This window comes from Haliotis asinina, chromosome 7, assembly GCF_037392515.1.
Source record: "Haliotis asinina isolate JCU_RB_2024 chromosome 7, JCU_Hal_asi_v2, whole genome shotgun sequence".
In the NCBI taxonomy this organism is placed as follows: Eukaryota; Metazoa; Mollusca; class Gastropoda; order Lepetellida; family Haliotidae; genus Haliotis; species Haliotis asinina.
The window spans coordinates 51676524-51800852 of record NC_090286.1 but is presented as its reverse complement, the minus strand read 5'-3'; the positions used below and the strand labels follow the sequence as shown (position 1 = coordinate 51800852).

At 40.2% G+C, this 124329-nt stretch overlaps 8 protein-coding genes across 13 annotated transcripts in view; 7 read left to right on the top strand and 1 right to left on the bottom strand.

Moving 5' to 3' along the window:
* The first annotated feature begins 2664 nt into the window (after nt 1-2664).
* LOC137291243 (ELKS/Rab6-interacting/CAST family member 1-like) lies at nt 2665-6531 on the top strand. 2 transcript variants are annotated; one of them, XM_067822540.1, is made up of 3 exons: nt 2665-3120; nt 4507-4572; nt 5293-6527. In XM_067822540.1, exons 2-3 carry the CDS (start codon nt 4555-4557, stop codon nt 6364-6366), a joined length of 1092 nt encoding a protein of 363 aa, XP_067678641.1. In that variant the 5' UTR covers nt 2665-3120; nt 4507-4554; the 3' UTR covers nt 6367-6527. The 2 variants fall into 2 exon arrangements, with proteins under 2 accessions (XP_067678641.1, XP_067678640.1); XM_067822539.1 differs by having other exon boundaries at nt 3069-3201; nt 5293-6531.
* A 3078-nt stretch (nt 6532-9609) lies between these two features.
* Nucleotides 9610-10017, top strand: LOC137292058 (sperm-specific protein Phi-1-like). Its single transcript, XM_067823604.1, has one exon. It carries the CDS (start codon nt 9610-9612, stop codon nt 10015-10017), a length of 408 nt encoding a protein of 135 aa, XP_067679705.1.
* Nucleotides 10018-11289: 1272 nt separating this feature from the next.
* Nucleotides 11290-23970, top strand: LOC137291879 (ELKS/Rab6-interacting/CAST family member 1-like). 2 transcript variants are annotated; one of them, XM_067823427.1, is made up of 3 exons: nt 11290-11480; nt 19067-19128; nt 20296-23970. In XM_067823427.1, the coding sequence occupies exons 2-3, from the start codon at nt 19075-19077 to the stop codon at nt 21568-21570; spliced, it is 1329 nt and encodes a 442-aa protein (XP_067679528.1). In that variant the 5' UTR covers nt 11290-11480; nt 19067-19074; the 3' UTR covers nt 21571-23970. The 2 variants fall into 2 exon arrangements, with proteins under 2 accessions (XP_067679528.1, XP_067679527.1); XM_067823426.1 differs by lacking the exon at nt 11290-11480 and adding an exon at nt 13215-13264.
* Nucleotides 23971-24574: 604 nt separating this feature from the next.
* LOC137291611 (uncharacterized) lies at nt 24575-35845 on the bottom strand. The gene is made up of 4 exons (XM_067823003.1): nt 35760-35845; nt 33802-33999; nt 33463-33600; nt 24575-28642 (listed from the first exon to the last, which is right to left on the bottom strand). The coding sequence occupies exons 1-4, from the start codon at nt 35820-35822 to the stop codon at nt 28508-28510; spliced, it is 534 nt and encodes a 177-aa protein (XP_067679104.1). The 5' UTR covers nt 35823-35845; the 3' UTR covers nt 24575-28507.
* A 362-nt stretch (nt 35846-36207) lies between these two features.
* Nucleotides 36208-85517, top strand: LOC137290471 (intraflagellar transport protein 172 homolog). Of its 2 annotated transcripts, XM_067821422.1 has the most exons (50): nt 36208-36341; nt 37314-37457; nt 38486-38598; nt 39455-39560; nt 42695-42774; nt 43071-43158; nt 43466-43680; nt 44548-44671; nt 45185-45280; nt 45662-45823; nt 46129-46182; nt 48165-48268; nt 48442-48527; nt 55685-55749; nt 56012-56059; nt 56300-56365; nt 57271-57372; nt 57967-58103; nt 58503-58610; nt 59302-59386; nt 63864-63956; nt 64329-64406; nt 64706-64786; nt 65171-65266; nt 65677-65748; nt 66124-66202; nt 66387-66507; nt 67451-67595; nt 67849-67938; nt 68390-68487; nt 68706-68841; nt 69834-69950; nt 70868-71010; nt 71267-71425; nt 72648-72828; nt 73129-73238; nt 73733-73750; nt 78031-78166; nt 78884-78982; nt 79214-79323; nt 79825-79888; nt 80551-80637; nt 80981-81097; nt 81339-81449; nt 81858-82073; nt 82385-82444; nt 82898-82996; nt 83990-84143; nt 84636-84727; nt 84862-85517. In XM_067821422.1, the coding sequence occupies exons 1-50, from the start codon at nt 36303-36305 to the stop codon at nt 84949-84951; spliced, it is 5274 nt and encodes a 1757-aa protein (XP_067677523.1). In that variant the 5' UTR covers nt 36208-36302; the 3' UTR covers nt 84952-85517. The 2 variants fall into 2 exon arrangements, with proteins under 2 accessions (XP_067677523.1, XP_067677524.1); XM_067821423.1 differs by lacking the exon at nt 73733-73750.
* A 6972-nt stretch (nt 85518-92489) lies between these two features.
* On the top strand, nt 92490-96867 carry LOC137290879 (uncharacterized). The gene is made up of 3 exons (XM_067822048.1): nt 92490-92600; nt 93974-94064; nt 94704-96867. Exons 1-3 carry the CDS (start codon nt 92552-92554, stop codon nt 95839-95841), a joined length of 1278 nt encoding a protein of 425 aa, XP_067678149.1. The 5' UTR covers nt 92490-92551; the 3' UTR covers nt 95842-96867.
* Nucleotides 96868-102468: 5601 nt separating this feature from the next.
* Nucleotides 102469-114414, top strand: LOC137291489 (multiple epidermal growth factor-like domains protein 6). The gene is made up of 9 exons (XM_067822848.1): nt 102469-102740; nt 104435-104566; nt 105756-106022; nt 106350-106487; nt 107163-107297; nt 108846-108983; nt 109413-109611; nt 110905-111012; nt 111833-114414. The coding sequence occupies exons 1-9, from the start codon at nt 102662-102664 to the stop codon at nt 111918-111920; spliced, it is 1284 nt and encodes a 427-aa protein (XP_067678949.1). The 5' UTR covers nt 102469-102661; the 3' UTR covers nt 111921-114414.
* A 1819-nt stretch (nt 114415-116233) lies between these two features.
* The window catches only part of LOC137291593 (cell death abnormality protein 1-like), an 8293-nt gene continuing 197 nt past the window's right edge, over nt 116234-124329 (top strand). The window contains exons 1-10 of one of the 3 annotated variants that reach the window (XM_067822974.1): nt 116234-116398; nt 118120-118251; nt 118841-119107; nt 119598-119735; nt 119937-120071; nt 120811-120951; nt 121162-121245; nt 122145-122226; nt 122598-122696; nt 123484-124329. The exon at nt 123484-124329 is cut by the window's right edge and continues 197 nt beyond it. In XM_067822974.1, coding sequence (XP_067679075.1) covers nt 116335-116398; nt 118120-118251; nt 118841-119107; nt 119598-119735; nt 119937-120071; nt 120811-120951; nt 121162-121245; nt 122145-122226; nt 122598-122696; nt 123484-123835 — 1494 coding nt within the window. In that variant the 5' untranslated portion in view covers nt 116234-116334 and the 3' untranslated portion in view covers nt 123836-124329. Of the gene's footprint in view, nt 116399-118119; nt 118252-118622; nt 119108-119597; nt 119736-119936; nt 120072-120810; nt 120952-121161; nt 121246-122144; nt 122227-122597; nt 122697-123483 lie in introns of those variants that run through there. The other 2 variants (XM_067822975.1, XM_067822976.1) reach the window with 2 other exon arrangements.

The window sequence follows — 124329 nt, the reverse complement described above, 5'->3', positions numbered from 1 at the left end:
AAGCTGACAATCCAGTGATCATCATGAGCATCTGTTATTCGTCTCTTACAACAACCATGGGTTACTGAAGAGCAATTCTTGCCTGGAACTTCACAGGTAGTATTGTCTGTGTACGTACATAAAATTACTGAGTCTCATCAGACTGAACAAGTGTGAAACACCACACCAGGTAAACAGCCATAGATTTCACCAAACTGTTGTCATACAATTCACTTAGTAGTTCTCAAGCTTTTCATTGTCTTAATACATGTCTGAACACTCGCCACAAGTTGCATGGCACGGCTTGTGAGAGAATATCTCATCACTCAAAAGGTATCATCACAACAAATAGGGATTCATTCCACTTTTCCATTAAGACCAAATAAACTTTTCTAGACTTAACATGGGGATTGTCTTGGATGGTATTATCCAAAAGAACCGACTGTTCAAACACCTGCATGTCATTCCAAAAGGGTCATTATAATTGTCCTGACATGCTCAGGCCAAACTGTTGCTGATGACGGCTTTATCTGACATGGGTACAGCCATTGTAGACGGGTTCAGCACTGTATGTGACATAGCGTTTGGCCGGTTCAAGCCTCTAGCAGACATTGCATGAATGTAACCAATTCAGCAATCATGCATAGAATGCACAGTTAGATCATTTTGACACTGCCATATATGGAATGCATCCTTACACCAGTTTAACGCTTTAATGCATTAAGTGCGTTGTTAAACCAGTTTAACACTACCATGCAAGGAGTGCATCATTAGACCAGTTCAACATCCTGTGAAAGCATGAGACCATTGCAACACTCTATCAGACAATGCATGAATGTGTTAGACGTCTAAGTTCAACGCTCTATCCTATATGGGGAGCTATGGGTAGACCAGTTTATAGATCCCTGTTAGAATTAATGTTCACTAACCCATGCTACTTGTAAGAGGTGACTAACAGGATCGGTTTGTCAGGCTTCTGACTTCATTGGCACATGTCACCGTATCCAATGCAATTTGGGTGTGGGTTGGGAGGGGGTGCAGGCACTCCTGCACCATCTGGATCCGCATGAATGTGTCGCACCTCTATGTCAAGTTGCTCTCGTATGGCGTCATGTGTTATGGCGTCATTACATTGCCCGTCACGTTTCTTCTGTTCTACATCCCTGTGCTGTAATGTTCGTCTGGCTCAACTACAAATATGAGTGAAGGTCTCGTGCTCCTTGTCCTGTGCCCGCTTACTATGGGAGAAATGCCTGAAGTCTCATATCACTCAGGGTGAATCTCAAGCACATGGGTGCTGGCAAAGCTAAAGCAACCGGGATTTGAAGCGACCGCATGTATGTGTATTGTATTGTTTTTTTTGTTTCTCTCTCTCTCTCTCTCTCTCTCTCTCTCTCTCTCTCTCTCTCTCTCTCTCTCTCTCTCTCTCTCTCTCTCTCTCTCTCTCTCTCTCTCTCTCTCTCTCTCTCTCTCTCTCTCTCTCTCTCTCTCAGCTGGTCTACCTATGGCCCTGACAGACGCAACTCTGCATATCTCGTAAGCATTACATAATAATATCCCGAATTTCCACCTTGCAGCATGATGCCTGAACGACTTAAAAGAACCTAGCTGCACATCGATACACAAGTGAATGTTGAAGTTCCTATGTAATACCGTTGGAACATCAAAGCTCGACATCGATTTCACTCGCCGCTAGTATTATTGGTGCGCAACCACTCGCAATCCCAAATAAGAAACACAATAAATCAAACAAGGGGGAAAAGTACAGAGACTCGGCGCAGACCTTCCCCACCCACAAAAAGTGTACGATAAGACCCGTGAAGATCCGGGGTAGAATAGGCCTTCAGCAACCCAGGCTTGATACAAAGGTGACAGTTTCTCGGAAGTGGCGAACATAATGGGATCGGGTGGTCAGGCTTGCTGACTTTATTAACACATGGCATCGGTTCTCAATGGCACAGATCGATGCTCATGCTGTTGATCACTGGATTGCCTTGTCCAGACTCTATTACTTACAGACAGCCGCTGTATAACTGGAATGTTGCTGAATGTGGTATAAAACTAAACTCGCTCACTCACTCCCCAAAGTATAAGAAAAAATAAACAAATCAACACCTGAACCACACACTCACACACACACACAAACACACACACACACACACACCACTAATTTCAGGGGAACCAACTGCAGAACTTGTGAACTGCACGAGGATCACGCATCAAATTGCTGAGAGGCATGTGCAAATATCGTGCATGTGTTTTGTTACGAATTCGTCAATTTCCTTTGATTGTTATCATATATTGAACGCACGACAATAATCCTTTCAACATTACGAAGTTGTTTTTCAACGCACGAGTTCATGTGTGTAACTAGTACCTTTGAACAGTGAGAAATATTTTGCAAAATCTTGTTTAGAATAATTGACGGAGGTAAAAGGCTGTATTTACGCTTGTGAACTTTTGATTGGCAGTGTATATTTCTTGATGACTGGTAGTCAATTATGTTCGCAAAATGGTATTACGACCAATAATATCATTATTATACACATATGTCTTCTATATCAATAGACGGTTAGGTATAACGATATACCAGTATGACAGTAGAGGAAGTGTTTAATCTGATAAATACTGCACATATCCTTTGACGTTGCGAGGATAGACAGGCTTGATCAGACGTGTCCAGGGACTCTCTCATTTTAGTTTCTGAACATTATGAGGCCAATATGAGAAAATTGCTATTTGATTTGTCATCGAAAGTATAATTTCAGTTCTACCGATCTTTGTGTACCTAGGTGTGATTGAACTGAAATACCGTGTAGTATACACCGAAGCACCTGTATCGTGAACGTTCCCTTTTTCGCTTTTGAATCGCTCCTTTTCATAGATGAGCTCAGAAGCACATTACCTCTTTGTAACGAGCTGAGTAGACAGGTTGTAGTAAGCTAAAGTACCGAGATTGAAATATGTACACCGATTTGATAATGTGAAAAAAGTGTAAACCTCATATTCAGAATTGTTGCTTATATTCAGTTATCATACATACAGCACGGGAGAAGACGGGTATAACGAGGGAGCGAGGTATACATGTCACGTGATCAAACTCATAACTCTTCCAAACAACAAATCGATTTAGGGTGCAAGGTGAGTTGCTTAGCTGTCACGATTGTTGCAAATGTGTGTCGCAAAGGCAACGAAACACGGCGTAATTATGGTCGTTTGAAGGTAAGAAGAATAGTAAGTCGTATTTATTAGTCTGTGAATAGATATTTGCTGTATTTCAGTAATGAGCATCCTCGAGTGTGATCAAGATAATTCTTACCTGATTTTATAGGGTTATCACTGTGTGCACTGTCTTATGTCATGTCAACGGGACCTTCTATGTTTGTTTGAGTGTTGTTTAATGCCGCAAGAAGCAATAATCTACCCATACGACGGTGGTCTGTAAGCAATCATTTCTGAACCAGGCAATCCAGTGATTGATAAAATGAATATTTATCATCGAACCTTGGATACGATGTAACGTTTCTGGTGTCACGAACGTTATTCTCGTTAAGATGTGTGAGTTCGGGGTTAGTATGTATATTTCAGCTATCTAATCTCGTAGACTGGCGGTTGATATTGTGAGCACCGTGAAGGTACGATGGCACTCTATCGAGTGTATGAGCCTGACTATCTTGTCGCCTCTTATATACGACTGGTATTAGAACACAGGGCTATAGAGAAAAAAAACCAATGTCACGTCCACATGATAAAACATGTTAAAACCCTCAATACCTCATTATCGGTGTTGTAAGTGGCGGTCAGTGTGCTGTGACATACACTGAAAAGGTAAATGTACGTTTTTTTCAAAGGCATAGTATCAATTCATGAAACACTTGCTTAAGCTAGTCGAAAGAAATCCCACTCACTAACTCACTAAGACACTCACTCACACACCGAGTTGTTTATGCCAACTAAATTCTAAAATGCTGTTTTGAAACTGTAATCGTCATGGAGGAGTTACATTAAAGATATCAAGTTCACGTTTATTTGCACGAAACTATATGATTTAATCAATAATCATAAAATACAATGAAAGAACATTGTATTTTCTGTTTTTTACAAATATGTGCTCAAATGTTTTCTTCTAATCAACCATTACATGCGTTCCTTAGTATTAGGCACTTGTTATTTTCACAAGAGCAAGAGTGGTTATGAAGGGGTTCGCTGTCCTCAGTTCAATGGGAAACACGGGAACTACACAATGTTGCTTTGGGTAAATTAAAAGAAGCTACATGAATACATGAGAATACATGAATCCAAATCAACCTCCCAGTAGTTAATACAAGACACTACATGTGCAGCTTCCTTATAATTTACTCACAGGTACCTTCATCGGGTGAATCATAATTATTCGCCGAAGTGGACAATAATTCAGCTCATGGTCTTCTTTTTTGATGAACTACACCACAACGTTAGGTTCATGTGGTTGAATGTACACCATATTAACTATCCTTTTCCATCCTTTTGTCCAATATCTTGTTCCAGGTAACTCGTCGACAGCCCTGACCAGAAGGACGCCGTCATTCTTCAAACATGGCGTCCTATTCAGAGGTATGGTAATTTGCGCCGCGTTATGTCTACACCACGTTACAGATAAGCAACACCATCAACTCATGATATTGTTGCACCAGGTTTACTGTTGCTATTTTAGCAGCTTGGGAGGAGCGCCTTACATTGAAAGTTTATATTTTCAACAGCGCTACCAATTGTTGAGGTTTGATTGTTCAGGCTTTAGGGTCCAGTTGGTCATTCTCTATTGATATACCCAGTAGGCCCAGTGCCCTAAATTTGTTTCTACCACTATCGCATATACGTAGATGAGAGTTGATTTGCAATCAGTGAGCAGCCACTGTCCTTTGCCAGGTCTTTTTGCATTGTTGTAGTGTTACCGTGAGTCTAAGTCATGTATGGTTCCTAACGGCCATGAATCACAGATGCCCATTTTTGTTTTGTGACCCCTCATCCGCCTTCGAGTTCTAATTTCCATAAATTCATCGATCTTTTTAAAAAGAAAACGATTCCGGGTTAGAACAGATGCCCTTCAGCCTTTGGTTGAAGAAAGAGGTCACACAGGGATCAGATGATCACTTGCTTGATATCATATCATCTTATCCCGACGGTCACTGGATTGTCTGGTCCAGACACGATTATATTATTGATTGCCGATCTGTAAAAGAAAAGCAGCAAACGAACGAAAAACGTAAAATATTCACATATATTTTATATGTACTATATACGCTATCGTTTAACTAAGACCATGTCCATCTTCAGGTTGACAAATCGCCTTTCAAGGTTAAAGGCATGTCCATGCCGACGAGAAGCAAGTCAATGTACGTGGAAGGTAACGACAACCACGGGAACGGCAGACCTTCTTCAGCTGCGACAATTTCTCATACCTCCTCATCTCTAGACCCTTCATCGGATGGAAGCTCTGAAACCCATAACGAGACTAGCGGAAATGACGCGATGAGTCAGGTGGTCGCTCTTAACAAGGCTCTCGTCCAACAGATAGACGCTCTTCGTCTGCGTCTGGAGGTGGACTACAAACACAACAACGAACAGAGGATTGCTATCGTCAAGGAAACAGATGCACAGCTGGAACAGAAAAACGCAGAGCTGTCGAATCTGAAGGCAAAGATGCAGAAGAAGACTGCAGTCTTGTCTCGTTTGACAGACAATAACGACAGACAGAATAAAGAGATTGAGGAGATACAGCGTCAGATTGAAGATCTACGTAGGAATGTAGAGGATACTAGAGTATACACAGATGAACTTGAGTTCGAGGTGTCGACACTTCAGAGAGATAAAGGAAAGCTCCAAACTGGCTCTGCTTATCAAGAGAAGGAGGACGAAATTAAGGGACTACATAGGGAGATCGGATATCTCAGGAAGAATCTTTCGCGATTCGAAAAAGAACTGGTAAAGGCTAAGGAGGTGATATCTCAACATGGCGGAAAGGTCAGGTTGTTGGAGAATGAAAGTAAAAACGCACAGGTTCAGTTCAGGGAGGAACTGAATAAAATCTCGCAGAACATGAGACTTGAAATCGGTAAAATGCGAGACGTGATGAGAAGCCAGTGGCGAGAGATGAAGGAATTGCGAGAACAGAACGAGACTATGCGAAGTGACATAAAACAGATCAGAGACATGTTGGTGGAACAGCGTACTACGAAAACGCCAGAAACAGTCAATGAGCTACAGAAGACCCCCCAAAAAGAACCTCCCAGACAACAGGAGCAACCGACTCCTAAAGAACATGGACATATGTCTTTCAAACCAACACTTCCGGTTTTGAGCAAGGATTCAAAACGTACCAATATTCACAACAAGAAAAGCATGGTCTAGGAAATTCTGTTTGGATAAAAGTGAATACTTCCACTGCTTTACGAATCAGCATCTACTGTACTGAAGGAGGCAGGCATGTGTATTTTACAAGCATTTGTATTTTCTTCTTTGTGTGCAATGCATCGTGTGTTCTTTATACATAAAGTGTTGTTGTTTGCGCCTGTGGGTTTTTTGTTTGTTTGTTTTGCTAGTAAATGTATATAGTGTACACGTGGAAGGCATCTGGGCAGAGTCTGGACTCTTGTTATGTAAACCTGCTACGATTTGCAAAAGGAATGGAATATGTTTAAAATGTATGTTTCACATCCCCGCTGACTTGGTTGAAACATGGTATTCTCGTCTAGTCAGGCTCTTCAAACGAACCTTATGCCTAAATGCATATCTTGCCGAAATACATAAGTTAAAGTCACCTCTTGGTCTTTTGACTAAACTTCTTCTAATAATGTTACTCCAATTCACATTTACATAACAGTGAGGAGCTAGACAAACATAACTGGTACCTCAAAAGCACCTTTATATACCTCGTGCTGAAACGTACAGCTAGTTTGTTTTTTCGGTGGGGTTTCCCCTGCTGCTTTAGTTAGTGACGGACATACCAATCTAACACTTCCGCCATTTGCAGCCGCCTCTTACGACCAGGTTGTTGATGCTCCTCCAGGCCTTACAGGGCATCCCCACTGAGATGGTCACAGTGTGTGTAGACATAAGTAATGAAACCTCGTCGTCTTAGCGGCGGAGGGGTAGCCCCCAGGTCTTACAGGGCATCCCCACATTCTTTTCAATGTCCTTTCTGGTGTCCCCGGATATTGCTGTAATCTTGCTAAAAGTGGCTTAAAACAATACTCAATCAGTCAGTCAGTCCTTTTAAATGCTGTAACAACTCATATCCTTGATTCCCAAATGCTATCATAAATGGTATGTATCAAACTATTACTATTAACCACCAGCACATCTCATTTTGAAAACCGCCTGCCATTCATGGGTGATTCAGAACCAGCAGCATTTAGAGGCCTTTGTGTATTGCACAGATAAAACAGTTCCCGAAAAGAGATAACAAATCTATATAAGCTCGGAAAAAGATTTCATTTTAATGATCCATGTTAGAATTGGTTTTCAGTATCCCGTGCTTGTCATAAGAGGTCACTAACTGGATCGGGTATTCACTGGTCAGTGAAGCTAACCTTTTGACATATGTCCTGGTGTCCCAATTACGTAGATCGATGCTCATGTTGTTTACCACTGGATTGCCATGTCCAGACTCGATTATCAAGAGACCGTCGTAATATTTACAAAAAAGACAGTAGTGACCGTTTCTTTTTATCAAACCTTTATTCAAAGTGCGGTGACCTACAACTTTCAATGTTGGTATGGGGGTCTATCTGCTCGCATCAAAAACTGTCAAAATTGTCAATACAGCCAGCAAAATTACTGGTGTGTATTTTCGAGTATATTCTTTTTATCTGTGAGCGCCAGGTTGTCAAAAAGGCAACTAAGGTTAGTAATCATTGTTCCCCATTTTTTAACTTTCTCCTTCTGGACGCCGCTTTCGATTGCCCTCCCTTTAAATCAATCAGAGATCGACAGTCCTTCAAGTATTGATTCGTGTTATTAATGCAACAGATGTTTTTGAATAGTCATAATGCATGCGATAATTACTAAGTCAGCCACTTTACCTCAGTGGTTTAATTGTATGGAATCATCAACGTTAATCTTGAGCATGAAATTATTGTGTATATTTTTGTGAATTTTTTATATATCATTTTGAGGCCGTTTTAGATGCAAAAAGAATTTCTCCCGTGATAACAAAGTTATATCTTATTTATCCTGTCTTATGGCGGGAATACTGCTGAGTTAACAATAAACAATAAAACAATAATTTACATTTTTTCTTTCAATAAACATTTTATTCACAACAAAAATATTTGGAGACAAAACACGATCCAGTTATATGTTCTAATTGACAAAACGTATACATGGTACATCCAAAATTCGTTTTGATCACTAAATCGAACAATACCAAAGTTACAAAACTTGGAAAACACATGAAGTCTATGAGATCTAATTTGATTATAACATTTAAGGAAATAATATTTATTTATTTATTTATTTATTTATTTATTTATTTATTTATTTATTTATTTAAGGGAATAATAAATATATTTAGTATGCAACATCCAAACAACCACAGTTCCAGCCTGTGAAGGAATCTTGATCAGACAATCCAGAGACCTATATAATTATGTATGCCTCAGACAGTTAAGGAGAGATGAAACGCTTCCATCCATGTCACTTTAATGATCCATGGGTATCTGGTCGTCCCTTACAACAAGCATCGCTTTCTGAGATGTCTGAATCTCGGGTTCCCACAGTGCGCACACGCCTTTGTGGACATGTTAAACTAGCTAACTATTTGCAGGGGTGGATACAGCCATTTTTGAGGAAGGAAAGGGTGCATACAATTTAGAAAAGTGTGTGTGTGTGTATGTGTGTGTGTGTGTGTGTGTGTGTGTGTGTGTGTGTGTGTGTGTGTGTGTGTGTGTGTGTGTGTGTGTGTCCAATTTCACCCAATGGTTATTTAACATAATCTAGAGACAAAAAGAGGGTGCGCACCTCCTGCGTTTCCGCATTTAAATTTTGGTTAGCTGGGGTACATATCTAAGGTAGGTCTATCCGTCCCAACGACCGCTTCGGTACTACTGACATTCAAAATGGCTGGCTGTTTCCGTTGTGCGCCAGTGCACAATTGCAGACACATGTAGAGATCATTGTTTATTTATGGACAAACGGTTCATTGTGTTTACTGGTGCCCACTTATAATATGTTCATAAAATGTAAGTAGAACAGATTTGTGGTGGATATTGTTGTAAAATTTAGGCATTTTCTTACAGCGAAGAGCTCATGCGAGTGCTTACGCATACAATAAGAGACACAATCTTCAGAATTTGGCTGCTACTGATTGAATAAATGAAATGTCCTGATTCTGAAAGATATCTCTGTGACATGTTACTATTTATATGTACTTTACATGCTTTACTAATATGATTACATAGATTCAAATATGTTAACAAACACAATAAGGCCATACTTGTAACGCCATTCATGTCTTCGCGTCACATGAGTTGATTGTCTTCTATCACGTCCGCGCGATGCCTATAAATATGACGTAACCGCCATCACGTTACTCCTGTCACGTTCTGCAGACTGTAGAGTGTGTAAATCTTCGAAATGAACAGCCCGACCAGAATGTCGCGTTCTCGTTCCCGATCCAGATCCAGATCCCGATCGAAGTCTCCAGCCAAACTCGGTTTGCCTGCGCCCAAAAGGCCTCGATCCATCAGTAAGCGCCCCGGCAAAGCTCAGAAAAGAAAACGCTCTGCTTCACCGAAGAAGAGTTCTTCTCGCGGCCGATCCTCAAGCAAGCCGAAACCAGCAAAACGGGCAAGGTCCGCCCCCAAGAAATCCAAGAAACCCGCCAAGAAGGCGAAGAAACCAGCAAAGAAAGCAGCAAAGAAACCAGCCAAAAAGTCAGCAAAGAAGGCTGTGAAGAGACCAGCAAAGAAGTCTCCCCAAAAGGCAGCAAAAAAATCTGCAAAGAAACCCATGAGGAAAGCTGGCAAAGGAAAGGCGAAGTCTGCAAAGAAAGTCAAGTAAAGTAACTTACTGTGCCCTTCCCTGGCGTTTTCAACGGCCCTTTTTAGGGCCACCAACATCACTCAAATGAAAACTTTCATATACTGCCAAAACGCAAAATCATATTGAGTAATTGGGATGCTTTATATCCCCCCTCACCTCCCCCATCCCCCGAAATTTAGTGTTTTCTGACGTTCATTCGGCTATATTTACTATATTTATGTAAACGAAACTTAAATAAGTTTCTTGGTATTTCAGTTTCGGGTTTCTTTTAAATTTTGAGCTTTAATCTGCGATTATTACTTTTTTTTAAACCAAACTAATCGAGCTTAAGGAAAATGTAAACCAAGGAATGCGAAGTAAAATTTTGAATACATAAACAAAGTTTTATTAAACAAAATATGGCCATGTTTAAAGTTGAATATGATAATTGGCAATATTGTTAAATGTTTACCGCGTTTTAGTATGCTTGTAAATTGATTTGTTTGCATTTCTGTTGCAGCATACTTTAATGCTCTTCCTTTCTTTCGCCGAAATTGAAGAGGGGCTCTTTGGCTACAGTATACATTTCAGCATGTAACCCAATATCATGCTAAACGATTGTAATATGAATATCCCAATTTCCATTCCAAACCACAATAGAGTAAACTGGAAAAGGTTAACCTGTCAGGAAACGTAGCAGTAGTATATTAATACTGGACTTTCAAAGTCACAATGAATTAGTTTTATTATGGTTTTACGTTCCATTTTGTTTCAATTAAATACTTACATTTACATATTTACAATTGTCATTCTTTATTGCAATGGGACTTGACTTCTGTGCTGTAGTGTAGCGTAGTGTAGTGTAGTGTAGTGTAGTGTAGTGTAGTGTAGTGTAGTGTAGTGTAGTGTGGTGTGGTGTAGTGTAGTGTAGTGTAGTGTAGTGTAGTGTAGTGTAAATTGGTGTTGCGTAGTGGAGCGAAGCCTCGAGTGACCTGAAAATTGAACTTTAGTCCTGTGATCACTTTCATGTGTGTGTGACCTAACAATCGGAATTTTGTCAAGGAATAGTGTTCTTGGGAGACACACCATTTAACAATTTAAAGCGTTGGACAACTTGTACCAGTATAGGTTGTAATATGTAAAAATTGATACTTTTAGTTTTATACTCAGTGCATTATTATTCATTAGTCTTCTTAGTTATTTGATATTTGATATTATCGCTCCAACAAAAGAAGTCGCACCTAGTTAATTACCCAACAGTCTTATCGTGGTTCGATCCTCGAACCCAACGGCACACGACGAGATTTCAGCAGTGCATGTATGGAGTAGGCGGTAATGGTGGCCACCGCGTCCATGGATACCCCCGACGAGACTTGTAGGTCAAGCAGCCTGACTGAAGTAAGTGTAATCAGTATAGGCCTACATGCCGTTATTCGGATGGTACACTCCAGGAAAATGTACATACGGATAATGTAATACCACGGGATTTCTCTAGTAATAAGGTATGTGAGCCCTGCTTGAAGTTGTTTTTGTTTACATACATGGATAGGCGTCATTGTGAGCGACATCTCGACAAGAATGAGACTGGGTATTCTGCGAACAGAGCTGATCAAATTTGTAGATTTTACCCTCTATTCTATGAAATGACACCAGTGAGCCTGAAACAGTTCTAGTTAGTGCCATATGTGCCTACCTCAATACAGTTTGTATTCTCAATAAGTCTTACCCTGTTTAAAATCCCTGTTTAAAATCCCTGTTTGAAATCAATATCAGAAATAATTTTTGGAAACAGTATCTTCGCATTACTTTTTGTATGTCTGTTTGATAATTAAAGATTTAAGTAAGATCTTATTTGAATACGGTGTAACCAAGTTTACAATATATAAGTTATTTATAGGTAAGGTTATAGTGCATGTTGCAGTGTCGTTTGTAATAATTAGATTCATTTAAGCATTTAAATCAGTGTTTGTGTTATGGAATCATTTCTCAACACCTACTATATAGCTCTTCGGGTTAACTACTGTATATCCCAGTAGTCATATCTAGTACTTGTTATATGTTAATGACACATTTGGTTAAATTATCTTCTTAGATATTGATTATATTATACATACTATGATCTAGCCCTTTTTTGTGACTTGACACGAGGGGGTACTGCAAGGCCTATATGATTGACTTCCTCACAACGCATTGCCTTATTCGCAGTAGTTGCACACAGGGAACAGGTACTCACTATACACGAGACGTGTATTAGCGTGTGCGCTCTATCAGGTTTTGTCACCCAAAGTAATTTGATCGATATGTTTTTAAACTCGTTCAATAAGCTAGGGTGTACGGATCTATCGATAAGACGGATCGATAATATAAGTTCTGCTGAACTGTGCAGACCCCATTAGAGAGTGGATATCTGATAAGTTTAAAATTGCTTTGGCAATATTTGAATCAGCTGGTTTACTTGAAAAGAACTCGCATGTACTGCTGTAAGTTAATGCAAGGAAACACCAGTATTATTGCTATGACTGTCATGACTTGTCTGTGTCAAGCTCAATAATGACAATCTTATCACAGTTTCATGTCCGACATGTATATATGTGCATTTCATCAAAAACTGGGATGGCGGGGTAATCAGTGGTTAGAATGTATGCTCGTTACTCCAATTACTGTAAGGCCCGATGCCCGTCGTGTTTACAGTATGTGAAGCCCATTTCTGGTGCTCCTTGTCGTGGCATTGTTAAACCATACTCAGTCACCCAATTCTAATGATTGAGTAGGATCGAAAGACAGTGTTGATATGTCTGTCCTAACTCACTGTTCTTGGTTGAAAATATAATCACTCGAAAGTTGCCGAATATACATAAAGTGAAAATTCTTTGTAAAAGCATAATTTAGGATTCTTCTAATATTCAGTGTATGTACACCGTGACTATTGGCATGTTCCGCTTACTCTAAACTGTGTAACCCCATATATTGTTTAAAATAGACGCATTCTAAGACTTTAGAGTAATTTGTGTTCCTTGTCTGGAATTATATACGAAGGCATTAATTGTGTATTTTCGACTGATGCTTTCTGATGATTATACTGCTCCCAAATAAAGTATACTTGGTTTCCTCTTGTATTAGGAACTGTTCGTTTTGTTGGGCAGCCACGGTAAGTAAACATATTTGTGTACAGAAGTATCCTAGGCATAATCTACCTTCATGCGTCTTCTAGGCATACCTGATCGTTAGGTCACGGGTTTACCTGGGTCGCGGGCAGCACGCCACGCTCTGCTGGGAATGTACTCAGGTATGTCGAAACAACACGTCCTTGTATACATGCAGATTGTTAGTCAGCTATTTGTATACGGTGACTCCATAACTAATCATCATAGACTGTATGCTAGAGGACCATGCTGTAACTTTATAGACCCATGTCAACAAAGCTTTTTAACTGATTACGTTGCAATAAAGGGCAAACGTCTTGAACAGCTGCCAATATCTCTTCACAAAATGTGACTACACAGTCGTGAAGAACGTATTGGCACACCTGACGAGATTTCTATAGACTTTGATGTTAATTTAGCCTAGCATAAATACCTTTCTTGAAATTAATTTTCGTAAGATCCAAGTCAAATTTTGTACAATTGTGAGGGGTGATCTTACCTATAACCACATAATTTCTGTTTCATTTTCCGTTGGTTATTTATCGAAGGGCAACAATTTAATCAACATGTGTACACTGCCGTGAACTCCTGCAACATAGCCCCTATGAGATTGTGCGTTGTGGAGCCATACATAAGTTGATAAATATCTATATGTCATAATTTAATTACAAATATTATTTATGCTACTCTGAAATAACTTGCAAGCCAGATGAAATGACGGCAAGTGTCCGAATACTTTTTGCACGACTCAGTATATCAATCTGAATCTGTCAGAATATACATTGTCAATCCAAGCTATAGAATTTGTTAATAGATTTCATTCAGTCACTTTGTCTGCAGGTGAAATCACTGCAATGTTAATTTCTGCACGTCATGGCGTATGACAAATCCATGAACTACTGACTTGTATATCTGAGACCACCTCCATTGTTTATCTTGTATGGAAGTACTTATGTTCTGTGTCACCGGGGTACCCCATGTAACCACAGGTAGTGTCTAGTGTCAGCCTGGCGGGCCACGCCACCCGTGAGGTGATAAGGTCGGGTGTGTTAGTTACCTGTTGCTGGTATTCAGTCGTTCACTAGGCACCCCGTCTGTGTTGTTACCCAGTTGGAAGACTAGTCACAATACACTGAGAGTGGTGATTACATCGCTTAACAAACTGTTTCTTGAAGGTCGGGTACTACTTAGGCGGTTTCTTGGATAACAAGCGTTGTTAGGTTGATGTATCCATATTATCTTTCCCCGTTATTTCATCATCATCATCATCATCATCATCATCATCATCATCACCATCATCATCTTTTCAGTTTATTTATTGTCAGTGAAACACTTCACACAACATAATGATTATTCAGTATATTTTTCAGCCCTAGAGGTCTTCTTCAGTAACACGTGAAGGTTCGGGGTAGAATATGCCTTCACCAACCCATGCCTGCCATGAAAAGGAGACTATGCATGTCGTGAGAGGCGACTAACGGGATCGGGTGGTCAGGCTCGGTGACTTGGTTGACACATGTCACCGGTTCCCAGTTGCGCAGATCGATGCTCATGCTGTTGATCATGTTGAAATAGACTGACTGGTCAAGCTCGGTGACTTGGTTGACGCATGTCATCGGTTCCCAGTTGCGCAGATCGATGCTCATGTTGTTGATCATGTTGAAATAGACTGACTGGTCAGGCTCGGTGACTTGGTTGACACATGTCATCGGTTCCCAGTTGCGCAGATCGATGCTCATGCTGTTGATCATGTTGAAATAGACTGACTGATCAGGCTCGGTGACTTGGTTGACACATGTCATCGGTTCCCAGTTGCGTAGATCGATGCTCATGCTGTTGATCATGTTGAAATAGACTGACTGGTCAGGCTCGGTGACTTGGTTGACACATGTCATCGGTTCCCAGTTGCGCAGATCGATGCTCATGTTGTTGATCATGTTGAAATAGACTGACTGGTCAAAGCTCGGTGACTTGGTTGACACATGTCATCGGTTCCCAGTTGCGTAGATCGATGCTCATGTTGTTGATCATGTTGAAATAGACTGACTGGTCAAGCTCGGTGACTTGGTTGACACATGTCATCGGTTCCCAGTTGCGTAGATCGATGCTCATGCTGTTGATCATGTTGAAATAGACTGACTGGTCAGGCTCGGTGACATGGTTGACACATGTCATCGGTTCCCAGTTGCGCAGATCGATGCTCATGTTGTTGATCATGTTGAAATAGACTGACTGGTCAAGCTCGGTGACTTGGTTGACACATGTCATAGGTTCCCAGTTGCGTAGATCGATGCTCATGTTGTTGATCATGTTGAAATAGACTGACTGGTCAAGCTCGGTGACTTGGTTGACACATGTCATCGGTTCCCAGTTGCGTAGATCGATGCTCATGCTGTTGATCATGTTGAAATAGACTGACTGGTCAAGCTCGGTGACTTGGTTGACACATGTCACCGGTTCCCAGTTGCGTAGATCGATGCTCATGCTGTTGATCATGTTGAAATAGACTGCCTGATCAGGCTCGGTGACTTGGTTGACACATGTCATCGGTTCCCAGTTGCGTAGATCGATGCTCATGCTGTTGATCATGTTGAAATAGACTGACTGATCAGGCTCGGTGACTTGGTTGACACATGTCATCGGTTCCCAGTTGCGCAGATCGATGCTCATGTTGTTGATCATGTTGAAATAGACTGACTGGTCAAAGCTCGGTGACTTGGTTGACACATGTCATCGGTTCCCAGTTGCGTAGATCGATGCTCATGTTGTTGATCATGTTGAAATAGACTGACTGGTCAAAGCTCGGTGACTTGGTTGACACATGTCATCGGTTCCCAGTTGCGTAGATCGATGCTCATGCTGTTGATCATGTTGAAATAGACTGACTGGTCAAGCTCGGTGACTTGGTTGACACATGTCATCGGTTCCCAGTTGCGTAGATCGATGCTCATGTTGTTGATCATGTTGAAATAGACTGACTGATCAGGCTCGGTGACTTGGTTGACACATGTCATCGGTTCCCAGTTGCGCAGATCGATGCTCATGTTGTTGATCATGTTGAAATAGACTGACTGGTCAAGCTCGGTGACTTGGTTGACACATGTCATCGGTTCCCAGTTGCGTAGATCGATGCTCATGCTGTTGATCATGTTGAAATAGACTGACTGGTCAGGCTCGGTGACTTGGTTGAGGCATGTCATTGTATCCCAGCTGCTTAATCGATGTTCATGGTCTCACTTGATTGTCTCATTATGTACCGACCATCGTCATGTGGCTGTGAAATCGTTGCATTCGGCGTTAAACATGAAACTATACTGTAAATTAATGATGAAATATGCGACAATGTGAACGTACCCTGAAAGAAGACGGTCAAAACAGGGAATTGCATTGGACGTAATGCTTGTCTCGAACGCTTCAAATTTGGACATGCTTTCAACGTGTCTGCGAAAAACCGCATGAGTTTACTGATTACCGAGGTCATGAACGTTGTTGCCTGGCAAATTAATAAGCTCTTAAGAGAGTGCAGTAAGACCCGTCTCGAAATCTTCATATAGCTTGGTCGATTGTATCAAAAGTTTTCAAATGTAGATACCAAAGCTACCAAAGGCTGAAGGAGTTTCTATGTTATTGTACATCAAGGAATTACTGACTAGTAGAAGCCTTCACCTTGTCATACAGTCTTGCGGAGAGGTTTTCTTTCGAGGTTTGGGGAGGTGGGGGTGGAGGGGTAGGGGGTCATGTTAAATTTTCAAGTAAATAATTATCACGTTGGTGAAACGGTGGAAGGGAACCGGAGGGTTGAATCCCACCACAGTCCCAGTCCCAGCACTCTGACATCCTGAGTCATAGCCATTTCAGGAAGCCCTGTCGAATGTGAACAAGTGTATCAGCGATTGTCATGCTGCCTTCCACATGCTAATGACTACGCTGTGACTATACAACCATTACTTACCGACGGGCTGAGTATAACGTCAAATCCTGTCACTTTCCACACCACTGTACTTACTGCAGGGGTGGCGTCACGCTTACATTCATACACAAGCCGGGATCAGTTCAGAGAGATTCATAAAACATATTCTACTAAGGTGCAAACGTTCTTTTAAAGTGGATGATACTGTTGAAAATGGTTGAATAAGGCCAGCAAAGGCAATTAAGCAGGTGAGTTTAGAGTTTGGCAGAATTTCAGCATCGTGTTTCAATCACCAATACGCAATCAACAATACGAGTCTTGGTAAAACCATGACCATTGACATGTGACAAACCAAGGGTTATAATTGGACGAATGTGTGGATGAACAGTGATCAGCATATCCTGGTGTACTGACTTACAACATGTATTTTGTGGGTGTTTTCCTTGTTTCACAAAAGCCTGGAGAATTTGTAAATACATATTTATTTGATTACCCGCTTTATGATATTCTAGACAAAGGAAAACACCCTCCCCTCAACATGTAAACCATATTATGTCAGTAACATAAAACCTGAACATGGTGGCCAGTGGCCCTGTGCGTAGTGTTCAGGTTACCATCAGGTGAAGTAAACCACCGTTGAGCTCGGACAGTCCTTGGATGGGTGACCGTGTTTGGCAGTTAAGACTCCTGAGAGTTACTATGACATCGGGCCTGCTCCACAACGAGATACATGGTAGACATGTTGTCTCACCTTAGACAAAAGGGTTCTTTTTTTCAAAACTGCCTCTGTCCACCCTGCAGAAAATGGGTACCCTGTGACATAAAGTCCTGTGGCTATAACCTTCTAGCGCCCAAGAGGCAGCTTGGGTAATCGGGGTATCAGATTCTGATTACAGCGTCCAGTGAGCAACTAGTCACATGGATACTAGGCGCTATACATGTGAATTATTATCATTATCATTATCACCATCCATCTCCCCAACTTTTTCGATCGGAAAATATATAAGGATTTAGTAGTAAGGAGGGTTCACGTCATTCCCGACAGGTGACAGAGTTCATACAAAGCACCGGAAGTAGCCAGGAAGCTCAGGAAGTCATAAGCTCACTGCGTGGTGGGTTCACCCGTGGATATTTAAGTACAGGTTTGGTATAGAGACACTTCTGTTGTAGACCGTAGTGGGCATTGTCCAAACAATGCGGTAACCTACTCAGTCATAAGCCATGGCACAGGTGTTTAAGAACGGTGATTTTGATCTTCACAGTAAACGAATTTTACATTTTGATTGGATGTAAGACTGTGTCACGCAAGCAAAACAAATAATGGTCTTTGATCGTGAACACATGTCTGAATACAATAGTATGGATGGTGAAGGTGCAGGAAGCATATGTGTCTCTCAGCCAGAGGTAATAATGACACATGTTTAATCTTTCGACGGTAATTGCACGTTATACACGAGACGCCGATATAGCCGTTAATCTTTCAGGGGATATTACTAAAGATCATAATAACTGTGATTATATAATCTCCTGTGTCGCCAGTAAAGGATTAACTTACACTGGCAGATGTTCAACAAGACTAGGAAGTGTTACACCCCACGTAGGGGATACAGTGCCCAATATGTTGTTAGTGAGTTTAGATTTGACCTCAGTACACCTGGCGAACGTAAAGTCCATTCGCTGTAGAGGCTTGTGGAGCAGGATGGCTTCTAATTTACCACAACCAAGAGTTACGTCCCATAGATTCGCAAGTGACCGATTACACCAGAAATGGGCTTCACATATTGCACCCATGTTGGGAATCGAACCCGGGTCTTAGGCGTGACGAGTAATGCTTTAACCACTGAGCTAACACACCGTCCCCTAATGTAATGTGAGAGGTGATATGCATTTGCTTCTCCGCTCCCATAGTCATTGATTTAAGGTTACGTTCAATGCCGGATTAATTTAGCTCTTCTAGAAGCTTCCAGATGACCCTTGACTCCCTGTAACTGCGTTACAATGAATAGTACTGCCACATAAAATTATTTCGTTTCAGATTTCAAGATGGCGTCTGGCGGTTTGATAACACAGAGAATGGATAACACGCTTTCTGTCCAGGTAACCGATTCACTTGAGTTCAGTCCACCATGAAACGCTATTTCAGCTGTACCGTGAGGTTCCAGTCGATTGTGGGAGGAGACACCCATGCGACGCCATGTATCACATATATACACGTTGGTGCAAATAGACCCAAGTGTGAGTGAGTTTAGTTTTACGCCGCACTTAGCAGTATTCCGATTATATGGAGGCGACCTGTAAATAATTAAGTGTGGACCAGACATCCTGTGATCAATAGCATAAGCATCGATCTAAACAATTGGGAACCGATGACGTGTCAACCAAACCAGTCAGCCTGACAACAGATCCCGTTAGTCGTCTCGTACGATATGCATGGCTTATTGATCTTCACGTGGACAGACCCTAGACAAACATAGGAATCGAACGTTCCTGATTCCTGAAAACGTAATCGGAATAAGGGCGGTGATTGGTAAATGGCCATCCGAGACTACAAATACATGTCACAAGGTTAAAGGAATCGTAGATTATACCTTGCCTTGTGTTTTAAGAGGGCTCAGGTTGTAGTCAGATTGGAAAATCGGGCACTGGAAGACTGAGTGACTCATCAGGGTATCTAATAGTCGTGTCACTGACTGCCATTTGCATTATTCACTTCAGCTGAAATAAACTGACTGAAAAAAATAAAGGATCACATGAAAGCGCAAGCGTTCCATTAGTTTTTTTCAGTTTACCTCACAAGCTATGAGATACAAGGGTTGTGAAGAAACCTGGAAAAAAATAAAGAAACAGTTTTGCTTTAATGCGATCCCTTATTTTTTTCCCTCCGTATAAAAATAGCCCTTTCTTGTTATGTTTATACAAATGAAATCCACTTTTGTCATGACAGTTCCAAATTTAGACAAACATCTTATTATTAGTGGATCTTTTGTCAAATTTGAAAACACGCCTTTGTTGGTCCTAATATTACTATATTCACCATAGCACGTCCCAGTGTTGATTCTGGGTTACATATGTACCAAAGCTCCCACTGCCTGTCGGGGCGAACAAGTTTATACATTGGATGGTCACCATTGTTAATGGTTGCCTCCCTATAGCTGGAATATTGCTGTGTGTTGCCTTAAACAAAAAAGACAATTAATCAAATGCGCATACCGGTGTTTGCATCAGCATTCCAGAGATGAGTTCTGTTTTCCTTTCCGCTTCCAGGACCACCTCAAGGTTCATGGTACCGGGATCACCCCTCGACCAGAGTCAAGAGCAGGGGATAATGGGAGTGCCAGTAGTGTTGACGTCACTTCCGCTTCCTCGTCAAGGCCTTCGTCTGCTTCTCTGGAAATGGCTCCAGGTGAGGCGTTCAGCGTGTTGCAGAGTGTAATTACTATGAATAAGGCACTGGAAGGACAAATTGATGCCTTAAGGCTACGGCTGGATGTTGAAGCCAAGCACCATGCCTCCGAAAACGAAAGAATCGTTCACGAAAAGACACGAGAAGTTGAACAGAAGGAGGAAGAGATAAGTGAATTAAAGGACTCATTGGTCAACAGAGATGAAAGGATAAACGTGTTGGTCAAATGCACTGGTGAGAAAGATAGGATAATCAAAGAAAAATCGCTTGAATTGAATGACCTCAAGAAACTTGTGAAACAAACCGAGGAGTATGCAGGGAAGCTGTTCAAACAGGTCAGTAGGCTGCGTGACGACAAACGACACCTAGAATCAGACACTTTGTATAAAGAACAAAACAATGAGATACAGACGTTACGCGAGGAGCTGAAAGAACTTAAGGACAAATGTGCCGTAATGGAGAAAGAACTCGAACGTGCCAAAACCATCATCAGTCAGCAGAATATGAAACTCGCACAGTTTGAAACAGAAAAGAACGAGATGGCGAGGAACTTCAAGGAAGAGCTGGACAAAGCGTCCAGGGCCATGAGACAGGAGGTAGAGAGGATGAGGGAGGTCATGAACCAAAACTATGAGGAGATGAGGAACTTACGGGAGCAGAACAGAGAAATGCACAGTGATGTGAAGGATATCAAAGATCTCATCATGAAGGGGAAGACGCCTAGGGAAGACATGGAGGAGGAGGAGGCTGTTCCATCTAAGCCAACTAGCAACATCAACATGAGTACGTATATCTTAGCTCCTAAAGCTAAGAGTCCTAATCCTCCAAGAAGAACTCTGGATCACCTTAATCAAAACATTTCCCGACCACAAGTAGGTCCTAGTCCGTTAATTCGGTCCAACAGTAGAGCCGCTGTGTCCTCCAGAACATCCCCCATCCGGGCATCACAGACTGGAGTGGGCAGGTCTTCCGGGTCGGTAACCAGCAGCAGTGCTAGTCAAGCTGAACTTCCGCCCATACGTTACGGTCTAAAGGAGACCACGAGATGGCAATCTGCGGCCATTCCGGAGAAAAAGACTAACCAAAGGTTTGGGGCGAAATCAGCCAAGAGGGGTTCTGTTGTGACAAAGAAATGATCTCCGTAGAAAGACGTTTAGATTAAAGTTGTGTTGTTGGCTATATGTTGTTGGAAAAGTTTTGTGGTACGCTTTTCAGACTGAACGCCAACAGTTATGGTGCAGAATGTTGGATCCCATATATCTAACCACAATCATACCCGTGTCGGTAATATGCGTCAGGAATCATGAATGTGTGTTTCATTCCATCGGATAATGTGTCGCAAGACCGTCTGTGTAACGTCAACATTCTTGACTGAAACGTTTGCGTGCGGTACATCAGCCACATCGTGTTATCTGAGGATTCTGAATGTTAACGGTTAAGCAACATTTTGGAAGGCGCATTAATATTGATGAAAGATGTTGCTCTCGGGAGTTCTTGAACGGCATTAGGACATCACCGAGCGCAGTGCATTCGCCAACAAGGTGTCGTTCGGGGCATTACCTTCATAGGTAAACTTAAGAAAGTGAAATTTAGATCTGCAGATGGATAACACGTGCCTTAGTGACCTGTTTTATTCAGCTGACAATGTCGAGTTGGTCACTTGCTGATACGTTGAAAGTCTTACCATTACCCTGCCAGATGTGTGGGATACTAATGGCAGCACGTCTGCACTTGCCGTGGGAGCGTAGAGTGAGCCTTCTGTGATAACATGTAGCATACCACGAGTCTACAAAGAAATAACCCCTTGCCTTTCTGATTTTGTGTATTTTCGGCGTGTCAAGAGCTGTTGTGGTGGTAACCATGGTGGGTCTGTCTGGTAGCCGGGTGCTTAACTGCTTGGGTTACGCTGGCATTGAAAACACACTCTGTTAATCCTAAAACCCCATTTCGTGGAACAGTTATAGTAGGGAAACACCCATCTACACATCAGGATTATCAATTCCATACACGTGTACATCGTTAGATCTGTTAATAATGGTTGAACTGACAGCTGCAAAAGACAAAACACGTTTTCATGCAGTTTTCGACAGCATGTGATAGCTATTTGACAAGTTCGTCGTTGGCCAGACTGCAAGTCTGCAACGACCACAAATAATCGGAGATGTTATAATGTTCACTTGTAAACACATTCATCTGCTGTATCCATTGTATATTGTAGGGTTTAACGTGTTTTGTTATTGAATCTTGAAAGGAAACCCGTGGACACGATGAACGGATTTACGCCATGACTCTCAAAATATGTGAGAGAGCGTGTTGGAGAACGGCGCCAACAGTAACTGTGGATCTCACCACTATTCTGCCTAATTCTGCGTATCCTCTTAGACAGCTAGTAATCTATATATGGAGGCATTATGCTGGTCTGTGATATGTATTCATGTGATATGAATAACTACCTTCTATGCGCAACTATTTAAACAATCTTTACTGTTTTGTCTAGACGTTACATAATTAGATTTCATTTTTCAGTCTCGATTTATTGCGCTGGTATTTTAGTACAGCCTGATGCCTCTCCTACTCTGCTTATGTTTTATTCAAAATTGAGCATGAAAGCCGAGTGCATACTGATCCAATACGGATTTGGAGCATTTGAATTATTAACATAAGTACTATTAACTTTGAAAGTAAACAATTTAACATTAAGATGTACATACCCTCAGCTGATCCTTCACGCAGAGGAGGGGCACCGTTTATTACTAATATTCGCTTACTGTGCTAACCTATGGAAGTTTGAGGACACGAATACCCTGTATCTTTCACTTGAGTGTAACTTCTCTGTATGGCCATTATGATGGGTTTTCTGTCTTAACTACTTTTGAGTTGCATGTTCTTGTATCATTTTGTCTAGAGTAGTATCTGGACATTGATTAAAATGAGATCTATGCGACATGTCTGGATATACATCCAGACATTAGATAGGAGCTGAGTTCATGGATGGACTGAATGACAGACTGTTTGTCACACACAAAGACGTATTCCACATTTTCCTGAAACATGTCGTGTAAACAATGCTTGCCTTTCAATAAATTGACTCGGAGTATCTGATCTCGCTATCCGTATATAAAGTTTAACAGTATATTTGTCGCAAGGTGAACGTTTGATATATACCCGTAATTATAGTGCTTAACTATCATCTAACATGTTCATCCCATGGAGGTTTCCTACATCATATCTTCTAACGTGGGAACACTGGACTTGAGTAACCTCTGTGGGATAAGAATGAACGTCTAGGTGCAGATCTCCTTTGTTGACATGTTTGTGTTAATGCTGTTTCGACTCGTCTCGCGCTGTGGTGAGGAACAAGTGTTGTTGAAACAATATTGACCTGTTCCGAATCGTGACCAAAAAACGATACGTAGATTTTAAGTCTGTGGCCTGTCGGACTATACCGGTGCTCGTTGCAGTCACGTGTTTGCTATGATGATGAAAGACGTTTCCATGTATATTTACACACATAAAACCATAAGGAACGACACAAAGATGTTTTGTTTTGAATTCTGGTATATCATCAGGAACTGCTTTTCGATTCTCTTTCCTCATAAGATATGACAGGAGCAATTTCTGTGGGAAGAGAATGCAACTTTTCTGGAAGCTTGCATTAACTTAATTATTCTTCGTCTTCTTCACGATGCATACAAGTTAATCATGTGAAGAAGGACAGGTATTCATCATGTTTCTCGTCTTATGCAAGTTGACCCTCTGTTTTGGTTGCCTCTACCAGCTATGATCGAGAGGCATGTCAAAGTATCAGACTACTTCAAGGTCTGCAGAGGCGACTAACGGGTTTGGCTCGCTGACTTACCTGTTACATGTAATCGTATGCTCATGATGTTAATGACTGCATTGTTTGGTCCGACCACAATCATTCTGACGCAAAACAATGGTGTTAACAACCAAAATCTGCCCAACCAATCAAGTCACATAGTAAGACATGAACGGTTTCTGGAGGCCCTGTTCTAAATTCAAGTAAAAGACGAGGCATTATCTGGGTAGGGGAATTGACAAAAGGCAGGGAAAACATGTGAAAAGACGTGTCATTAACTGAGACAATATTTTACCTGATATCACAACCAAAGGCGTAGGCATTTTACTACAAATTTATTCTTGTATACCTACATAAATACATACATAGAAACTGTAATAAAATGACTGAAATGAACACATGCTGATAGACCAGATCTGAATAGAAGAGGAAACACATCTTAAACAAAGGATGTCTCATACTTAATGTCTGGAGGAATACTGGAACCTCAGCTTTGGTGGAACCATGACCCTATCTTACACCCTGGGCTCATGATCATAAAACCTCTCCTTTTGTGGCAAACATGGCCCCTAACTCAGGAAATTCCTCCACGATGACAGCTTTTACCACATTGATGACATGAATTGCTGACTGAGAAAGCATCAAAATTTGATTGGGATTCAACCCCAAAAACAGCAGGAGCTGGTTAAACTCAGAGACCATACACCCACCCTACATGATTACAGAGAAGTGAGTGAGTTTATGTCACATTTATATTTTATCACAAGCAATATCTCTGCAATTCACATTCAATATGGTCTCCACACAATTTACCCATGAGGTGAATCAAACCCTACCATCTCCTGTAATTCTGATCAAATATGCCATTAAGTATAGTTAAGTTGATCCTCTGCTCAAACATACATGTATATTTATCTATGGATGAAATATGATAAAGGACAACTGAAATTTCAGTCGACAGACTACACTGCATAACATTTCCTGCTGATGGCAAACACGGACACAATGGCATCTCTATCTCCCTGCTGGTTAAGCGATCCCATTAGGCATAAGCCACAAATACACAGAAACATCATCATCTTCATCACAGTTTTTCAGGGATATTTCCCGTAGTACCTCTATTACCTTGTACCCCTGATTGCCGTTCAACTAACAGCACAGCCATGTTACCATGGTTACTATGTCATACACAATATATACTGGACAAAATAAGTTATGGATATTGGTATTTCTATGACTGATATCCTATTGGTATGTCAATGAATGAATACATCATTATACATAATTATAGAATTTACAAATATCCCTAACTATTTTTGTCCAGTATATGATTACTGAAACCTTCCCACTGAACAACTACTGTCTGGATAATCTCCAAATACATATGGAGACAGCACTTTATGAATCACTTTATGAATACACAATGATTTAAAAAAATTGGTCAGATGTATCAAACGTTATACTTGGGATTACACTTTCTAAGTAATTCTATTCCTGGACAGGAATCAAACCAAGAGAGCTAGAATTTGTACTTACTGAGCAAAGATAATACAAAACATAACATTCATACATTACTCCTAGGCCAAATGTAGAGATATCATGAAAATCAGGTAACATGATACATCCAGCCTTATCACCCTTACTGCATATCTTGACCATGTTGAACACCAGTGCTTGTCACCACACCAGACAATGTGATCAATTCTCAAGCAGTTTGTTTATGAACATGTGGACACTGTTGCAACAGTGGACTGAACCCAGTTAGTTTTTAGTAACCTGATACCTCCTGTAGCTAGTTCCACATCAACAAGAATTTTTGGCGGGTGGGAGGTGTCATACTAATTACTGAATAACACGTTTACTGCTGCTGCGAGATCCTAAAAGATAGGGACTTTTCTAACATTTGGCCTAGGACTAACATGACCTTGAACCAAATGTTTATTAGGGGTAGACACAATTAGTTAAACTGGTTAACAGTTATGTAAACCAACAACAAAAAAAAACCCGACCTCATTTCAATTTTCAGAGAGGGTAGTTCTAGGTTCCGACTACCAAGGGGGCATGTTTCAGAGTGTTTATGGGGGTGCTGCTGAAAACAGATTGCCTGGACCACGAACCCCAAGGCTGAAACTAGGACCTGGAACCCTGGAATTGTCATTTTCTCACTGGAACATTAATTGCTTGTTCATCAGGGTTGAGTTTCCATTATTTAAGATAAACTGACAAAAGGTTTTGTTATGTCTTGCACATCCACTTCAGCAGGACTCTCAATATCTTACATAACATGAAGACATATACCCACCTAGCTCAATACATACATCAGCATGATCAGTATAGACAGCCCTTGAAGAATAACAATATCTAAAATTAAAGAAAGTAAAAAGATAACAGGTATATAACTGTCAGCTTGAATCATCATGAGATCAAAGGTCTTCAAGGTAACTACTGAGAGTTTTCTTCTAAACAGACATGCGTTATAAAGGTGTTTGCAAAAACTTGAAAAGAATCTAATCAAAACCTAAACATGTAGTTTTTTCAAACAATATGCTTATGACAAAATAGTTGAGCATGAATACCTCAAGGTACAAGTTATTAGTTACGATGACTAACAGGGAAGTGATGGGTGACAAATGCACCGAAGCAACACCCCTTAACACCCAATGGTATCAATATGCCTAACCATGTATCAGTTATAAACAGTAATATTTACAAAGTTTTATAATAGCATGCCCTGACTACTCAAATAATGTTAGTGAAACACAATGCTAAGTCTGAACTGAGACCAGGCTAAATTACTGGTAGAGATTAGCAATAGGGAATAAGGCAGCCAGAACATTTTATGTTAAAAAAAAGCACAAAGTATACATGTCAAAATAAATTAGAGATTTTATTATAGTTCCATGTGCCCCTAGTTAACTAATCTGTTAAAAGCAGAGCATTCCAAGGTCTTGTGTAGCTCATACTGAACATGTACTGCATCATGATTACAGAATCATATGACATCTATTGACAGCCAGATAGGGCACCTCTGGAAACTAACATAAAGGTATGAGGTGAACACATGACCTATGCTGATGAAAAACAAGCACTTTTGTCGCTTTTGATTATATCTCTGTTGCCTGTATATCATGTAATCACACAACAAACAAACAGCATTTACAGGTCAATAACCTCTGGTCATCGCCAACAAGGTGTCAAAGTGATTACAAAACACTGAGGCTGCCCCTGTTGCAACACAGGACTTTACTGCTGCTTATATTTTATTATTTATATATTCATATGTACAGTTAATACACAAATCCTGGTGACATGATGAATGATAACAACACAAAAACAATTTCAGGACATATTCCAGACTAGAACATGATCCACATCTCAGTAAATGCTACAAACTAATTTCATAATACCACAATTACTGCAACCAGCACCCCCACTTTCCTTAAATAAAAAAGATGCCCCTCAATGAATACCTAATGCTTGGTCCCTAAGCAAGCCACTGTATGGATGATAACAAAGTAATACTTCTGTTCTGATTTGGAATGACTGAAAAAATGGAAAGAACATATCCCCTAACTGGTCACATAAGCAGGCCACCATCATTCCCCTTTGATCTACATGAAGCCTGAAGCCCAAATGTGTGTGGAAACATACTACACACACATATTTTCAAGAGAGATTACCTCCAGTTTACCCAATCAGATCAACCAATATTATCAGTGTAACATATTCGCTCATATATCTAGGATTCCATGCTAAGTATCCATAGTTTGTTATTACTTAGGACTTAAAACATTTTACATTTTCTAAGCATAAATTAAGCATTAAGACCTCTTCTTTACTGGTCCTGTTGATTGTGAAGTTCAGTCAACTCTATAAAGTCATAATACTAATTTTAACAACACAATTTCGGAATCTTTTATTGAAATTTGTTGCAAACCTTGTGCTGATGTTTATCTCATTAATAGGGTAAGATGAATCCTTGATATTGGTAAATGTTTGTCAAATGTCTTAAGCCTCCACTAAGTACATACAGAGTATATTTACTTTGTTCCCTTGGCACTGTATGTCAGATAAATGACAGCATGATAATATGACAAAGTCCATCCCCTGTGTAGAAGGCAGAGGAACCAAAACAAAAATCACAGAAAATTGTCAGTCACACAGAGTTGCCATCACTCAGGACATTTGTATAAATTACACAAGTCAACAAAATAGAATCTCTTCACAACCACGCCATTTAGTACTTCATGTTTTCATGTAGGAATGTCACCAGGTAAATCTGCATTGGTGTGGGACTGGTTCAAGGGGAGGTCACTCCGCCTGCGATGAGTCTGGAGTGCAAACCAACCACTTCCACCAAGAGCTAGTGCACACATAAAGCCGAGAGCCTGAGAACAGAAGTGAAATATTTGCATTCATGTGCAAATTACTCAAAAAATATTCATTGACTTAGAAAGAGAATCCAAACAAAATATTTCAGGTATCACGCAAACATTATTTAACATTGCTTTGCAGGCAGCTTGTATAGGATTAACAGAAACAGGATGCCTATTCTCAAAAGTGTCCCAGCTAAGACAGATCCTAACTAGTTAGGACAGGAGTTATGACATCCTACTGTTAAGATAAGACCCATTCTCAAAACGATCTTATCCTTGTCTAAGTTGAGTAACAGATCCTAGATAGCGAGCTCTACAGCAGGTGAGATAGAAAAAAACCTTCATTAAGTTCACCTAAATATTATCTATAATTCATTGAAAACATATACGTAAGGGCAGCTATGATCTCATTTTCAAGACAAATGGTGAGACTAGAAATCAAAGTAAAAGGTTTGAAAGTGGCAAAATTCAGCTTTTGGTGGACTTACTTGATCTAGAAGAAATTGTAATCAATTATATTTATAATCAAAATTCATACACTGTTTCCAGAAAAATAGAGTGAACTTGTACTTGAATAGATCTTAACTATTTTATCAGATCTAAGTATTGTTACATGTTAACATATTCAATATTTTCATCACATCTAATTCATTTATTAAACTAGGAATCAAATTTGTTGTCAGATTTTGAAAGTCTGCCAATAAGAGAATTAAGACATGCAAGAAATATTTTCATTTGATTTTCTTAATGATTATCACGACTTGAACATTCATCATGCATTATCTCATGAAATGAAAATTCAGTAATAAACAGAAGTTACTTCTCTTATTGAGTTGGCCTTGACATTGACATTTCAGAGAAATGTGACAGAAAAGAGTGATGTTGTAAATAAAAAGGGATAGAATAGGTAAGAATAAAAATACATATCGTTTGTAGATATAAAGAATATTTGGATAGCATCAAGTAAGTCTTATTCACTACTGACAAACTGATGATATAAACTCAAAAAATCTTCTTAACTCATAAAAACTGTGTGCTGTTGTAAATTCAGCTGTAATTAAGTTTTCACAACGTCAAAACTGGTAAACAAACAAGTACCACACCATGCTGATTTCCACTGAGATGGACTTACGACAAGTCAGAACCTATCCTAGTATTTGTCCTAAGTTAGGATATCCTAGCGCTAGGATACTTCTTGAGAATAAGATAGGACACCTATTCTAGACCCTAGGATCAAAATTAGGATATCCTAGGGCTAGGATCTTTTCGAGAATATGGGCCCAGATATTTAAGGAAAGTTTTGTTTTGCTTGCTGTTTAATGCTTCACTCAGCAATATTCCAGTTGCGGAGGTCTGTAAATAATACAGCGTGAACCAGACAATCCACTGATTGACATATGAGCACTGATCTTTGCTGCTGGAACACGAATGCAAAAATCTACCAAGTTAGTGAGCCTGACAACCTGATTGTGTTAGTCACCTCTTACAACAAGCATAGCTTGCCGAAGACCAGTTAAATCCTAGATCTTCATGCATATCATTGGCCCAAACTGACACTGACAGGAGGCTTAGTTTTTCCTTAAGTCAGAAATGTGTGAACCATCACAATACATACTGCCAAATTTATGTATGCATTCCTTATCCATTTTCCTAGGACCCATTAACCCGCACTGCGATAAATATAGTAAATATGAATATTTTTACTGCTTCAAACTGCTATATACATCACCTTACTGCTGGCTACAGCTACCATGTTTAGTCATGGATCAAAGGATAATCGGAGTTCATATACATCTTGTTCTGATGAATCTCCAATATCCTGATAAAAAAGTCTGTATGAAGGTGGTGTCACATAACATATTACTACTTGACGACTTGACATAAGTCTCTGATCACTGCAGAAACTGTTTGCAGTGAAAACGTACCAATGAATTTCACTTTTACACACACACACAAAAAAAAGAGGAAATCAAAAAAAGAGAATCCACAAAACTTTACCTAGCCAATTGAATACTTAAATTGCAAAAGGACAAGGTATGATAGAGGCCCTTATTGGCCCACAACATGTCATGATTATCAAAATTTTACAACACGATAATTTTAGCATAAAAGGAGCTAAATTAATTGTTGAAGTTACCTCCAATTGCATTTTTATGTTTCTAGTGTTGTTAGTTTTCCTCTTTGAAGACCTCAAAGTTAACATATTTTACAATATCTTCTAGAAACCTACATTTTCTGATTTTCAGAGTGATAGAAAAGTGTGAGCAAAAGCGTGACCCATCCCAATTTTTTCACCACATATGAAGCAAGTAAATTGGAGTGTACACCTAAAAAATTGTAGTGGGTCACGCTTTTGCTCATATCAAAATCTTTAAAAAAGTACATTTTTTCGGTTTATGAAATTGCCCCATACAACATCTAAAAAAATAAACATTGACATAAACTAACATCTATAAAAACAATCCATCACATTTACACATCTGTGCCATGATACATTATATTTTGAATGGTTTTGTGCTCTAAAATACACATGTCAAACATCATTATTAAAATTTTCAATATCATAAGGCACCCACAAGGCAGATTTATGAGATGTAAACATTGGTGTTTGGTTGTTGGTCTCTGCTAGAAAAGTAAGAAGATGTCTGAAGATTTTCAAAATATGATCAAGTAGTACTGTAAAGGTGAAAATCTTTGTTATTATGTAAGAATTTGATCATAGTTTTTCTATCATCTGTGTATCAAACACCTTTGAGTCACCTGTCACTGTCAAAATAACACTGTCATTCAACAGGATTGCCATGTATAAACATATGCATTTTCCAAGAACTTATGTACCTTGATGTTTCCAATGACATATTAGATTTCATTTAACCAAAATGACTACACTTAACTGTATGAAAAGGATGTTTTAGCTAGAATAAGAACATTGTATCGAGGTCTAGCAGGTGATGAACACAAGCAGACATCAAGTCATACATAGTTGTAAAGTGTAATATATAAGCCTAAATTCACAGTGGGAGGCAAAGGAATATGTAGCCTAATGGTTGCAATAGTGGACTGGAGGTTTCTTTTGTTATCAGACATGCAGGTTCAAATCCATGTAACTCTTCTTTCTTTTTTTCAAAGTTTGTTTATCAAGTCTACAATGTTTAACTAAACTGTTTCACATCAAATCCAAATATTGTAATTTTTTCTTAAGTTTGGTATTCTATGTTACAACACTTGTGAAACAAGCTTTAATTAACATCATGTGAATCTTTTGTTAAGACACTGACCATTTGCCTTTTCAAGTCAGTCTTGTTGCCTTTGTTCCCAATATTTTAAATTCATATTTTATACATTTTGATCTACTTTAGGTTTATACACTTTTGAATACTGCAGTTCTTGAGAGTGAATCAGATACTGAGATTGATAACTGTGTGAATGAAGAGTAATAGTGGATGTTTTATATCTTTAAAGTGGGTAAGTAGTGAATAATTACTCTGTGAAGTCTTTTGAATACTGACTTTAACATGTGCGTGGTGTTAATATGAACCTGCACTGACATTGAAATTTCACCCAAAATGGGCCCCTTTGAGGTCAAGACCTGTGATTTTTAGTGCAACATGGTTGGCTATTGTAATAACATATGATGATTGAGATGTTAACTGTATATTTGCTAAAACTGGTTGTAAATGCTGACTTGTAACACTTACTAGTTAGAATGAAGCTGTGCCCAAAATGAAGCTTCACCCAAAACAGACCCCTGTGATTCTTAGTGCAACATGATTGTTATCATGCTTACATGTTGTACAATGGACCCATGGATTACATTTGCAAAGAATGCTGTGGATAATGACTGAGTTTGGGGGACACAATTGGCAAGTAATTGAATTAACAATGTTTTGCAACCCTAATTGGGCCCCTTGAAGTTAAAACATTATGACTGACTTTGACATGTTTTTCAGCATGACTACCTGTCATAAAACTGCTGTAATTTGTATGTAAATAAAATAACAGTTGTAAATAAGCCATTATGGCACACTGATATTTCAGACTTCATGTTATTTTTCATGGGAACTGATAAAACCCATTTTGGGCCCCTCTGCAGAAAAATTACACCTCAGAACATATAAAATATAGCATTTTTATGCAAAGCTAACTTGTCTCTAAACAAATAACATGTTTTCAGCCAATTCTGTTAGTGGGCCAAAAACCACCCTTATCATACCTTGTCCTTTTATCCATCTTTAGATAAAAGTTCTTTAAGAAATGATGCAAAGATCCTATATTCAAATCACTGTTATTGGTTTGTATTACAGAGGGGTAAGTGCAGTAGTTGGAATATAGAAACAAATGCATGTGCAGTATGTAATGAGGATTTGCAATCTTAATGGTACATAATTGGAATTACTTTTTTTTTTGAAGTGGAATTCATTGGTATGTTTTCAATGCAGTCTATTCATGAACTAGTGCGGAAAATCTGACAAACTGTTGTAGAGAATTAGATTAGATATGTGCCAATATTTAGACATATTTCTGGTGCTTTCAAATACTTCTTTGACACCCGACTCTTCACTGTCAAAAATACTTTGGCCATTGATATTTAATTGTATATGAGAAGATATGATTTTTGCCTATGTCTTCTCCTAACTGGAGTGGGAAACTAAGTAATAACAACTCCCACTTGTTGTGTGAAAACAGCATTTCAGGAAAGTGATCAACACCCCAAAGTTGCCTGAGACAACCAGACCCTCATCAATTCACCTAGCCCAGTATAAAATTCACTACACAAGAGCTACTGGCTACACTGGAGTACTAGTACTAAGAGTATTGGATGATCCACTGACCACAGCTCCCTCAAGGCTGGAGAAGGTGAGGTCAGCCTCCTTAACAGCAGTTGACTCCCCCAATCGGGTGATGGACACACACAATACTATTGCTGCGATGAAGAGGAGGACGCTCAGCACAGCATTCAGAATCATGTCCTGGAAACACCGAACTTTATGTTTCAGAATCAACACATCTACACCAAAAATGATAATTGATACAGGATACTTAAAATACATGATTAATACGAACCCTCATGGAAAATTATTTGAGATGTAAAATTGTAATGTAAAACCACTATGCTCACTGCCATATGTACATGACTTTCTAAAAATATGTATTATTAATGTGTTACTCACAACAAGGGGTGACAAGTAAACTGGTTTGATGAGAATGATTAGGCAGAGGGCAGCGACAGCTAGAAATGTCAGTGTTGACATGCCAACAAAGTACTGTAGGTTGTGGAGAACATTGAAGTCACTTCGGTTGAGATCATTGTAGGAGAATCCCTCGCTCCGCCACCCAGTCACCAAACACACGGCTATGACACTCAAAAGCTGGAAGGCAGAGTGTCAAAACAATACTTTATATAAACATATGCTGTCATCTACGCATAGTTTCTACAGCCTAGGTGACGCCGTTTTGTTGCAACAGTTTTTTTAATAAATATCAGACTCATAAATGGGCATGTACTGTTATCGACCCCAAATTCAATCGTTTTCCTTTTACACTAATAAAGTGTCTTCGTAATCAAGAAAACTTTTTTGAAAAAAAACTGTTACAAAAATATAATTCCCTACTTCGTTTCATTGATCACGTTTTTTCACATACGAGGGGAAGTCAATAAGTTCATAGAAGTGGGTGCTGATATATCCTTGGTGATGTTGTCATTGGTGTCATTATTGAGTTGATTCATCTGTGACTCTGTATACTGATACCCAACCTTCCTCGAGCATTTACTTGAGAGTTAGAGCCTTTAAAAGACGATTACCCTGCACAAATCATGGAAACCTCCAAAACTGAGTTTCGTGCAGTTATCAAGTTTCTCACTAAAGAAGGTGTGAATGCAACCGAAATCCACAAACGCATGATCAATGTGTATGGCGAGGAAGCCCCTCAATATTCCACTGTGGCAAAATGGTCAGCTGAGTTTAAGCGAGGTCGCAGCTCCTTGGAAGATGACCCACGGTCAGGAAGACCTTCTGAAGCCATTACAGAAGATACAATTGCCCGGATCCAACGCTTAATTATGTCCGATCGGAGAATAAAGGTGGACGAGATAGCTTCAGAGTGTGGCATTTCACATGGAAGTGTTTGCACAGTGATCCATGAACACCTGCACATGTCCAAGGTATCCGCAAGATGGGTCCCTCGTAACCTAAATGCACATGATCGTCACCAGAGAGTTGAATCCAGTCGTGAGCTGTTGGACATCTACAACGCTGATCCTGATAACTTTCATGCTCGTCTGGTTACTGGGGATGAAACCTGGATTCATCACTGGGATCCCGAAACCAAACAAGAATCCATGCAGTGGAAGCACAAGCATTCTCCTGCACCCAAGAAGTTCAAAACACAACCTTCTGCTGGCAAGATCATGGCAACCGTTTTCTGGGATTCAAAGGGTGTGATTCTCATAGACTATAAACCACCTAAAACTACGATCACAGGGGCTTACTATGCTGACTTGTTGAAAAGATTGAGAGCAGCCATCAAAGAGAAGAGGCGTGGGAAGTTGACAGCTGGAGTCATGCTTCTCCACGACAATGCACCAGTCCACAAGAGCCGTGTTGCACAAGCTTCTCTTCAACAATGTGGCTTCGAACAACTAAACCATCCCCCATACAGTCCAGATCTGGCCCCCAGCGACTACTATCTGTTTCGCAATTTGAAATCTCACTTGCGTGGAACAAGATTTGCCAATGATGATGACCTCAAGGCAACAACAGAGGCGTGGCTGAGGGACCAATCTGAAGACTTCTATTTCAAGGGCATAGACAGTCTCAAAGACAAATGGGCAAAATGCATCGAGGTTCAGGGAGACTATTTTGAAAAATAAAACCAATATCACAACCATTGTGTTCTGTTTTATATCGAGTTCTATGAACATATTGACTTCCCCTCGTATCCTACTTCACTAACCGGCAGTTGCTCTTCTGAGTTAAAAAATAAAAGCAAGAAGATAGTGTCAATGTTACGTTGGAGTGACGTTGACACAAGGTTAATCAGACATGTTTCGGCATTTCATATGCACACAACGGATGTGTTTAGAGTATGCAAATGTGTGAAATCATCACGTAGCGTAATGTCTACTCACAACTTCGATGAGACGAAGTAAATTTGGTGGCTGCACAAAATTACGAATTCGGAAACCTGCCATTATTCTGAGACATCAAGACGGGTGTTTGTTTCGTATATTCATAAACATGTTGATGATCAATACTATTTTTATAAAGATGATTTAAGAATAATGTCTCGAGAATGGTTGATAAATAATTCGCTTCCAGTGGAATGAAATATGTAAATATACTAAATACGCAAATATAGTTATACAATGTGCCTTAAGCGAAAATGGAAATTCGTGAAAACGAAATATTCAGTGTAAACTAAACTCAGTTCCAGTCATTATCAGGATAGAAATGCTCTGTCTAAAGTTTAATATTTTTTTAGAATAAACCGAACTACAAAATGGTTTATATTCTCTTGTAACAAAATTAAAGCAATAAAATTCCGTATTCGTATTCCGTGCGCACTTTTGATAAAACAGCGCAGGTTGTTGCTAGCATTCCATAAACATTGTCGAAATGTTCAATGCTTGTCACTGATCTTTCTGAACTTGTAGAAAGACGTCGACGTAAAGATGCAACTGAAACACATGAAAACATTACTGGCTCCCCAGGTAATACTCTGACACTTTATTGATAGTTGTTACGTTTTTAGGATATAGATATAATTCATCTATAGACCCTGATCGATGATACTGTCTACAACTTATTAGAACTTCTGGAAGGTCGACGATAAGAACATTCGGACATTCTCATGATGTGGTTTAAAATAGAGGCTATTCGTTAACTTGTGGTTTTGATAAGGCACTTTAAGTGAAAACAGTATTAAGTGTAATTATGAGTTATTTCTTGAGAAAATTGTAGTCCATGTCTGATTTGTCTTGTAATCATAACGTGTGATTTAGAAAGTTTTCGTTACATTTTATCTACTACTATTTCATTATACTGGCGTTTCCTATTCTCGCGGTACTTACGGATATCAGCTGAAAAAATAATAATAATAAACAGTTCTAATCGTATGAATGCTTGTTGTATATAAATGAACAGACTCTCCGTCAAACATCAGCATCTATCAATGTTTGATGCATCAGGTGTATTACCTCTCTAGAACTCGATGAAAAACAAGGTCGTCCGCCTCTGACTTTCCAAGGCGTCTCCCATTCTTGTGGCATAATGAAGAAGTAACGCTATGAAGTAACGTTACAAAGTGTAAGAAAGAGGAATCCTGTTGGAAATGGCAGGAAAAGTTATGTTTTGTCCAAGTTGGTAATAGCTCACCAATATTCGTTACACTGCAAAATGTTTTATTATTTCAAGACTTGGACCACTTCCTATTTACCAATCAGTGATGTAAACGCACCGGTAAATCTCGGCGGAAACTGTGTTTGCCATGAAAATAGGAGACTGCCCTATACATTCCCACGTTTTCCCTTTAGTGATAGTGATTGCATTTGAGTATTTACTGGACATTATGAAGAAATATAAAGAAATGCTATTGTATTACTTCCCCATGTTTACATGCCACTTTATCATTTTTAGGCACAAAATATGCCTCATACTCATTTATGATATTACATTTTTAAAAGGATGGGGCAGCAAAGATCTGTGCAATTGCTTGGTCACTGAACAATAACAAGATGGCAGTATGCACATCCGATCGAGTCATCTTGCTGTATGATGAACAGGGGGAAAAGAGGGACAAATTCTCCCTCAAACCTGCAGATGCCAAGGTAGAAGCCTTGATATTTAAGTTATTAAGACATAGTTTGTGTTATCATGAATAGAAATAGTACATGTTTGACTGATCATCAGAGAAAGTTAATTTCTCAGAGCACCTTTTGAATTCAGCACCATAAGTTCTTGTAGAAACAGTCTCTGCCATAGATTACATGTCAAGCTACCATTTTTGTGGGAATCCATCAGATGTTAACCCACAAGCTTTGATTTGTTAGTGACCCGTGAAGGTCCCGGGGTAGAATAGGCCTTCAGCAACCCATGCTTGCCATAAAAGGTGACTATGCTTGTCGTAAGAGGCGACTAACGGGATCGGGTGGTCAGACTAGCTGACTTGGTTGACACATGTCATCGGTTCCCCATTGCGCAGATCGATGCTCATGTTGTTGATCACTGGATTGTCTGGTCCAGACTCGATTATTTACAGACCGTCGCCATATAGCTGGAATATTGCTAAGTGCGACGTAAAACTAAACTCACTCACTCACTCACTTGATTTGTTAGTCACAGCAGACAGTATTTACCAAACACATTTTTAGTATTCCCTGTGTTGCTGGGCTTAGGCAATAACAATGCATGTATATAGATGACAAGTCACTGAGAGAGTCTAATGTCACTGAGTGTTGTTTCACTCATGTCTTTTCCAACAAAGTTTCACAGATTATGTCATATGGTCTTGGGACATGTTTGTAAAGTTTGTGGTGCTGAATTCTAAGATAGACCTACTTTTCATGTGCCATGTATACATACAAGTGTTTTAAAGAAATGAGAATAATTGATATTTTCGCCTGAGTATATTGTGATGCATTTATTTCAAGAGTAATGGGTTAAATACACAATTCAATGTGTTAAATTATTTTATCACCCAAGCTCCTTTCCATCGAGACTTAAATTATAAACAGTTTCATGCATCTAGTCTTAGTGATAATAAGTATTGCAAGCAATAGTTTGTGTCACTTAAAACTCTGATCTGTTGAAAGTTTTGGTACATTTTAACAGAAGGTACTTTGTGTATTTATTTTAGTATGGGAAGAAAAGCTACACTGTGAAAGGTCTAGCATTTTCCCCAGATTCAACAAAGATTGCAGTTGGACAGACTGACAACATCATCTATGTCTACAAGATTGGTGACACTTGGTGAGTTGTGTGATATATCAGTTCATGAGCTGTGTATAGTTAATATGTCCCACTTCATTGTAATGTTCATTTTATTGATGAGAAAACATCTGTCAAAACTGTCACTTGTCTATGGTTTTCATTATGAAATGCATTTACCATTCTTGTTTATCTTTGTAAACACGTTCATTGACAAAATCCAAAATGTTGCTTTCTTACTAAATGCACAGTTATTCCTCGCAATGTTATGCCTGTACCATGCCTGTATATAGTGACTGAAATGCTGTGATAAATAATATCACTCGAATCAAAGAAGTGATAACTAACATTTTGAACCGGAGTTACATTTGTTTCCTCCCACATAATCTAACTGGAATAGTTTTCAAAATATCAATAAACCAGATTCACTCATATGGTAGGGCCCAGGCAAAAATTCATAGTCCAGAGTTGTGTCCCTTGATTTGATTCATGTTTGTTCACCAGATTAGCCCTAAGCATATTTCTGATGAATCAGCACCATACTTCACGTAAGGCTTTTACCTAATACACCATTGTTACACGTTGTTAACCAACGCACTCACTTTTCAAACCGTGTCTAATATTATGATGTAGCTATGCACCCTAATCTCAGATTGATATGAGGTATGGCAAATAATAACTGGTAAATACCAAATTTTTGTTATTTCAGAAGAGATAAACATAATATTATCCTTTCTGGATGAAAACTGAAATGATATATGATTTGTGATTGATTTGTGAACATGGCACAGTAAAAAAAAATGTATCTGCAGTGATGTGCAGATTAGTAGGTAGGTAAACACTTAGTGGAAGAAAAACAAGCAGAATATTCAGACACTGTTTATATGACTTGTTTCAGGGGAGACAAGAAGGTCATATGTAACAAGTTTGTTCAGCAGAGTGCTGTCACCTGTATGACATGGCCAGCTGAACAACCAATCATCTTTGGCTTGGCAGACGGGAAGGTAAACAAGCCCACTGAGGCTTTGTATATAGAGGTTGTTTCTGCTGATATGCAAACCTGTGTTTTTGTGTTTGAAGTTTTATGTTTTTAGTTGTTCATAAATATCCAGATTTTACAGTATTCTTATGCAATGGTGAAATGAACTTTATCTCTGAACTAAATACAAAGTGTGTAACCATAGTGTGCCAGCATGAATAATTTGAAATATGAAATGCGGAAATTGAAAAAATCTTATTCCATAGGAAAGGTAAAACAACAAGAAAAGTGGTCTTTTTTAGGTTGCCATTTTGGGATGTAAATATCACATTTTCATGTGTGTATGTATGAATGTAAATGTTTCATATTTACACGAACTAGAAGATGAATTCATATTACATTATTATGTTCTTTTATCAATGAGTATTGTGCTAGATATTTATCTGCATTCTGTCATAAGAAACCTAATGTTCAAATGTTTATTTAATTGATGAGAACTAGTGATAAGAATAGACTCTTAAAGATCACATATACTCTAGGGGGTGAAAATGCATAAATGACTCATTGACATCGTTATAAATGAAACCCTGTCATTAAGACTGCTCATTTTGATCTTTAATTGCCTTAAATCGACCTTTTTGACAACAGTGCACAATTCTCAACCACAAACGAAATTTCAACCAATCAGAGTGGCGCGTCTCCGAGACGTAATTGTAGGTATAGATATGAGGGTCTATGCAGAATTCATCTACATTTCAGGGGGTAAACTATTTCATTTACAGGTTTGTACAAACCTTAAATCGCAACAGCTTTTGTGAAAAATGAAAGTTATATCTTCTCACAGTCTACTATCATTTAGTTTTGTCTCCTGCTTTGCCTAGCTTTCGAGTTACAACCCTTGTTTTCATGGATGATTCTGTCAAAGTCAGTTGGTGTCGCTAGGTTGTAATCCGTGTTAGGTGGTATAAACCTACACGTTATTTGTCATCATTCACTTGATGCTTAGTTAATGAATTTATAACAGGTATAATTAGTGGTAACGCCACTTAGATTATCCGACAAGGGTTCCCATTTGGCATTTCTTGTGTCTGGATCTATCAACAGATTTACCAATAACAAGCTGATTGATTAATTACTTTTATGTGGATTTAAATGGGGGATTTGTCAAAAGGTAGTGTTTATGTATGTACATTTACTAATCTATACTGAATACACTCTGTTGTGTCTGTGTCAATGTAAAAACAACACCCTTCTTTCAATGGATTAACGGCCAATACATTGATTGATTGCTCATTATTTGCTAACTAAATAACATTTTTAAAAGAATGACGCACATTATGCAATTAGTTGCCAGGTGTGCTATCTTGGGTGACCAATGAGACTATACAGCAATGTGAAAAACCTGAAACGATACATCACGTTTTCGTGTATTAGACTGTTAAAAGACACATCACTTGGGAAATCTTCAGATGAATTATATATCACTCGATTTTGTGGATATTGATGGATACATTCCTTGAACAAGGTAATAGCCTGACATTGCTCTTACAACTTTAATTTTAACAAATTTGAATTTTGTTTTTATTAAATTGTCTTAGCTTTCAACAGAATCATTGTTTTCGTTGTGAAGTGTAATGATGCAGATGACATACACAAGGGTGTGCGTGCGAATTATGATTCCTATAGGCAAACTATAAAATGTCTACATATGACATTCCTGTTATACATTTGCAGATCACTTCCTTATGATAAGTTTCGAAATGCATACAAGTAAGATTATAAAGTAATTAGGATTATGAGACCAAGTATAAAGACGTATATTGACAAGTGTCTACATACTGGTGAGTGAACGTGACAAACCAAGTAAATTTAGCAAGTGAAGAAATTTATCAATCAGTATTTTCACTTCGACACTGACCTCGCTCAGGTTATGTTACAGGTTGTGTCATGCAAACTCCTTTTGGTTATGATTCAAACATATTTAACTACTAGTAGAAAGTAGTTTTGATTTTCTAACTTGATGAAAACAAACCATAATCTCATTAATTTGAATGGATTTGACTTCATGATTTTCAAAAATGGCGGCGCCCTGTCTTAGGATGAATGCTATTTAAGTTTGTTTTCAATGACTTACAAAAGCAAACTTGCTTTCTACTGGTAGTAAAACATGTATTTTATTGATGGACATTAGGATTTTGCATGACATTGCTTATAACATAACAATTTCACTCTTCGAAGCGATCCGGGGTCAGTATAAAAAATAAATATTACTTACGATAATAATGTTACTTCGATCACAACCTTGTTTCCGAGGAAGAAAGCGTTATATTCATGGAAAATCCTTTTGGTCAGCAATGTGTAGTAAGCAGTCTTGATTTTATAAACTTGATGAAACTTGAACTCCATTTTCTATCCAGGAAGTGTGGTGGGGGGTGAACCATCCGATTTAGCATATACCACAGGCTTCCACAATGCTTGGTTCGCACACATTAACAACTGAGTTAAGCACAAACTACGGAGTCTGGTGGAAATCTGTGCATAGTGACACCATCACCCGACCCCAAGGAGCAATTGACGACAACACAACAATTCGGCATGTCTTTGGTGACGCCGAGAAATCAGCAAAATGACAAGCTTCCTACACATTTTCTATACAACTAACTGAAAATCGTTCCTTCTATGACGTCACTGCAGGGCTCTGGCGACAGAGTTACATAACCAGTCTAGGGTTTCGTTTGCAGGCGAGAGAGAAGCAGACATCTTTTTAGCAACTTTTGAGTGCTTGGTATTAATTAACCACAAGTTTTTTTTATAAAAAAAATGGTGTTCCATTTTTGACTAACCAGAAGTCTTTCATATGCAGTGGTAAAAAAGTTTAACAAACTGAGTTTAGTTGTTCTTTAAAATTATGTATGTTTCTTAGAAAAGTGTTTCTACCTCTATGAAAAATCTCTTTGAATGTATAATCATATTAATTGTAACAAGACCTGCATTCTTAGTGTGGCACATATGCATGTCTTTACCTTAATGTTTTATACATGTTGTGCTGTTGGCCTCATAGCATCTATAGGTAATAAAAGATGAATTTAAGCAAAGCATCATGAGTGTAAAATGATATTTTTGGTTTGTGTTCACTGAAGTTGGCAATTTGTCTTTCAGGTTCGAGCAGCCAACATAAGAACAAACAAATCTTCAACAGTATACTCCACAGAGTCTTATGTTGTGTCACTAGCCCCAAAGTAAGAACAGTTGTCTTGAACACTTCTTGTTGCTGCTCTGCTTGTAAGGGAAGCACTTCACCATGATGTATTTGTTGTTAGACTATTGTTTTGTGAGGATAGCAATGATAACTTCAACAGCAACCTGTTGGTACATCAGTACGCACATGAAGTACATTTCTATTCAATACTTTAACTTTTTTTGTGGATGTTTGATTGTTTGTGAAACGTCTAAACATATCTTTCCTGACTGAAACCTGAAGTTTTTATGAAAAAGTCAGACTTACTCTAATCTTTAATCCTGTTTCCCTGTGCAGCCCAAGTGGCAAGGGATTCCTCTCAGGACATGCTGATGGGTCCATTGTCAGGTTCTTCTTTGATGATGAAGGCTCTGGTGATAGTCAGGTAATAATATTGCAGTAGGTCAAGTGAACTGGTTTTATTGTTTTGGGGTAGCCTTGTTGTTAAAGCATCCGCTTGTGATGTCAAAGACAAGTTCACTCACTTATTATTTGGACAGAAAGGGGGGAAAGTGCTCTCAGTCCTCAACTTAGATACATACAAGCACATGTTGGAGTAGGTCTTGTCGTCCCAAATGAAAAATAGACCTATATACAGCAAAGGCTGACAAAAGCTTGAGGGAAAGGGGAGATAACTCTTGTGCTTTTTGTTCAATATGTACCTTTAATGCTAGTTCACTGACTTTACATAGGGCAAGATCTGCACCCACTCTTGTCCTCCATATGCCTTGGCCTACTCCCAGAATGCAGTGGTAGCCGCTGGCTGTGACAAGCGCATTGTGGCCTATGGTCGAGATGGCCGCAGTTTCCAACACTTTGACTACACTCGGGATGATGATGAACATGAATTTACCACAGCCATCTGCTCCCCAAGTGGACAGTCTGTTGTTGTCGGCAGTTTTGACAGGTACGTGACATTAGTTTGAGGACCCATGATAAATGTCGCTAGTTATTATTGTGGAAGGTGAAGTCCAAACAACACTTTTAGGACTTACTGATATACAGGAAACATTTTCAAATTATGTTTTGTACCTACATATCATCTATGTTTTTGCATGGATTTTGTTGATAATTAGAAGGAAAAGTATTAAAAAATGATGTAGTGATAATACTGAACCATGTCCAAGAAATGATTCCAAGAGTATCTCTGTATTCATTATGCTGACTAAATCATTGGATCACTGTGATTTTAAATTGGTGTCTGGTGACATTTATTGAGTAGACTAACATGCAAATCGAGTGAGAGCGTTTAACACCATTCCAGCAGTCTAACAGCTGTTTGTGATGAAAATGTTTGTCTAACTCTTCACTCTTAAAGAATAAACTATTAGTTTGTAAAGGACATGGCAGTGATGGTGTGTTGGGACTTGGATGGGTCGAAATTTCACACCCAATCCCCTGTCATTTCCCACCTAATCAATTGCTATATTACTAATTGTGAGTTATTCCCCTTCAATAAAATCAGCCATGGGTGATTTGAAGAGCAGTGTATGGAAAAGTTTTCATCCATCATATCAGACACAGTGCTCAGTGCTGCTAAGTCACACAATCGGGGATACATCATACATGTAGAAACAAACATCCTGCTGTAACAAACAAGGAACTACAAACAACTGCCGTTCCAAAACAACCTACAGGCAAAATACAATTGAAGGTATAAAGTGGGTCCAGGTAATGTGATGGGTATCCCAGTCAAGCTTTTTACCCATCTATGCCTGGTGTCAATGTTATTAACCCCAGCCCTATGGTTTATGTATGTTTTCCTCCTCAACAGACTGCGGGTGTTCAACTGGAGCCCCAGGAAACAGATGTGGGATGAGCCCAAGCTGAAGGAGATCCCCAACCTGTACACCATCACATCCCTCTGCTGGAAGAAAGATGGCTCCAAAGTCACTGCAGTATGTGCCAAGTGATTAAATATTGTAGCCACAGATAAATTCATTCTTGTTTCAAACATCATCATGTTAAGTGGATGTTTTCATGTGATTTCATTTACTGCATGATGCTGAAACTAATGCAGGGTTTGTGTTAGGAAATATCTGGAAAATAAAATAAATGCTAAGTATTCATTAGCATGAAAGTAGTTTATCGCATTTGCGAAAGTGTGAAAGTTCAGACCCATGAAGATCTCTCTTAGAATTTGTCTTCCACAATCCCAGAATGTCATAAGAGGCGACTAACTGGATTGGTTGGTCAGACTTACCCAATTGCGTAGACTGATCCTTACAATGTCAATCACTGGAGTATGTGGTATAGACCACTGTCTTATACCTTGTTAATTGCTGAGTCCAAACAATGAACAAACAAAATGTGAAATGTCTGAAGGCATAATGTTGCTCGTCCAGGTGATGTTTCCCAATGTTTCTCGAGATCACATGACTTGTAGTAATTTTGAGATTTCTGATTAATAGGGAACCTTGTGTGGTGGAGTTGAGTTGTTTGACTGCTGTCTCAAGAGAACTATCTACAAGAACAAGTTCGAAATTACGCATGTTGGCCTGAGTCAGGTAGAGGTCTTTGCTATTTCGTTCCATTTTACAAGTTGAACTGAGATCATTTATAATTTATGAAAGTACAAACTTGAGGAAAATCTGATCAAGCATATTCAAGATAACGGAAGGTTTGATAAACTTTCAACATGATGGAGTCGTCAGTATCATGGAATCACTGTATTCAGCTCATAATAGAGTTTTTCCAGATGAATGCTGTAAGTGTCCAATTTGTCAAAGGACATAGGGGAGATAACTCCATCTGTATAAGCGTAAAAAAACATTGCAACATGTAACTTCCTCTTGGTTTTTTTTTAACAATACATTATTGATCATGTCCCGAATTTGAATAAATTGTCTATGTAGACTGATGGGTTCTGTTAATAATGTCTGAATCAGGTGATTGTGAAGAACATGTCGAGTGGCCAGCGTGTGGTGCTGAAGTCTTTCTACGGCTATGAGGTAGATGATGTGCGCATCATGGGTAAAGACCGCTACCTTGTAGCTCACACCTCGGACACAATCCTACTGGGCGATCTGACGTCAGGCAAACTCAGTGAGGTGAGTAGTGGGATAATTACACTGTGCCTTTCTTTTGTATATACTGGTACATTCAGTGAAGCCAGACTCCATTACATGGTATCATGTTTTCTTGAAGTTACTGATTACGTTTTATTTTATTGATTATGTTCTGTTTAATTTTCATTTCAATCTTGACAATAAATATATTATTTTAATTTATCATATGTTCTGTAGTACAAGCAGCATCATATTTGATATCTCCTTCTTGAAGACAAAGAGCAGGTTTGAAAATGATTTGCTTTTGAACCTTGTAACAATCAAGTAACCCACATGTCCAATTACAGATTCCATGGCAATCATCTGGTGGCAATGAGAAATACTACTTTGATAATGAAAGTGTAAGTTGTTTTAATTATTAAGTATATGGTTTGTAGACATTTGGTACATATTTGGTGATATGTAACTGATGAAAAGTCCTCAAATATCTGTCATGTAGCTACCCAAGACACTTGAATAATATTACTTTGTGTTTTAGTATTCTTAAATGAGTCTGACAGTAATAGACCTGGCCGTGCAAAAAACTGCTCCACTCTATTCTTTACTCCCACATGAAGCTACATGTCTCACCTGTTAAAGCTGAGACCAGGTGCAATACATGAAGCTGCTTGTCTCACCTGTTCGAACTGAGACCAGGTGCAATACATGAAGCTGCTTGTCTCACCTGTTAGAACTGAGACCAGGTGCTGTGCTATACCTGAAGCTACATGTCTCACCTGTTAGAACTAAGACCAGGTGCTATACATGAAGCTACTTGTCTCACCTGTTAGAACTGAGACCATGTGCAATACATTAAGCTACATGTCTCACCTGTTAGAACTGATACCAGGTGCAATACATGAAGCTGCATGTCTCACTTTTAGAACTGGCACCAGGTGCAATACATTACAATAAGCTACATGTCTCACCTGTTATGTCAGTCAGCCAAGTGAATACCTGTATTGCTATACTCATGGAAAAATTTAAGGGAACGCATGAAATAGCCGTGACTTTTAATCTTTGAAACAGTAAGAGAAAAGTTCATACAGATGAAAAGGCTTATATCAAGTGATGAAAATCAATATCGGGTGTGTCCCCCATGTCTCTGGAGAACTGTTTGGCATCGTCGTGGCATGCTGCGAATGTGTGTACGGATGGTACCAATCGGAATTCTACGCCATTCTTCCTGGAGAGCCACGAAAAGTTCATCCAAATTGTTGGGTCGAACAGGTCTGTCCCGAACATTGCGGCCAAGAACATCCCAAAGATGTTCGATGGGCTTAAGGTCAGGACTACTAGCCGGCCAATGCAACACCCGGACACCCGCAGCCCTCAGTCTGTCCCGACAAACATGAGCGATGTGAGGGCGGGCATTGTCATGCTGGAACTCGAACATTCGACCTGCTGTACGCGCAAAAGGGATCACAGTCGGGTTCAAGATCTCATCACGATATCGTACACCTGTTATCCTGCCATCAACACGCACAAGATCTGTTTTGTGGTTAAAGGGAAACCCGCCCCACACCATAACAGAGCCCCTCCAAAATGATCATGCTGTTTAATGGTGCAGGCACTGTGACATTCCCCAACGCGTCTCCAAACTCGAATTCGACCGTCATTATGGTCAAGGGTGTACCTGCTCTCATCACTAAACATGGTGTTTCTCCATTGACGTACGGTTCTTCCTCCACGGTTGCGTGCCCACTGCAGTCTCAAGCGCTTGTGTTGCTCAGTCATGTTGATTCTAGCCAATGGACTCCTACTTTTTAGACCAGCCGATTTAAGACGATTACGCATTGTACGTGAACAAATTCTGACGTTTGTTCTTCGCCTGAATTCCGTATTGATTTTGGAGGAGGATTTGAACCTGTCTCGCAGAGCAATAAGGAGTAGGGTCCGGTCATCCCGTGGGGTGTTTTTCTTTTCCTGTCCCCGATCACGCCTCATTTTGACGTCACCAGTCGCTCTATAGAGATTCCAAAGTCTGGATATCACACTTGTGAAAAGTTGTTGCAACCTGTCCTAATGAGCTTCCACCATTAACCATGCCAGTTGCCTCCCATTTCTGTGCCAAAGTTAAGTACTGTCTCGCCATGTTAACAATGTTTTTAACCGTTGTGTTTGACAGTGCACATACACGTCACGTGTAAATCTAAGTACATGTAACTTTAGGAGCATGTAGTGCACATGCATGGAAAGCATTATGGTGAGTTTGAGTGAACTGCTCTTCACGAAAACGACAATACACGACGCTGAAGTTAGTAAACAGAAATATTGAATTGCCCAAAGAAACATGCATTCCCTTAAGTTTTTCCATGAGTATATTTAATCCTTGTTTCTTCAGGTATGCATGATCTTCAATGCAGGCGAACTGTCTCTCATCGAGTATGGAGCCAATGAAGTCTTGGGATGTGTGAGGACAGAGTTCATGAACCCTCATCTCATCAGGTAAAGGACACAATATAGTTGTCACCACTTGAGATTCCAACCATTTTCAGTCATTGTTTTGGTCAGTTCATCAGAAGCAAATCTGATATGGCATCAATACATGCATCATCCTATTAGCTGTTCTTATGTAAACTTTTCATACTGACATTTGTTTCTGTTGAAATTATTTCCAGTGTTAGATTGAATGAGAGAAAACAGCGTGGTGTCACAGACAACAAGAAAATGGCCTATCTGGTGGATCTCAAGACCATTGCTATCAGTAAGTTCATTTAATGCTACACATGGAATATTTCAGTGGGCTTAAAAGGATTATGTTGCTTGTTAGACTTAATGGATTTAGAAATAGCTAGTTATATACTTATCAGAAAGGATTTTGCAGTAGTTTGTTAATTCATATTATGTGGTACTTAAAAAGTATTAAGTAGTCCTTTGTTTTGAATTTTTAACTTACCTTACCATAGGTCTTATGCATATTACCTCTAGCTTCGCTAAACGAGATCAGACAGTCGTTGATTCGCCATCCCCTCGATGGCTACCTCATGTAATCTATGAATGTAGTCACGGAAGTGACGTGATCTCTCCACTCGCGCGAGAGCGCAGAATCCAAAATTCACTTTTACCTTTAGCGTTCGTGCGAACGGACGTGTTGGTTTGCAGTTTTTTTTCCTACTGTGTGTAGTTTCAATAAAGTTGCTACTCCTTGGTAGGTATGGTTTGTATCCCCTCATTATGTATCAAAGTCAAGTCATACAAGCATTTAATGTGCTTACCTTGCTACCTCGTGTTGTTCTTTTCTCACTCAGGCTTGGCTTGGCCATGTCGGAGGTGAGAACGACATGGCGTCCATGAGGGTAGTTCATCTTGTTGGTGGTTTGCCCGTCATGTTTCTGCCCATGCTTGGTCATTTTCACTTGTGTTTTCGGTATTTAGCATACTTTTTTCTGCCATGAATTTCAGCGTAGCGAAGGCAGCCATTGTGGTTGTTATTTTTCGCTGCCCCGCACTTACGGGTGTGCCTATTTTTTACGTAGGGGTGCAACTACTTTCTACATTTTTATGTAGGGGGTTTTCCTCCTAGTATTGTATTAACATGTCGTCAAGTCGTGGTTTCTTGTCTGTTACAGTTCTGTGTATGACTCGACACTATTGTACTGTCTGCAAGGGGCAGAAATCAGCCAAGGACCCACATCCCTGGTGTCCGGATTGTGCGTCCGCTGTTTGTTCCATCGATAGTCGGTGCCTACACTGTCAAGCGTTATCTCTCACCGATTTCAAGACCTTTTTGGCGGTTCGGAGGAAACGTTTTACGCAACGTAAGAGAAGAATGTCGTCGCCAGCGTCTTCCTTGGGATCCTTACCTGACGACCAAGATCTACCACCGCCTTCAATACCACTATCAACGCCGAGTGTGGAGCGCTCATCTATTACGCCGGCGCGCTCCTCTCCAGAGCCTACGCGTTCGGACGCCTTTGTAGATTTATCTCACCCGGATGCCTTATCCCATCCTGAAGTTCAGAGGCTTCTGCGATCTCTCTTGACGCCGGGCGCTGCTGTACTCCCTACCTTGGTATCTACACCTTTACCAACGACAGCGCCTAGACTTACGCCAGCGCCGTTGCCTGTACCAGCGCCTCTGCCTGTCCCGGCGCCTTTGTTTACATCAGCACCGGTGTTTTCGTCAGCGCTTATTCCGACGCCAGCGCCTATTCCGACGCCAGCGCCTGTACCAACGCCAGCGCCAATATTGTTGCCGGACCCTGCTCCTATAACTACGTCTTATCGGATCCCCAGAGTGTCTCATACGCTGACTAAAGAAGAAATGTTACAGCGCCAGCTGGATGAAGAGCGCGCTCGTCGTTTAGAGGCTGAGCGCTCCCGGCGCAGATCTCGTTCTAGGTCCCCGAAGGGTCGGCGCTCTCGTTCTCCACACCGTAGCAGGCGCCGGCGCTCCCGGTCGGTTTCCCGCTCTCCAAGGCGCTCCTTAGAGGAAGACTCACGTACCAGAAGTAGACGTAGAGTGCGATCTCGGTCAAGATCACCACGACGTCTCTCTAGATCCCAGCGTTCGCGATCGCCGGAACCACTGCGGACTTCCGGCAAAGAATTTAACACTAAGAACTCTGCTTCCAACTCGAGTCAGCGACGAGAATCAACCTCTATTTCCTGGGAGGAACACGAGGAACAGTTCTTTTGCCCAGACTATGAGGAGGAACCTGGCAATGTTGGTGATAGTGATGGCACCTATCTTCCCTTAACTGCTGTCTTTGAGTGGATTGCCGACAGATTACCGGACTGTCCTTCCCCTTCTTCGGATTCAAACAACCCGGCGTCGATTCACTTGACTCCTGAGTTACTTATTCCACCACACCCTATGGTGGCGGATGCGATTACTTTGTTAGACTCGGACTTTGCGAAGTTATCCTTAAATCCGACCATCAAAGCGTCGAAGTCTAAGAAATCAGATTATAAAGTGCACAGTCTGGATTTTGCCGACAACGGGGCGGCGCTAGACGATTCAATTAAGAGGTTGTCAAGTTCAACTCCGTCATCTTACAGAGTTCAGGATTCAAAGTTAGCAGCTGTTGATACTGAACTGAAACGTATGCTTAAACCTATCTCGGCGCTTGCGTCAGCCACCTCCGCTGCAGCCTTGGATTTGTCAGAGGATAATGCCTCGAGGGTGGATCATTTAACTACCATTTTTGCTTGGCAAGGCAGAGTACTCCATGACCTACTTGGACACTTACGTGCGGCGCTAGCCATGACTACTACTATGCGCTGATCTGGATTTTTAGATGCTTGTTCTTGGCAAGAGGAATTTAAACGTCAACTTCTTCGTGCACCATTTACGTCTAAGTTCCTCTTTGATGAAAAGATACCGTCGGTGTATAAACAACATGCCGAACTTACTAACACGGAAGTGGCGCTGTCAACTTTCGAGGCCTTGGGCTCTGCATTTCGTGGCCGAGCCAGGGGTAATGCCAAGAAAAGATATGTACCCAGGAGAGAGTCGATCCGTTCCTCGTTTGGGAGGGGACGAGGTCGTACCAAAGACTCAGATGTCCAGCGCAAGCCTCAAGAACGTGGCAGGGATGCCCCAGCTACGTCCGGTCGAGGTAGGGGCAAGCGTCCCTACTCCGGCCGCTGAAGCCATGGACTACTACGACTGGGACCTCCCACCCCCAGTTGTACCAGTTCATCCGACCCCTGTAGGTGGGAGACTAGGGATCTTCTGGGCCAACTGGACATTCCTGGAAGACCCGTTTGTTTGCAAGATCCTGAGAGCCGGCTACAAGCTACCACTAGCCAGAGCTCCGCCGTTGACTACCACTCCCCTGTCACGAGGGTACTCAATAGATCAACAGGTACTTATCCTAGAAAACATCAACATTTTATTAACAAAACATGCTATAGAGATAGTGTCAGAACCCCATCTCTCCCCGGGGTTCTATTCACCCATCTTCCTGATACCCAAGAAAGGTTCCACCAAAATGCGGATGATTCACAACATGGCGACTTTCAACAACCTGTATTTAGCCGAGCCCCCGCATTTCCGAATGACATCACTGGATCAGATCCGAGCCAAATTGTCACCCGGAGCTTGGATGGCCAGCCTAGATTTACAGGATGCTTACCTGCACGTTCCTGTATTCCCACGCCACAGGAAGTTCCTGCGTTTCATATTCAACGGAGTACACTACCAGTGGCGAGTGCTGCCGTTTGGAATTTCTACGGCCCCGTGGCTTTTCACTCGGGTCACACTGCCTGTCACCCGGTTTCTGCACCTCCGGGGAATAGACTTCGATCCTTACATCGACGATTGTTTCCTAAATCACTGCAATCCTCAGTTGCTACGCAAACAACTGGACTTCTCCACACGCCTACTTCAACAGTTGGGATGGATTATCAATTTCGAGAAGTCGCAACTGAAACCAACGCAGGAGTTAACGTTCATTGGGGGGTTGTTCCTGACTCGGCTCAATCTAGTCAGGGTCCCTCCCGATCGATGGCAGAAGATTCTCGCCTTTACGGATCGAGCTCTGTCCCTACCTCTCACCCTCAGAGAATGGCAGTCTCTGTTGGGCTTGTTTACGTCGGCGCAGGACCTCACCCTCAGAGGACGGCTTATGCTGCGCCCACTACAGAGGTTCCTATTACCATTCATTCGAGAGAACGACCTCCAGTCGTCATTTCTTCTACCCCCGCACCTGCATCAGTACCTCAGGTGGTGGACGGTAGAGTGGAACGTCTGCGCCGGTGTTTGTTTGACAAACTTCAACCACGACCACGAATTGTTTGTAGACGCATCCCTCTTGGAATGGGGTGCTCATTTGAACGGCCAGACAACCTCAGGGCTGTGGTCAGACGCCGAAAAGGAGTGGCATATCAACAGCCTGGAGATGCAAGCAGTCATCCTAGCGGTTCGCCACTGGCTACCGGTCCTAACAGACTCCAGACTCCTGGTAGCGTCCGACAATTCCACGGTCGTGTGGGTGATTCACAATCAGGGTACAACCAGGTCCAAACAACTTCTGGACCAGATGTTCCTGTTAGCGGATCTGGTAGACAGCAACGGCATCGTGATCGCGGCTCGTCACATTCCCGGCTGCAAAAACATTCTGGCAGACGCCCTGTCGCGCCCCGGCAAACCATCCCCGACGGAGTGGATGCTTCATCCGGACGCATTTCGCCAGATTTGCTGGCAACTCGGGAGACCACTGGTAGATCTTTTTGCCACCAGTTTCAATCACCAGTTACCAACGTACGTATCTCCCGTGCCGGATCCACAGGCGTGGGCAGTCGACGCGATGTCTCTATCATGGGAAGGACTGGACGCATATGCGTTCCCTCCTCCAATTCTTCTCTCGGATGTAATCGCCAAGATCAGACTGACGCAGAACCTCCGACTGCTTTTGGTCGCACCTTGGTGGCCAGCCAGATCGTGGTTTCCCGATCTTCGACGGCTCGCCAGCGGAGACCCTTACAAACTTCCAGAGTGGTTGCATCTGCTTCGACATCCACACAGTCGACAGCTGCATCCGGATCCACGGCGATTCCATCTTCACGCATGGGTCATCTGCAGAGAGCATTAAAGGCTAAGGGCTACTCTGCGCACGTGGCGAACGTTATAGCTCGCGCGCATAGAGTTTCTACCCGTTCTTTATATGACGACAAATGGCGCTCTTTTGAGAATTTTTGCGCACGAAGATCTCAAGATCCCATGGCAGCATCTCCTCAGTTTGTGGCACAGTTCCTTCTCTACCTACGGAACTCTAGACATCTCAAAGGCAGTACCTTAGGCACCTATTTGTCAGCTTTGAATTCTGTCCTTGCTATCAAGTCAGATTCACAGATCTCCAAGATACCGGAACTTATTGCGCTTCTCAAAGCTTTCAAGCTGGAAGACCAGAAGACCAAGTTTCGTCCTCCAGCTTGGGATCTTAATGTTGTCCTTCAACATCTCAGAGGGCCGCCGTACGAGCCATTAGAAGAAGCCTCCTTTGAACATCTTTCCAAGAAGACGGTTTTCTTACTATCATTGGCAACAGCGGCTAGAGTCAGCGAGATCCATGCTCTTGACGTTACTCAGATCCGATTTGAACAGTCAAGACACGGACGTGCTCATTTGGGTTTGCTTTGGGATTTTGTGGCTAAGAACCAGCTTCCCGGGCAGCCTAACAGGTTATTCTCCATCCCTCCTTTGTCTACGATCTTGGGTCATCATGACTTGGAGGAGGAGCTGCTATGTCCAGTCAGGGCTCTCAGATGCTATATTAAAAGGTCAGCCTCTAGGAGACGATCCCGCAAAAGGTTATTCATTCCCTTTGCCGTGTCCTGCAAAGGTGAAGTAAACAGAAATACTATTGCCCTCTGGCTCAGATCGACTATCCTGGCGGCCTATGACGACAAGCACCTGCCTCATCCGGTAGCAAGTAACCCGCACGAGATCAGGGCCTTGGCGTCTACGATGGCCCTCCATCGGAACTGCACAGTACCGCAGATCATGGAGGGCTGTTTCTGGAGGTCATCAACTGTCTTCGCATCCCACTACTTGAGGGACTTGGCAGTTGAAGACGTGGAGGGATTACAGTCATTTGGTCCATTGGTGGTTGCTCAGCAACTTACCCGACCATCCGCCCATTAGGTAACTACACTTCTACTTACCTTTGGTCTTAAGATTAACCTCACCCCCAGGGTGCGTCGGTTTTTCTTTGGAGTTCTATTGGGTTGCTCTTTGTCCTGTTCCAGGTATTATCCTGAGACCGTTGACATTGGCTTTCCCGAGTTCTCCTGATGCATGTGCACTGTTTGCTGAGGGATGGTCCTCTGGAGTCCACACCACCATCCATCTGTCGAAGCCATATGCATAAGACCTATGGTAAGGTAAGTTAAAAATTTATTAAAATCTAAATATTTTAGATATTTAAATACTTACCTTACCATAGGGCGGTGACTCCCTCCCAACGCTGGATGCTCCTCCCCACTTTGGACTCTTCGGACCTTCCGGTTGACGGTAAAAGTGAATTTTGGATTCTGCGCTCTCGCGCGAGTGGAGAGATCACGTCACTTCCGTGACTACATTCGTAGATTACATGAGGTAGCCATCGAGGGGATGGCGAATCAACGACTGTCTGATCTCGTTTAGCGAAGCTAGAGGTAATATGCATAAGACCTATGGTAAGGTAAGTATTTAAATATCTAAAATATTTAGATTTTAATAATTTGTTTATTATACCTCACAACAACAAAGTTGTGGGGATGTTGAAACGACTTATGTGCGTCTGTCATACTTTGTCCGAATCATATCTTCAAAACTATTCGTGACAGCTTAACCAAACTTGGTACACATGTCAAGCATAATCCCTAGGTGTGCCTTTTGGGGTTGGACCCAGATATGAATTTTGTTTTTTGCGGCTTGTATGGAAACATGATTTACATTGCAACTATGATTGATGATGAGGATGTCATCTTGTCCAGAGCAGATCTTCCAGACTGTACATGCTAGCTTCATCAAGCTTGGTGTACATACTAAGCATGATCCCTAGATGTGCTTTTTGGGGTTTAGACCCAGATATTTCTTTTATTTTTTTGCGGTTTCCACCAAAACATGTCTCAGGCTATGGCTTTAATGTTTGAGGATGTTATCTTGTCTGGAGCAGACAAACCATACATGTAGACATGTTCATGAGTATTTTGCCATAGGGGGAATATTGATGACTTTTTCTTCTTGTTTATCTCCATACAGGTCCAGGTTCTAATCACCACATTGTAATTATGTATCACACACTCATTCGATATCTTTACTGTAATGTTTGCACATCATTCATAAGATGATATAAAATATGTTTGGAACCATTCTGAAGGGAAATAAGTCAAAGAGAGATAACTCTTGATAAACTTACATTTGTGTGACAGTGGACCTGCTGTCTGGACTTGGACTGGGACAGATCAGCCATGACTCCAAGATCGATTGGCTGGAGGTATGTACCAGGATATTCACAGTATATGTTGTATTGGTTGCACGGATGGAGATTGTGTCTAAGCATACATGTAAATCACAATTACACTGAATTCCTTAAATAGGAATATGACAGGCGCAAATTGTGCCTTAAAACATCTCCCATTGTACTGTACTGTACTGTACTGTACTGTACTGTGCTGTACTGTAATGTAATATAATGTAATGTAATGTAATGTAATGTAATGTAATGTATTTGCAAGTGAAATGTAACATTGTTCCAGATGAATGAGACCTGCAGGAAACTCCTGTTCCGAGACAAGAAACTAAAGGTATGCCAAACACTGTGTTACTCATAGAAACAACACTGACCAACTTATAAATGAATATTGGTGTATTGTAATGGTTTCTGTATAATATTAATCTTTTTAAAAAGCTGCTGTCTGTTTACTTCATTAATATGTATTTTGCATTACATATATATGTATTGACTGATTGCAAGTATGTTTTATGCTAGTGAGAAATATGTCTTTATCAGACCATGAAGCTGAAAGGTAATCTTGATTCTCCAGCTTCACCTGTATGACATGGAGACACAGATGAAGTCTAGCATTCTCAACTACTGTTCCTATGTCCAGGTACGTCCCTCAAGGCTGAAATCTTTGGCCTCACTGACATTTGGTATGGGTTATATCCACCTATACTCCTTGTATCAAAGTTGGGGGTGGTGGGGTAGCCTAGTGGTTAAGGTGTTCGCTCAACATGCTGAAGACCTGGATTCGATTCTTACGATATGCGAAGCCCATTTTGGGTGTCCCTACTGTGATATTGCTGAAACATTGCTGAAATATTGTTTAAAGGGGTGTTAAACCTAACTCACCCACTCATCGTTACTGTTCTTCAACAAAATGGGCTGCTGCTCATAACATCGATCACTGGCCATCAGATACCATTTAACCTTTACCACGAATGGATGCTTTGAAACCATACACTGAGAACTAATATTCTACAGTATTGAGACCTTTTCCCTTGTTTTCAGACCGTACATTTTCACCTTCCGTTTAGACAAGCATTTACAGTACAGGCATCATCGTGAATACATAATGAAGCATTGTTAAATGAAGAAGTTTGGAAACATTAATCAAGAATAGATATTTTACAGAGTTATGGCCCTTGATTTTAATTTCAAATAATATATGACTGTTGCATTCAAACTTGACTAGGGATATGAATGATTTTGTTTTCTTGTTTTTACTTGTTTCATTTGTTTTGCATATCACTCAGAGTGATCAGACATAGTTTATCATTCAGGTTAACTACTGTGTGTATGAGCATGATGTATTGGTAATGCATCATGTGGAACTTCATTGTCAGTGGATGTTGCTTTCAGGTGCAACACTCTGGTAACGATCTCTTTTATGTCAACATTTGCTTAATTTTTGTCAAAAGTATAGTTTGTCATTTAGCTGTTAGAGTGACTGTAGTTATGTGGTAATAGTTACGTCGTTGTACATTTACCTTTGTACAAACACTTATGTTTCAGTGGGTACCCGGTAGTGATGTGGTGGTTGCTCAGAACCGTGGCAACCTGTGTGTGTGGTACAACATCGACGCCCCAGAGAGAGTCACCATGTTCCCACTGAAGGTCAGTTGTCTGGTTATCTTTTCTTTAATTTATCACTATTGTAAATGGGTTACCACCCATCTCCCTTGATTTATCTTACTTCTGGTTGTCAAGATGTGAAAGGTTTGTCTTCACAAACTGCGTCCTTGTTAATCATTTTGGTTTGAACAGTGCTGCAGCTATTACTTGGTGCTTTGTTGGTGCAAATATATTATTTATAGTATGTCCTTATGTATTGGGTGTGTAATTAATTTCAAAATACAGCTATTTTCAATGAAAGCAATACCCAACATTCAGAAATCAAAATCAATTTAATGAAACTTCCACAGTTGAAAATGAAGTTGTCTAAGCTCTGCACATTGCTAGAACATTTATTTCCAGACTGTAATATGAATCTTGATAAGGAGCGCGTTTTGCTGTAAGCTCGACTTGAAGTCCAGATTTTATCATCAAATCTTTTTGGCTGTCAAAATGTCAAAGAGAAGGATTGCAGATTCTTTCACATTTGGTTTGTGAGCCAAGTGGCCACTTCCTAGGAAATCGTGCCTGCAGCCCTGGATTAAACCTTGGGTAACTCAAGACAAAATAGTTGGTTTTAATTCTTATCTCTCTCAGGGTGATATTGTTGACCTTGAGCGGGTTGATGGCAAGACAGATGTGATTGTCAGTGAAGGTGTTACCACCGTCTCATACACACTGGACGAGGGACTCATTGAGTTCGGTACTGCCATTGACGATGGAGACCTGGCAAGGTGAGGACATTTGAAAACAGAAATCATGTAGGTTACTTCTCAGAGTGACTTTGGGGGGTAAATTAAACTACTGAAATAGTTAAGAAAGCATACTGCGATACTCTTGCAGTAGTGGTTTAACAAGTGGAATATTAGTGTGATATTTTCCTTTTATACTGTCGGTTTCTTTTCATTTTTCAGTATCAGTCGGTAGAACATGTAAAGATTATTGTCCTATTGAAACACATGCACACTCTTTGAATAGGCTGTCACACATTCTTTAGGCGTAAAATATTGTCAAACATTTGTGTAGTTTCAGTCAAATTAGCAGCACCTTTTGTGTGAGAAACTGACAATAACATGAAATGCCCATGAAATGTAATGTCAACTGTCCCAGTATACATGTCCCTTTGTTTTCAGAGCTGCAGCATTCTTGGAGACCCTGGAGATGTCATCAGAAACAGAGGCCATGTGGCACTCGCTCTCCAAGATGGCTGTTGAGGACAGGCAACTCTACATTGCAGAAAGGTGACTCAATGTTCTTACAGTTCTGTCTGTAACAATTGTCTGGGTAACTCATTTACAAGCTGCCATATCAATGTTGTTGAGGGCAGCATTTAAAGGGAAACTAACTTACTGGAAAGACAGCAGTGATTCTGTTTAGCTGATTCTTACCGTCAAAATGATATGTAATGTTGCTTATCCTGGGTTAGACTGTCTGTGATGTTTATGAATATTTCTCATGGTCTGTAGTAACATGCGTGATATTATTTGGTGGAAAATTACTGATTCATGTGTGGATTTCATTAGTGTTTTGTGAAAACGTTTGGTTTACACATCATGATGTTTATAGTGGACCAGCTTGGCTAGAAATTTTTGCCTAATTGATACTTGGTGGCAGGAAGGCTCATATTTTGCACACAGGTGGCCTATAGTATTCTAAACATAAAATGATCAGGAGGCAGGCCATATTTGCTATATTTTAATTTTATTGACTAATGATGAAATTGCTAAACTTCAAACAATTGTGACTGAAGCATCACAAAATCACCATTTCCTCACACTTACCTCTCTTACATGAAAGTTGCCTCCCTTTACACACAAATAACCTCCCTTCATGAACTTGAACATGAGAGTGCCCTCCCTTTTGTATCTTCTGCATGGAATTTGAAGACAGGTTTCTGACAACCCAGCCGACATATTGGTGTTGACATTGCAGATGCTACTGTGCACTTGGTGACATTGCCAAGGCCCGCTTCCTGAAGGAGACACTGAGGATTGCAGAGGAGGCTGCCAAACACATGGTGAGTACAAAGATGTGATGTTCTGTTGATTGATGTGCTGATACACATTGAGCTTTCAGGGTTTACATCAGCATGTTATTATGGTTATTAACCATCAAAAATGTATTAACTAAATTCTTTCCTTTCTAGTTGAACATTGTTTGAAGCAACATTAAATCCAGTTCACTCACTCATTCTCAGCAATGTTGAGACAAGTTTGTCTTTCACACATTCTTTGAAGCATCTTGTGATATTTTAGTATTCCAAACTGAGTCCCTGCCAGCCTTGCTAGTTCTGTGGCATGAGGATTTCTGAATTGCCTCTGTGACTGGATATGCAGTAGCATTTAACCCCCTGGATGCCACAGGGACATATATGTCCTTCCTCTACATACCTCACTTGGAAGTCCAATAAAATTCTAAATATACCATGGATATATAAATACTTCACAGTTTTGAATTCTGCGGAAAATTCCCAGTTTCTTGATACCATCCACTATTATCTCAGACCAAGCTAAAGTGCTTAAAATCGCCTTTCAAAATAGGCTTCATCGTAAATGTCACCATTTTTCAAACTGTCCAATATCGAGATTCACAGCGTTATTTGCAGTATGTTTTGAAATGTGAAAATCGGATAATTACTGGGAGTAATGAATTTCAAAAATAGCATATAATGATCACTGATATCAAGTTTTCATGTGACCAGTAATGATAATTCTGAAACGTCACCGATGTACCCAGAATCGGTTGGGATGTTTTTGAAAATACACTTACACGAACGCCGAAGTGTGCTTTCCGCCATATTGGATAGTGTTTACAAAATCACGTTTCGAGAAGGCCGGTATTGATACGCCTATTACATCATGTATACTTATAGTTAGCTGCGACAAATGCATCATTGAATTCCCCAAGCATCTTAGAATCAAATTACAAATGGTCTTTGTCACCAATACCAACTATCTAGACAAAACAAAACGAAATATACTTTGTATGAAAACGAACGCTGTGCTCGAAAGACAGCACTTGACTAAAATGTAAACAAAGAAAAAATCCAATTTTACACTGCGTAGCATTTTCGGAAATTTTCCAACATCCAGCTGTCTAATCATTGCTTACAATGGCTCAATACGCTTAGTATATTCAGGGGAAGAGTATCGTAGCAAGAAAAACACAAATTGAAAATAGATACAATGAAAGCATTTGGTAATTCATAAGAAACTGTCAAACTTTTAGTGCAGCGTGACGCCATGACTGACGCAAAATCACACAGAACGACAACGGTACTTATCAGCATTTCTGGCTTCTTCCGTCATTTACAATGTAAACGATAAGAACATATAACAATACACACATAGTCAGAATAATTCTGATTACTTACATCTCACATTTATATACAAAAGATCCCTGATTCAATCAAAAAGTCCTCGCAAAATCCTGTGTACCCTTCTGAGTGAAATCGCCATTTTGAAAGAAATCGGTCATCGGTAGTGATGTCACACGTCAACATTGTTGCACATATTAGGCAGTTTTTTTGCGGTGAAGGTCGGTTGAACAAGAGTAAACACAATGACCATACCATTGCGATTGCACTTGTAGTATTGTGATGTATATCGTTCAGATATTTTTTCATGAAATTGATTTCAGTATCTACATATATCCATGTTCAACACCATATCATGTGTGGATATAAGGTATGCGTTTTTATTCTTTGAAAGCTTTTGATTGTTTGAATAATATTTACATGGGAAATTGACTCAGTAAGTGTACTATACCACATTTTAAGCCTCTACACAAATGTTGGAAGATCACACGTAGCCATTACTGCAACATTACTGCAATATTTAGGTCCTGTGATGTGCAATATTCAATACGTTGGGACAAATATTGCAGTTTCATATGAACAGGTTGATAAACAGCGATTTAATTCCAACTTATAAGTAAAACGGATAATATTAATCAAAATGATTTGTACATTTTATGAAATGTAGGGGCACACATACTACTATTTAAAGGAATTGTCTTGTACATTGTATTGGTTTGTGTCGTTTTTATAGACAAAACAATTATGAATGTTAATTGACCAGGTGCGAGTTTGTCAAAAACGTTTTATGATTCATTATCTTTTTTTTTGATAATAAAGTCAATTCAAATTCGATTAAAATCTATCTGATGGCAGAATGTCTAACTCAAACAATATTTATAAGAAAATTCTTAAAAATATATTAATCAGGTCATGTCTTAATTTGGACAAGCCTTACGTACATTTTCTAATACTTCTGTACTGAAAAAGCGATCTCTTTGTACCTTTCATTGCATACTTATGAAGGGAATTGATTTCATAATCATGAGAAGAAAGGTCTATTTCCTAAATGAATACTCAATGAATATTCAGGTGTTGTGAAATTTCCATTTACACTAAACTGATGCTAGACAGGTGCACGTGTTGCTCACAATAAGATATGGAGTAAAACCATGTAATTGTTGATATATTCAGGACACTATTTCAGTGATAAAGCCATTCATTTTATATTTTGGGTAAAAAGTGTTGAATTCCGACACAGAAGCCGAGATCTTTTACACATTGAGTGGAAATTAGGTTAGATATATACTAATCAGCAACCAGAGTCGTCTTTTTCTGACGTCACAAAATGCACAAAACATGCCGTGATGTCAACTAAAATGTCGCATTATTTTCAGTTATTTCATTACGTTTGAAAATGTGGCTGTTACTCTGTTAATAATGATGGAAAATTAATCAAAATACATCTACAGAAACAGGAGAATATGGGAATCCAAGAACTAAAGTATGTACAGTCAGGCCGCGTTAATCCGAACACTTCTGTTTTTCATCAAAAACGTTCGGATAGTGAAACGTACGGACTACTGAAACGAACTTTTATGAACACAACTACAGTAGGGTTACTTCCCTTTGACATAGCAATACAAAAACATACGAACGTGTACAAGTTGGCTGAATGTGCGATGGGGTGTTTGGGGGCAAGAAATCAACTTTCACGTTGGTCAGTTTGACATTGGCATACTTGTGACTGACAGCATTGTTACGAAGTAAGATCACGTGTCAACCACTTGATTGCATCTGTCTGTCAAATGATCATAGCCAATCACAAAACATATCCGATGTCCGAAATTGTGCTCTTGCCGATAGAATGTCCGAATTCTTGACCAAAATGTTTACACATAAGATCAATATTGGCTTTTCTCTTCTTTTTTTGTGCTGCAGTAATTTCACATCTTTTACGCCTAGGGGCGGGACTTGCTATTATGACTGACAAGCGTCAGGTGATCTCATTTTGACATGATCAGTGTTTTATACAGGAAGTAAGCATGACAGGTATTACTCCAACTAACCAAAAGTGAGACCTACTAATTGATCAAAATCACAAACTAACGACATCTTCAACTCGCAAGTGTCACTTAACAATTACCACTGAATGGGTCTCATGGTGTGAAGGGATTATCCCAACCTTTTTGATGTACCGCCGGATTAATGAAGCATAACTATGTGTAATTAGCTAATCTGTTACCGCTGATTAACGTTTGGATACGGAGAGTGAAGCACCGGATTACTGAATCAACAGGTAATGAGTTTACATAGTAAACAAGATTGGTTACAGCTAGCTATTGTTCGGATATCGCGGGAATCGGATTGTCGGGGTCCGGACTAACGCGGCCTGACTGTATTGGATAGGGACATCCAAATCGCTATTACCTGCTTTTTGATGTAGTGCACTTGCACCTTTTCTTACAAATTGTGAAACTACCAAAAGGTATCCTCTCGCATTGGGGAAATGTGTATTGGAATAGTTTGGTTCACTGTGAACAAAACATAACAAAAATATGCTGCCGGTATCCACAGCAAATTCTCTCCATGTGATCAGAGTTACATTGACCTAATGTAAACCATAGCTGAGTTATGCCCCCTTGTCTTTATACGAGCATGACCTCTCTATCGAAGTTTGACGTCATAGTAGAAAATCGATTTTTGACATTTATTGAAGGTCATTTTTGATTTTGTGAGTATAACGTTATGCATTAGCATACATCCATTTCATATACACTTATGTCGTTCAGATATCAAGCTGTATTTTCTTTGCTCACACTTTCTACAAAGATGCCAAATTAAAAAAATCGTAGCAGAGTGCTTTTATTGGTGCACGATAAAAAACTGAGAAATTTACTGTTTTTGAACACACACAAAAGGTTTGGACAACTTTTAGCAGTATCTATTTCTCAAACCCCTGGGGTAGTCGCAATTATATTTATACCAACGGATAGGAAATTAAATATTCTACATTTCTGAGCAATTTTATAGCCGTACGCAGATCCAGTACCACGCGAGCGCAAATCTCACACAACGTTCACTTTTCAAACCTTACGAAAATGTGCGCCTGAAAAAAAACTTGGCATCCAGGGGATTAATGCAATGGTCTGTTTGAAGATAAATGCTCTTGTACACTCGGCATGTGTCTCTGTGTCAGGGTGGAGATGGACTGAACCACTACAAGGTTCGAGCTAGGATGGCCATCATGGAGAAGAGGTTCAAGGAGGCCGAGTCTATCTACCTGGAACAGGTCAGGCATCAGCCTTTTGTTTGTTGACACTGAACACAATGTAGACATGGACCTCAGTAAATAGATGAGGTAACAGGAAGAACAGCTTTTGCTGCTTTCTCTGGGAAAGAGGAAGGTAGAGGAAGTTCTGGAAATTGTTTTTTAACACATAGAATGAAATACTGGTACATTTGGTCGTCCTGTTTCGAACTCACCTCACTCAATGGGGCAGTATGATTTTGACGCATATGACAGTGTCATTACATATTTCAAAATGGAGTAATAATAGGCCTGAATGTACTTTATATTGATATGATACAAGTCAACTATTGACAATATTAATCTGACCCATCTGACAATATCAGATATAACAATATGTTAGCACTGTTACAGAACCATGTAGATGAGGCAATGGAGATGTACCAGGAGATGCACATGTGGGATGAGGCTATTGAGGTAGCAGAAGCAAAGGTAGGCGTTTCTGACATCTTGTGTGTCAATCCAACACGCAGAAATGTACAATCTTGTATTGACCATGTATCATCATATCTGTAGGATCTATTACATATGTTTTTCTGCAAGCTTTCTTTGATGAGTTCTTAATTTTTTTACACTGAGCACAAGCGTGACAACAATCAAAATAAGCAAGATATGGAAGTGTCCTACCCATCAGTCATTCCCATGGCTATTTTCAACTCTTTTATGTGTGAACTGTTTATGAATTGTTTATGAATTGTGTGTATAATGTGTGTGTGTGTTATGTGTGATAGAGTCACCCAGAGTTAGAGACATTAAGGCGAAACTACTACCAGTGGCTCATGGAGACAAACCAGGAGGAAACAGCAGGGGAGGTAACTCATGTTATGTCATATTCTTGATCAATTGTCCTAAAATTAAAAATAATGTATGGAAGCAAGTTATTGGCCATTATTTCAGTTGCTGATGTAGAGTGGAGTAAGCTTATCGCTGACTTGAAATATCAAGATGTTTGGCAGCTGTTAAAAAGATTCCTTTGATTCTTTTACGCAGCGTCTCTCTGCACACTCGTATTCCGTCAAAGATTTTTTGCTATGACCTCTCAAGCAGAGATTATACAATGTAACTATGTTGTAGTTAGATGTAGATGTAGTTATGCCTGTGCTTCAGGCATGTGACACTAATTTATTCTTGATCCTATTACAAGCAGACACTGAAGTATGAATGTCACTTTTTCAACAAGCTGTCCATGTTTGCAGGTGAAGGAGCGAGAAGGCGACTTCATGGCAGCCATTAACCTATATATGAAGGCTGGTCTCCCAGCCAAGGCAGCTCGACTCGCCACCAGCAGGGATGTGAGTACAAAAATTAAGATCAAATTAATGACACGCAGCTGCTGACGACATAGTGAGTGAGTGAGTGAGTGAGTGAGTGAGTGAGTGAGTGAGTGAGTGAGTGAGTGAGTGAGTGAGTGAGTGAGTGAGTGAGTGAGTGAGTGAGTGACCGACCGACCGACCGACCGACCGACCGACCGACCGACCGACCGACCGACCGACCGACCGACCGACCGACCGACCACAGCATCAGCAATCAGCAATTCCATAGCTATTTGGGAAGATTTGCCGGCAGATGTTTTTCAATAAATGAGAATGTTTTTCATTTGTCACTTTGGTTTTTGTGAACTCTGTGACATGACAATCCTCAAGTAGATGGGGACCTATGTAAAACATAGTATCACAAAGTTACTCAGTTTTGTTCCTTTCAGGAATTGATGTCAAACCCTGACCTTATCAGCAGGATTGCCTCAGCTCTCATCAAAGCAGACCTGTATGAGAGGGTGAGTAACCAGGTTTCTTAACATTTTACATCTTCAGTTCACTTAAGTGCCCCTGACCAGTCTGTAAGTAACCTCCACAGGAGACCACATGTAAACTGAAAATGCTCATGGCGGTCTGTATTGTCCTGCTCATCTGTTTACTGAAGCACAGCTGTGCGGAAGGGCATATGAAGTCTGGTTGCCAAAGAAAAATTAGTTTTATCGACATTTGAACTTAATTTTTCAATACTCCATGATCTCTTACGAGAAATTTCACACGGGTCAAGTCATAATAAGTGTCCCCCTTTGTGAATTTTGTAAGTGCTGATGCTTAATCCAGTAAATATGGTACTTTTGACTCTGATTCTCAGTATGTTTGATGTATTTATGTTACAGGCTGGTGACCTGTACGAGAAGATCAAGGATGCCAGCAGAGCCATGGACTGCTTCAAGAAGGGCAAAGCCTATAGACGAGGTAGGCATCTGTCTCATGTCAGTTTTGTGGTTAACAAGCCTCTCAACTTTGATGGAGGTATATGAATATATATTTCTGTTATATGTAATAAAGATTCTCAAGACTGACATTCAGTTAATGTGTTTGTATACACACGAGTTGGTATGTGTGATGTTCTTTAATGGTGAGTAATGTTTGTGCACAGCTGTGGAGCTGGCACGGTATGCCTTCCCTGCTGATGTTGTGAAGCTGGAGGAGGAGTGGGGAGACTACTTGGTGACTCAGAAGCAGCTGGACCCAGCCATTAACCACTTCATTGAGGCAGGGTAAGGAGGATGTCCGTCACACATCGGCCTTGTTATTCAGATTAATGGGGTTTTGTACAGTCGTACCTTTGAAAATATGCCTATCTGTCCCCTAGACAGCCTTTGAGAGCAAACATCATGATGAGAAGTGGATCAAATCCTCTGAACTCTGATTCAACAGTTATTGATCAATTAAAAGGAATATGTAATTCCTCAAAAGCTCAAGAACTAGCTTTTGCAGAGTGACTTTAGTGCCATGACGATTGGGAACCTTTCTTGAAGAATGGGAGCTATCATCCTCTTACCACTGAGAAGGCTTTCTGGGAATATGGCCCAGCAAAATACATCCTACTCAAACACTCCGTTTTTGGGTGTATGTAACTGAATGCCGCAATATTCTGGTTTCTGAATCTGACCAGTGTTACCTCCCTTGCCTCTTTCCTGTCACATCACAGTGTCTTACACTAAATGATGTGATTCAATGTCCACATACACTTCCTATTAGCATATGACTTGTTGATTATATTTGATAATTACATAACAATAAGGTTGATGGAAGTTAGACATCTACTTCTCTATTCAACATATTTTCTGTTTATATTTTCAATATAAAAGCAATAGCTTATAAATATATAAATATATTTATAAATATATAAAGCAAAAGCTGTTTATCCTAGTGGTTGAAGGCATTGCACTGTAATTCCTAGACCCAGGTTTCTTCCTCATTATTAGCTTTAGATATTCAGTTTAAAAGAGAGGTTCCAGAGACAGTTATCAACAAAAAGTAACATAAGTTATCACCCCTCTTCCATTGCCTGTATTTAAGTTGAAACAGTGAACTCACACAGCTGGTAGGAAGTGGCAGTAAGTTTTGAACTTTCATAAACATGCAGAGCGTGAATGACTTAGTTATCCTGTCCTACTATTCAATTCTTCACTATACATGTGACCTGTTTTGGTGTAGAGCAACTCTCAAGGCTGTCGATTCTGCAATTGCATCGAGGCAGTGGGCCAAGGCAGTACAGATTCTGGAGATGCAGGATTCGTCAATGGCTTCACGATATTACAAGAAGATTGCAGACCACTATGCCTCTGTTGGGGAATATGAGGTACTTGTGTGGGTGTTAATTGATGCCATCAACCATATATTTACAATGACAGGCTGAACTATGAGACTCAGATGTCATGACCTTATTCACATTTTAGTAATAATACATTGCAGTCTGAACAAAAGATGAGGAAGTTTCAGTGTTAAAAGCATGTAAACTATATCTTTGATGCATAATTAGCCAGTGGAAGAAAATTGTCAGATATTTTGATGTCTTGTGAATATGCATTGACTTGATAATGGTGATGGTTCAGACGGCCGAGCGGTTCTATGTGGAGGCGAGCTGTACCCGAGAGGCGGTGGACATGTACAACCAAGCTGGCATGTGGGAACAGGCTCATAAGGTATACATGAAATTCCTCATTGGATACCATTACCTGTGCACAAAATGAATCTGAAAAGCAGGTTGGTGCCAACACATTCTAGGTGCTACCAAAGTATAACCTCTTGCAACAGTTGAATTTCCTTTGTTTTTCTTTTTTTTTAATCCAAAGTTTAGCATTAGACTTTGTTATTTCTTCAAAATATAATTTGTGGTACGGATAAAAACCTTTTAAAGTTGCTCATCATCTACTTTATGCAGCATCCTTGTTTATCATCCTTGTGCTGCCTTGATTCACAGCTTCAAGGTACAATATTATGTTACAATGACAGAAACAAAGATATTGTTCACTCCATGATGCACCCCATTTCTGGTGTCCCTCACCATGATAATGGTGGAATATTTCTAAAAGCAGTGTAAAACCAGACTCACTCACTGACTCAATCACTCACTCTATGATGTGCTGGTTTCAGTTGGCCTCGACATACATGAAGTCTGATGATGTTGCAAATCTTTACGTGTCTCAGGCACGTCAGCTGGAAGAACAGGGCAAGTTTAAAGATGCAGAGAGGTATTGTCTTCAAACATAGCTGTAGATATTCAGTGAATTTGTGCTTGGCTCAGAAGTAAATGTGTTTTTCTTTTGCATTAATGTTGCAACTGTGTCACAAAATATGTTGGCCAAAGCACTATTTTGAAATGATTTCAATAAGTGATGTCTGTGACATGTAAGTGACTGAGGATCTGCTCGTGAAGTGTTGTGCAGATTGAGATTGTTTTTTTGTGTAGGCTATATGTGGCTGTGGAGGAACCGGACCTGGCTATCACCATGTACAAGAAGCAACGTCTATACGGGGACATGATCCGTCTGGTGAAGCAGTATCACAAAGACCTCCTTCCAGACACACACCTCCATCTGGCCAGGGTGAGACAACCTATTGTACACTTACTTTAGACTAAATGTTCTGTGCCAGGTTGAGACAACCCTTTGTACACTTCCTTTAGACCAATGTCCTGTACCAGGGTAAGACAACACTTTGTACACTTCTTGTAGAATTGACGTTGTGTGCCAATGTTAGATTACCTGCTGAAGAATTATCATAAAGTGCCAGGGTGAGACAGCCCTTTGTGAACTTTATGTATAATAAATGTACATTGCTAGTAAAAACTGTTTTGTTGTACCAGACAAAAAACAAGCAAGCAACTACTTGCTATGTATTCCGCCAATAATTAATTTGAATGACAATGTTTTGTGACTCTGAAAGGGTGGTAGGGTAGCCTAATGGTTAAACTGTCAGCTCATGATGCTGAAGACCTGGGTTTTGTTCCCCATATGTATACAATGTGTGAGCCCATTTGCGGTTTGCCCCTCCATGATACTGCTGGAATGTTGCGAAAAGCAGTTTAAAACCGCTCACTCACTCACTTTCACTTACTCACTCACTCTCTCACTCACTCACTCACTCACTCACTCACTCACTCTGAAATTTGTTACTCTAAAATGTTCATATCTACAACTGTTTTGTCATGTCTAATTACAGTGTATTTTTGTGAGTTAGTATCCAACAGATTACCATTGTTACCATTCATTTCTCCAACAATAATATTTTAACAATTTAATCTAGAAGATCTGGGTTAGATTTGGTCTTCAGTAAACCATGCTTGTTGTAAGAGGTGACTTACAAGATTGAGATGTCAGGTTCACTGACTTGGTTGAGACATGTCATTGCAGGAATATTGCTGAGCGTGGAGTAAAACTAAACTCACTCACTCACTTTTGTCATGCTGACTTTGGGCAGAGCAGTTACAAAAGTATGGCATAATATGAGAAGAAAGTGGAAACATTGAATGTTATATGCGACAGTGCAGACTGTCTGACACCCACTAGTCCACCCTCATGCTGTATTGTGTGTGCAGGAGCTGGAAGGGGAGGGAAACCTGAGGCAGGCAGAGCATCACTTCCTTGAGGCTGGGGACTGGAAGGCAGCCGTCAACATGTACAGGTCACATGACAGCTGGGACGAAGCATACAGGGTATGTACAGAGTGATTAAGAGGGTCATGTTACCTGTGATGAGGCATACCAGCTCATATAATAAGTAGTGTGCCATCCTTGACTAATGATGACATATAGTGCAGGATATGTGACTTGTGATGTTGTATACATGTAGTATGTTATCTGTGAATAAGAATGATATTTAGTGGCTGATCTGTTACTCTGGATGATGTACAATGTGTTTTCTGTGACTTTGGTTGACATACAATGTGTGATCTCTGACTTGGATTGATGTACAATGTCTGATCTGTGACTTGGGGTTGATGCACAATGTGGTCTATGATTCGGGTTGATGTAAAATGTGTAATCTGTGTGACTTGGTTGATGTACAGTGTGTGATCTGTGATTTGGGTTGATGTACAATGTCAGATCTGTGACTTGGGCTGAAGTATAAATGTGTGATCTGTGACTCGGGTTGATGTTTAACGTGAGGTCTGTGACTGGGATTGATGTATAATGTGTGATCTGTGTTTCGGGTTGATGTAAAATGTGTGATCTGTGACCGTGGTTGATGTACAATGTGTGATCTGTGACTCAGATTGATGTATGATCTCTGATTCGGGTTGAAGTTCAATTTGAGATCTGTGACTTGGTTGATTTATAATGTGTGATCTGTGATTTTGGTTGACATACCATGTGTGATCCATGACGTGGTAGATGTATCATGTGTGATCTATGACCTGGATTGATGTATAATGTGTGATCTGTGACTTGGGTTGATGTATAATGATCTGTGATGGGGTTGATCTACAATGTGTGATCTATGATTGGGTTTGATGTTTAATGTGTGATCTGTTATTGGAGTTGATTTATAATGTGTGATCTGTAACTTGGGTTGACATATAGTGTGTGAGCTATGACTTGGGTTGACATATAATGTGTTCTCTGTGACTCAGGTTGCCAAGGCTCAGGGTGGTGCTACAGCAGCTAAACAGGTGGCATATCTGTGGGCCAAGAGTCTGGGAGGAGACTCGGCAGTCAAACTGCTCAACAAGTTTGGTCTCTTGGAGGCAGCCATTGACTATGCTACAGAAAACTGGTATCTGATATGATGAAATTTGCTTGATGTTTTAGAAGTTTTAGAAAAAAATTAGTGTTAAGTATTGTTATATTTTCAACTTTGTTAAAGGGTGTAATTTTATTTTCTTTATCTCTTATGCTTAATATTTATTTAATACTAATTTCACTTATGATTGTATACAAGTTTGCAACAAGTTTTGTGTACATCTCAATACGAGCAGATTAGAAAATTTCAGCTATTATACTATGAAGAAATCAATATTAACGTGTTTCAGTGCATTTGAGTTTGCTTTTGACTTGGGTCGTGTTGCCATGAAGAACAAACTGCCTGATATTCACCTAAAGTATGCCATGTTTCTGGAAGACGAGGGCAAATTCCAAGAGGCAGAGGCGGAATTCATTAAAGCAGCCAGACCCAAGGAAGCTGTTCTCATGTAAGCTGACATTATAAACTGCAGTTAACACTCAGAAAATATACTTTCTTGTACCATCAGCTCTGCCAGATTGGCACCAAGTCAGCCACAAGTTTAGCTCTGTTTCCAAGAAAGGAAATAAAATCAGTGACAATTTGTGTTGTGGAGACACAATCCCGGCATGATACTGCATAGTGGAAAATTATGTTACAGTACAACTTCCCTTTACATCACAGACATATGCTGTGTCTTTAATTTAAAAATTGTTCTAAGTGACATGATGTATGGCTTATGAGGCTTGAAAAATATTTAGTTAGACTTTTATTTGATCATGCTTTGTATTAAACATTTCTTCAAAGTCATGGGTTCATGTTTACATTGCTACATGGCTGTTAGCCCACTTCATCCCTGCTGACTCGCTGACTGACTGACTGACTGACTGACTGACTGACTGACTCGCTGACTGACTGACTGACTGACTGACTGACTCGCTGACTGACTGACTGACTGACTGACTGACTGACTGACTCGCTGACTGACTGACTGACTGACTGACTGACTGACTGACTCGCTGACTGACTGACTGACTGACTGACTCGCTGACTGACTGACTGACTAACTCGCTGACTGACTCGCTGACTGACTGACTCGCTGACTGACTGACTGACTGACTGACTGACTGACTGACTCGCTGACTGACTGACTGACTAACTCGCTGACTGACTCGCTGACTGACTGACTCGCTGACTGACTGACTGACTGACTGACTCGCTGACTGACTGACTGACTGACTGACTCGCTGACTGACTGACTGACTCGCTGACTGACTGACTGACTCGCTGACTGACTGACTGACTGACTGACTGACTCGCTGACTGACTGACTGACTGACTGACTGACTGACTCGCTGACTGACTGACTGACTGACTGACTGACTGACTCGCTGACTGACTGACTGACTGACTGACTGACTCGCTGACTGACTGACTCGCTGACTGACTGACTGACTGACTGACTGATTGACTGACTGACTCGCTGACTGACTGACTCGCTGACTGACTGACTGACTGACTGACTCGCTGACTGACTGACTGACTGACTGACTCGCTGACTGACTGACTGACTGACTGACTGACTGACTGACTGACTGACTCGCTGACTGACTGACTCGCTGACTGACTGACTGACTGACTGACTGACTGACTGACTCGCTGACTGACTCGCTGACTGCTCTGTGTTACAGGTATGTCCATAACCAGGACTGGGACTCGGCGCAGCGTGTAGCTGAAGCGCATGATGCTGACTCCGTGGCTGATGTGCTGGTCGGCCAAGCCAGATTTGCGTTCGAGGAGAAGGAATATGCCAAGGCTGAGTCCTTCCTGCTGAGAGCCCAGAGGCCGGAGTTGGCTGTGAAATACTACCGGGTAAGATGCTTGCTACTTCTTTTCAATTACTGTGACATTTAGGGGAATGGTGTGGTGGCACAATGGTTAAAGCAATCACCTGTGACACTTGGACCAAGTTTTGATTTCCCACATGGGTACAATGATTTGAATGCCATTTCCCACCAGATACTGCTTGAATTTGCTAAGAACAGTGTAAAACCATAAACACTCATGTCTGATACCGTCCTGGTGTCCTCTTAAGTGATTATCCCATACTTGAATATTGATTATGCCCAAAAATATACCAAACTTCTCACTCTGGTATATCTGTTTCTACAGGACTCGGGCATGTGGCAGGATGCCCTGCGAGTGTGTAAGGAGTATGTCCCGCACAAACTGCAGCAGCTCCAGGATGAGTATGATAGAGAGATGACCAACAAGGGACCCAGGTATGGACCTACAGCATTCAGAATCAACATAGGAATATATACTTCATTAACCTGTAATGTATTGCAAAGCATCTGGTGATTCCAGGGCTAAAAGCTCCACCATGCCTGTGCTCTTAAAAAGTCGAACACAGGCATCCTAGGGTTGTTAAGGTTTGGCTTGCTAGCTGCTGTGTGGTACCAAACTCAGTTTGGGCCTGGCTGATTGAGTTTGTCATGCCTTTGTGTTCACACAATTGATTAATAGCTTGCCTACATTGCTCTGAGTTTATACGGTTGGTGTAGGTACTCACTTAGGGGTAGTCATGCTATATATACTAGAGATTCATGCCACATAGTTCCACATCTTTGTTTGAAGGATTATCAAGATTGGAAATATTTTTCATTCTATTTAAACTTGTGCACTGAATTACTTTTGAAAACACTTTAACACAAAATCATAGGGATATATATTGTCAGGGGAGATAACTTGGTATTTATGCTTGTTCCCTGTCCAGTGGCAAAGGAGGAGAAGGGTGAGTATGTATTGTCCTAGCAGCCTCTGTCTGTCACTACTTGCAGGGCCTCCTGTCATTCAAGTGTAGTGATATGTCATTATCAAAGTGTTGCTAACTCTTTTTTGTGGAGGCCATTGGTGGCGTTAAACTCCCATTACTTCATCTCACGTACCGCATTGATAAAACCGCTTTGGAGAGTCAGCTGTAATTAGACAGCACTAGGTTGTGTGGTCATTACTTGGTTGGTGAAACTTACTTGGACAGGCTCTTAGGTAAGGGCAGCCAGCTCAAGCGACCTAGTGCTAGGTTTTTGATGCAGGGGTTCTAAGACTCTAAGTTGGCTTTAGACAATCAGTTGAAGTGAATCAACTTTAGGTTTTGTTTTCATTACATGGTTGGTAAAACTTATTGGGTGGGTTGTAAGATCAGGCTTTTATTCAAATTTTTAACTGAATTTGACAAATTGAAACAGCTGGATTTTTAAGTCAACTGTATTTTCAAAATAGAAAAGCCTGTTCTTTTTAGTGATCTTTCCACCAATCTCAAATCTCAAGTCTCAGACGTAAGTTTGTTTTGAGAAATCGGGTCCAGGGCAGCCAATTTGAGTGAGACATCACTTGTGTCCTCATTACAGAGTTTCTAGCACCTCATTGAAAGGCTGTTCCTCTGTGTTGAACAGTAGGAAAACTGTTCCATACTCTCACTATGTAAATCATTCTGGCCGTTTTACTTTATGTAAGAAATATTACATCATTTTGAGAACAGGAGTTTTGCAATGATAGATTTGTGTGAACAGTGAGGGTAGCGGTGGGTCAGTTGTGTAAGCTGTTACAGTGGGCCGTTCAAGGTTTGAATCTCTTTGGCATGGAAGTCAGTGATTGAGGGTTCGACTCCCATTTAGCTCTGAGTTTGTTTCTAGGTGTGTAAGCATAACATGGGAAACATCAAAACCACAGTAATCCCCCAAAATGACATGCCATGATGTGACTGCAATACTTTTCAAACCAGTTTTAAATTCACCATGTGTAGGCTAACTGACTGAAGTTGTTGGTGCTGAGATCTGATGGATTACATTTTGTTGACAGTGGATATGTTGTTATGGTCTTAGATAAAGAGAAAAGTTGGTACTGCCTGTTTTACCATACAGTGTTCACTATTAGACTATTGAATTTCAAGCTTAGATGTGACAGGTTGATATCCACTGTATGTATTCTGAATGTTCACAGTAGAAGGACAAGTTTTTTGTCATGTTCACCTAGCCATTCTTGTGTGGTCTTGTTCCTGTTGTAATGTGCTTGTATGTTGTTATGTTGAGGACATTTGTAGGATGTCTGATTAACATTATAAGAAAACTTGTAGATATTGCCTGACACTTACACTAGGCCTTGTAGCATCTCATTTGACGATAGCCATGTAGTTAGCACTTACAAATGTTATAGACATAATACTGAAAGATATGTTACCATGGTAACAAGACATAGTTACAAGTAGAAATATTCTAATGTTACCAGCACTGTTGATATTGATATTTTTGTATATATTTTATAATATTCATTTCCATATGCATATGTGGTCAGTTTAGATGAAAACATCCGTATAATTAAATTTATGATGCTGATATATTTAATATATTAATATTAATATCAACAGAAATATGATTATTTTGAGTTTATTTTCTAGCAAAAGCCGTAAAAGCTCATCCTTAAAATGTTTTAACTTGCAATTTTCTGTTTTAAAAACCCCTGTTACAAGTGTAGTATAAAAATACTTTGGGTATATTCTTGATCATGGATACTTCCTGTTTCCAGCTTTGAGGAAGGGTATGTAGGAATGAGTTATCTCCCTCCTGCTGTATTTGGTTTGAATGTGTACACAAGTGTATTTCATTGAAATTGTGTGGAAACAGTCATTGATTATCTAATCACTTGGCTATATACTCAATATTTATATTTAACATATCTGTTAACAGTGACTTGCTCTGATGTGAGCTCTACTTTAGTACTGACTGTGTACACGTACATCCTCTTAACTGTGTATCTCCTAAACTGAACTATGTATATTTATGTTTTTTATTGTTATATTTTTCTTAGTTTCCTCACTCATCAAGAAACTCAAACATATGCTTGATTATAGATGTTAATGTTGTTGACAATCAAGACACATTAGATCTTTTACATTGCCGTGTTTGGATTAAACAAATAGTAGCATGTTACCTGTAGGTTAGCCCCCTTGCAAATTCTGGTTAAAATTAGTACCAGCAAGCAATGCCAGCTATTAGAGGTGACTATAAGGAATATTGATTACCGGTCATTATACACAAACAGTGGTCCAGACTGCAGAATGTCTCTAGTACCCATGAGTGGCTTTAAAACAACAAACAAACACTTTGTGGCAAGAATAGGTCCTGAGTATTGTCTGGTTGGGTTCAAATGAGAACTTAAAATGATTAAATAACTTGAAATTGGGAAAATTGCACAAAACATAAATAAGACACATGGTCCTGAAACCTCTGCGCCTAGTAGGAGCTGAAATCTGTAGGGTTTTTTTATCAATCACAGAAAAAGGTGTTTAAGAAACCACCATGTAATATTAAACTATTTTCACGCTTCTCACCGGGGGTGACAAATGGCTGATGGAACAGAACCGGCACACATTCTGGTATTAGGGGACTAAAGTGGGTGAAGGTCCTAATTGACTGTTCCCCATGAAGTACGTTTTGCTCACAGAGAATGTTCAGAAAAGGGCCAGATTACGTGAAGGTTGATTATGGCTGTCAGGAGAACCTTCTGTATCACAGTCATAGAGACTGAGAGATTGATGTCAAGATATGTATATTGTCTAGGAAAACAACTAACTATAGGCTTGAACCGACTTCAGATTTGAACCGATGTAATGCAGGTTTTATGTAGATTCATCTGATTCTGGATCTGTCACATTTCAATGACGGATCTAAATTTCAGATTCAAGTACCATTTGGGGTGAAATCTGATGCATAGTTGATAAAGAGGCATTTGCATTCACGGTGAGAAGGTTTAGGAAAACCTGAGAACAAAACATAGTGGATGTAGGCATGACCACACAAAATTATTGGCTGCTACCCAGCTTAGAAGTAAGTCAGTTAAAGAGAAAGAAGATGCAGGTACAGGTGGTCAAACTTGCTGACTTTGTTGATGCATGTCATATCCCAGTTGTTTCACTCTTGTCAGTCACTTGATTATCTGGTTCAGTCTAGCTAATGTGGCTAAATAGAGATATACTGAGCCTGCATAAACAACAAACACACCAGGGAGCTGAAACGAGTGTGCAATGTGAGCCATCCTGAGCTATATGCCAGTAAGGGGCGTGTCACAACTGTATATTTAACCATGTGTGTGTGCAGCTCTACACCATGATGCTTGTCATGTAGCTTCCTCAGGGTGTAGGTACCCATAACACTCCTAACGTGCTTTCTAGATGTGAGGTATCTATAGATGTGTTTTACATGTTATGACATTAGTCTTTTATTTCATTGTCATATGTTTTGTTCACTTGCAGTCTTTGCCAATAACTTTTATAAATAATTGCCAGCCTGTGTGATAGGTACGCTTGAAACTGGTTGGTAGATAGAGATACACTAAGGTAATTTCTATACAAATGTCTGATAGTCTGGTTTCACGTTATTGTGAAAGTTTCATTTATTATTGGGGTTAAGTTCACATTCCTTTTGTTTCCTTTTGGTAAACATGGGGACTAAAATATTTTCAGAAACAAGGAAACATGGTCAGATGACAGTTTCTAGACTAATTTTGCTGTAAGTGCATTCATTGGTGAAGACTGCATTGTTTTTATTCATGAATTAGCTTAGGTCCACATTTGTACAGTTGTTGTGTACATCTTCTTCCACTGCATATGAGGCATGTCCATGCTTTTGTCACACTATGAATTGTTCAGTGTATATGTATATTCTTTGCTCTCATTGAAAATATCGTTACCATCAATCTCAAAAGTATGGAATACATGTGAGAGTCAAGGGGTAAAATGTGAATATCATTATCTCAAGATAAATATAGGACCAGATTGCCAAGGGATGCCTGTCATGAGAATGGTTCATGGTCATGTCACTGCAAAGGTACAATACCCTTTCCAAATTGTCCAAACTGTCCGCTGACAATTTGACACATGCCGATTATTGGGCACAAAGTAGGTTGCTAATAAACTCAGCGTCATGTTAATGAGCTCCTTGCTGCAACCAAGCAAGGTTTCAAAGGAAGTAAGTTTCTTGCTAAAGAGATGATATTGATGGCTTGTTTTGATTACAGAGGTGCTGAGTCGATGATACACCAGGCTCGTGAGTGGGAATCATCCGGGGAGTATGCCCGTGCTGTTGAGTGCTATGTCAAGGTCACCAACAAAATGACAGAGGATGTCCGTATACTGGAGAAATGTTGGATGAAGGTATGGATGGATGTTCCAGTGACTCTTTTAAAATCAACCGAAGCGAATGATGATCTGATGGCAGCATCTTGTAGCCTGGATGCATTGTGTTACTGGTCCTCATGCAGTGCCATATTTGTTGAGCCCAGATTAGATAATTTACAGGCCACAGAAAACTGCTGGAATAATGCCAAAGCAATCACTCACTGGCTGGGTTGAACTATTCTTAGGGTCAGAACTAAGGAGGTTTTATTGTTCTAGAAAAATCTGATTGACTATATGAACAAACATTTATTGATATTAACATTATCATGTCTGCTTCCCATAGAGGCTTCATGTTAGAACTCCATGTTGTAGTATTACTAAAACCAGAGTGAAACCATATTTACATGGGTTAGCACTGGTCCTGTACTGGTTGTGATGTTTTGTTCTACAAGAGGTTTGAATATATCAGTTGGTTAGGCGTGGTGACTTTATTGATTGCAAGTCTTTATTGTGGATCACCGAGATACTTATCCCAGGTTTTGTTGCCCAGACTTAAGTGTGTTCAGGCCTCTGAGATGTTGCTGCAATGTTGCTGAGTATGGAATTATCAGCACGCAAATGAAAAACATATCAACTGAATGCTGCAACGTTCTTGTGCAGCGAGTATTACCCGAAGGACATTTCATTGAGAGACGTAAAGAGGGGATAAGTTAAGGTATTATTGTCTAATTACTAATTAATTGTTGAACACAGGCTGGTGACCTTGCACTCAAGTTCCTGGGTGCCGAGAAGTCCCAGATGGTCATTGAGATGGTGTGTCCTCGCCTGGCAGAGATCAACAAACACACTTCAGTAAGTAGACCAGCATGGAGGCCACAGTATAATAGTCGACATTATGCCAAATGGGAATATGTTAAAAGGACAACAAAATAAGATTGGTCTGGTGTGTTAGGACATGATGTGGTTTGGTTGTTTCTGTCTGCGACAGTATACATTATTCTCTCATCCTCAAAAAAGGCAGGTCACTGATGTCACTGGACATGGTTGAGGATTTGCTCACTGAAAACTTCACTTACACTTCAGGCAGCCGAGCTGTACCTAGCCAGTGACATGGTGAAGGAGGCAATCGACATGTTCATTGCATGTGCTGACTGGGGCAAGGCAAAGAAGGTGGCAAAGGAGCTTGAACCAAGGTGATACAAATCCTTCATGTTTTATTCATATAAGTCTTCCTATTTTTACTGAGAGAAATTTTGTATTTGAGATTAGACTTTCTCATTTACTTTCTCCTTGACCATTGGTATGGCAGGTTTAATCTGGCTGTGAGGGGAAACATCTACATTTGGTTACTTGGTTGTTTGCCAGTCATTGTACCCTTATAACATTGATCCTTTCTCTAATCATGGGATTGTCTGGTTCATATACAGCTATATACAGGCTGCTGTCTTAAACCTTGAATATTGCTGAGGTGGCCTTAACCAATAAAGATGCTCCCAGTGTTCATATGTGTCCATTATTATGTTGAGAAACACATGGCAACATTTTTTTTACAGTTATACCATTATTCAAATTAAATATTACATATTTCTGAAATCGCACAACAATAATTAGTTCGGCTTTTTCATATAACACATGTTTGTGATATAAGACTGAGAGTTATCATCATGTCTACAGTGACTTCCTGTATGTTGTAGATATGAGCCGTATGTTGACGAGCGATACAAGGAGTACTGCAAGAACCAGGGCAGGGCTGAAGATGTGAGTCACCTTTGCATATATCATTCATACACTGTGTCTCAAACACATATCCTTTAGACAGGACTGTATTGTTGTGCATATGAAGATCGGGGCTAGAACTGATCTTCTGCAACCCCTGTTTGTTGTAATAGGTGAATAATGGAATTGGATCAAGGTACTTGACTTGGTTGTGGATTTCATTGTATGTTAATTGCTTGATGATTTGTCTCATCTCTTCCAGACATAGAGACTGAGACTCATTCTTTTTCTGCCAACACAGCAGAATTTGCCTGCTGTTTTGATAAGCTTGTTTATACTGTCTATATAGTGTCCACTATTGTTGCAGCTGACATCTAATACTGTAAATAACAATAATGACAACTATCAAACATCATGTAGTGTATTGCACTTGCTGATCCAGATGGTTGGAACAGCTGGTTCAGACACTGTCTTCTTTACCCCGGGGGCATTCTGGGTTGAACTGGTTCCCAGCATATGTTGTTTGTAACAGAAGATTTATTGCGTCAAGACGTAATTATTTACTGTCTGCTGTCATATGGCTCAACTAAGTCTGAGAGGAATGTCAGACAACGCAATCAGTCTTTATTCCCTCTCCCAGCTTCCCATTATTTTGACCCCTGGATTGTCCTGTATGGTGTAACACAGTGTGTTCTATGCTGCAGCTGGCTAATGTGGATGTCATTGGGGCCCTGGACATGTATGCCGAGAAGGGAGAGTGGAACAAGTGCATTCAGACAGCAGAACAGCAGGTACTGTTGGGTTTTATACATGTTCTGTGAATATCAGTAGTAATATTTCAAGTCTTGTATTGTGAAGTGTCTGTCATAGACTCATAATATGTCTGAGGATAGTAGTAAGCATTAGCAAAATTGTGGAAGAGGTATTAGAATTATTGGTGTGTTTTTCCTAGAAGGAATGTAGGATCAATATATATGGAAGTATTTACTGAAAGGCATGCTATCAGACTGCTGTTGCTTTACTTGAATCTGCGATAAACGTAATGATGGTACAAGAGATATATTGATCCCAAACTGCGTTGCCATGATTCATGACATTTAGATTATTGTTGAGATAAAATCTGATCTGTTGTAGAATCCCAAAGTTCTCCACAAGTACATTGCTCTGTATGCTACACACCTCATCAAGGGAGGAACCTCGACAGAAGCGCTTGGTCTCTATGCCAAATATGGAGCTCCAGCTAATGCTCAGGTATGATTTGAACTCAGTGTTACATATTTGTAGCACTGTGAGCATGTTTGTTCTCAAGTAGGACTTGGACACATTCTCTAGGGATTCATTGTCCCAAATGGCTTCAGTCACTGGTGTGGTTATATTAATTCAACCACAACAGAGCTGACATAATTGTCAATCCACTCAAAGACACTAATGTTCATGGTATGTTTGCAGTGCTTGTTTGCTTGAACAGTTTCGGCTGTGTTCTCTTCCCCAGAACTACAACATCTACAAGCGGCTGTTCAGCGATGTCGTCAGTCAGCGGGATCTCAACAAACCAGAAGCATTCAGGACGTGGGCCGACCTTCGAGACATGCTGTTTGACCTGGTAACACGGCTTCAGTAGTCTGGCACTGAAAAACAAATTATTAAACATTGCCCCAGAACTAAGGTCTGTGTGTAGAGTTGCCTCTCATTATTACCAGGATCTGCCAGTCATGGGTTGAAGTCCTGATATCGCTCTTTTTTTTTCTTTTTGTCTGCACAATTCCTTCTTTTTGAGTTCAAACTTATGAAGGCAACTATCAGCCACCTGTAGAAAGTGGTTCTTTCAGGTCTGGTTGTCAGGATCTGTGATGACTTTGATAATTCTGTATCATCCTGCCCTGACATTGTGAAATGTTGCATTATTTTCTCGAAGCCATGAATTTTACTGACTGTAGGATAAATCAATAAACAGAAAACAAAACAAGTTATTCCAGTGTAGCTACCACCTTTGTGTTTCCTACAATGACAGTGTGAGAACATGTCCAAGTCTCCTGATGCCAACTCTCCCAACCATGAAGAATTTGAGACTCTGCTACTCATCGCCCACTACTATGCTACTCGGTCAGCATCCCTGGGTCAGAAGTCCCTGGACACGATTGCTGCCCGTATCTGCGTGTCCTTGCTTCGTCACACCGACATCATACCAGCTGATAAGGCTTTCTACGAGGCAGGGATAATGTGCAGGGTGAGATGTTCTTCTTTGGAAAGGATAAACAATAATTTGCTACATTAATCACTGATGTTTTGTGTTTTGTTTCCTAGTCACTTCCTAGTGGAAATAATTGTCATTTTGGACCTGAATATTCTAATGGATGCATAGGGAAGATTTGATATTTTGCAGGATAGTACTGATAAATGGTAGCACATTGTTGTAGTATGAATTTCAGAATATCAGACATTAACGAGAATTTTCTGAAGTATGTGAATTTTAATTAAAATTTTATATTATGAACCTGTGAACTACCTGCATTGATGATCACATTATTGTATTTGCAGAACAATGGCTGGGAGAACATGGCTTTCGTGTTCCTGAACAGATACCTGGATATAGCAGAGGTATATTGACTATCATCACAATTTCAAGTCTTGTCCTCTTTTTAGAGTACAGTATGCATGCATTTTCCTCCAGAACTAATAGGAGCAGTGGGGTAGCTTGGTGATTAAAGTGTTCGCATGTAACACCGAGGACCCGGATTCAATTCCCACTTTGAGTCTCTGCCATGATATTGCTGGAATAGTGCTAAAAGCATTCTTAAACTCACTCACTCCTGAACAAACTTTTCTTTTTCTTTCTGTTTTGTTATTTCCCAGTTTACCATTGTTTAGTTAGCAGCAACAGTATTTGAATATATTCTCTGCAACACAGCCCTCATTGCTGGAACTTGTTCTGAGCCTCTTACATTTCCATTTAACATTCTCAGAATAGCATGAAATCAGCTAATTTGTCTTCAGTACTTTTTTAACATTCCTGTATGTATATCTGCCTACTACAATGTGTGTCTCCACCAGGCTATCGAGGAGGGGACTCTAGACATGTTGGACCATAGTGATTTCCAGGACACAGATATTCCCTTTGAGATCCCACTCCCAGAGAAACCATACCTGTCTGTAAGTCCTTGAGATGTTGCAAGCTCATTATTTACATGTAATATGTCCTGAATACATTATTCTTGTCATTACGGAGAGTAAATGTAGGATTAAGTGATGAAAATACCTGCTGTGGTGCCAGTGTATGAACAGCTCTTGGAGAGGTTAGCAGCATGCCATATTTAAAACTAGTTTAGTTATTCACAGGGAAGTTGACTTTGATGTTTAAGGGTTAAAGGCACAATGTCTCACTTTTTCCACACTATTTTGGCCTATACTTTATATATTGGGGCATATGCATTCACTTTAGGTTAGTATTGATACAGTGAAAAAACCTAACCTCACAACTTGCCAGAAATAGATAACTGAAACTTCAAGGTGAAGAGTTTCAAACAGATAACTCTTATCATTCATGGAATATAAACGATGGTGTTGGCTGAACTGGTTTCAATCACATGTTACGCATAAGATATTTGTAAAGAACGCTCCAAGGGACATAACACTATGGGGTTCGCTTGAAATAATGTTCCGCTGGTAGAGGTTGTCAGAGTCTGTTTAATGCAATGTTGCATTAGTTCATTCATACTTTTTTTATTCAGTATTGTTATCGAAATGCATAATTATTTTTTCAAACAAATTATGTTGTGGTTTCTCTGAGGGCTGACAGTGTTTTTGATGGAAATGCATTATGTACTTTTGGAGAAGTGTGGTGTGACATTGTGCCTTTAAAGAAATGACAGCAGCAAAGCATTATTTCACTGCCAAACATGGACATCATGAGATATACATTCTTTAGGAAAAATATTTGATTAAACTAGCTCTTTTCATCCAAATAGTTTTAAAAATGGAACTAGGTAAGTCAAACAAAGACAAAGAAACATTCAGGGAGCATCACCCTTTTACTTAATAATCACATAATGTTTATATGTAACATCTAATTGATTGAGAAACTTGACGCCCATGGTGACTTAAAACAACCAATGACTATAAAGAAGCTGTTGGTGTGTTGTGCAGAGTGCCCAGCATGAGGAGCTGAAGGAATGGGTCCTTACGGTGTCCATGAACAGGAAGGTGGAACAAATCCTCCCCAAGGATGAGAGAAACACATACGAGGCCTCACTGGTTGCCACGGACACTGGCATACGCTCCATGCCTTGTGTGATTACAGGTAGGACTTAGTGTGGCCATTGAGAACTCTCTGGATGCAAAGAATTGCAACAGCATCACTATTTCAAGGGTGCATGCAAAGTCAGGTACCACTTTAATTCATTGAAGTAATGTCAATCAAATTCACTTTTGCTTTTGATTATGTATAAAGAAAACAAAATTATGTTCCTAATGGTTTAACACCCCAAACCATTAGTCTTCTGCAGAGCTTCTCATTCTACTGGGGTGGTCGGGTAGCTTTGTGGTCAAAGTGTAATCAAGTCACATTGAAGAGCTTGGTTCGATTCCCCACATGGGTACAGTGTTTGAAAGCCGTTTCTGCTGTCCCCTCCCTTGATATTGCTGGCGTAAAACTAACTTCACTCACTCACTGATTCTAAGGGATTGTACATTGTACTGGAAGTACTTGTTACTTTCACATCACAAATGTCTCCAAAGTCTGTGTGTTATCATGTCGCCACATACTGATCTATGTCAACTCCTCACTTCCCAGGGTACCCTGTCCTTCGGAATAAGGTAGAGTTCAAGCATCCAGGCAAGACAGCCAACAAGGATGACTGGAACAAGTTTCTCATGGCAACTAAGGTATGGACCTAGATGTTCACTCAGACCTATTGTGGTTAACCCTTTGTCTCACAACAGGAAACTGTATTTTAGTGAAATGGGTTTTAATGGCATGTCCAAAACCTCACTCACACATTCTCACTCATTCAATGCAGGTGTCACACAGTCCTGAGCTGCAAGATGTCCTCAAGTTCATCGGGATGTGGTGTGGAGCCACCCCCAACCCAAGCTACTCCTTCCAGTAGGGAGAGACAACTCTTCTCCTTGTGGGATTCTCAACTGTGATAGATGACACTGACAGTTATATGTCGTTGTGTATGGTGTTGTATTACTTGTTATCTCTACATTCCGTCCTTTTGCAGTGACAGTTCAACACACTGTCTCATTTATTATGTTATTCTCAACCTTATGTAGTTCTGAACCTATTTTTGACAGCGAGTTCACTCATTACTATTTATTGATTGTTATATTTGAATAGATGTATCCTGTTATAGATATTTTTGCCTTATTGTAAAGTGCTTTAACTACCATTGTAGCCAGGTTCTGCTATGAAAATTATAGGTACGTGAAAAAAACTAACTAAACAAAATAACTTGAAAGTAAAATTATGGCCACAACTTTGAGAATTTATGTACAAGAAGTAAACAATCTACTTTGTATTTACATCTGTCACAATATTAATTCAAACTGACAGTATTTATGATGAATGTGATTGAATTAAAAAATGAGCTTGCTTACTCTTCAGAGTATAATGAAAAATGGTGTCATTCAAATTTGTTATTGAATCTCATTAAAGAGAAATGTGAAAGTTTATCATGTTCTTGTTGTCTTTTAAAGTACTGTGCTGACTTTGTTCAAAGAAAGTACCACTGTGGACTGTTTGTTTTGATGTGTTTTCACCTACCTTCCAGTGGGCAATCACGGTCACATGACTTCTGAGAGTTGGTTGGTCAAGATGAATGACCTGGATACGTGATATTGCATCTTGACATTGTTGCAGCAGTTTATTGGTCAAGCCAACATCATATTATCTGACGGGCATTTGGTATGGCTAATGTTGTTGACTACAGCAAAAGACAACATCCACCAGAACTTAAGCTCAGTTGATGTAACTGTAAGATGAGATGAAATGATGTGAGCTGACATGAGATGTGAGTTTGGGTGGAATGGAGTGAGCGCAGGTGAAATCGGGTGAGATGAGGTGAGCAGATATCATATGAGATTGAGGTGAAATAGGGTTTACATTTGTTTTACGTTTTGCATGTGTGTTTGCATGTTTTATTGTTATAATCTCTCTAATAAACCATTCCACATTTTAACAAAGATAACCCCTCCAAATACTACCTATTGAATTGGACATTGTTTCATTCATGTCTTAATTTGGACAAGCCTTACCTCCATATTCTAATACTTCTGTACTGAAAAAGCGATCTCTTTCTACCTCTCATTGCATACTTATGAAGTGAAATGATTTCATAATCATAAGAAGAAAAGTCTATTTCCTAAATGAATACTCAATGAATATTCACGTGTCGTGAAATTTACGCCAGACAGGTGCGCGTGTCGCTCACAATAAAATAAAACCGTGTAATTGTTGATATATTCAGGACCCTATTTCAGTGATAAAACCATTCATTTCATATTTTGGCTAAAAAGTCTTGAATTCCGACACAGAAGCCGAGATCTTTTACACATTGAGTGGAATTTATTTTAGATATATACTAATCAGCGACCAGAGTCGTCTTTTTCCGACGTCACAAAATGCACAAAACATGCCGTGACGTCAACTAAAATGTCGCATTATGTTCAGTTATTTCATTACATTTGAAAATGTGGTTATTACTCCGTTAATAATGATGGAAAATTAATCAAAATACATCTACACAAACAGGAGAATATGGGAATGTAAGAACTAAAATATGTATCTCATAGTGACATCCAAATCGCTATTACCTGCTGTTTGATGTAGTACACTGGCATCTTTTCTTACAAATTGTGAAACTACCAAAAGGTATCCTCTCACATTGGGGAAATTTGTATTGGAATAGTTTGGTTCACTGTGAACAAAACATATCGAAAATATACTGTCGGTATCCACAGCAAATTCTCTCCATGTGATCGGAGTTACATTGACCTAATGTAAACCATAGCTGAGTAATTCCCCCTTATCTTTATGCGTGTATGACCTCTCTGTCGACGTTTGACGTCATAGTAGAAAATCGATTTTTGACATTTATTGAAGGTCATTTTTGATTTTGTGAGTATAACGTTATGCATTAGCACATACATCCATTTCATATACACTTATGTCGTTCAGATATCAAGCTGTATTTTCTTCGCTCACACTTTCCGTGAAGATGCCAAATTAAAAAAATCGTAGCAGAGTGCTTTTATTGGTGCACGTTAAAAAACTGAGAAATTTACTGTTTCTCAACACACACAAACCTTTTGGACAACTTTTAGCAGTCTCAATTTCTCAAACCCCTGGGGTAGCCGCAGTTATATTTATACCAACGAATAGGAAATTAAATATTCTACATTTCTGTGCAATTTTATAGCCGTACGCAGATCCAGTACCACGCGAGCGCAAATCTCGCTCAACGTTCACTTTTCAAACCTTACGGAAATTTGCGCTTGAAAAAAAACTCGGCATCCAGGGGGTTAATGCCAAACACAAGGCAAGATAACCACAAGCTACTCATTACAAGTTTCTTTGGTATTGACCACCAGCCTTATTGGGGCCAACATTCTACCCCTATATCATATTTGCAGTCAGTTACTACCTGAGTTGTTTATAGAAGTGATCCACTTGTCTCAGGGCATGCAATTACATGTGAAGGCTTATGTCTGCTTGTGATCATGGCTTATATAAATTGTTTGCCCTTTCTAATTTGTCAAGACCATACTTGTGGTTGTTGGTTTCATTTTTATCCCCCGCAAAGTGTTTTGCACCCCGTCCGTCCGTGCACATTTATCTTTTCTGGAGCAGAACTTTAAAACAATTCAATATTTCTTCACCAAACTTGGCACTTAGATAGATCTGGTGGTGTATTAGTGCCTTTTGGTAGTTTGAGTATTCTTCATAAAATATTTTTGGCGTTTCCATGGCAACAATTGTGACTTAGACAGAAATTGGTGGGTATGCTCTTTTCCGGACCAGAACTTCAAAACCGTTCACTATTTCTTCAAAACACTTTTCACATAGATAGATGTGGTGTCTTTTTATAGTTTTGGAATTCTGAATAAGATATTTTTTGTGTTTCCATGGCAACAAGTTTGACTTGGACTGAAATTGGTGGGTGTGCCCTGTTCCTGAGGTCAACTTTACAACTATTCACTATTTCTTCACCAATCTTGGCACATAGATAGATCTGGTGGTGCACTGGTGCTTTTTTGTAGTTCTGGAACTCTGGATAAAATATATATTTGTGTTTCCATAGCAACAAGTTCGACTTTGACTGAATGTGGTGGAAGTGGTCGTATCTGAAGCAGAACTGTAAAACCTTTCAATATTTCTTCACCAAAGTTGCACATAGATTGGTCTGATGGTGTACTGGTGCCTGTTGGTAGTTTTAGAATTCTGAATAAAAATATATTCAGTACTCTCTTTCCACTTTGCCAAAACATTTGGCATAATCATAACTAGAAGACATATCCATGAGGAGTAGTTTACCGTTACGGGGGATATTGATGACTGTGTCTTCTTGTTTGAACATGTTTGATTAACAAATTTTTGTAATTGTATAATGATGCATACGGGAATGTTGGGTGGTTGCTTTACACTACAGCATTCTCTTCCCACAGTGGTTACTTGTCATATCTTCCTACCTAACAGGAAGATATGACAAATAACCTTTGTGGAAAGAGAATGACACTACAGAGGAATGTGAATATAACCACGGAATGCAGATTGGATTAGTTTTGTAGTTAAGGCAGGCAAAGTACTGTCCCCATGGGGACACAAGCTCTGTCTTACACTGAATGGAACTGAAGTTTTTTTTTGTTTTAGCTTTTGTATTATTATTGAGTCAGCATTATTATTGAGTCAGCTTTGGTTAGAATTCAGCTTGCAGTTTAATATAGTACACTTTTTGTAATGCAGACGGAAGGACAATAAGCCATTTACTTCCCTCTAAGTGTCTGACAAGATCACAATGTCGCCATGGTGCCAGTTCTGTAACTGTGCAGAGCGAAAGCCCAGTTTTCTGGATAACCTGTCCACTAGTGTCATCGTTGTTCACATCAACCATACATCACTGGCATGAAACTGCCAGGAGAGGTTTGACAAAGGAAACCTGTTCAGAGCGATACTGTTAACAAGTCGAAGTCTTTGCTCGGCAACTCTTCATACTTGGATGGGGTTGGATTTTTTTCAGGAAATTAGCAGTGTTTTGCAAAATTATAATTTCTCAATTTAGGTTACAGCCCCACAAAAGACAAGTAACGTATGATTGTAACATTGTTCATTTAGTTGGTTAAACCTATGTTGAGACATTTTATTCTAGCAACCAAGCATATGTATATATGACCAGTTTGTGCTTCACACGTCTACGTAAGTTGAACATAATGATGTAAAATTGCACCTCTAATGCCATCGAAGTGTAAATGAAGTGCAGTTCAGTTCAAAAGAAGTAACTTCTTGTATGAGAAATGCTTACTGTTTAGCACTGAGCCTACTAGAGGGGCCTACTGGGTGTTTTTATAATATTTGAATAGTGATAAATTATTTATTTACAACTCATTGTTTCACAGATAATATGTGAGTTTCAAAACATTATGACTGAAAACATATCCTTCCTAGACACAACAACCCTCAATCTACTTGGTGACACTTATCATAATATGAAAACATAAGCGTAAAAAGAAAACCAACAACACTGTGTCTTGTGCTATGTCTATGCTATGTGTCTATGCCATGTGTCTTAATCTAAACATTAAAATTCTTTAAACAAAATAAAAATTAATTGATAATTAATAAAAAATGGTGCATCATGAAGCATCACATTTGATCAACCCGCAGACGTGATCATCAGCAGACTCAATGAAATCGTATTTTATGGGAAGGAAAGCGAGGATTTGATTTCAAGACTTAAAATACGCTGTCGGCCAATGTTATATTTTTCCGTTAGTAAGTGACCATGCTTGACAAATCCCAGCTATTCATGTCTATCGACTGACTTCCAGTGTATGGGAGACCTATTTCAAGTTCACCGAGAAAGAGTGGGTAACAGCTTTGTCTTATTCCTTGAATATTTCTTTTCATAGAAATTATGCATGGAATTTACGTAACAGGAAAGTCCGGAGACTTTAATCACGTAATTGCTGAAACGTAGCTATTTGTCCTATCGATGTGTCACAGCCTATTTTACCATAGGCGCCACATGTCCTCAAATAGCTCTTATGAACCTACTGTTTAAAAGTTTCCAAATGTAAGAATTGTTTCTAGACCTTCGGATATCTCAGTCGTTCGGATTTTTTTCGTCTTGTCACGACCATATTTAATGGGTCCTCCGGGAAATATTCAATGTCTTCTTCCTCATTGCTTGTGAAAAATGAATATGTGACATGGCGAGAATTTTTGAGCATCTTCAAAATCCTGATCATTTTAACGCGCAGCGATTCATTTGAGGCATGCGTCATAGCAGGCGTCCACTGAAGATGCGGGTAAAAATTGATCTCCAACAAAGATTGCAAGACTTCGCACTATACCAAGGTGTGCTGGATGTAGGCCTTGGCTGGAATACGAGTTTATTCATATCAACTAGTCGTAAGAGGCGACTAACGGGATCTGTGATCAGGCTCGCTGACTTGGTTTACACGTGTCGTCATATCCCAATTGCGTAAATCGATGTTTATGATGCTGATTACTGGACTGTCTGATCCAGACTCGATTATTTACAGACCGCCGCCATTTTAGGTGAAATATTGCTCAATATGGCGGGAACCCCACTCACCCACTCTTTGTTCACCATCAATACATCACTCAGACCTCTGACCAAAAGACGATCAGTTCTACTTTATTCCAGGCAGTCTATGAGGTACATGGTTTGACCTTTGATTTTGATTTTTACGTTGTTTTCAGTAATATTCCAGCAATATCACGTCACCAGAAATAGCCTTCACTTATTGTGCCCATCTGAGGATCGAACTCGGGTCTCCAGCGTTACCAGCGAACTCCTTAACCACAATGCTAACCTACTGACCCTAGATTCAAATTTATGAACTGGAGTCCTCCCGAATAATTCTTCCGAGGGATCATCACACCGAAGACCCAGGTTCGAATCCCCACATGAGTACAGTGTGTGAAGCCCATTCATCTCTGACTGGGGCCTGGAAACTGTGTCTGTGAACAATGCATATTTTGGAGCGTTGGAGTCCCATGGAGAACTGTATATTTAGATGTACACCAGGGTTAATCTACAAACATGGTGAACACATCTGTGTGCATTTTGCTGAAGTTTTACATGTCACTAATCCTAATATACAGCAAATCGTAATTTGTGGTTGAGCACAACCTCTCCATCGGTGTGTGTGTGATACACGATTCACAGGGCAGAGGTGACGGTGTTGTATAAACACATCTAGCTCTGCGACTCTTCCATGCTGGTGAGACGGTGCTTTAACAGCAACTATCCTTGCTACAGCTGACTACAATCCTTTCAGCCATCAGATGGTGTTGAACAGCTTCAGTGTTAAATGGTTGCTAGCACGCAACAAAATTTTAGCTTTCCCCTCACATGGCGTCTTTCCCCTCACATGACGTCTTTCACCCACATGGCGTCTTTCCCCTCACATGGCGTCTTTCACCTCACATGGCGTCTTTCCCCTCACATGACGTCTTTCCCCTCACATGACGTCTGTAGGGACGTGTGTTTCACGTGTATAATATACTCATGTGTCGATCCCATTAGTTCTCACGAGGTATACGGCTGAACGTATATTTGTTTCCCATGTCTAGCCTTACCCTGATTTTTGCCTTAATCATTATACACGTACCTGTACCCACTCATAGATGGCATGTCAGCTTGATTTTATTCCCATTTGTATATACTGAAAATAAATTCCGAAGCAAGGTGACAGATCTGTATCAAAAACTGATATAAAGTTTATTTACAAGTGGTATGTATTTGGAATTTTCGTGAACACAGTTATACAGTTAGGGGAAAACATTTATATACATGTATTCTTATTTCAACCGTTCTCATGCCAGCTTGTGATGGAGATGAGACGTATACAAAAAGTTGATGACTCTCCATTGCTACGTTTGTTATGGTTGCTTCGGTCTGGTGATTCCAACAATGACAAATTTTAATTCAGCACGATTTTAAGGAAGGGTGATGGGGAAGACGGGGGATTTCAGTTTCTGTATTTGTAGTCCGCAATACTTATTTTCACTGGACGAGGCATACTGAACATATGTCTCCCATTGGTTATATGAGGGAGTATGTTCCACTCTTCTTGTAGCTTCTTCTCAACGTGCTGGTCACACACATCCCTATCATATCCCGGACAGAACACTTATCTTTGTTCTAATACTTTGTTCTAATACTCTAGTAGTTATGATTTACATTTTTGCCGAGTAAATTCACCATTTCAAACAGAAAGTAAAAGACGAATGAAAAAACATCGACTGAATCTATCTGTGTCGTACGACTCATAAGATGAAAGAGATATTGTCTGGGTGTGTATTTCAGTCTTTCCCGACATCACATACACGCACTGGCACACACTACAAGGAAATATAGTCCAAATTCCCACATAAGTCTCTGTCTAACTGTTGTGCAGTCCCGGAAATATTTCGGCCTGTCTTTAAGGCTACATCACATGTAACATACTCTGGCCACGATGACAACTCCAACCCCAACTGCCTCTACTGGTGTCGGCGAGATTCCGGGTAGGTTGAATTATTCACTGATAAGAGACTCATAATATATACTTTCCATCTAAAGTTTAGACTCATTGAAAATGGTCATTGTATGTTATGGACATGCGTATATACATGACTACATAGAAGATTGATTTCTCCACTAACTTGGAGGAACCAACTTCAAACCTCATGCAGATGTACTGTTCGAGGGTGCATCAAATTGCTGAAAAATATCGTGCATGTGAACAGCTGTGATGTAAACTTACTGCTATTGGCTTTACACAATTAGTGCGAATAAAACCGCCCTATTGAACATAGCTAACTAAATATGCGTCCAGAATAGCATGCTAACGGTGACATATTTAATCTGTTTGAACTGATATTGACATTCGTGCTGCTAATTTAAATAAAACATAGCTAGATATATCTAGGTGTTTTCTCGAATTCGCTTTTCCTTTGTCAGTTTGTCATAGCAGGCACTGTTTATCGAGTAATTGTAATGAGAAGACATTTACAATGTGTAGTGAGCCTGGATGGCTCAATGGCCTCTGCTGCTGTGTAGAGTAGCGTCCTGTAGGGTACACGGATTCAAGATCATTCATATTCACAATCACATGTATTTTTCATTACCGAATTCATGCATGTGCGTTCTGTCACACCGATGATTGTTAACGACCCGCTACACGTTTAACAGCTTAAATATTGATGAAATATCACGCTGTTTCAGCCTAATGTTCCAGCAACATCACGGCTTTTCAGCTGAATGTTCCAGTGATATCACAGTTTTTCAGCTGAATGTTCCAGTGATATCAATGCATTTCAGGCTTTTCAGCTGAATGTTTCAGTGATATCACGACTTTTCAGCTGAATGTTTCAGCAATATCACGGCTTTTCAGTTGAATGTTCCAGTGATATCACGGCTTTTCAGCTGAATGTTCCAGTGATATCACGGCTTTTCAGCTGAATGCCGCGTTAATATATCTGCATTCAGCCTAATATTCCCGTAATATCGTGGATTTTCAGCTGAATGTTCAAGCAATATCACTGCTTTTAGCTTAATGTTCTAGTATCCGGGTTGTTGAGTTTAACATATGAGAAAAGGCCGTGTCGCGCTGATATATAAAAAGAAGCTTGACGATATATGTGAAATATCTGGATATGCGGTAATAAACGTATGGATATATTGGAATTGTGGTTCAAATATATACTTAACAGCAAAAGAAATGCAAATTGGTGTTTGTCAAGTGTTTAAACAGAAGACATAAACATGAACGATTACTTTTAATTAGATTTCATTTTTTTCGAAAATTCCGTTTCTTGTGCTTTTCTGTATAGAACCATAATTTATCTATCCTTTTCAATTGAAATGAGGAGTTACATGACGTAAATCCATGTTGCAGGTGCCGTGAAGCTGGCTCTGCCTCTTGTAGCAGGATGCCTGGCCATCGTTGTCATCCTCCTCGTCCTGAAACGATGTGACTGCTGGGGCAGGTGCGACCTTATTAGTAATCTCATGCAACTAATCACGGCTATATAATCAATAGCTGTTAGAGGAGGTATACGATGCCATTACTGCATCAGGTCAAAATTCACCCCTAGCAACGGTGCTGGACACATGAATAGGTCCAGCAACGTTGTTGATGTGAATAGGTCCCAGCAGTGTTGCTGGAGATGTGAATAGGTCCCAGCAGTGCTGCTGGAGACATGAATGAAGTCCTCGCAGTGCTGTTGGAGATGTTAATTTACTTGTACATTTGTTAGGTGTGCATTGCCTAGCAGCCCTCTTTGAGGTATGATTTAGTCGCAACAGTGCTGTTGGGGAGCCGACGTAATTAGATTCAGTGGTCAGCACTGGGTAATGGCTCATGGTTTTGGTCTCTTCTTTGACTCGTCCCTGCAGATGACTGAACTAAGACTTGGTCAGATATGGCGACGCGTAATCGGCATGCACATTCTATCAATCAACAGTCTGTATGTCGCAGACTTGATTGTGTACACTTTGACGTCATATGACTGGAATATCGCACCAGGATCCGATGATCATGGGTTCGAATCCAGCATTATGTTCTGCTCGCAAATTCGTGTTGTTAACATCAACTGATTTATATTATGATTTTTGTTGTTTTGAAGGACTTGTAAGAAAAAGAAGACGAGGGAGAAGGAGAAGGAAGACACAGAGGTGAGGTCAATGCTACATCCGCCTATGTCAGCTCCAAACCCCAACAGTCACATGAATCATCATCACCCCTACCGCAGCAGTCACGCCATGTTTCAGAATCGTGGACAGTTCACGATAACCCCTGACAGGCCTCTGCCGAGTACCCCACCACCACCACCTTGTTCCCACGGGCATAGAAACGCTTATAGTCTTTCTCGTGACGTCACGGGCAACTGCGTTACGAACGCTGATTACGGGGACAGTGTTACTGGTCACAGACAGAATCAACACAAATGCCGACTCGGTAACCATGACTACATGACAATGTCGTCTAGTAAAAGTGCATCGTGTTGCAATAAAATACCAAAGGGCAGTTACATCACCGCACGACATGACATCTCCAGAGTTCCTGTGAACGTCTGCGCTCCAATCCTGAGGACGACAGCGGATTCCGAGTGTAAAGAACAGTACCGCCATATATTTAGTCAGTTGTCATGTAAACAACCACATCAGTCAGACGTGAGACACCATAGAGCCGACACTGTTCCTCTCACGAACATGTATTCAAATTCAACCCTTTCTCTGCCAGACAGACTACAGTGTGCGGAAATACCAGTCGGACCTTTCGTTTCAAGGCAGACACACAAAGAACCATCCATGGATGAGGCAATTGCACAGACGATATCGAGCGAATCCTTTGAAGATCTGGCGTCCTTCTCAGGAGCATGGTGGCATGCACAGTCTGAAGATTCAGAAGATGGAAAGGATGCACCACATTTGCCAAGGAAGCGTTGCCAGTCTTTCCCGCGCCATATGCATACGACGGGAGCCACCTACGTAACCATGAGCTCTGAAAAACTGCCGAGGTCGCACACGATGGAGGGGGAGTACGTGACGCTGCCTCCAGTGCACCCTCGACGCCCATGTGACAGCTATATAACCAGCGGCCAGAAGATGAGAAGTCAGTCTCTGAGACGTTCGGGAATACAGAACAAGACCAGTGGTCATCTCTCTGCGGTCAGGAAGGAATCACATACATCACTACCGCCTCCACCTCCATGTTTAATGGCACATGACTACATCAATGCCAAGGCAGTCTCGCATTTTTAGGACATGCCGGATTACTTACTTGCTTACCTATAGTCCAGAGGCTAAAATATTGCCATTTCGGATTAAGATGGCAATAGTACATATAAAACAGTGGTTCATATATATTTCGGATTGTGCTTCCGAAGACGAGCTAATTTGCGTTATTATTGACGAATCACTGTTGAGACGAGTCTTATTATGAAGTACATGGGATGTGATAACGAGGAAAGTCAATCCCAACGATTTTTCAGACGTTAGGCGATATTTACCAATAAATACTCCATTTGTTTCAGATTTCATACCAGTCAGTTATGTGCAGGTACAAAAGTGTATTCCCTTTTTTGTCTAACTTGTAATATGCTTTTTATGTACAGATTCTCACACACATTAGGCATGCTATATTGCATGGCTTCCGGTTCCTTGGTAACCAGTAGGCTTGTGTAGGTCGAAATGAAACTGATTTTGTGATGGTTTTGTTTGACACGATATTATATTGTTTCTTCTTTTTCTTTTATGAAACAGAAAATCTATATATATGGTACACATTTAGGATTTCTAGTCCGCATGTGTTTAGTGTGTAACGGGGTTGCATGGCTGACAAATGGCTTGATCGTAGTCTCCCTTATATTTACCATATGCTTAAGGAAACGAATAAGGGAACATCTGAACGTACCAGTGTTCCTTTATTCTTTTTCACGTTTCTTCACAAGCATTATATCGCACCGTGCGTGAATTTTTGATACGAATAAACGAACACTTGTACTTTCAGGTGTTCCTATATTCGTTTCCATGAGCATGTATAACCTCATCAATCCGGACCCGCTAATGTGGACATGCAACTTTTTACACACCGTTGATTGGAACATGCACAACCAAGGAACAAGACACGGGTCACTCTTTAATCCGGATATTTACAAATGCGAATGATGTTTCTTTGAATGGTATTATTCCAATTAACGAGGTTTCTGAGATGGTCGCGCCATGTCCTGGCAGTGCCTGAGAAATGTTTGTGTTTTCTTGTGAATAAAATTCTAATTGTGTTGTTAATATTGAGTTTACGTCCTTACAGCTTATGGCGCGAGTTAATGCTGTTTATAGTGAATCCTACATGGGAATGCCGCTATGGTTGGTGACAGTCACTATTTCTGCAGGACTATACCATGCTATACTTTAAATTTCATATTGAGTCATAAGAGTCTGTTAATCATTCACCCGGAATCAACAGATTTGGTGATTTCGGTGACTTTGACCAGGTTATTGTCGAATATATACGTTTATAACAACATACATTTGAGTCAGTTGGACGTGTCAAATTGCAGAATGGCGAACTTCCGTTCTAACAGTCAGCTGCTACAACAATACCATGGAAATATTTTAGTAGCTGGTTATTTTAGAGCTGGTTATTTTGGGGAAAACAACCATATTCATTATTTCCGAGACAATTTCATTGCGCAAGATCTGTGTGTTGCTGACTTATGCTGCTCCATATACGATACGGGGCGGTAAGGTGGCCTAGTGGTTAAAGCGTTAGCTCGTACGCAGAAAACACAGGTTTGATTCCCAAAACGGGTGCAATGTGTGAAGCCCATTTCTGGTGTCCCCCGTCGTGATATTGCTTGAATATTGTTTTTGTCACTCAGATCCGATATGGAGATCGGGGTAGAATCTGCTGCGATTCATGATAATATGCTGTCATAGATCACAAGAAAAAAGTGGTGATTTACACAAATTTACAAAAAGTAAATATCATATTTACAAATATTTTACAAGATTGTAAAGGTGATGTTTACAGGGCTTGTAAATTTTTGTAAATTTAGGAAGGATTTTACCACTACTTTTTTCAATTTTGCCATTTCTCAAGAATCCCCATGACTCTGTAGACTTACTATTTCATTATTTCTTTTGTTCTGTTAGATTCTTACTGCTTATATGCATAATGGATCTTGCATATTTATTCATGAAAAGTGCAGGAATAAGCCATATTTTCTATTATTTAGACCTATTACAGTATTCGTTCTACACAGACGAGACGTTCATAAATGACCGAAAGCGACAGGGGGTATTGTTGCCTATTATATCAATCACGAGTTTGTCTGGTCGACGATTATTTAGAGACAGTCTTTATAGAGCTTGACAGCGGATTTCAACAAACACGTCGGAAGGCATTTTTCATTGTTGAAACTAATTAAGATCGCAGAAGTGATGATTGTAATTGTGCTGCCTTCATATCACCATTAGATCTAGCTATAGGAAGAACTGCATTAGATCTACCGTGGTTTGATTGCTGTTAGACCATGCTCTCTACACAGTCCCATTACACCTTGCTATCACCGATCTCGACAGGGGACGTGTGACTACCGACCTTTAACGTACGTAGGATGTTATGTTACTCACTCTTGCAGATAAAAGGACTTAGAGACAACCGTGACTCATTCAGCAGGACTTCACCGTACTAACATCTAACTATTGTTGACTAACCTTTAAACCACAATATAGTTGTGTGTAGAGGTTTTCCGGGGATTTAAATAACGGTATGACGTAACCATGTATTGACTGTACTGGTCTTAGCGGACGCGCAGCCAAAGCGCAGCGTATGTCGCCATCGGCACATCGGCATGACGCACACCAGGAAACAGAAAACTGGCTTGTGTTGACATGTGCGTTCGTGTGTGACATTAAGTTTGTCAAAACACGTTGAAACCTATCCCTAATGAAGCCTTTCCTCGAGAACTATATGTGACCAGGCGATGTGCTGTTGGATGGCGATGTGTTACCGGAATCCGGACGTGCATCAGCCAACGTGCACCCATGAGAGAGCAACGTCCACCCATGAGAGAGAGAGAGGGGGGAGGGAGGGAGGGAGGGGAGAGAGAGAGAGAGAGAGAGAGAGAGAGAGAAAGAGAGAATGAGAGAATGAGAGAGCGAGAGAACGAGAGCAAGGTTAGGGGAGTTATTCAAGAACAAGAATTTGGAGGGCATGTTCCCATAGGAAATATGCTTACAAATTTCTTATAAGTTTCTTATAAGATTCTGATAAGTTTCTTACATAGGTTTCACATACGTTTCTTACAAGATTTTTGTAAGACTTTGTCTGCAAATTAGATAAGAACTATTAAGTTTCTTACTAAAATTCTTGTAGTTTCTTCTAAGACTCTCATATCAATGCTATGAGAAACTTGGAAGATACTTATAAGAAACTTACAGGTTTTAATAAGATTCATTAAAGATAGTTGGTAAACCAGTACCAACCACAGCTGCAGCAGATACCTAGAAAAAATATTGATCTCTGTTTTGAGTGTGTGTTTATTTTTATTGCTGACACGCATTGTAAAGGGACGTCAATCGCCTTATGCTCACGTTGTTACTGGTTCAGCCACGACTGCAGGGCAGACCGTTGATGGGACGCGCGGCTTCTGACTCTGCAGAGTTGCGCCCCTTGGACAGTATGGCGAAACATGCGAAACAAACTATATTCAAACAAATATACCAGTAACCACGTCAAAGATGTCGATCTAGAATCTTTATTCTGAGATGGTGATATTCCTACATTATCTGACAACGACGCTCATTATCATGAATGGAATACGATGAAGCGCTTTCAGCAATGAAAAATATGAAACATGCATAAACCCCCGCTCCATCTGGTTTACAGCTGAATTTTATGCATTGGTTGAGAAGGACACCAATACATACATAATCCATTCAATGAAACATATAGGATATTTGAGCTATCTATAATTAAAACAGGTCTCATAACATGCATCCTGAAAAGAGAGAGATCTAAGGAACATTTGAAAAATTTCAGACCCATTTCACTATTAAACATATCATATAAACTAGCTTCAGCCGTATTATCGGCGTGTATTAAAACATACCCCCTAATATAATCGGTGAAGATCAAAAGTTATATTTTTGAAAGACAGATACATTGGAGAATGTGCAAGACTGGTCAACAGAATATACGAATATACTAGGACTTGATACTCATTGACTTAAAAAATGCCTTCGATTAGGTGTAATGGTCATCACACGCACTTGAAACATACACATCCTTCTCTGGACTCAAAATACACACTGACAAAACTAACGTTATTAGTTATTAGGTTCGAAATAATATTCAAATTGCAATACTGCAGAGCATACAACCTTGGATGGACTCAAAAACCCTTTGTACTATTCGGCATTCTATTTGAACATAATTATGAAGAGATGATGGACATGGATTATAAAGGTAAACTAAAAATATTTGACAAAGGAATGAAAAGTGTATTCTGGGAGACCTTGCACCTTTAGGAGGAATATTTTTTTTAAAGAGTTTGATTTTACTAACACATATTTTCACCTCGTTATCAAATTCTAAATTAGAAACGATAGCGAATCTTCAATGTTTCTCCTCTATTTGGCAGGTAAACCTGACAGAACAGAACGGCGTCTGAAAACAAAAACATGCAAGGGTGTTTTATCAGTTATACTTAAATCAATTTTGTCCCAGAAAATATCATGGATCAGACGATTACTCATACATGACTCTAAATTAAATAATTCTTCACATCCAGTCAACAAACGAAAACCATGGAGTAAGTATAAATGGAGTAAGTATAAATGGGGTAAGTATAAATGGGGTAAGTATAAAAGGGGTAAGTATAAATGGGGAAGTATAAATGGAGCAAGTATAAGTGGAGTAAGTATAAATGGGGTAAGTATAAATGGAGTAAGTATAAATGGAGTAAGTATAAATGGAGTAAGTATAAATGGAAAGTATAAATGGGGTAAGTATAAATGGAGTAAGCATAAATGGGGTAAGTATAAATGGGGTAAGTATAAATGGGGTAAGTATAAATGGTGTAAGTATAAATGGAGTAAGTATAAATGGTGTAAGTATAAATGGAGTAAGTATAAATGGAAAGTATAAATGGGGTAAGTATAAATGGAGTAAGCATAAATGGGGTAAGTATAAATGGAGTAAGTATAAATGGGGTAAGTATAAATGGGGTAAGTATAAATGGGGTAAGTATAAATGGGGTAAGTATAAATGGGGTAAGTTTACCTGAAGACTGGTAGTAAATGTGAAAATGACTCTTTCAACAGACAATGTATATGGGCAAATGACAATAGGGACATAATAGGGAGAACACCAGCAGCAAATGATCACTACCTACCATCAAAGGTAAAATTATTACTTTTTAAAGCTAAGAAAGGGTGTGGCATTTTTTACAACCGGCTTCTTATGAACAAGGAGGATGCATGCCAAAACTGCTTTATAAAAGTAAATGGGAAAAAAAAGATAAAAAAAGAAACATTCTATGGAAACCATATAATTTTATATCAATTCTAGCATCGTATAGTGGTAAGCTTAGATGACTTTAATACCGTGTTCTAGAATGGAATCATCACAACAAAAACAAACTTATAGAATCACCTTTTTTACATTTTGTGATGTTGAAAAGGAATTGATCACCCATCTACTATATGAATGCAAATATGTCAAAAAGCTGTGACAAGATCTACAAATATGGATCGAAAATGAAAGACACCCATTTAAAATTTTAATGCAGAAATATCCGGCAGGGAGAGAAGAAATGATTTACTGATTTCATTCTCACATTGACTAAAGAATGCATATATCCTACATACGTAGCGAACTTATACCTTCTCTGCTGGTCTGAAACCAAAATTGAATTACTCTCACTGCAAATTCAACACTTCTGTTTCATTTTTGGTCATCTTGCCACAATCTGTTTACAAAGGTAATGAATGTAACTTGACATACCTTATGTGCTCCAAAATGGCGACCACTTAATTGTGTGTGAAATACTGTGCCCAGATCAAAAAGAAATAAAGTGACAAAAATAGTCTCCGAAATCTACCACATTAATGAATACCTAGGGAATAGATATAGTGCGAAAGAGATAAAACACGTTAAAAAGGAGAATCTTTGATTCGAACTGACTGCTTGTAGAGCTAAGGGACGTAACTCGAATTTTGTTTCTTAACAGGCATTGCGACAGTACCATACGTACCTGCATGTATAGTGCGTGTTTGTGTGTATTGAATACACGTAGTGAAAGGCTGGAAGTTTTGCGTGCAGATACAACATAAAACAGCTACAACAGAAGCCAAACTATTAGATAATACGCACACATGATGAAGACATACAGTTTGCATATTATTGCATGTGGTCATGCCATGTGCAGGTTATGGGCAGGTAACCCGATCCATACCTGTACGTTCTGCACCTAGTTGGGTAATCAAGGCTGTAAACAATGAACCAACATATTGGGCTTTGTTAATTATTAGTCTGCCAGAGTGAATTTAAAAGAACAATTACAGGAAAACTCGTAAATGATCACAGTCACGCACACTTCGAACAATACACTATTGTTTGTACATGTGTATCAGTTTCCTGTGGACATTCCTAACCTCAACTCAGTTGAGACTGACATCAATCAGTTCGTTAATAGACACTATCACGGTCCTAGTGAGACACACAAAATATATGCTGATAATATCTCACCCTGTCTACCTCTGCCATTATGCTTGATATCATGACTAATACACTTTGAAATAAACGATCTAGGCTTCCAGCGATTTTGTGAATACGTTTGTCCTGGCGGTATTCACGCCTTCTCTCACCGCTACCTTCTCCAGGCGACTGTGCACACCTGTTGACTAAGGGCGCAGAGTCGCGTTATGCTTCGCTAGCTTACATCACGACATGTGTCATCGAGTAGATAGACAGCGGACATGAAACTCATGGCTTGTTACTCATCAGCCAGATCTCAAGACATGGAAATGTGTGTGTAACTGCTGCTTGAGGTGTTGAGTGTCCGGCCATGTGACCATGGATTGGTCCATACGCTGGGTGTATGTGATCCTTGCGTTGACCTGCGTGGAGTACATCAAGACGGAAAGGGAAGGAGGTAGGACAATTACTGGGGTGTTTAAATATACATGGGAATGCTTTTGAATGTGCGCGGGACAGCAGAGGGAGGGTCGGGTGAAAGGACAGGGATGGGGTGATTGTGTTTGCGTGCGTAAGTGTGTATGTGTATGTGTGTGTGTGAGAGAGAGAGAGAGGAGGCAGAGATAAAGTGCGTGAATGCTTTTGTGAACAGTGTATGTGTGCGTAAGTCAGAGAAAAGAGGGAGGAGAGAGAGAAGTGTGTGTGTGTGTGTGTGTGTGTGTGTGTGTGTGTGTGTGTGTGTGCGTGCGTGTGTGAAGAACATCACTGAACACGATAAAGATATTATGATATCGATGCGACACACCTGTCCCGATATCCACACCGTGTTGGGATACATTGTCTTCAGTGATAATATTTCCTGATACTTTATGTCCGTTTACATTGTCAGGTCCTTAAAATAGTCAAACATGTATATTTGTGAATGTTCAACTGATGTGTATTATATAAATTTATATTTGTGTATACACCTGGCCCGACTGTATGTGCCTTTGTTCAAGTTGCATTACTTCCTGATATAAAAACGGATATAGCCATGCGGTGTCAGGGGCGGTAACCATCCGTGACACACGGTACATGTCTGACATACATTCCTACTGGGGCCACATGCTCCGTGTACTGCTTACCGACATCAATTAAACTGCAGCTGCTTCCATTGAATCCAGTCAGTATTAGATATCATCTGTTAAGGAATCGATGTAGTGTCTCTAGGTACTCCAGATATACATGACACCGGAATGCAGACACTGCCCGAGACTACCACGTTAGGTGGTCGTTAACTAGTAGTAACGCATAGGGGTAACGTAAATGCATGGACATGCATGGTATGTGTATGTAGATTGCAGATTATTGACATACATGAGGCAAACAGGCGGGGGATAAATGTATTGAAAGGAATGAGACCTACCGGAGTGATATGATGAATCTTGACAATTATATTTTCTGGCTGGGGTGGTTTGAAGTAGACGGGGTGGGGAATGGTGGGGGTGGAAACGTGCATGAAACATCCATGATATTTATACGCTTAGGGTGTGGTAAATGTGTTGACATGCATGACACTAACATCACTTGGAATACGGTAAATGTGTGTTTACATACACGAGACTTACATCTTGGTGAATATGGTAAATGTGCTTACACCTGGGTGAATATGGTAAATGCACTGAGATGAATGAGATTTACATCTGGGAAAATAGGGTAAATGACGCACGATGATTACCCTTTGGTCAACATGGTAAAAGTGCTAATATGAATGAAACTTAGACATGGGGGAATACGGTGAACATGTTGGTATAAACGAGACTTACATTTTGGTAAATCTGACATGCATAAAACGTACCTTGGGGGATATGATAAATCAACTGGTATGCATATGAGTTACAGCTGGATAAATGTGGTAAATGTAATGATATGCATTAGACTTACATCTGGGGGAACATGGTAAATATATTGATATAAATAAGACTTACATATGGGGGAATATGGATAATTGTATGACCCTTAACATGGGTATGCAGTGAAAGTATTACACCTCCACTCTGCATATGCAAAATGCATTCACGTTTTTGAAATATCTGATGTACACCAAATGTTATGAATATTCAAATGACTGGTTTAAGCCGTTTTAAGAGAAAGTGAAAAAATCCTTTTCAGACTGCAAGCCGGGGACATTTGGTTGGCAATGCAAGTTTTCCTGTGCCTGTCGCCATGGAGCCTGTGATGCATCCACAGGCTACTGTGGCTCCGGCTGCCGTGCAGGGCGATATGGAGCTGGTTGTCAGTTAGGTAACTGTTCATTATACAGAAACACTCTCAGATCGAAAGGTAACTGATGGCAACAAGGTGATATAATCACATGAAAGGCAATGCAAACACCAGCTTTTGTATTAAAATGCAAACGTTTTTAGTCATACACTTGTAGCTCCCTTATTTCATTGTTAATTCTCAGAAAACACACAACATTCGAGATAACGCCTTTTAACATTATATTAAGCATAAGTTTCAAATGACTTTGACGATGTGATGATAAGGGGTTAAAGTGGTTGTGGGTTCGATTCCTCGCACATAATCAAATAAAGGATTCCTCGCATATAATCAAATGAAGGATTCCTCGCATATAATCAAATGAAGGATTCCTCGCATATAATCAAATGAAGGATTCCTCGCATATAATCAAATGAAGGATTCCTCGCATATAATCAAATGAAGGATTCCTCGCATATAATCAAATAAAGGATTCCTCGCATATAATCAAATGAAGGATTCCTCGCATATAATCAAATGAAGGATTCCTCGCATAGAATCAAATGAAGGATCACAGGAAAATTCAAGCGTTCCGTTAGATATGTAGTATTACTAAAGGAACTCTTGAATTTTCTTGTGATCCTTTATATATTTCTCTCAGTATATATAATGGATATAATTAGTAAAGCTATTTCTGATATTGCTGAACGGTTGCTAAAACCGTCGTAAAACACACTCACTCACCCATTCCCTGGGTCGCCCAAATGGATCATATCTTGCAAATATCTTCGTAAAAATCATCCTGATTGTTAAGGCTGCATTTCTGGGAAGTACAAAATGTTGAATGTTTATGAAAGACATGCAAATTAGATTAACATTACTTAGTGGCCATACGTGGGATGCATTAAAAATACTAATTAGTTCCAGATAGCGCTGAATGAATCAGTTTGGTCCAAGATGAACCCAACAAAACCAGTTTACAGGACTTGCATGTCCTGCAAGACGTGCTGAGTCTTGAGCAAAAAGCAAAATAGTTGAAGCCGAATAACAACCCCAAACAGAATATTCTCTGTTCTCTCTGTATAACGCTACCCCATCGCCCCATCCATTCTCACGTTATGTAAAGCTCACTGTGTCGCCATGTTGTGGCTGGAATATCGCTACAAGCGGCGTAAAAGCACATTCACTCCTCAACCAATTACTATCCATAGTGATTACCATTAATCCACAGATTCTACATGTATATATGACCGGTATGGAGTTAACTACACCGGGGATGTCACCTCTGCAAGCAGAGGCAGAACATGTTTGCGATGGTCCGATCCCTATGTCCTACAGCAAGGCTACACTAGGGAGAAGTTCCCGGTTGGCGACGAGCCCCACAACTACTGCAGGAACCCAAGGGCGTTCAATGGAAACTATGCAGACCACCCCTGGTGCTACATAGCTGACGGTGCTGCCAGATCCTTTGCTGTTTGTGATCTCATCGTCGCATGTGGTAAGACATGATTGCCTGAGTGATTGTTAACATTTCTTTTTATGTTTCGGATGCATATATTTAAGTTAAGCTGTAAAGATCTCAGTGAGAATTGGTCTTCAACAATCCATGCTAGTCGTAAGGGATGACTGCTAGGATCGGATGGTCACGCTCGCTGACTTTGTTGACACCTAATCGTATCCCAATTGCGAAGATCAATGCTTTGACTGTCCGGTCCAGACTGGAGCATTTACAGACAGCCGTCACAAAGCTGGAATATGTCTGAGTGCGGCGTACAAACAAACAATCCATAAAGTAATAATTGACAAACTTTGTTTATCTTTCTAGAGTGTCCAGTGGGCATGTTCGGCCAGGCGTGTGAATTGTTCTGTCACTGTAATGATACCCAGAGCGGTTGTGACAAGGTCACGGGTCTATGTGCGTCAGGATGTGCCGCTGGCTGGACAGGGATGGACTGTCAAACGGGTCAGTCATTCTACAGTCAACTCATGCACTACACTGAACACAGTTCATAAACATTAAAGCTTAACCGGTAACACGTACTCGATTGACCTATACTAAACAACAAGAGAAACGTTACTCTGGCTTTTGTCAAGTATTTAAGAAAGCAGACATAAACATAAACACTTTCTTTTATGAGATTTCATTTCATTTTCAAGCTTGCGTTTCTCTTGCTGATCTGTATGTTTCCGTGTGTTGCAGCAACAGTGCAGATGGTCTGGGGTTTCGTCCTCCCTCTCTACTCACTCTAACTCACTCATAGCCCAAAGTTACCTTTTCACTGACGGCTGTTATGAAATAAGGGAAACAATAATTTAAGCTTTTCATAACAAACTATGTCTGAATTTTTAACATGTTGAGTTCATACGCTTTATACATGATTGAGCATACACAATTATGATATTGTTTACAATAGATTCGTATTCGTATTTTTTGGATCTCTCCGTCAGATAAAGATGGTTACTAGTATTCCCTGACCTTAATATTTCATATGATAGTAATTATGTTGTTTTCGTTTTTCATACAAAATTGCACCTTCATGACATCCACAATGAAAGAGCCTCAATGACCCATGTCCCGGTGTGTAAATAGTTTTACATAGTTTCACATGGTTTCACATTGGTATGTTTGTGTTTGAAGAATGCATGAGTGGAAAGTACGGCGCTGGCTGCAAAGAAACATGCGGACACTGCTATGGACGGTCGTGCGACCACGTGACAGGGGAATGTCCTGGCGGTTGTACGGAGGGCTACCAGGGACAGAAATGTCTAGAAAGTAAGTTATACCTTTCAGTAACGCATTCACCCTTTCTGTCGTAACTCTTTCACATGTATAAGTTGAGATAGAAATTAAGACAAACTATTCCGTGCGGACTAAAAACGGAATGATATTTTATTGTCTTTAATGCCGTGGGAATAATGTCCTTGAGGCTTTCATTTCGTGTTTGTGAAAATAGTGAATATACAGCGAACAGGGAGTAATAGGTGTTAACATGTATGTACAAGTACTCGCTATTTTCTTTCATTACAATTTATGGGGATGAAAAAGGCGAAGTACATACTCATTTAATAAAACTGCAACATCATATACTAGTTTCACATTTCCATTTTATGAGTGGTATTTATGACTAAATCAAGCAAAATTAAAATGTTTTTACATAAAGTTCAATGGACCTTCCTAGATGGATTTTCAAGAATGGATATAAATAGTGATATATAATAGATAAGACCTTTTAACACCTGTAGTTTCATTACTGGCTTGTCACAATGGACACCACAAAGAGATGTGACATCACAACTGTCACATGTCACACCCGAAATTCCAAGAAATATAGAACAAAAACACAATAACCAATATAATACTTCCGGAAGATGCCATATAACCCAAGACCCGTGAAGGTCCGGGTTAGAGTATTGACCTTTACTTCGTAAGATGCGACAAACCACAACGGGTGGTACGACTCGCTGACTTGGTTGACACATGTCATCGGTTCCCAGTTGCGCAAAACGATACTCTTGCTGTTAATCATTTGATTATCTGGTCCAGACTCGATCTTTTTACAGACCATCGCCATGTAGCTGGAATATTAGTGCGTGCGGTGTAAAACTAAACTCACTAATATAACCTAAAGAGCGAAGTAGTTGTGGAAGTTAAATGTATGAACCATGCACGGTTCGTGAAGACACCGGATGTTCACGTGAAGGGTTAACTGAACTGTCACGTGGGTAGCACCCTCCATTCACACAGGGTGCCTGATTTTGCACACCAGAACTTCTGCCATAGAACAGTGGCGTGTTACCAAACCTGACAATTAAGTGATCGACGGACCAGAAAAAAGTGTAACGAGAGGGCATTTAAGGATTTTATTGATTATAATCTTTATGTTTAAAGTTGAATTGATTTTGCTGCGTATAGCAAATGGAAATGAGTACATACAAGTGTATTCGTTTTGAACACAGAGAGGAATAGTTCAATTTTTCGATCAAGATATTATTTTTTATTTTTTTGTAGCACAGCATATATAAATGTTGCTGAGCAACCGGTTTCCCAATAATTCACTCAGAATAATCGCATTCAGCTTCGGCCGTGTAAATGGTGCTGGCTAACCAGTGAAGGTCTTGTTTAGAACTGGCCTAACGGGATTGGGTGGTCAACTTAGTGACACATGTCATCGAACCCAAATTGAGTAGATCGATGCTCATGCTGTTGAGCACTGAATTTTCTGGTACAGATTAGAATTTGTTACAAATCCCAAGATAGTCGAACTATTGTTGAGTACGGCGCTAAACAAAAAACATCAATATGGTATTCTGTTTCTTGTAGCGTGTACACGTGACACGTATGGACGTAACTGCAGACTGAAGTGTGGGAACTGTTCTCACCAGGAACCTTGTCATCAGAAGACTGGCAACTGCTTCCGGGGATGCGCAGAAGGTTACATGGGAGATAAATGTGTACAAAGTAAGTTGGGAGTTTTGTTTGACCTTTGACGTAAGAAAACAGGTTACTACTACGTGAAAGCATAATTGCCTGCAACAATTTCAAATCTGGTCTGACATTACCCTTCCTTGGAATGATTCCTTAGACCGTTGGAGTATAGATGTATGTTAAGGATGTTCAGTATGTATTCTCAGTGCCGTGACGTGTTCAGCTATCGTGTGATTTTACTGATGTGACTTGCAGAATATCCTGTCTTGGGACCCAGGTTCGATTCCCTTCTTGTGTGTGAAGCCCGCATCTTATGCCCCGTACCCTGGTATTGGTGGAATATGTGCTACAATTGTATTCTGTTACCCATGCATTGTGAACTCTACGCGCCTGGGATCTGGTGTGACTATAGGGGTCATTACAGTAAGCAGACGTATAACGTGATGTATCGTTCCATTGCAGCATGCCCTCCAGGGAGATACGGACGTGAGTGTGTGCATGTCTGTGACAGGTGCCCTTTATACACCTGGTGTCATCATGTGACTGGAGAATGCATAAGAACTTCTAAAGCGAAGGCAGTTGACGCATCAACAACATTGCTGATACCGCTCATAGTCGGGTCTGTCTTAATACTGATTGGTCTCCTGATCACAGTCTTCTGGTAAGTGAGAGGAAACAGTGCAATGGTATCAAAATTGAAGACATTGTCTCGATCGCTGACGTAAGTACTCCATATGAAGTGCAATTGTCTTTGTCTAAACCATGATATGGATGGAACATTGTATAAAACAAAAGCCTGTTGGCACATATAGATCCAAAGGGATTATGTTTTCATCTTTTGTGGCACTTTTGTCCAAAGTGTTGTCAGATGAGATTCCCTGTTCAAGAGCCATATTCACCGCGTCAATAAATGTTGTTCTCCCTTACGTAACATATTCTCCTACATGGACATCTCTCTGATGCGCAAAATGGCCACTGGTCCGTTAGCCTTTGGCTAGTAAAACCCTACCGACGAGTGAATGTCCATGGGTTGTTTTGGAGAGGTATCACTCCCTCCGACTTGTTAATACACTTTTGAATCATGCGAGATTATGGCTTGATAAAATTGTCCATCATATTAGTAGCTTAATGATGAAATCCGTGTCATACCCACAATATGATATTCTCATCTATCTTTGTAATGTTTTGTTTAGTTTCTACGTTCAAATTTCGATCTAATGTATTATTTTATAGGTTAGTACCTTTCGTGCATAGCTGTCCAGCAAATGTGCACACAGGACTCTGGTTTGTATCAATTAACCCACCCGATATTATACTGGGAACATCCGGGGCATCTAGCATGTGGGTAATTACGATTATGCCATCGTTGTAATGCCTCAAGGACCCCACCGATCTTAGATTCACTGTGCTTATGATTCTTCGTCTGTTACCACTACCTTATCCCATTTTGGGGATTCACTCCCAAGTGGTAGGCTTTTAAAACCAACCCAGGTTAGACCCAACCCATGCTTGTTGTACGATCCGACTAACGGAATGGGGAGATCGGCTCAATGATTTGATTGTATCATAACTGTTCATGCGATCAATCACTGTGTTATCTTCACAAGTTTCGATTATTTACAGACTGCATCCATATAGCTGGAATTTGCCGAGTGCAGCGTTAAATAAAAAACTAACAAACATACTTGACTCGTTTCCAAACAAACAGACACCAAAGGTACTGGCCATCAATGTTGTCGATCTCCAGTGATGTACTTTAGGTACTGACCATTATCAATACTGCCATGCTCGAATGGTGTACTTGAAGTATTGGCCATTATCAATACTGTCATGCACAGTGGTGTACTGGAGGTATTGGTCATGATCAATGCTGTCATGCTCCAGTGGTGTACCTTAGGTACTGGTAATTATCAATACTCGCATGCCTGTTAATCCACAACCTCTGTCCCCACAGCGTTATATGGATCCACCGCCGAGTGTGCACGACCAGACAGACGCTACAAGTACAGGAAGACAGTCCTGGGATGACCACGCCTGAGGAAGACGTCACGTTGCTGTCGATGTAAGTGACTTCGCCATCTACATGTTTATGTAAAATTACTTGTTTTCAAACAACATATTTTCAAAATCATACTATCCTGTGAAGGAAAAGAAAGTCATTGTTCTTTTGGGATTCTTTCCAGTCCTTCCAGTTTTATTAATTTTATACGTACATTTGACCGAAAGAACATCCAAGTAGGAAAATATCTCCGAATGTTTAATTCCATGTTTGATAGATTTGTAAGTGGGGTTGTGATAAGGAATATACATTTGGATAATGGATAATTCATTATACCATGTGTGAACATGATAGTAAGATGTTTTCATCTGTTCGTCTGTTTTCGTTTACCTCTTGTGTTTATCAAAAGCCACGAAACACATAAATTATTATGTAATTATTATTATTCTTTATGTTATGTACTAATTTCTCAAATTTTCATATACTTTATGTCATACATGTTCATAAAAACATACATGCATTTATGAAGGTCATACATCATACAATGATCATACAAAAGCTTGTAAAGTATTCTATGTATTCTCATTACATGTATTCTGATGTCTTCAACTATTATTGCTTCTACATTTTATATTTGTGCATCAGTGTGACAAGCGTGAAAGGATTACCAAAAAAGCATAGAATTTAGGCTAACTAATTGAAAATGATATGCATCTACAATCTTGATAGTATTTTGATATTTTCTGAGATACATTTAAATTAAATATGCTAATATTGTCTTACATCAGTCTTCTCCGTCGGTATCGAGGTCCTAGGTATAACATTGGAAAACAGGTTTCAGTCCAGTCTGTTTTGAATGAATAGCTAGTTGTCTTTATAACAGGTCCGTTGACAAGAGAGAGGACCCCGAGGGTCAGGCTGATGTACAGCACTTGACAGATGATGTGAATCACAACGAGAGATGCGCCTGATAGGATCACATGGACCTGGGTCCGCCAAATAGACATTTTCTTATACAAATTGTGTGAACCACTGTTCCTTTTGCTGCACCTGGATACCCTTTAGCGAACACCGTGTTTCGTCAGTTTCAGTGATACTTGAAATACTTTTCACACCTTGTTTTAGTCTTTCCAGCACAATAATATGTTTCGTCGAATAACAGATTATTTCATTATAATAATGTTCTGAGATTGTGTTTAACATAATCACATCCTGCTGTAAGAAAAAAAAGTAATGGCATATCGAGGTATAATTACAACTGGGAACCTAATGGTTTCTGAAATTCGGTTTATTGTTTCGACGTATCAGGAGGTAATGTTTCATTAGTCGTTCGAATGGTGATACCAAGCGAGGTGTAATTGAGGAAAGATCCTTATGATTTCTGAAATTCGGTTCATTGTTTCGACGTATGAGGAGGTATTGGTTCATTAGTCGTTCGAATGGTAATACCAAAGCGAGGTGTAACTGGGGAAAGATGCTAATGGTCTCTGAAATTCGGTTCATTGTTTTGACGTATCAGGAGGTATTGGTTTATTAGTCGTTCGAATGGTGATACCAAGCGAGGTGTAATTGATGAATGATCCTAACAGTGTAAGAAAATCAGTTAATTGTTTCGGCGTATCAGGAGGTATTGGTTCATTAGTCCGTCGAATGGGGATACAGGGCCATGTGTAATTGGGGAAGGATCCTAATGGTTTCAGACAATTAGTTAATTGTTTCGACATATCAGGAGGTATTGGTTCATTAGTCCGGCGAGTTCTGATACCCGCTGTCTCAATGCCAAGGGTTCTATGTGGCACCTAGACACAGTGACATGTTTGATGCCGTTCACCTCCAAACCTTGTTTGTGTATACGTGACAATGGCTATACTTCATCCCAAAGTGGTTCTTAACCATTGATGCCTGTCAAAGGCTCCTTGTATATATTTCATATCACACTTTACCTTGACTTTTAACCCGAGTCCTTTCCTATTGCACAATCTTATACAAAATGAAGAAACACGTTTTATTTACGGATTTTTCATTTAAAAATCTTGATTGGATTATGGTAAAACATAAAAGATACAAGACACATTGTTCTTTCTCACATTGTCGGAATATCCTGCAGCGTTTGCGATTATTATGAAATGTTTGTTAGATTACTGTTTAATCCTTTCGTATTCGCCGGAATAATCTTAGTTTACATCTTTATTATGTCACTCATTTCTCATTTTTTCCCGGTCGGCGAAAATCCTTAAAGCCAAACATGTCTGGTTTTATGTAACTCACGGTTTCTGAGCGGGGTTCACGGCTGACTTTGTGCGCTGGCTTTTAGGTGCCTGATTCTGAGGGTCTGGGATCGAATCCCTGATGGGACTCATCCCTACAAAAGCAGTAGAATCTGTACTTTATGTAATCCCAAAACACAACATATGTTACCTAAGTGTCTGGCCTGACTTGAAATGTGATCTGTATCCTTTTCTTTTTGGGGAACGTCCTACCAACCTTTTCAATCGCCCGGGTGTATGTATGTACATGAGGGTGCAGCCAGTGCAGTAGAACACTCGGATCCATTTGCTAGGCAGCCGGTGTCATCCGTGTAGTGGACTGTTTGTAATACCAGGGCCTATATGCCGAAGTTCTCTAATCGCTAAGTTAGTCGGAGGTTCGATACATTAAAAATTACTAATGACTATCTTAGGGCTAAGAGAGCTTCGAAAAAGGCCCAGAATGTTTTCTTATCTCAAGGGAATCTGACGTACGAGTTCACTACTGCAACAGTGTTATTGTGTAGGTTATGTTCAGCATGCTTACGATTGTGTGATTGTGTCATTCCCGACGTTGCACACAGTGATATCGTAATGGAATTGGGATCAGCCCAGACATTACGTAACTAGTTATATTGAAGTAGTCTGTTAAGGAATACCGCATCAAAACCAAATAACATCCAGATTTCATTATCAATGTCTGGACCTTCATTTGAAATGGGTCCAGCGATCCGATCCACAAAGCGTTCGTACAGTTACGATCTAGTAACTCTGTACCTGGGCGTACGAATGTCGTAGCACTGCAAACGTTTGTGGCTAGATTTCCAGGCTGTGGGTCCTACAATATGCACGACACTTTATTGAAATGATTAATAATTATTTAATTACTTGTACTGGCAATTTTGAAAATTCGTAGTCAGTCATACATTACGAGCGGATACATTAACTGTTGAGTGTATCTATCAGGCCATTCTCACACTTTTGTAGTCGCACCTCATTGTAAGGAATGCCTTCCTCCTCATTGTTGGGTGTATTTGGTTATATTATCAGACATGTTATTGCTCGCCATGCCAATCTGCATTTACAAACATGTTACCTTGTGTATACCGGAGTGCCAAAAGCAGTATACACGCCGCACTGTCTGAACAACACATTCCTGAATGTTATGTGTCTAAACAATATAGCCCTCAGAGCTGAATAAATACTTTTAAAGAACGTATACTGTGATTTGTGATCGTTAACTCCCAGCATCCGGAGTCTTTCAGCAGAGCTATCCAGCATATTTTACCGTCTGAGCACTCGATTTACTACAACAACAACTACAACTACAACTACTACTACAACTGCTGCTGCTGCTGCTGATGATGATGATGATGATGCTACTACTACTACTACCACTCGGTTGTTGACGTCACAGTCAGTGTCGGTAGCCTGTAAGTAGTAAAGTGTGGGCCAGTGATTAATATTGTAATCAACTATTCACGACGGGATGTCAGCTGAATGTAGAAGGAAAGCCTCGGTTGACGTAGATTTCAGACTTTTGTCATTTTGGTCAGGTTGGTTGCATCATCATTTCTCGAAAGCCCACCTACGGTGGTACATGAGACAAATAAATACAATAGATAACAAGATAGAAAGGACGTACAACGAATCATTGAAGTAATATATAGTACACATACAAACATATCTTATAACCAAGTAAAAAAGCATAAATGTTAGAAATTAGTTTTTTGTTTCGTTTTGAGCTTTTTGAAAACTGCGAAACACAGAGACATCGGTAAAAACTGGGATTCTAATCCTCAGAGTTTTACTCAGTCCAGCGTATGGAAATAGTTCACTACCTAGCTGTATCACATGGAAGATGTATATCTCAGTATCCTGGATGTCTAGCCAGCGGATGGGGCACAATGAAGTGTCCGGCCTTGTCCAGATATATGGATCTGTGAAGCAGTCGGGGGGTCATCTCAAACTTTTTATGTTTCTTTAAAAAATCTTTAATCCTCGTAATGATACGAGGGCTTGAACCTGCTTCAAATTCATCAGTTGGGTTTTTTTTTATTTCGAAGGACTAACACTTTTTTTATGCTATTCAAATTTAATTTGGTCACTCATTTGTGATATGTATTATAATCTAAGTTACTTTGGTGAGACTATTTGCGCTTTTGAGACTGTGTTATTACCTCTTGACGAGACTGATGATTAGAAGTCGTCAACTTCCTTGTTTCATACCAGTGAATGTCTGCAGCATCCCGTTCTGTCTAATATAGAACTAATAAACATCCAACAGCGCACTCCGTCACAACTAAAGCTTGAAGGTTGCGGTCATGTTTTCATTACAAAGAGCACGTGGACTGAACTGTGTTCATCCAGACTCGCGTTTTGTCCATCTATCGTGCAGTTTGTACTGAGTGAGGTTAGTTTTATACCGCTTTTAGCAATAGTCCAACAATACCATAACGGGGGACCCTAGAAATGAGCTTTACACATTGTACCCATGTGGGGAATCGAACCAGGACGTTCAGTGTGACAAGCGAGTGCCTAAACCACTAGACTACTCCACCGCCCCATACAATTTGCAATGCCTCAAACTTCTCCTTGCCTTAATCCTCTACATCCAGTCCGAACCCTAAATCCAATCCCCATTACATACATTTAACACTACTCTAATGATAAAATCAATTTCCTTGTATGAAAGTCGTTTTCGTGGTACGGTGAAATATCACATGCTATCACTCTATTGTCAATGAATCAGGAAAATACAAGATTCTGGTTTGTCGTTCAGAAAAAAGTAGACGGCGTCACTTCTGGACTGACGCTTATCTGACTTTACGGACCGTGAGATATCACGTGATATCACTATATTTTCAAATCATACGAAGGCTGAACAATAGCAAGTGTGTCAGATTCTTTGACGCATACAGCACTTGGGCATTCCAACAAGGACATTAGATTCAACATCCGCACTTGCGTCGTTTAGTTTCGCCAACAAGACGCATACCTATTGATACAATAGGCATCTTCCTCATGCGCAGGCTCACAACAGCAACCGAAAGGCTATACATAACCTGATTACACGTGATCATAACAGGGAAATGATTCCTTCTCTTCAACACGTAGAGTCACACGAAGAGGAGACGGAATGAAATCCGTACCATTATTGGTGTTGAGTCTGTGCTTTATACCCTTCACTGATGCAAAACGAGGTAAGCTCAGCCGACAGATTATCATTGCTAAGTAGTTATTTAGATTATTTAGATGACGTGCTGTGCTGTGCTGTTTGTAACAATATAACTTTGATTAAATATCGGGACGCATAGCTATTGTATTTGGGCAAAGAACGGGTTACAAGACCCATAACGGTAGTGACGCAATGTTGTTAGTTTGAATTGTCCACGGCTGTTTACAAAGTTTTTCGTTATGCGTGATAGACATTCCAGAAGTCGCGTAGATGAAGAATGACTATTGTATGGATAGTACTTCTTTATTCTGTATAGGCGACGACATTACAATCTATGTCGACCCGTGAAGGTCCCGGGGTAGAATAGGCCTTCAGCAACCCATGCTTGCCATAAAAGGCGACTCAGCTTGTCGTAAGAGGCGACTAACGGGATCGGGTAGTCAGGCTCAATGACTTGGTTGACACATGTCATCGGTTCCCAATTGCGCAGATCGATGCTCATGTTGTTGATCACTGGATTGTCTGGTCCAGATTCGATTATTTACAAACCGCCGCCATATAGCTGTAATATTGCTGAGTGCGGCGTAAAACTAAACTCACTCACTCACTCACTAGAATCTATGTCGAAACGTCGCTTGTACAGAATATAGAAGTAATATCCATAAATCAGTCCTGATGCTTCACATTCCTGAAACAGTGCCATGGCAACCAACAACAACTTTGCATTTGGAAAGAAATCTTGTCATTTCACCATGCTATATTCATACATCACCTTTTTCTAAGGACATTCTCTTCCGCACCGAGTGACCTCTGTTGTCTAGATTAACATTTTGCCTACAATTAGCAAATCGTACACGGAACCGTTGCTAAATCATTTTCATGAAATATAGTCAAAAGGAGTCCCGTGACTTGCTTCAATTTCAGCGACTAAACAAATAAACAAAACGGCGGTGCTGTGAAATTGCGGTAGTATAAACTTTCTGCACAATCTAGACGTACATAGGCTGTATTGAGTACATGATATATTTAACAAACAAGTCTGAGAACGGAATGAAGTGTCTTCAATAATGCGTCATCTTGACCTGGCCACACATTCTACCCACGATATTCATATAGTAACTCTTTATTGCTACCCACGATATTCATAAAGTAACTCTTTATTGGCACTACAGGAAGTTTATGAATCGTTTCTAGCCCCGACGGGTTGAACCTCATGACATCCTAAACATTGACTAGAAAACAATAGTTTGGGGGAAATATTTTGATACTTGGATGTCTCTTGACATCCGACCACTGTTTCACAGTATTGTCATTACTAGGAATAGGCCTCTCCCACAGTTATACCTGACTGGGATTCCAAGGTAATGGGGCTGTGAGGTAGTCCAATGGTTAAAGCGTCACACCGAGGACCCGGGTTCGATTCCCTACATAGGAGCAGTGATATTGCTGTAGTATTGCTAAAAGCTACTTAAAGTATTGCTAAAAGCAACGTAAAACGATACTCATTCACTCACTCACTCCAAGGTAAACTATGGTCCTATGTAGCCTCGGTCTGCCAAGAATGGCGTCTAAATTTGATCGCGGTGTCGGAATCAGTGACTTGGTTGAGTGTGCACCATCTTACTCCAACGTCACTTAACCAATCACTGGCTTGTCTGGTCCAGATTATCCTAAGAATGCCTCGATAGACACATGAAAGTACAATATTCACCGTCTCACACTCTAAAGAATGTAATGTTCTGTTAGGCTGTCCTCGTGGTAGTTTTGGATGGAAGTGTAAGTTTCGCTGCCACTGCCTTCACGGGTCATGTGACGAAAAGAATGGACGGTGCGATTCGGGATGTCAAGAGGGGAAATATGGATTTGGTTGTCAACTCGGTAAGACAGTTAACAAGTTAACAATGTCCTACATTTGACCAATGTAACACTAGAATTAACAGATTAATAATAGTGGAATTAATTTATCTAATCATTATTGGCACACAAATCTGAATTAGGGGTTATGTATGTATGTATGTATGTATGTATGTATGTATGTATGTATGTATGTATGTATGTATGTATGTATGTATGTATGTATGTATGTATGTATGTATGTATGTATGTATGTATGTATGTATGTATGTATGTATGTATGTCCCAAAGGCATGCTCCCTTATAAATGTCAAACTACAATGCACGGAAGTTCTGTTGTTGTCGATTCAACTGATACAACATGTATGTATATAGAGTTCACGTGTACTTGTGTGTGTGTGTGAGAGAGAGAGAGAGAGAGAGAGAGGGAGAGAGAGAGTACGTGTACATGTATGAATGTGTGTAGGTGTCTTGTGTGGGGCAGTGTGTGTATGTGTGTAAGAATGCTTTATATGGCTTGTGCTTTCATATCGACATGAGCTACACATGCTATGCCCTGCTCTTTGTCAGTGCATGTGTCATGGCGGGCTGTCTAAACCTGCTTCCCTTTCAGATAACCATTGCATGTATGACATGTATGGCGTCACCTACACCGGCACCATCAGTCTGACACCGGGTGGTCGTAGGTGTCGTAAATGGTCGGAACCCTTTGTCCGAGAACTAGGGTATACAAACCAAAGTTTCCCTCACGAAGACAACCCGAAACACTACTGTAGAAATCCTCGGTATGGAAACAACACGTACGCTACAAAACCCTGGTGTTTCACCTCTTTGCATAACGGGAAGAATTACGCTATGTGCGCCGATCTTAAACTATGCAGTAAGTGGACCAACAGCTGCAGGTATATAACGATGAGTTGATATAGTTCATACCCTTCCAACAAACGATAAATAATGACGACGTCCAAAGGAAAGGCCATCATGTCTCCTTATCTATGAAAGGTCACGTAATGTCAGTGTACAATGTGACAGATCACATTTAGAACCTCTATATCTACGCGTCAATTTTCAGCTTTTATGGAGTGAAATGTTGTTCACATGGTACATATACGCAATCTGTCTGCTTTGACTTCCGACATGCTTTCTATTTGCTTTAACGGCGTGGAGTACTTTCTTTTTGACGTCAGTTTACTTACTAAATTGTTACCCATATCCAAAATGTTGCATTCAGCTTGGTTATCCTTCATGAATATTTACCCAATACATAAACGTCAGACACGAATGTATGTATACTTTGTTTAAGTGGAATAACGTTTTGTTCACCAGTTTAATGAACAGTGACACATGATAAAAACCCAAACTGTTTGCAGACTGTCCCGATGGATTGTTCGGAGACGGTTGTGGGAAATTTTGTCATTGTGGTGACGTGCATGAAGCCTGTGCTGACAGATTGGGCCACTGCAAGACTGGGTGCTCCGCTGGCTGGACTGGCTTTAACTGTCAGAAGAGTGCGTTTTAACATGAATGTGCATGCATGCTGCTTAAGCAAGTATTTAAATATTTATGAATGTGGAAAAAGATTGTCACTAGTGAAGGAATTTAAATTACACGAGGAATTATAAATGTTATTAAAAATAATGATCAAATTATAAGAAAAGCGATCATTTGCACATAGGACATGTGTCAGGACTTAACACCATGTTTTGTAGAATGTGAGGTGGGTACCTACGGCCGCGGGTGTGCCCAAGAGTGTGGTCACTGTCTCCAGGAGACGTGTGACCCTGAGAGTGGGGCGTGTCAGGGGGGCTGCAAGGAGGGCTACTGGGGCCCGGACTGTACACGTGGTGTGTTCCTGTGTAGATAAGTACAGTTCACGAGTAACCCATTGTGTATGACTTGCAGGTATGGCATGGTATATGTTGGTTTTACAGGAATGAGCGAGTGGACAGAGGTTTCCGCCATTTCTAGCAATATTCTTGGAATAACACGGAGGGTGACATCAGAAATTGGCTTCACACATTGTACCCATGGGGGATTCGAACCCGGATCTTTGGCTTGACGAGATAACGTTTTATCCACAAGGCTACCCCACCGTCCCTTATGACAGACGAGACAGAGTGTGTAACCCAGTGGCCAATAATAACACAAAAGTCAATTTTAATGTCGCAATATATTTTCTTCTTTGTTTCGAAATGAATGATGGTCGGTCCTTTCAAAGAGAAGCATTGGTGTCGCATCTGTATGCGGCTTATCAGTATGTGGCGGTTATATACTGAAGGGAAACATGAAGGGATAATGCTATAAATGTTTACTGCGGTGTTACGGACTATTTATAAATCAAAGAAATAGTGAAAGATTATTTGCTAATATGAGAAGAATAGTCTGAAAAATCGAACACGGGACTTCGGCTTGGCGGGAGATCAACTTAGACACACCTCTGCCCCAATCTGTCTGAGCCACGCCGGAAACAAATCGATTCGAAGAGTCAAAACGTCTCTTTTACAGATGGTCTTAAATGAATTTTTCATTCATTTAACAAACTTAATACATGATCCTAAAACCTCCCCGACTTCGTGCCTTCAGAATGTCCCCAATTGCAAGGTGCTACCCGGGGTGAATGTGCGGAGCCCTGTGAACGCTGCCCAGACGGCGATGATTACTGTCTCTCTAAGACCGGCACCTGTGTCGAGGGATGTTCTCGGGCACACAGTTGCTGTTTTCATAGTGAGTGTGACGTGGGTTGTGACCTTAAAGCTAGTATGGGCATAAGTAAGGTAACACCAAACGTCTAAGTTACAATCTTTATTCTTAATATTTCTCTCTCAACACTAGCAATAGCATATTCGTCCAACTTTCACTTCATCTTTACGATGAAGACTGTGTCCTACATACACTTATATCGTCCATGGAAGTGTAACATTTTGCATGTTTCAGACTGCAGTAATTGTCACAATGGAACGTGCGGCAAGTGCTCTCATGTCTGTAACCATGACGACAAGAATCACCTGAGTGGCCTAAGTATGACACGTGTGACGGATGTATGACATGTGTGACCGACCTGTGACAGGCGTGACCAATGTATGGCACGTGTAATCGATCTATGGCATGAGTGAACGATGTATGACATGTGTCACCGATGTATGACATGTGTGACAGTTGTGATTGACCTATGACATTCATATCCAAGCATAAGTGTGACAAATGTATGACCGATGTATTTACAAGTGTGATTAGTGTATGACCCTTGTGAAACGCGTGTGACACATGCGAGCAAGATGTGACACGTATGACCAATGTATGACACATGAGACAAAAGGGTATGACACATGTGACTGGTGTATGACATAGGTGACTGTGGTATGACACGTGTGACCAATGTATCACGCGTCGACCAGTGTATGACAGGTATGACATGCGTGGCAGAACTACGACATGTTACTGGTATCCGACCGACGTAAGACATTTGTGAACGTAGCTCACCATACCACTTGTACTTCTTCTACCATGACTACTAACACGGGTGGTGGTGCGGCAACTGCGACCGCATCCACTACTACTACTGACATGTGAAGGTCCCGGGGTAGGATAGGCTTTCAGCAACCCATGTTTGCCATAAAAGGCGAATAAGCTTGTCGTAAGAGGCGACTAACGGGATCGGGTGGCCAGGCTCGCTGACTTGGTTGACATGTCATCGGTTCCCATGTCATCGGTTCCCAGTTGCACAGATGGATGCTCATGTTGTTGGTCACTGGATTGTCTGGTCCAGACTCAATTATTTACCGCCGCTATACAGCGGGAATACTGCTGAGTGCGGCGTAAAACTAAACTCACTAACTCACTACTACTACTATTATTATCATTATTACTACTACTACTACTACAACTACTATCACGAAGGCTTATTATGACATTTACAGGTGTAAACCAGAAGTTGTCAGTAGGATTGTCTGCTGGACTGTCAACCGCTGCAGTCGTGGTTGGGATAGTTGCTGGAATTAGGTAATGTTACTCTGGTGAAATCCAATACATCCTTTTCACGACATGGAACTAATGGGTTATATCCCATTAGTGGGCTGCATATTCGCTTCACGAAACATTAATGTTTCTGTTGAATGACAAAAATACTCTTGATGATCTCCCCAAAGAGATTCCAATGGGCCGATGGAAATTATATGAAGCGATCACAAAAATTCAGTGATGGCACTAGGTTTTCGAGAAAATCTCTATCCTTCTCTGTTCGTTTGTAAACGCTGATTTTAGCATTACTGCATCTAGAATCGCATATGTATGTTTGTCTGAGCATGCGAATGACACCACTTGTGTCACTGACAGTTCCCATTATGTGTGAATGATTCGTCGTTGTTTCACAGATACAAGGCCTGGAAACGACACGCTGCCAGAAAATCCCAGCACGAATGTATTGAGATGGTACCTCAAGGACATCACAATGCTACTTCAGGTTCCACTTTGTACGTACATAAGGTTGTTTCTCTGATAGCTGTTTCACAACTAGTCACATGATAGTGATGGAAATTACGAAGTGACAGTTGCCTGTTGGAAGGGAGCCCAAAGTTAAGTCCGGTGTAAGGAGTTGTACTGCTTTGTACAGCTTTGTACAGCTTTTTCGTGTACACATTTCCTGAATTCCATCTGGAGGCGACGGACTTACTAGAACCTTACACAGAAAGTTGGTGATTCGAACGGACAACTCAGACCAGTGTTGACATGTTACGCATACACGAAGCAGTCAGATAACTATGTTTGTTTATTGATAAGCAACAAGAAAACAATGCAGCCAGTGACTGATTCCACAGTTGTCTGTGGGGCATGATTTGAGTGGGATCAGCTAAGGTACAATGTAGACAGCGAGTAACAATCAGCATGTTCTTGAGGTACAGGTGGGTCTGTCATGTAAGGCACAACAACACGATGTGGCGTGTATAGTGCGGCGTGGAGTGCCAAAAACCAATGATCGAGCTTTTCAATGATTTAAGAAGGTGCTAAACTTTCGAAGGCATCGCTTAGGACTTTTTGCCCACGCCATGATGTCACGTCATGAAATATTGTTAAAACAGGGGGCGTTGGGGTGAGGCGTTTAGGCGTTCGCCCGTCCACTTGAAGACCCTGTTTCGATTCCACAAGGGATACAATGTGTGATGTCCATTCTTGTGTCCCCAGTCGTGATATTGCTGGAATATTGTAAAACCATGTTAAAACATCATTAATCTATCTAAGGTCAAAGATTCAATGTTGCAGGTCATCGCGTGGAAAAAAATTAAAGCAGAAGTCTGCTACAAGTCTTCAAAGAAGCAACCTGTCGATGAATCCGAGTGGAAAACGAGAAACCAAATTTGGTCCGGGTCTTTTCGCCCATACCAGCTACCAACCCGATCTCTTCAGGGGCTCCCAGGGTTTGCCACGACAGGACAGTTACATTGATAGTATTAATATATTCGGGACAGAGGAGGTAGAAAACAGTCCTGTCACCCCAAGACGACACTATTTTGGCCAAAGTAGTCGTAAGCAAGGTAGTTCGAAGAAGGTGGAGCGAGGCATCAGCGTATCAACAGCACCGCTAGATAGCGGTTTTATTGAAGAATTAACATAGTACGTCACGTAAGCTAGAAAATGCTGCCAAGTTGGTTAGCATTCTTTACGGGTGATTAATAAAAACAACAGTTAATAGAACAGTCACATCACGTGGAATCTGATGTCAAATGACGGGATGATAAATGAAAACTGAAAATTAAGAAAGCATGGATGAATTTTATCCAACTTTCCAACATGGCAGAGTCGATTTCCATGGAACAACTTCGTTACAATTAGGGACAAGACCTGAGGCCTGACCTGACCTGGTGGTCAGACTCTGGATTTAGTTGACTGGGTGTCACTATAGTTTTGACCCTCAACTAAACAATTCACTCACAAAGGGATGACAATAGGTCATGTGGTGTGTGGTCGAAGCAAATCCTCTGATTGGTCGACGCTTGTTAACGAGACATTTAGAGACGATGTTTTTTTAGAAGCCTTTGAACATTTGCAAGCCAAGGAGGCGAAAAATGAAGAAGAAAACAAAACAAAAAGACTACAAAATTATAGAGA

What these genes read in the sequence shown, in the direction of transcription:
- LOC137292058 (XM_067823604.1), top strand. Translation starts at nt 9,610, where the DNA reads ATGTCGCGTTCTCGTTCCCGATCCAGATCCAGATCCCGATCGAAGTCT.
- LOC137291879 (XM_067823426.1), top strand. An exon ending in ATAACACGCTTTCTGTCCAG is followed by an intron (nt 19,129 to 20,295) that starts GTAACCGATTCA and finishes TTCCGCTTCCAG; the next exon opens with GACCACCTCAAGGTTCATGG.
- LOC137291611 (XM_067823003.1), bottom strand. Translation starts at nt 35,822, where the DNA reads ATGGCAGGTTTCCGAATTCGTAATTTTGTGCAGCCACCAAATTTACTT. An exon ending in TACTTCGTCTCATCGAAGTT is followed by an intron (nt 34,000 to 35,759) that starts GTGAGTAGACAT and finishes TCTGCCTTCCAG; the next exon opens with CTTTTGAGTGTCATAGCCGT. An exon ending in CCAGCCTTGAGGGAGCTGTG is followed by an intron (nt 28,643 to 33,462) that starts GTCAGTGGATCA and finishes TTCTGTTCTCAG; the next exon opens with GCTCTCGGCTTTATGTGTGC.
- LOC137290471 (XM_067821422.1), top strand. Translation starts at nt 36,303, where the DNA reads ATGCAACTGAAACACATGAAAACATTACTGGCTCCCCAG. An exon ending in TTGAGGTAGCAGAAGCAAAG is followed by an intron (nt 64,407 to 64,705) that starts GTAGGCGTTTCT and finishes TATGTGTGATAG; the next exon opens with AGTCACCCAGAGTTAGAGAC. An exon ending in CATGCCTTGTGTGATTACAG is followed by an intron (nt 84,144 to 84,635) that starts GTAGGACTTAGT and finishes CTCACTTCCCAG; the next exon opens with GGTACCCTGTCCTTCGGAAT.
- LOC137290879 (XM_067822048.1), top strand. Translation starts at nt 92,552, where the DNA reads ATGACAACTCCAACCCCAACTGCCTCTACTGGTGTCGGCGAGATTCCG. An exon ending in TGGTGTCGGCGAGATTCCGG is followed by an intron (nt 92,601 to 93,973) that starts GTAGGTTGAATT and finishes TCCATGTTGCAG; the next exon opens with GTGCCGTGAAGCTGGCTCTG. An exon ending in CGATGTGACTGCTGGGGCAG is followed by an intron (nt 94,065 to 94,703) that starts GTGCGACCTTAT and finishes GTTGTTTTGAAG; the next exon opens with GACTTGTAAGAAAAAGAAGA.
- LOC137291489 (XM_067822848.1), top strand. Translation starts at nt 102,662, where the DNA reads ATGGATTGGTCCATACGCTGGGTGTATGTGATCCTTGCGTTGACCTGC. An exon ending in CAAGACGGAAAGGGAAGGAG is followed by an intron (nt 102,741 to 104,434) that starts GTAGGACAATTA and finishes AATCCTTTTCAG; the next exon opens with ACTGCAAGCCGGGGACATTT. An exon ending in TGGAGCTGGTTGTCAGTTAG is followed by an intron (nt 104,567 to 105,755) that starts GTAACTGTTCAT and finishes ATTAATCCACAG; the next exon opens with ATTCTACATGTATATATGAC.